The 144,179-nt window shown below is 43.0% G+C and overlaps 2 protein-coding genes and 1 non-coding gene across 8 annotated transcripts; 2 read left to right on the forward strand and 1 right to left on the reverse strand.

Moving 5' to 3' along the window:
- Positions 1-207: 207 nt before the first annotated feature.
- Positions 208-3,174, forward strand: Ckb (creatine kinase B). Its single transcript, XM_041633418.1, has 8 exons — positions 208-346; positions 600-807; positions 997-1,151; positions 1,229-1,361; positions 1,501-1,672; positions 2,269-2,392; positions 2,529-2,718; positions 2,799-3,174. The coding sequence occupies exons 2-8, from the start codon at positions 615-617 to the stop codon at positions 2,975-2,977; spliced, it is 1,146 nt and encodes a 381-aa protein (XP_041489352.1). The 5' UTR covers positions 208-346; positions 600-614; the 3' UTR covers positions 2,978-3,174.
- Positions 3,175-15,517: 12,343 nt separating this feature from the next.
- Mark3 (microtubule affinity regulating kinase 3) lies at positions 15,518-105,530 on the reverse strand. Of its 6 annotated transcripts, XM_041633116.1 has the most exons (19): positions 105,398-105,530; positions 87,540-87,731; positions 76,604-76,657; positions 61,939-61,987; positions 57,389-57,454; positions 48,981-49,051; positions 46,750-46,806; positions 43,778-44,014; positions 43,489-43,608; positions 43,168-43,267; positions 42,600-42,712; positions 41,566-41,719; positions 38,442-38,659; positions 33,444-33,547; positions 26,263-26,421; positions 25,343-25,600; positions 19,375-19,401; positions 17,892-17,936; positions 15,518-16,060 (listed from the first exon to the last, which is right to left on the reverse strand). In XM_041633116.1, exons 1-19 carry the CDS (start codon positions 105,446-105,448, stop codon positions 15,715-15,717), a joined length of 2,421 nt encoding a protein of 806 aa, XP_041489050.1. In that variant the 5' UTR covers positions 105,449-105,530; the 3' UTR covers positions 15,518-15,714. The 6 variants fall into 6 exon arrangements, with proteins under 6 accessions (XP_041489050.1, XP_041489054.1, XP_041489051.1 ...); XM_041633120.1 differs by lacking the exon at positions 26,263-26,421; XM_041633117.1 differs by lacking the exon at positions 19,375-19,401.
- LOC121434511 lies at positions 39,763-39,874 on the forward strand. The gene has a single exon (XR_005972447.1). It is a non-coding gene; the product is annotated as a U6 spliceosomal RNA (small nuclear RNA).
- Positions 105,531-144,179: the final 38,649 nt, after the last annotated feature.

Consider the following 144,179-nt stretch of genomic DNA (forward strand, 5'->3'; position numbering starts at 1 on the left):
AGCGAGGCAGTGTGTGAAGCAGGTCTACCAAGAATACTTAAGGCCCTGGGGTTCTGCCTTGGGGATCCTGCGAGAGCGCCGCAGGGGATAACTAAGCTACGCCGGGTGGAGACTCGGGAACCGCTGGGGTGGGCTGCTAGGGGGTGTTAAGGGCTGCTGCCACGGACAAAGCAACGGCACCACCCCAAAGCGCGGACCAATAGAATGAATGGGCTATAAATAGCCGCCAATGGGCTGCTGGCAACGCGTCCCTTAAGAGCTCCGGAGCAGCGAGCGGCCGCCGTTCGTCTGTGCTGCGCCTGGAGCTGGTTAGGCACTTTGCATCCCCGCTCTGTTCGGCATCCTGGTGAGCGGGTCCAAGGGTCAGGGGTAACCGCGCGGGGCGCCACGCGGAGGGGTGCGGGACTGGGGTGTCACGCGCAGCCGTGCTGCCGGGAGCGCGCACCGGACCCGCCCGGGACCAGGGATGCACGGGCGCCGGGTGCAGACGGTGCAGACCCCGCTGACCTTGGCATCGTCCGGGGGAAGCTACGGAGGTCTCGAGCGGTCTGCAGGTCCCTCGGTGTGCAGACCTCCTCTGACCCTGCGCTTTCCTGCAGCCCGTCGCCGCCGCCATGCCCTTCTCCAACAGCCATAATACGCAGAAGCTGCGCTTCCCGGCCGAGGATGAGTTCCCTGATCTGAGCAGCCATAACAACCATATGGCCAAGGTGCTGACCCCGGAGCTGTACGCCGAGCTCCGTGCCAAGTGCACGTCAAGCGGCTTCACCTTGGACGACGCCATTCAGACTGGCGTAGACAATCCGGGTATGCACACCCCTGTAGGCGTCTGACTTCCGTCTCCCCAAGAAACCCCAGGGCAAGGGTCCCACTGCCCTTCCCTCAACCTCTGGCGGGTTGGGGTCCCCTGATCCCCTTCCCGCGCTCAGCCGCAGGGGCCTCAGCAGCTCGCTCCAGCCTGGTGGTGACGTCACTGTCGCCGCGCCCCTCCCCCAGGCCACCCGTACATCATGACGGTGGGTGCAGTGGCGGGCGACGAGGAGACTTACGTCGTATTCAAGGACCTCTTCGACCCCATCATTGAGGACCGGCATGGCGGCTACCAGCCCAGCGATGAGCACAAGACTGACCTCAACCCCGACAATCTGCAGGTGCGGGGCTGCCGGATCAGGGCGTGATGGGGAGAGGGGCCTCGGGGCTCACTCCCGCCACCACTTTGCGTCCTCAGGGCGGCGATGACCTGGACCCCAACTACGTGCTGAGCTCGCGGGTGCGCACGGGCCGCAGCATCCGCGGCTTTTGTCTTCCCCCGCACTGCAGCCGCGGGGAGCGCCGCGCCATCGAGAAGCTGGCAGTAGAAGGTAGGGGTCTGGTATCTATCTGCCCGTAGAGCAGCTGGGACTGAGAGGGTCAAAGGTCCAGCCTCTCGTGCGCGGGTATACACTGTTTGGGGCCGGGCACTTGCCCGCCCACCCGAGACTTGAACCCTGCACTCTGCAGCCCTATCCAGCCTGGACGGAGACCTATCAGGCAAGTACTACGCGCTCAAGAGCATGACCGAAGCGGAGCAACAGCAGCTCATCGACGACCACTTCCTCTTCGATAAACCTGTGTCGCCTCTGCTGCTGGCCTCCGGCATGGCCCGCGACTGGCCGGATGCTCGCGGTATATGGTACGAGCCCTCCCCCCCCATCACAGTCCCCCGGAGGGTGGAGCCCGGCCTGAGCTCACGGTTCCGTGCGCAGCGTCACCCAGTCCCAGCCCTCCTCCTCGCAGGTGACCTTGATCCCGCAGGAGTGTGAGAACCTGCGCTGCGGGAGGCCGCAGTCTACAGGGAGTTAAGGGTTGTGACCAGTCTCTCGGGAGCCGGTGCTTCTTGTTTTCTCTCCTCCTTCTCACCCCCATACCCCGCCGGGATTCTGCCAGGTGCCAGTGACGCAAAAGCCTCCGCACCCGTCCGGGCAGGGTTCCTACTCCTGCGGACTGTGAGGGCGGAGGCGTGCTTCCTCCGGGGGGCTGCTCCGCCTGCTTCAGTCCCTTGCTTGCCACACACCACGTGATTGGTGCCCTGTTCGCCCTGCCTTCCTCCAGTGTTGCTGGGATGGGAGTCTTGGCGACAGCCCACACTGCTGTACCTCTCTAGAATAAGCACCTCCGTGACTTTGGAAGCTCTCTTTTGTTTGAGGGTCACCCATAAGGTGTCGTTTTGGATGTGATCTAAGACTGTATTCTGGGAGGGTGTTTGGCTTGACTGAACCCCTTCCCCAGGCACAATGACAATAAGACTTTCCTGGTGTGGATCAACGAGGAGGACCACCTGCGGGTCATCTCCATGCAGAAAGGGGGCAACATGAAGGAAGTGTTCACCAGATTCTGCACTGGCCTCACCCAGGTCAGGCCTGGTGCCCACACTCTAGGGGCTTGGTTCCTGGGAGGGGTTGGGGCAGAACCCAGAGTCCACATCTCCCCGCGTTCCTTGGGGCTTCCAGTCAGGTTTCCCCTCTGAACTCTCCCTTCCCCACCTCCAGATTGAAACCCTCTTCAAGTCCAAGAACTATGAGTTCATGTGGAACCCTCACTTGGGCTACATCCTCACGTGCCCATCGAACCTGGGCACTGGCCTGCGGGCAGGTGTGCACATCAAGCTGCCCCACCTGGGCAAGCATGAGAAGTTCTCGGAGGTGCTCAAGCGGCTGCGGCTTCAGAAGCGAGGCACAGGTGAGCGGCAGGCAGCACAGGTGAGGGGGCAGAGGGTTCAGGTTTCCTCGGTCCTGCTGACCTGTTTTCCCCCTCCCTAGGCGGTGTGGATACCGCTGCTGTTGGTGGAGTTTTCGATGTCTCCAACTCGGACCGCCTAGGCTTCTCCGAGGTGGAGCTGGTGCAGATGGTGGTGGATGGAGTGAAGTTACTCATTGAGATGGAGCAGCGGCTTGAGCAGGGTCAGCCTATCGATGACCTTATGCCTGCCCAGAAGTGAAGCCTGGCCCTCACCGTCACCAGCCTGCTGCTTCCTAACCTAATACCCGGGCAGTGCCCGCCATGCATCCCTGATGTTTGCCGCAGCGGCTGAGCCCTTTAGCCTCGCTGTAGAGACTTCTGTCGTCCTGCGTAGAGTTTATTTTTTTGATGGCTAAGCTGTTGCTGACACTGAAATAAACTAGGGTTTGGCCTGCCCTATGTCTCATGAGTTGTGCCTCTCCTTTCCTAGGGACAGTGACATGGGTGAGTGGCCTGGCTGGCCATTTGTGTCAACTGGAAGATGGCATATTAGCCATAGAAGATACGGGGTGGAGAGGGAGGGAGGGAGGTGCTCTCTTAAGACTTTCAGTTCCAGCCTGAGCATCTAAGGACACTCCGTTTTGCAGGGTGGAGCCTAGCATTTCCTCAGCTCCAGCCAGAGGAGGGAGTCAGAAACTTGACCCGCTCCCAGTTCCTTTCTGCTGTCTTCCCGGCAGCCTGAAAATCCAAAGTTCCACCCCTTGCTTCCTCCCCCCTCCAGGCCCCACCCTTCTCCAACACCTCCTCCAGCCTCTTCTTCGGGATGCTCAGTGGCCTCCTCTTGGTCCCTGAGCCCAGCTCTCTAGCCCCATGCAGCTGCAGCAGGGTCCTTCCAGTCCACTCCCCTTTATTTACAGCTTGTTCTCCAGGGCCCTGATGGTTGGGAGGAGGCACTCATGTTCCCATTCATCTAGCTTCTGTGCCACGTCATCTAGGAGACAGAGTAACTCTGCTATGACCTATCATGGACAAGTCAAGGGGAAGGAATTACAAGGCTCACATCAGGGGCCCTGGACAGAAGACTGGGCTGTCTAAAGAGCCATCTTCCCGGTGGCCTATCCTGGCTGGGCCTCATGAAGGGATCTGGCCCACATTTGAAAGTGAGAAAGGACATCAACCCAGGGGCTGGAAGTATGGTTCCCACCCACACAGCGCCTCCTCCAAGATGAGTCTTGTGCTGCCACCTGCTGGTCGCTGTCACTACATGCTTGTCCACTAAAGATCACGGACATTGGAACATGGTATACTCATCCATCTCGTTGGGTAGGCTGGGCGCAGGGCAAGGCAGGTCCCCTGGGAGTGCTCCTCTCCTCGGATGTCCTAATTAGTTCCTAGCTAGAACTTTTGTCAAGAAGGCCGGGGGCCTAGGCTAGACCAGGATGGGGGCTGGCATCAACTCAGCTTTGATGTCCTCCAGCCAGTGGCTGGCCCAGCCATGCTGCAGGCTTCAGTCTGGTGACAAGAAGCGGTCCTTCGACCACCTCCATGGACAAAGCAGGGATGGATGCAGGCAGGGACAGGAGGCACAGGGGGACATGTATGGCCAAAACACTCCATGTCTGCTGTTACAACCTCAAAAACAAAAACAGAACGGCGGGAGGCAGGAACACAGTACCCCTGCAGTGTGGTTCAGCTTCCTATAACTGCCTGGAACACTGCCCTTCCTCCTTCCCTTGAACTTGGAAGAGAAACTGTGTCCCACTGGAAGTGGGCAGAGCACTGAGCATCCCTCTCCCCACCCAGACCCTAAGGATCCGGAGAACTACAGTTGGGAACCCAACTCTGTCTATGCATGCCTCACTGCACATCCAGGAAGACCCCAGTGGGCAGAATTTAGCCTGAAAAGATTTTGAACCTCAGGATTCTCCTGGTATCTGGGCTTTCCTACGTACCTCAAACTCTTCCAGCCAGCAGGAGAATTTGGGTGCTTGCGTTCCCTCTGCAATGTGCTGCATGTTTCACTGTAAGCAGCACTGGAGCTGGGGCTGAAGCAGGGTTTGTACACATGCCACTCTGATGGCTCCATCTGCCTGCCTGCACTCACCAAACAGCCCTTCTTTTCCTCTGGATTTGAGAGTCAAATGAATTCACTGAGCCTGGCTTCGCCCTGCTGGGATGGAACCTGGGGGTGGATGCAAGGAGGAGGGCACCACGCACCTAGGCGGCAGGGGTGGGGCACAGCTCCCTGGGGCACCTGGGTCACACTAAGCGTCCCCCTCCCGCCCTGGCACACCTGGGAACGCCCTGATTTCTTGCCAGGAACAGCCAGAGAAGAATTTCAAGTTCGAGCCACCAGCACTGCTTGGGGTTGTCCTTTGATAGGGATGAGGGGTGAGTGCTCTGTCCACCGAGACTCTTTAAGTGGGGTTCCTAACCTCCAATCACCCACGCTAACAGAACCCCTCCCCAACCCCACCTTGGCGCTGAGAGAATTTCTAGACACTGACTAGGAAGACTGTAAGCCTACAGAAATAACCAGGAGACACAACTGCTTAGAGCAGGAAAGAGCTGGTCAGGGCTGTTTACCTGCAAAGAGCCCAGCCAACCCCACCCCTCCCACTTTGCTCCGGCAAACTTCACACTCACTGGCGTATAGACAGGCTGAGGAAGCAGAGAGGCAAGCACGGGTTATAAAACAGCTCGTACCGAGATCCCACACAGATTATGTATGGAAAAACCCCCAGAACAGTCGTCGGCTGTGGGTGGTGGGGGAACAGGTGATTTCCTTCTTTATACTTCTTTTTCCAAATTTCCTTCAGTGAACATGCACTGCTTATATAAGGCAATGCTTTTCGCCCTGTTGAGGGTCAAACTCGGGCCTTTGCACACGCTAGGTAAAGTGCTCTGCCACTGGGCGACACCCCCAGCCCTCTCTTGCCTCCAGCGAGCAGCAGCTGGGATTATGGATGTGCGCTACTGTGCCTTTTGCGGTGCAGTGTTTAGGATTAAACTAAGGGCTTTGTACTACTAGTTAGAGATCTGCTGACTGAGGTATTGCCCCAGCCCCACCCCAGTAAAATTGGGAGTATTGTTCTTTTTTCTTCTATTTATATTCTAAGAATTTAATGTATCACAGTTGGTAGGTAGTCCATTCAAACAGTACCAGGAAGGAATCCACTGCCACCCTATTCTGATGGGGAAACTGAGGCTCAGAAAAGCCTCATTCTAGGTCAAGTGGAGCTCAGTTAAGCCTCGTCATGGGCTTACTTCCCCTGCTTTTTAACTGGGGCTTTCAGGACTCTCAGGGGTGGGTCCTGCTTCTCCCAATAGTAGTTTAGAAGGCTGCAATTGCCTGCAGGGTTCTTTACACTGCACTTCTTCCTGACCAGCCTGGTACTTAGCAAGCCTCCCAGGTGTCCAAGGCAGCTACCCATAGAACTCACAGGGTTGCAGGTTAACTCTTCCACAGTGACAACCTAAGAAGCTGGGACCCACATCTGGGTCAGGCAACTTCCCGCTTCACTTCAAACACTGCTCTCTGCTTTGCTGAGGACACAGCAAGGGTTTTGGCTGGGGCTCACGTCCTGACTCCCACACCTTGTCAGATATAGTTCCCACTTAAAGATGAACAGTAGCTGGTGTGGTGACACGCACCTTTAGCCATGGCAGGTGGATCTGAGTTCCAGGCCAGCCAGGACTCTTAAGTACTGTTGGCTTATGGTACCCTGGTAGGAGGACAACGCTTTGGTCCTTAGCTTGGCTAGGTGCTAAGACTGACATTCAAGCAGCCACCTTGGTATCCAAGTATGAAGCATGTACGTGGCAGGTGGGATCCTGTTTGTACCACCTAGTCACTAGGTCCTAGCGGGAATTTGTATGGGGCCTAAACCACTCCAGGGAGAGATCAACTGGGACCGGCGGTCCAGAGCTCTCCACAGCAGGCTCACCACAGAGCAGGCCAGGCCTGGGGTCACTGGGGTTGGAATGTGGGTGGAATGGAGGCAGACCAGGCTCTGGGTGGCCCCAGGCCTATCTACGCTTAAATGACTCACTAGGTTGGGCTGATGGTGTCAGGCTGTCCGGTGGCTTTGTGTCCACCTCACAGCAGGGCTCCATTTTGCATATTCTACTGGGCTTACACCAGCAAAGTGGTCCTGCTCCAGTGCATTCTGAAGCTGCCTCACTGTTCCCTTCAGCTTGTGTGCTTGGCCACTTCCTTTTCCTCATGCTGACCATGCCAAGGGTCTTCCAAAACAAATCTGTTCCATTGAAAGTGAAGTCTAGTTCTGAAAAATGCCTCTGCCTACTCAGCAGCCCTGTGCTGAACCCGATGTTCAGACAGAAGGGCAGCTCATCCCAGCCAGACCTGGAGCTGTGGACTCTGGCCTGCCAGGGACCACTTGCGCTGCTGCCTGAGAGAGGCCTCACCTCTTCCTCAGTCCTGGAGAGAAGGGGCCAGGCGCTGCTTTTCTCTGGCCTCCAGTCAAGGATGACACGACTTTGCTTCTTTAGCAGAGTCTCAGTGCTTGCTTAAGTCCACTCTGTAATGCAACCCTGCAAAATGTGTGGTACACTTCCTGCCACCAGGACAAAAGGACATGCAGCAGGATGAGAGGGTCCATTCCCTAGGACTCATAGGATGGGGGAGGGGTGTGGCTAGTGGGTAGGGAGCGGCAGGTACAGGCCCAGAACGCCAGCCAAGGTAGTCTGAAATGGGCCTCCTGAGATTGGAGGCTCCTGCTCTGAGGCTCCTTTACCCAGGACTTCTGGGACTGTGCCAATGAAAATAACTATCTGCTGCTTCCATGACTGCTTTGAGAATGTGTCTGCATGGCCCACGCCTGCTGGCAACTCCCTCGAGGAGGCAAGCCAGTGCAAATCTTGCTTTAGAAGGCGTGGCAGAGTCAGGCTGCATGTCAGGCCTTTCTTCCAGATCTCTGGAGCCAGTCATCCCCTACAGTGAGGTCTGTCTTGGTCTGGGAATGGCACACATATTCCCCACGGAGCCAGCACACTCCGTAGTGAAGTCCTGAGGATGGAGTACCCTAAGAAGTGCATTGTTTCAGATATACCCTACTGGGGACTCGCTGGTGTTGGGAGATGAGCTGGGCTCTGTGCCGCCTTCCCACCTATGGCTCCTCCCTCTTCCGCTGCACTCCCTGTGCCTGTCATCTCTGCCTTTGTCCTACTGGTGCTACCCTTTGGCCTCCTACATGACCCAGTCTGTCCCTCTCTGCCTGGACACTGAGCTTCTCAACAATAGGGGAGTCTACACCTTGTCCATTTTTGCACCTCTAGGATCAGCACGAGGTATTCCAGAGTAGCCCCTCCCCCAAATCAACAGAGATACATTATGTGACTGACAAAGGGCCCTGAGCACTTAACTATTCCCTTCTGATTTGAACTTAATCTTCAATACGTAAGTCCTGATTACAGCAAAGTCTGGGGCAGTGCAGGAAGCAGATGTCCAGCTTCCGGAGCCCTGAACAACACTGAGGGTACAGCACTGAAGGTGTGACAGGAGGGGCCGAGATCCCAGGATGGGAGGATGGCTTAGCTCTGGAGGGACAGCTGGGTGTGGTCAGTCAGCAAGAGTCACAGTAGCACTCGTTTCTCGTTTACTTATGTGCATTGGTGTTTTGCCAGGGGTGTTGGGTCCCCTGGAACTGGAGTCACAGGCAGTTGTGAGCTGCCATGTGGGTTCTGGGAATTGAACCTGGGTCCTCTGGAAGGACAGTCAGTGTTCTTAACCACTGAGTTATCTCTCTAGCCTCCTTGTTTCTCTTTTTAAAATATATTTTTATATGTGTCTGTGTGCCATGTGTGCAAGTGCTTGCAGAGGCCAGAAGAGGGCACTGGACACACTGGATGGAGATGCAGCTGAGGTTGTCTGATGTGGGTGCCAGGAACTCAGCATCCCTCAAGAAGCAGCAATTGCTCTTAGCTGCTGAGCAATCTTTCCAGCCCATTTATTCGTCGTTCTAGTGAGGCTCCACAAGGCCCCAATTCACCAATGACCAGGAGTCACAAGATGAGTACCCAGGGTTCTCGGAAAATAAGGAGCTCTGGGCTTGCAACCAATCAGCTTACCCACACTGACATAAGAAGACCCACAGCCAAGCAAAGTCAGTGCCAGGGGGAAGAAACCATTATGGGGCATGTTTCCTTGGCCACAGATTGTTGGGGTCTAGTCCATACCCCAAGGTGAGCCCTTGGGACAGATGAGGCTTTCCCATGGAGGAGAATCATGGTTTGTGATGTGAGGAAGCACTGGCTCCTCCAACTGCCCAAGGCCGAGGCTTACTTCTTTTTCACAGGCTGAGATCCAAATGGTAGCTGGGAGATGGTGGCACATGCCTTTAATCTCAGTACCTGGGAGGCAGAGGCAGACAAACCTCTGAGTTCTAAGCCAGCCTGGTCTACAGAGCAAGTTCCAGGACAGCCAGGGCTACACAGAGAAACCCTGTCTCACCCCCGCCACACACCTAAAGAAAGAAATCCAATGGGACAAGACCCCTGAGATGGGAGATAAAAAGCAGTGCCCTAGATGTGGTTGCTCATACTGTAACTCCAGTATTTAGGTAGACTGAATTAGGTTTGGGATTAGAAAAGCTACACGGTGAGTTCCAGCACAACATGGGCTAAAATCTGTCTCAAAATACAAATAAAAGCCGGGCAGTGGTGGCACACATCTTTAATCCCAGCACTTGGCTCTCTGTGAGTTCGAGGCCAGCCTAGTCTTAAAGAGCTAGTTTCAGGACAGGCTTCAAAGCTACAGAAGAACCCTGTCTTGAAAAACCAACCAACCAACCAACCAACCAACCAACCAAACAAACAAACAAACAAAAACAAAAGTAAAGAAACCCAGGGCTTGGCATGGTGGTGCACACCTTTATCTCAGTACTTGGGAAACAGAGGCAGGAGATGTGAATTTCAGGCCAGCCAGCTAGCCAAGGCCTGCTGAGAAACCTATCTCAAAAATCAAAGCAACAGCCAGGGAGTGGTGGTGCAAGCCTTTAATCCCAGCACTTGGGAGGCAGAGGCAGGTGGATTTCTGTGAGTTTGAGGCCAGCCTGGTCTACAAGAGCTAGTTCGAGGACAGGCTCTAAAGCTACAGAGAAGCCGGGCGGTGGTGGCGCACGCCTTTAATCCCAGCACTCGGGAGGCAGAGGCAGGCGGATCTCTGTGAGTTCGAGACCAGCCTGGTCTACAAGAGCTAGTTCCAGGACAGGCTCCAAAACCACAGAGAAACCCTGTCTCGAAAAACCAAAATAAATAAATAAATAAATAAATAAATAAATAAATAAATAAATAAAGCTACAGAGAAACCTGTCTCGAAAAACTAAAAAAAGAAAAAAAAAATCAAAGCAACAATCATAACAAAACCCCAGAATGTAAAACAAGGCAGAAAACTAAGGACCATTCTTACCTAGCTGTGAACCATGAGTTACAGTAATGACTAGCCTGGCAAAGCACACCCATGTGTGTGATAGTGGCACACATGTTACAGGGGTAACAAACTGAAATATTTAAAAATTAAGCCAGGTACTGTTGTGTACACCTTCAATCCCACAGGATGCAGAGGCAGTAAGATCTCTTTGAGTTTGAAGCAAGCCTGTTCAATATTATAGTAAAACTGTCTCAAAATAAAAAGCAAACAGTAATGGCAAAATCAACAAAAGATCAGGCAGTTTGGGGGAGTCGAAGCCACAATCCCATACAACACCGTGGCTGTATTCGCAGGCCAGCCTCTGGGTCTCCGCCCACTCTGCCCCACATGAAGGGCTCTGATGGCTGGAGGTCAGTAGATTAGAGGGCTTAGCTGACCCCACAGCTGTGCCTGTCTCGGGAGGAACGGCCATGGGGGTGTGTGTGAAACTCAGCCACTAAGACTGTCATGCCTTTTGAGACATCTAAAACTTCTTAACACTCCAGCACACCCCCATTCTGCACTTCTGGCTAGCAGTATTCTAGGTACTTGGATGCAAGAAAAGGAGATGGAGCTTCCCTACAAGCCTTACGTTGTAGGGTGGGGACGGCAGGCAGCCATCTTGGTAGTCAACTGTGGACTCCAATGTGGAGAACAGTCCTGCAGGGAGCTCTGTCTGAAGAGCACCAACAGCCTCTCACTTGCTGCCACCTGTGTGCTAGCTAGCCTCACTGCCTCTCCCCTGACCCCTCTCAAGAGGATCTCATTATGAAGACCCACTGTCCTGAAAGTCACTTTGAAGATCAGAGATTTTTCTGCAACCTCCACCCCTGCCAGGTGATGGTATCCATTTTTCTTACTAAGTTTCCACTGGTTGGCAATGTCTTCTCCCAAGAGCCGTAAGAGCTAATGAGAGGGCTAATCCGGAGGAGGAGTGATCCCTGCCAAGTGGTTACTGAAATGGCGCCTGTACCCAGGCCCTGGATGTGCTCTGTCATAGTCACGCACTGGCACGTTATGTCAGGGTTCTTGCGGAGTGGCTCTGATGTTCAGGCTGCCCGTCTGTTCTCTGACTAGCAGGCCTGAGTCAAAAGTTATTACTGTCTTTCTTTTTGTTTTCTTTTGTTTTGTGAGACAGGGTCACACTGTGTAGCCCTGGCTAGCTCAGAACTCAGATCTGCTTGCCTCTGTCTCACACGAGCTGGGATTAAAGGCTGCGCCACCACACCAAATTGTGCCATTCTGACTTTCGGAGGAGGCAGCTGGGAGGGGTTAGAACCACTGGGCCAAGAAAGGAGTCTGTACTGAGCCTACTGCTCAGTGGTACTAGCATGTTTAAGGTCTTTGGTTCAATCCCCAGAAACACACACAAACACACACAGTCAGTCTCTCAAAACAACAACAACAAAAAAAAACATACCAAACAAAACCCACAAAAACTACTTGACAGGCAGTGGTGGTTCACACCTTTATTCCCAGCACTGGAGAGGCAGAGGCAAGTGGGCCTGAGTTTGAGACCAGACTGGTCTATATAGTAAGTTCCAGGACAACCAGGGCTATAAAGAGAAACCTCATCTGGGATGGGGGGCAAAAAATACAATGTTTTTCCAGACAAGAAGATTCACTCTACCAAGAGTTCAAGATCAGCCCAAGCTACAAGAGATACTCTCTGAAGCCGGGCGGTGGTGGCGCACGCCTTTAATCCCAGCACTTGGGAGGCAGAGGCAGGCGGATCTCTGTGAGTTCGAAACCAGCCTGGTCTACAAGAGCTAGTTCCAGGACAGGCTCCAAAACCACAGAGAAACCCTGTCTCGAAAAACCAAAAAAAAAAAAAAAAAAAAAAAGATACTCTCTGAAAAAAACCAAAACCAGACCAAAACCAAAGGTGTCTGTGCACCAGACTGCCAGACCTATCAAGGCACACACATCAATTACTAGGTCACTCTGTCTAGTCCATCATTGCCCATCCACCCTCTTTGTGGCCTGGACAAGGTCTTGTTCTGAACAGCTGTCTTGAAGACAGTACTATGAGCTATAGGACCCCTGAACTGATATACTGAGAAGACTTGTACTAATGCACTGACCAGCCGCGAACTGAGAACAGAAATGTGCACCACCACACCTGGCTCTAATTCAGTTTCTGCAAAGGTGCTGATCCCCCCCGCCCCCCAGTAAAATGCATTTTGAAATGGTCCTGCTTCAGAATGGTACTCACTCTCCCTGGGCCTTCCTACGCCTGAGATCCTCTGCTACATCACAGGGGAGAACTCGGCACCCATGAACTTGCTCCCCTGCAAAGTACTTTTTAAACCCATCGCCCCCCCCCCCCATGTTAAATTAACTCACACTGCCCTTGAACTCCTGACACTTGCCTCCACCTCCAAGTGTGGGGATGACCTGTTTGTGCTCCACCACAGGGAGCCTTCGATTTCTGCACAGTGGACCAGCATTTCCAGGGATGAAAAGAGGTCCTAGAAGTCTGGCACATTTTTCTATGGTAGGAAAGTTAGCATATTAACCCTATCCTCAGGATCACACTGCCTGCCAAGTTCCCTAACTTGAGACATTCCCAGGAAGTAGACAAAAATAGATAGATAGATAGATAGACAGACAGATAATGTGGCACTGTCTAGGTCTCAAACTTCTTTCAATATTAATGCTTTATTTTGGACTTTGAAGAAAGGATGTGTTCCTCATATGTTGCCACTAATAAACATCAATTTTAGTAAGCTTTCTAGTTAGGCAGTGGCACCACACACCTTTGATCCCAGCACTCAAGAGGCACAGGCAGTAGGATCTCAAATTTGAGGCTAGCCAGGTCTACAGAGTAAATCCCAGGACAGCCAGGACTACACAGAGAAAAACTGTTTTGAAAAAAAAACAAAGTAAGCCTTCTAAATACAACCAGTTCAGGAATACAACTGTTGATACTTCTCTTAGAGAGTTATTCATTTGATCCATACATTAAAATGTATCCGGACAGCAACAAAACAAAACCCAGCAGAGTGTCTGCATTCACACAGGAAGAGACTGTAGTCATGGAAAAGCAGTTAGCATGAGCAAGGTTTGGCTGGCTTGCCATGTAGTCCAGGCTGGCCTCAATTTGCAGAAATCTACCCACCTCTGCCCCCAAGTGCTGAGATTAAAGTTGTGCACCACCACGCCCAGCATGAGCCCTGTTTGACGGCAGGTATTATGTTTGGGGGCCGTCCCCTGATTAGATTTCTAGGGTAAGATTCTTTAAGATGGGGTCTCACTAGGTAGTCCTGGATGTCAAGGACCTCACTGCAGAGATCAGCCCACTTTGGTCTCCCAAGTGCTTTGATGGAAGGCATGTCACCATACCCAGCTTAGGGCAAGATTAAGGGAGTAACAGCTGGTCATGATCCTTGAAGAACAGTTCAGAGGTTCTACCTTGATGAGGAAAGTGCTAATTAGCAAAGATACAGTGGCCAAGGGCAGCAAAGGGCACAGTCTGCATGTGTAACTCAAGAGAAGCCCATGTGTACAGCACCCATTCTTGTCCTGGTGGGCCCTGCGATCCTTTAGAACATAAAGGGATATAAACATAGCCGGCAGCAGGCCAGGAGGCTGAACAGTCTCCTGACTTAACAAGGCAGGGCTACAGCAGCACTTTTCTCTAGAGGTCCTGAATCCCGGCACTAAGAGACGTATGACTTCAGGGTCACAGGGCAAGCAGTTTCCTGGAGTCTTAGCAGACCTTGTTAGGGTCCTTCCTCCTACTGTACTGCTGCTTGCCTGGCCACTTGTCCTGTGACTCCCCGCCACCCCCTTGTTTAGTCACGTGCTTCCTTCCACCGTGCTCTCCTGGGTTTCCAGTCCACAGCGGTCCCACCACACAGACTGTACTCATCAGTCTTTTCCTTACCTCACTCAGAGTGTTCCCAGAGTCCAGCTAGAGCCTGCAGCAGACCCGCCCCCAGCTGGCCATGCTGTCTAAAGGCCTCTGCTGGGCTCTCTTGTCTTCTAGTGCTCGCTCCTTACGATGAATTCCAAAACAGCTGCTAGAGATGGCTAACAACCAGAAGCACAGCTGGAAAACCCCTGCACCTTGCAGGGAAAAGCAGTTGCCACGAGGCCTAGTGAGTTGTCCTAATCACAGCTCCGCTCTTTTGCAGGCCTTGAGGACTCTGTGTCCTCTGGTGTTCCCAAGATGCTCTGCAATATAGTTTACACTACTTTTCACTATATCCCATTTCAAGCCTTCACTTCTTTTTAAAGGATAGTGTGTGTGTGTTAACATGCACGTGAGTGCACGTGTCCATGAAGGCCAGAAGTGCTGGATTTACTACCACTCACCTACCAGATATGAATGCTGGAAATTAACCCCTGCCCTCATCAAACGTAGTATGTGCTCCTAACTGCTCAGCATCCTTTCCAGCGTCTTATTCCCACTTCTTGTTTACTGTCTGACTGCTGGAATGAACGCTTCAAGGAGACAGGTATCTGTGTCTTTATTCAACCATGCTGTCTTGAGAGTGACTTGACCACAGCAGACAAGACAACAAACAGCTGCGACTTAAGCGGGAGTCCAGATTTCCTGACCCAGGTAAGAACCAATCAATCAACAGCTAACTAACAACTCTTAATCAATATACCAATATCCCTGTAACCTTAGAATGGGACACTAAGTGTCAAGTCCATCACCCTCTATACACCCACGTGGGCTCTGGAACAAGCTACAGAGCTGATTCACGTGTGAATCACAGAGAAGGGAAGGAATATCAGGACCGCATGGAAAAACCCACTCAGTGATGTCAGGGTCTGGTCCCTCAAGGGAATGCACGGTCCCCAAGGACTAAGCAGCGACTGCCTCTCCTGGGGACTAGGAGGGCTTCACAATGTCCTTCGCCTCTACTCAGCCCAATGGTGGAGGCAAGCAGCATGCTTCAGGACTGCCTTAGACTGAGGCTTCATACACCATTAGGAGACAGTGCAAGATTTTACTGAGAAAAAGTGAATTTTTAATTATCTTGTGAATCTACTTAGAAAAACACACACAAGCAATGTTCACAACTATAAATTTAAACCTTTTGCACTAAAAAAAACCCCCAGAAAACACAAAACAAACACAAAACCACAGGCATGAACTGTAAACCTGTATTAATTATCAACTAGTCTTAAGGTTAATTCTTAGCAGTAATTCAGTATTTTCCTTCTTGGCAATTGTAATGTTGTAGCACCAAATGATCTCCCACAGAGGTACTAGTAATGCTGGCTGCCAGTGTAAGGAGCTGTTTTCAATACAGTGCTTCCTTCCCACACACACCATCCACTCACACCACACACAGGAGTCATGTGCAGATGGTGTCCACTCTGACTCCCAGGGCAATGGAAACAAGACAGAGGCACGGGGTCACAGACTTTAATGTAGTGCATTCGTAGAAAAGGCCAGCCTTCGCTCCCAGGCGTGCTCTCGTCCTCAGACTTTAATGTCATGATTTAGAAGATGCAGACGTTATTGCCTAAATATTACTCTATACATTTCCATCAGTGTTCTGGAAAACACCTTAAATTGCTACTTAATTTACACCATAATTACTGGGTTACAGCTTTAGCTCATTGGCAATTTTGGAAGCAATATTTTTGAAAGCTATGGATGTCCCTGATATCCGTTTAAACCGGACCCCATTCAGAGACAGTCTTGGCAGCTTACAGACTTCCATCTCCCACTGTACCAGGTTCTCTGCGTGCCCGTCGCCATGGACACAGAAGAGCAGGAAGCGTTCCCTCTGCTCATAGTCGCAGTTATTGGCATCCAGCACTTTGCGGATCTCCCGCATCATATCACTGGGATCCATGGAACTAGTGGTTTTCATACTCCAGGTGAAGCGCAGTGAGCGAGGTTTTGCCTCTTTGTTTTCATCCTTTTGTTCCGAAGATACATTGCGACTGAAATGTACAGGGGCATGGTGATTTTTAATTGCACTGAAAACAGAATCTTTTCCACCTCACTCACTTGATTATCGATAACTTTAGCACAAATGATAACTGACCCCATGCATCTCACATTTACCAAAAGGCACACGCGTATATCCCCAATCTCTAAACATAAATAACGCACACAAAAATCTACCTGGCTGGGAAATGTCCAGGAGGCAGCTGTACTCCGGTGAGTACTGACCAGCAACCTCCTGCTCTTTCACCCCCAGCTTCTCTGTTACTATAGTTATGCTTGACACATGTACCACACAGACCAGAGCTCAAAGGCTGACTCAGCATTCCCAGCTTAGTACTACTGCCCCTCAGTTAGAGGAGTACACAGCTAAGCCACCATCTACCTTGTTGTTTCTCTATTTTATTAAAATTTCAATTTTATAGTTGAAAATATCCAAGTCATGGTCCTGTGGTACTAGCCACTCAGGAGGCTGAGTAGAGATCACAGGAGTCCAGGAGCTTGAAGAAAGCCTGAGTAACAGTGAGGCCCATCTCAAAACAGGGAAAACCAAACACTATAAATACCCACAACTCAGATGATCTAATCCTAACGAAACAGACGAAGAAATGAAATGCTCCAGCCCACTTTTCTGTGGATAACTGAAATGACTGGTCTGCATGAGGTGAGGGCTAAATTGCTACATTAGACACTCTACAAGTTATAATGGCAAGCATGAGCTTGGCAACAATTTGGGAATAAGGGAACCTTAGGTAAGGAGGCAAACAGCACAAAAACTATGGGCAGTCTGTTGGAGAGTCACAGAGGAGGAGTAAGGCGGCAGACAGGACTGACCGCATACACCTTAGTAACATTCAATGGAAGCAGAAGCAGAGGTTGGGTGTGCGTGCTTTCTCTCTTTTGTGGAAATGGTGGTCTCATGAGGCTCAGGCTGCCCTGCCCTCCTGGTCCCCCTGCTCTACATGCCAAGCACTGAACCATAGGTGTACACTACCATGTTTGCTAAGTTTCTATTTTCAACAGGGACTTTGTCAGCAAACACACAGAGGCAGGAAAGTGCAGAATGTACTAAAGACCACCCCAGAGCACGGATCCACCACCCTGGGTCACTGACCCTTACAGAGCACTTGCATGGCAAACCTTGTGTTGCTCCATACCAGGAAGAAGGTTCCACCATCACCTTCCTGTTGTGCATGGGCAATACACATGGAAAAGCAGAGCCTGCTCTAAGCTGGGACAGGCCTGGGAGGAGACTGCCTATAGCTCACTCCAAGTCTACCGTTAAAAGGCAGTTTACACAGTGTGCAGGGTCTAATAGGGACAGTTGGTCGAGCAGCAGGTGCCAAGGAAGATTCTCCCTTGGAACCGTAGCATCATCATAACTTGTACTGGAAAGCATGGTAGGAGGCCTACCACTAGAAATGGAATTCTGAGGCTACCTGTGATTCCACAGGCACAGTGAGTGCTACAGAAAACCCAAAGGCAAACATGAATTTACATAATATCATTTTAAGAGAAACACCACCTTCAGCCTTCCCAAACTTATTCAAGGCATCAAGGCACAAATGTAAAGCAGGGCTGAGGGTGCTCAGGAAGGCTCTCATGGCACACCAGTGCCCTCTTGTGGCTGCTGGCATGCAAAGCTGTCTCCTAGATCCAGCAAGCAGAGTCAGCAGCCTCAAGAACATTCTAGAATCAGAACCTTGCCGCAGCCCCAACCAGGCCCACTGTACTTAAATAACCAAAAACAGCAATGATCATCTAGGCCATAACAATGAGGTAGTTAAGAACTTAGAAAATATTTGAAGTAAAAAGCATTTCCCTCACCTTGAGCCCTCATATCTCCCGTTCCTCTCATATTCAGTTGGAAGCCTCAATGGACAGAACGTAGAAGCAAAGGAAAGTGGAAAAGAGAAAAGAAATCTTACACACTGGTCCACAGCTACCCGTTCATCAACACAAACATCATAAAATGGTATTTCGGTTACCACTAAACTAATTTAAACTCCTCCTCCATCTGACCGCTGATGATTATTCTCCATGAGGACAAAGCCATGGGAAGGGGCAGCTGTACATTCACATCAGTTTTCTTCCTGCTGTGCGCACTCATGGCTTTGGACTGCAGCTGCTCGGTTCTATGTTCTATTACCACGCCACACTGTATAACTTCCATTTAAAAAGAAGTGAGGTTATCAGTAGAACTCTACACTCTAATACAACACATTGTCCAATGAAAATTTGCTATTTGGGAAGATCACCTAAACATCATGAAGCGGTACTTGCAACAAAAAGGGTTTTTTTAATCTCCACTTTTTAAGATATCATGTTTTATAAACAAAAAATGTAACCTGGCCTTCCTGAGAGGCACACAAGCAGGAATTAAAACAATAACAGCATCTCTTGATGTAGCCCCGGCTGTCCCAGAATTCAGTACGTAGACTAGGCTGACCTTGAAGCTCACAGGGGTCTGCCTGTCTCTGCCTCCCAGGTGGCATTAGGACGTGCACCACCTGGTCAAGCAGCAACCTTCACAGCAGGGTTTCTGCCTTGTACGCGCACATTCCAAGGATGTCAATATCTGTGATTTGTCAACACCAAAAATATTAACCCACTGGAACCACACTAACTATCATGCTCTAGTATAACAATGACATATGGTTTCTTCATTGGGAAGTGACTTTTTAGGCAAAATGCTGTTTGCTCTTCAACTCTCCAAAAATATACAACATTTTTGCTGTGAGACTGTTCATACCTGAGTTTCTAAGTAAGCCAAACCAAATGAAGTAGGAGGATTTTATGCCTGTCTCCAACATTAGAGTATCAGCCACCTTGTCACATAAAGCTTTTGCCAATTCCATCCTCAGTAAAACACTTACCTTCTGCATGCTTTGAAGCTAAATCAGTAATTGTACACGTGATTACTGAACATCTCATTCTTTAAACAGGAGCATGCTAAGTGCTATTAGTACCAAGACAGAATTTATCTGGATGCTAAACGATTCTATTGAAGAAAGAGAGTGCACAAAGCATGCACAGGCCTTCTGCTGAGTGGGTGCTACAATTCCTTTAATATGCCCAACAGAGTTAATCTAGTTCTTTCCAGTTTCCTTTCAAGGATATGAGAATTTAGTTCTTAGCAGAAAGTTTAGTTTTAAAGAAAACAAAAACAAAAACAAAACCAAACAACAACAAAACAGGACCAAAAAAGCCAAACCTGGTGTTAATTGCAGGAGCCATTTGGGGTAGGTGGGGTGAGGATTGAAAAGAAAGTGTACATATAGGAATAAAAGTGTACATATATAAATCCTACCTTTTGATAAACCTGAATGACATGTTTCTAAAAGAAATTAAGCCAAAAAAAAATTAACAAAAAAGACTTGTACAAATTAAACAGAAAATCTAATTAATTATAGAAAGAATGGGAAAACAAACAAACCATGGCTCCTCTTCTGGCCAACAAGCAATAAAAACATTTGTTGAAGAAGTAAAATTATTATAAACATTTAAATTTTGAGCATGTCGTCTTTTAAACTGAAACATAAAAACATGTTTAGCCACAATAACTAAATCTATTAGAAACTTTTTAAAAAGATATATTTATTATGGATAGTGTTCCTCCTGCATATATGCCTGCAAGCCAGAAGAGGGCACCAGATCTTATTACAGATGGTTGTGTCAACATGTGGTTGCTGGGAATTGAACTCAGGACCTCTGGAAGAGCAGCCAGGGCCCTTAACCTCTGAGCCACCTCAACAGACACTCATTAGAGCTGTATATATCAAAGGCTGGTCTTGCCCTTACAGCCTGCTTTCAACTTGCCACCATGCCTGTGACTTCAATGTCTTAAAGAAATAACATGTACTTTGCAATGTACTTGTAATAAATACCATTTCTCAGATTCCTACAGACTATCTTATGAGCAGAACTCCTTCTTGCCTTCTGCTACATAAACAGATCGAATTACAAGTCATTTAGACATTAAGAGAATTATCACTGAGCTAGGTGTGATAGCATAAGAAGACAGAGAGGCCAGGCAGGCCTATAAAATCAGTTCCAGAGCCATGGCTATATAGCAAGATCCTGTATTAAAGAGGGTGGGGCTGGTAATGCTGCTTGGTAAAGTGTTTGCCTGGCATGCATGAAAACTCTGGGTTTGATCTCCAGTACTGCATGAAATGGGGGAATGGCTGGGCATATCTTTGATGTCTTGGAGATAGAGAGGCTGATCAGGAAATTCAAGGTCATCCTTGGCTACCTAGTAAGTTTGAAGCCAGTCTGGGCTACATGTAACCCTGTCTCAAAAATGACAAAACCAAACTGAAACCCAACAACAATAACAAAGTTAAGGAGACACATTGCTATGCTGAACAGAGTCTGACAAGATCTCACACACTAAGCACCTTTGGGCAAGTGCAGACAGGAAAAGCCCAGGGTTGTAATGGATACCACAGACAGACATATTCACCAAACAACATTTTTGGATTTTTCCTCTCTAATTTGGGGGTAACTCTGTACTGCTTTTAGGGAAGTCCAAAATCTTGACCTTGTGCACGGCCCTGTCATCTCTAACTGTGTTAGGCTCCATTCACAGCTATCCCAGAGTGCATGCAGCCTGGAACCACAGGTTGGACACACTTGCTTAGACAAACTGGAAAGTGTCTATTAGAGACAACACTGGTACACAGCAGGATAAATACTGTATAGAAGACTGTGCATATAAAATATTTTTAATTAGATGCTACATATAGATGTTTTTAAAATATTATTTCAAAATGATTATTAGTCTCTCCTCTCCTCTCCTCTCCTTTCCTCTCCTCTTCTCTCTCCCTCTCCCTCTCCCTCTTTCTCATTTTGCCGGCATGTATGATAGTGTTGAATTCCCTAAACTGGAATTACAGACAGCTGTGGGGTGCTGGGAATTGAATCTGGGTCCTCTGGAAGAGCATCCAGTGTTCCTAAACGCTGAGCCATCTCTTCAGCTCTGACAACAATGCCTTTTAAAAATTATATATTTTAGGTGTATGTGTATTTGCCTGCATTATGTAAGTGTACCACAAGTATGCAGGCCCAAGAAGGCCAGAAGGAGATGGGCTCTGTAAAACCAGAGTAGTACACAGTCATCAGCAACTGTGTGGATGCTGGGAATGGAACACAGGTGGTCTGAAGAGGAGGATAAAGAATTTCAAATGTAGTGTCAAGGATTTTTTTTTTTTTTTTTTTTTGGTTTTGCGAGACAAGGTTTCTCTGTGGCTTTGGAGCCTGTCCTGGAACTAGCTCTGCAGGCTGGTCTCGAACTCACAGAGATCCGCCTGCCTCTGCCTCCTGAGTGCTGGGATTAAAGGCGTGCGCCACCATCGCCCGGCTCAAGGATTTTTTTTAAAGATTTATTTATTTACATATATGAGTGTACTCCCTGCGTGTGCACTTGCAGGCCAGAAGAGGGAACTGGATTCCAATGCAGACGGTTGTGAGCTACCATGTGGTTGATTTGATGGAAATTGAATCCAGGACCTCTGAAAGAACAGCTAGGGCTCTTGGCTCAAAAGCCAGCCCCTATATTTTGGTAACTATTATTATTGGCTTTAGTTTTTTCATTTTTTCAAGACAGGGTTCTGAGACCCTATATAGCCCTGGCTTTTGTGGAACTCACTCTGTAAACCAGATTGCTGATTGGTCTCAAGGTCAGAAATCTGCCTGTATCTGCCTCCAAGCGATGGGATTAAAGAAATATAGAAAAATCCTTGGGGTGGAGAGATGGCTCAGCGGTTAAGAGCATTGCCTGCTCTTCCAAAGGTCCTGAGTTCAATTCCCAGCAACCACATGGTGGCTCACAATCATTTGTAATGGAGTCTGGTGCCCTCTTCTGGACTGTAGGCATACACACAGACAGAACATTGTATATATAATAAATAAATAAATATTAAAAAAAAAATCCTTGCACTCACGGGGCAGAGATAGGCAGATTTCTGTGAGTTCAAGGTCAGCCTGCCCAACAGAGAGAGTTCCAGGACATCCAGGACTATACAGAGAAACTCTGTTTAGAAAAACAAACAAAAATTCTACCTCAAATAAAAAGTAAAGAAACTGGGAGTAGGGTGGTTGATGAGATTGCTTGATGGTTAAGAACAGTAGATACTCTTGCAAAGGAAGTAGGTTTAATTCCTGACACCCACAAGGTAGTTTATAAGTATCTGCAACTCAGGTTCCAGGGGATCCAATGCCTTCTTTTTGAGTTTTGTGAGCATCAGACACACACAGACATACATGCAGGCAAATCATTCATGCATATAAAATAAAATTTAGGTGCTAGAGAGATGACTGCATTTTGCTCCTCCATAGGTCCTAAGTTTACTTCCCAGCAGCATCCACACGGTGGCTCACAATCATCTATATTAGGATTTGATGATCACTTCTGGTATGCACGTGTATATGCAAACAATAATAAAAAAACCCTTAAAAATCTTAAAAAAAACAAAACAAACACCAAACTACTAGAGGTGTCTATAACTTATAAAAATGGTGATTATCTATCTATCTATATATTTTTTTTTGGTTTTTCGAGACAGGGTTTCTCTGTAGCTTTGGAGCCTATCCTGGCACTAGCTCTTGTAGACCAGGCTGGCCTCGAACTCCCAGAGATCCGCCTGCCTCTGCCTCCCGAGTGCTGGGATTAAAGGTGTGCGCCACCACCGCCCGGCTTATCTACATTTTTTTTAAAACAAGAAACTGTAATATAATTTCTGTTCAAACACTGTATGGTATGAACCAAGTGCAACTAGAAAATGAACAGACAGTTCCTCACTGACCCTGGCGAGCAGCACTGCACTCAATGGGTGCTTCTGCAGCCACGAAGAGTTGGCTCAGACACATTTCTGGTTTAAGATATAAAATTGTGCCTAATCTTTCTGAATCTCATCTTTATTCTTCTACAGAATGTGGAACATCTATCCATGTACAGGACAGACTGGCGATGAAATAAAAATACGGTAGAGAGGACTAGGGAACAGATTATTAATATAGATGAATATACTGTTCAGCATAAATACGTGTGTATTACTTAGAGATACCTGTTAGGGAATATTATTTCAGGGTATGTGACTTTTTATGCAGCATCTGTTTAACTCTGTGAAGCTGTGATTCTTTGCCTGCCTAAAACACCTGATGGTCTAATAAAGAGCAGAGCGGCCAATAGCAAGGCAGGAGCCAGGCTAGGCGGGCTGAGAGACAGAGTATAAACAGGAGAGGTTAGGAGACTGAGCAGTAATAAAAAAAGGACAGCAGGGGCCAGCAACCCACGGAATAAGAATGAAAGATATACCAAAGTACGAGAAAGAAAACAACTAATTGGGGTGGGGGCTGGAAAGACTACTTGGTGGTTAAGAGCACTGGCTGATTTTCCAGAGGACTGGGGTTCAAGTCTCAGCATCCACATGGCAGTTTACAACTGTCTGCGACTCCTGTTCCAGGGAATCTGACACCCTTGCACAAACATACATGTAGGCAAAATACCAATGCACATAAAATACAAATAAATTATTTAAAAAAAAAAACACTATGTAGCCAGACGTGACCTTCAATAACTTTACCCTCTAGTGCCCCGGAGCCAGAGGCAGATTGCGGGTGAGCCTCTGTGAGTTCCAGGCCAGACTGGCTTGCAAAGCAAATTCTAGGTCACAAATACCGAGAGATATTGTCTCAAGAACTAGAATGAGAGCCAGAGGTTGTTCAGTGGTTAAGAGCACTTGCTGTAAGAGAGGACCTACGTTTGATCCTCAGAACCTACATGATGGCTCACAACCATCCAACTCCAGTTCCAGGAATTTGACATCCTCTTCTGTCCTCCTTGGGCACCAGTCATGCATGTGGTTGTGCACAGAAACACATTTGAGCAAAACACCCGTACACATAAAACAAAATAAAATCAGTATGAACAACAACAACAAAAAAATCCAAAACAACCAAAAAACCCAAACCAAACAAACTAGATATGCAGAGATATCTACCCATGTAGCTTAGTACACAAACACAAAAAACCCTTCAAATGTTAGCTGGCTTTTTCCTTTAAAAACATTTTATGCGTCTAATATCCATATGTACTATGTGCCAGGTAAGCTTGTGTGACAAGTGCCATCCTGACAATCCAGTTTTTGGCCTTTTTTTTTTTTTTGGTTTGTTTGTTTGTTTTTCCTTGTATGATCTATGCTTTTATGTTTTTTTTGAGTTTCTTAAGACAGGGCTTCTCTGTGTATGTAGCCTTGGCTGTCCTAGAACTTGCTCTGTATACCAGGCTGGACTCCAATTCAGAGATCTGTCTGCCTTTGCCTCCTGATATGGAGGCATATCCATGGTTATGTGGTGTGTGCAGACGTGTGCTCAGAGGCCAAAGGACAATATCAAGTACCTCGCTCTATTACTCTACACCTCATTCTTCTGAGACAGAACCCACTCTTTTCTTCCTCCCTCCCTTCACTGTATATGTAAGGGTGTTTTGCCTGCTTGTAAGTGCATACAGAGGCCAGAACAGGGCACTGATGAAGAGAGGAGAGGATCCCCTGGAACTGGAGCTATATCTAATTGAGAGCTGCCATGTGTGTGTTGGGAACCGAAGCTGATCTAAAAGAGCAGCAAGTGCTCTTAAAAAGGGAATTTTACTGAACCTGGAAAAAGTGTAGTAGACAGTAAGCCTCAATGACTGTCTTGTCTCTGCTAACCACAGCAGCGGTCAAAGGCATGAGCATCGAGTCTGTGGATTTTTACGTGAGTGTTGGTCTTCATACTTGTTTAGGAAGCACTCTTACTGAGCTACCACTACAACCACCATGTGCTGGTATTTCAAATCAATGATAGTCTCTCAGAGAGCACAAAGGAGAAATAAATGGGAGGACTTTCATGATGGTTAGGTGAGACAGCTCAGTGGGTAAGGTACTTGCTATTGAGCCAGACATGGAAGAGATAGATGTTTTCATATTTAGAGACAATCACAGTAGATGTGTTTTTCTCGGTAACTGCTAAGCTGCAATAGATATGTCATGTGGACAGATGTCTGAACAATACAAACAATAATTAAAGATGATAAATTCTACGTAAGCACTAAACAACTTTTAGTACTGTGAAAAGATGCTGAGTTCTGTAATTCTACTTTAAAGCTATAAAGTCTAAAGCTGGATACACATGAGCTAAAGGAAGAAAGATAAGAATCCAGGCAGCAGCTTCACAAATTAGGAAAGACATTTACTTTTTCTCTTTGTATTTGCTCCAACAGAACCAGCAATACTTACCTCCTTGTGAGTTTTGAAGTTAGTTTACTAAAAAGATTAGTGGAACCTCGGCTTCGAGTCTGGGACAGTGGTGTGGCTTCGTGGGACAAGCTGGGTGAGGCAGGTGGGCCATTATATGTTGCAGTTCGCCGCTCCCGAGGTTGGCCGTGGAAAGTGCTACGGCTGGCCGTGCCCCTTGGAAAGCGAATCCGATCTGGGGTGGTCGCACTGCTAATACTGTGGGTGGAAGCAACTGGAGTTCTCTGATCTGGAATAGTGCTAGGAAAACAGAAAAAGAGACATCTCTGTTCCCAAAATTGTAACATGAAAGTTTATAAGCACAATATACCTTTTACACATAATGAAGTAATCAGCCACTGGGAATCAAGATCCAAAGGGTATTTTAAAACAGGATTTAGGAGCAAAACGTAAGCTCAGTGGGGAAGTTATCAAAGGAACAGGACAAGAGACAAAGCTCAGAAAGTTCAGGGATACCATATATGCACATTTCAAGGACAAGAGTAATGTGGAGTGAAGAACGGCTAACTTAAACTTTCCCCCTCTACTTCCCTTCAAGCTGCTTACACAGAGAACTGTGCCAAAAGGAAAGAAAGGCTTGCATGTGAAAAGGAACAGGCAACCAAAAAATTTGTAGAAGCACACAGATGGCATAAATATAAAATCCCACATGCTGAAACCAAGTTGGGGTAGGGGTTTCTTAGACCCTCTGTAGTATGCCAAGGCATGAAGACAGGCATATATACATACACATACACAGACACATACAGACACAATGAAACAGTATATGCTTAACTAAAACTATATGGAAGAAGAACATCTTTTGGACAACTGTAACAAAATCTTGAACCATAAAATCCACAGCACAAAATTAAGCAGCAGTGGGTACACATTAGCTTTACAAGGAATGTGCGTTTTCTTACATTGCCTTGAAGTTATCTCCTTCACTGTCTATTGGAGGTAACATCATCTTGGGGTGCCCAGAGGCTGACATGGACATCGACTTCTGATGTCTCAGCCGACAGGTAGATGTGGCACAGAGTGAGGCAGGGCTAGCTGCATAAGCGAACACTTCTGTCAGGCTGGGAGAGGGTTTGGGTTCAGGCAGAGGCAGAAACAACAGTGTGATGGAACAGTGACCAAAGAGCAGCTTGCTGTCTGTCTAATGCATACACCTTCTCCCCAGACCCCTGCAGACCTCCAGAGAGCAACAGTTCTTCTCTCACTTGTTTGGGGATTCTGGGCCAATTGCTGGCCCGCAGCTGCTTTTGCAAACAGCAGTTTAAAAAGTTCATTATCTTTTTTTTCTTTAAATTTATTTAATTTTATGTGCATTGGTGCAAGGGTGTCAGGTCCCCTGGAACTTGAGTTACAGATAGTTGTAAGCTGCTATGGGGGTGCTGAGAACTGAACCTGAGTCCTCTGGAAGAGCAGTTAGTGCTCTTACCCACTGAGCCATCTCTCCAGCCCCCCCCCCCCAAAGTTCATTATCGTAAAGAATATAACACTCTCCATGTTTAAATACTTGTTCTATATGTGCCTTCCAAGCTCTGCCTGAAACAGAACCCACCCTAAAGACGTCTCTATGCAAATGTAGGTGGTAAAATGAATGTGGCACAAGCACATAGTACGTTTCACCTTTTCCCTTTCAAATGAATGACTGAAGTAATGGGTACAGAAACTTGTTATTATACACCAGAGTATCCTACGTCATTTGAACAACACAGTTTAGAACTTTCCCACTCAGATGACATTTTCTCCATTCTTATATAGATGGGAAAACTCAGCATATGGACTATTTATAGAAAGAGTATGATACTGATTTAAAGCCTTCAGTGTTACCTTGCATAATAGCTTCAAACAAACACCCACATAAAGTAGTACCCTAAGACCTGCTTTCTCTTTTTGCCTTCACATGGGTTCCGGAAATCAAACTACAGTTACTAGGTTTGCACAGCAGATGACAAATGCCTTTGACCTGCTGAGCTGCCTCGCGGGCTCAACTCTTGCACTCTTGTATGTTCAGGTCCAGACAGCGATCATATACTGATTGCTCTAGCCAGCTGCTGACAATTTTGACCAAACTGGGAGCAAGGATCAACAAGTGCTTGGAACACAGTAAGAAAAGCAGGAGTTGTTTGACATCTCTGGAGAACATATGTTGTCTTAAAGACTTGCGAGAAGCAAAGGACTTTGGTGCACAGCAAGAGACTGTTCTCTTTTCCCAAGAAGCAGCTGCAGGAGAGACTAGACCTACAGAACACAGGCATGAAGACAGCATGTGCAGATACTCTGCAGCACGGCCTGGATCCTCCTCGAAGTACAAGAACTAGCTAAGGGAAAGTATAATTCACATTTGAATTATTAACTATTTGATTAAAATAATTTTTATTATATTAAAATTGTATGTGTATTTGAGTGAATATGCCCACAAACTCTAGAGTAGCATACTAGGTCTCCCGCAGCATTAGTTAGAATTCTGGTCCTCTATAAGAGCAATAAATGCTCTTAACTACTGGACCATCTCTCCAGTCTACCACCCTCCACTCACTTAAGAGATCCAACTGCTCTGCCTCCCAAGTGCTAATGTTAAACATGTGCATCACTACTGTCTGGCATACCAGTTTTGGTTTTGATTTTTAAATCTATTTATTTATTTATTTATTTATTATGTAAACAGTGTTCTGTCTGCATGTATTCCTGCGGGCCAGAAGAGGGCACCAGCTCTCATTACAGATGGTTGTGAGCCCCAATGTGGTTGCTGGGAATTGAATTCTAGAAGAGTAGCCAGTGCTCTTAGCTGCTGAGCCATCTCTCCAGGCTCAATATAGTTGTTTTTAACATCTATCTATCTACATTAGGCCTAACATCTTAAGTTAGTGTTAGCTAAATTTCAAACTGGTACAATCAAATTCTAACAGAAACAACAAAAAACTATTCATGACACAGTCCCTACACTAATCGTAACAGCAACATATTCTAGAAGTTCAAGCTGGTTGCCATAAAAAATGCAAAAGGTGCCAGGAGGTGGTGGCTTATATCTTTAATCCCAGCACTTGGAAGCAGAGGGAACAGAATGAGTTCCAGGACAGCCAGAGCTACAGAGAAACCCTGTCTTGAAAAGCCAAAAACAGGGGGCTGGAGAGATGGCTCAGTGGTTAAGAGCATTGCCTGCTCTTCCAAAGCTCCTGAGTTCAATTCCCAGCAACCACATGGTGGCTCACAACCATCTGTAATGAGGTCTGGTGCCCTCTTCTGGCCTGCAGATATACACACAGACAGAATATTGTATACATAATAAATAAATAAAATAAAAAAAAAGAAAAGCCAAAAACAAACAAACCCAAAAAAGTATTCATGATTAATCATAAATAATCTAGTCCACAACAATCTCTAAAAGCAAGATAACAGAAGTTTTTTTTTTTAAAGATGAGTCTTTAAGATCCTCCTGCCTCGGGCTGGAGAGATGGCTCAGAGGTTAAGAGCACTGACTGCTCTTCCAGAGGTCCTGAGTTCAATTCCCAGCAACCACATGGTGGATCACAACCATCTGTAATGAGATCTGGTGCCCTCTTCTGGCATGCAAACATACATGAGAAAAAATGTTGTATACATAATAAATAAATAAATCTTTAAAAAAAAAAAAGATCCTCCTGCCTTACAAGTGTTGTGATCACATGTATGTGCCACCAGCCCTGGCCTCATTTAAAAAATCTAATATAAATAGTGGTTTTCTTTTTTTGTTGTTGTTTCGGGCTAGAATTTTTCTGTCCCTTGGATTCAGAGATCTGCCTGCCTCTACTTCCCAAGTACTGGCTTATAGTTCCAGTTACTCAGCAGGATGAAGCTAAAAGATTGGAAGTTCAGGGGCTGGAGAAATGGCTATTCTTCCATAGGACCTGGGTTCAATTTCCAGCACCCAGTTCACCACTGTCTGTAACTGCAATTCCAGAAATTCTGACACTTTTACACAGACACACATGGAAGCAAAAAACACCAATAAGTACACATGCACAAACCCACACAGATCGGAAGTTCAAGGCCTACCTAAGGCAACTTATGAGACACTGCAAAAAAAAAAAAAAAGCGCTAATCGTGGTTATATAGTCAGCTCAGTGACAGAGGATGTTCCCAGGCTTAGGGTGAATCTTTAGCAATGGGGAAAACAATAAACAAACAATGAAAAATAACCAAACAGGCGGTGGTGGTGCACACCTTTAGCACTAGGGGGGCAGATGTAGGCAGATCTATTTGAGATCAAGGTCAGTCTCGTCTAAAAGTGACTTCCAGTACAGCCAGGGCTGTTACACAGAGAAACCGTGTTTCAAAAAATCAAAATAAATTAAAAAATATAAAATAAAAGCAAAACCCCAGTGCACATAGCAAGAGGATGAACTTAACTATCTGATGAGTGTTGCTACTTCAAGTTCAAGTAGAAGAATGAAGCTACTGAGGGCTTGCTAAGACATGCTTCATGCTTGGTACTATCAGAGATCACTCCTGTGCTGGACTTCTGTACAACCTCATTTGGGAGACAGTCCAGCATATGTAAGACTAAGAATGGAATGGACTAGTTTCACAAGTCAATGGGCACCCTACCCTGCAGTACTTGTGTGTGTCGGGTTTTGTTGGGGGTGGGGCGTGTGCAAGATAGGGCTTCTCTGGAGCTTTGGAGTCTGTCCTGGAACTAGCTCATGTAGACGAGCCTGGCCTGGGATTAAAGGTGCATGCCACAACTGCCCAGCAGTTCTTGTATATTTTAAATGAGTAAAGGAATAAAGATCTATAGGTGAGAGAGAAGGAGGCAATCATGATCTAGGAAAGCTGTTCAGGGAATGGCAAATTTCATTCTGCTCAATTTAAGATTAAGCAACGGGGCTGGAAAGATGGCTCAGAGGTTAAGAGCACTGACTGCTCTTCCAGAGGTCCTGAGTTCAATCCCCAGCAACCACATGGTGGCTCACAGCCATCTGTAATGAGATCTGGTGCCCTTTTCTGGCCAGCAAGCATACAGATAGACAGAACACTGTGTATATAATAAATAAATACATTAAAAAAAAAAGATTAAGCAACAATTCAGGCAGTGGTTGCCCATGGCTTTAATCCCAACTCCCAGGAGGCAGATAGATCTTTGTGAGTTTGATGACAGAGCCTGGTGTGGAACAATTCTATATTCTGTCAATTATGTTTTAAATAAATGCTGATTGGCCAGTAGCCAGGCAGGAAGTATAGGTGGGGCAAGCAGACAGGAAGTAGAAGTAGGGCAAGGAGAACAGGAGATTTCAGGGAAGGAGGAAGCCCATTCCTCTGTAGTCCTGCCCAGAAGCAGGATGTGACCTGCCCCGCTGAAAAAGGTACTGAGCCATGTGGCTAACAAAGATAAGGATAATGTGTTAATATACATTATAAGAGCTAATATGAAGCCTGAGCTAATGGCCTAATCAGTTTATAACCTAATGTAGACTCTCTGTATGATTTTCTCTGGGACTAAACGGCTGGAGGACTGGGCGGGACAGAAACCCCAACAAGCAAGCCCTCATGTTACAAGAGCCAAAGTTACATTTTAAGTTTTAAATACTACGCCTTAGTGATCCCTGAAACAAAAATGCCTCTGACTTGCAAGGGCAGATAGTTCCTGAATGCTGGAGGATACTGTTTATGGGAGAGAATAAGCAAAGAGTTTTCACTCCCTAAACAAGTTTGTCTGTCCCATCTGCACCCAATGCTTGATCACATGTGGGTGGGAGGTACGTAAGCAGGAAATGTGTCAGGATATATGCTTGCGCCTGACTGGACCTGATGGGAAATGCAATGAATTATGGATTTTCCTTCTTAAGCGTTGCCATACCTGACTCATTTCTCGGAAACCTGGATATGGACCTGGCCAGAGCCCATCTATATGGCCAGTACTTAATTAAAGCTTGCTTCAAATTTGGCTATAAATTGCTGGGTGGTGGTAGCACAAGCCTTTAATCCCAGCACTCAGGAGGTAGATAGAGGCAGGTGGATCTCTGAGTTTGAAGCAAGCCTGGTCTACACAGGGAGTTCCAGGACAGTCAGGGCCACACAAAGAAACTGTCTGGAAAACAAAGCATTTGTTTCTCTGTCTGCTTATTGTCGCCCTCCTCCTTTTTGGAATGTCAAATATGCATTTACCTATTGTCGTTTTCTATCACCTCTACCTTTTTTTCCCTCATCATTTTATTTTATGAGCACTGGTGTTTTGCTTGCCTACATGTCTGTGTAAGGGTGTCAGGTCCCCTGGAATTAGAACTACAGACAGCTGTGAGCTGCCATGTGGGTGCTGGGAATTGAACACTGGTCCTCCGGAAGAGCAGTAAGTGCTCCCAACCCCTGAACCATTTCTCCAGCCCCTCACCTCTACCTTTTACAGCCTTGAGACATGGTCTCTCACTGAAGCAGAAGCTCCCTAGCTCCTAGAATCTGTACGTCTACATCCCATAGTGCTGGAGTTACAGGTATGCACAGCCATGATTTGCTTTTTACATTGGTGCTGGAAACTCAAACTCACATCCCTCAAGCTCACAGAGCAAGTGCTCTTTATCTACTGAGTCAGTCCCCAGACTGAGCAAAATATTTTCAATGAATGTTGCTAAGAGAAGCAAACAAGCCCTGGTAGGATACAGAGGACACAACCCCCAAAAGAGGGTATCTTCAGGAGAACACAAAAAAGAAACCGCTGCAAAAAATTAAATAAAGATAAACTAGGTATGGTGGAACACACCTTTAATCCCAGCACTTGAGAGGCAGGCAGCAGATCCCTGAGTTTGAGGTGAGCCTGGTCTACATAGTGAATTTTTCCAGGACAACCAGAGCTATGCAGAGAAGCCGTGTGTGTGTGTGTGTGTGTGTGTGTATTAAAAAAGACTTCATCAAACTATTTCCAAAGATTGAATAGCGATTTAGGAAAAGTGAGCTGGTGAATTACAAGAACGGTGTGAGAGGGTAAGTGTATGCACAAGCAGACACTTGAGCAGGGCCTTATACCCCAGCTGGGTGGTAGTGACACACACCTTTAATCCCAGCACTCAGGAAGCAGAGGCAGGCGAATCTCTATGAATTCATGGCCAGTCTGTTCTACAGAGCGAGTTCCAGGATAAGCTTCAAAGCAATAGAGAAATCCTGTCTCGAAAAACAAACAAAACAATCTACTAATATCAGACTAATAGATTTCCTGTTTCAGAAGACCATCAGAGGCTGTACTTTTATGTATGTATGTATGGTTGTTTTGCCAGTCTGTATGTCTGCATACCACATGCAGGCCTGATGCCCATGGAAGCCAGAAGAGATAATCAAATCCCTAGGACTGGAGTTACATACAGATGGGTGTTGAGTCCCACATGAGTGCTGGGAATAGAACATGGATCCTTTGGAAGAGTAGTCAGTGCTTTTCACCACAGAGCCATCTCTCCAGCCCTCGTTTTCGTACTCTTATTTCGTAACTTTGGAAAGCTGTCTGCGTGATATGATCTTCTACTTATGGACACATGATCTTAATATTTCAAGTCATGCAGAAGATAGACTCTCCATGTTCCTAGAATCTCAAGTGTATATCTCTGAGGGGAGACTATGATACTCCTGGCCATCTGTGCCTGGTGGCAAGGCTGGCCTTGAACTTGCATAGGCCTCCAGAGTGCTAGGAATTAAAGACCTATAAGACAACCACCCAGCTTAAACTATTACTATTGCTATCGTAGAGCTGGAAATGGAACCACGCACACTATTATGGCACTATATCTAAACCACACCTCAGGCCCTGCTCAAAAGATGAACACACACAAAATCTCCTCCATTCCCTACTCACCGTTTTCAAAGACCATGCTGACAGTCTTTCTGAAGAAACCTCCCTGGATCAACCCCAGCTCTTCTTTGTCACACATACCAACCTTAGAGATAGATGCTCTGGACAAAGAATCTGGAATCCTAATCTCTTGCTAGAAATCAGCATTTAAAGTTTACTTACCTTTAAAGAAGAATCAGTTAATTATCTGAATTTAGATTAGAAAAGTGAGAAGTAACATACTACCACTTCTTTTGGGAGAAAACTTATTATTTTTTTTGGCCAATAAGTAAAATCTCATACCTGTTTTCTTTGCCATTCTGAATCACTGAGTGTCGATCCGTTGCAGACCTCTCGCTGCAAACGTAAGTGTTTCGCCGTGTCATCCCACCAGATGCTGTATTACTCTGCAAGAAAAGGGCAGATTTATCTTAGACTATTTACAAAGTACAATTCAATATGAATAAAAACAACTTAAGAATTTGTTTATGCAAACAAAAAAATTGGAAGAGGGATGTTGTCTATGTGTTTGGTGATGTTCATGTTCCTAGAGGCTCGATGTTAATGCCTGCTAACTCTCTGGATCACTTTCTACTGACTTAGGATGTGCCTCCCTGAACTCAGAGCTCTCAGACTTAGCCAGCTTGTCCAAGGGACATTCTGTCTTTTCCTTTAGAGTACTGAGATTATAGGCAGGTAGCCACACCTGTTTGGCTCGTATGTGGGTGCCTGGGTTTCTGAACTCTGGTACTTACAGTTGAGTAACAAGCTTTCTACCCATTAAATCATCTTCCCAGACCAACATAGTCATTCATAAACAAACAAATAAAAGCAATGTATGTGTCTATGCATTTGCACGCAGTCGCACGTCAGTGTGTGTACGTTTGTGTCCTGGAGCTAGAGTTAATGGTGAGCAGCCCAAGGTGGTGGATATTGGGAACTCAACTCTTCTGCTGGGCAAGAACAGAAAGCACTATTAACCACGGAGCCATTGCTCCAGTCCTTCCTTCCTTTTTTTTTTTTTTAAAATAAATCTTTACATAAATCTAGTAATCCAAACTAGTAAGACCTAGTTAATAATAAGCCTGAGCAAAAGGCCCAACAGTTTATAATTAATATAAGCCTCTGTGTGTTTGAGATTGAATGCCTATGGAACCAAGCAGGACAAAAACTTCTGTTTAATAAAAGGGCAAAAGATGAACTGAAGAGATAGCTCAGTGCTTAAGAGCACCCACTGGTTGCTCTTCCAGAGGACCTGGGTTCAATTCCTAGCATCTACAAGGTGGCTCACAAACTAACTCCAGTTCCAGGGATCTGATGCTCTGCAGGCACCACAAATGTGTGGCCACAGACACAGAAGCAGACAAAACACTTAGATACGTTAAAACAAAAAAGTACCAAGGTTATTGTGCAAAGTGAAGAGAGAACACATACAAGGGTAGGAAATGCTTGAAAACTTTATGTATGATCAATCTTTAGAATCCAGCCAGGCGGTGGTGGTGCACATCTTTAATCCCAGCACTCGGGAGGTAGAGGCAGGCGGATCTCTGTGAGTTTGAGACCAGCCTGGTCTACAAGAGCTAGTTCCAGGACAGGCTCCAAAGCCACAGAGAAACCCTGTCTTGAAAAACAAAAAAACCCAGAATACACAAACATCTATTTTTGTTTTTAAAATTTATTATGTTCTGTCTGCATGTACGTCTGCATGCCAGAAGAGGGCACCAGAACTCATGGATGGTTGTAAGCTACATAGTGATTGCTGGGAATTGAACTCAGGACCTTTGGAAGAGCTCTTAATCTCTGAGCCATCTCTCCAGCCCCCATAAACAGCTCTTACGACATAATTCCAGAATGACAGACAACAGGGGTGCTGGAGAGATGGCTCAGTGGTAAAGAGCTCTGGCTGCCCGTCCAGAGGTTCCGAGTTCAATTCTCAGCAACCACATGGTGGCTCACAACCATCTGTAATGAGATCTGGTGCCCTCTTCTGTCATGCAGGCAGGCATTCACGCAGGCAGAACACTGTGTACACAATACATAAATCTTTAAAAAAAGTGTGGGGGGCAACATAAGGGCCAGCAAGATGGCTCAGTTGATGGTGTTTGCTCCCAAGACTGACAATTTGACTTTTTTACACAGAGTAGAAAACAGGATCCAACTCCCTTGCACATGTATGCACTGAGTGTATGAATACACAATATAAATATAATAAAAGTTTTTTGTTTTTTTTTTTTTTGGTTTGAGACAGTATAACACCTCTGGCTGTACTGGAATTCCATTTGCAGACAAGGTTGGCCTCGATGAAAGGTGTACACCACTACCACCCAGCAGATTCCAACTCTTGAAGGTTGGGCAGGAGAACTGTTATGGGTTCAATGCCACCCTGGGTTACATAGTGAGACCCCATTTATTTCCATACCTAGAACCCAAATGGTAGGAAGAGATTAACAACATTATACAAAGTTGTCCTCTGATACTATGGGATGTCTTCCACCCACAAAGAAATGTAGGCTAGGCAATGGTGGCGCATGCCTTTAATCCCAGCACTCGGGAGGCAGAGGCAGGTGGATCTTCATGCGTTCGAGGCCAGCCTGGTCTACAAGAGCTAGTTCCAGGACAGGCACTAAAAACTACAGAGAAACCCCGTCTCAGAAATAAAATAAATAAATAAATAAATAAGGACAAAATGAGCAGGAATAATGGCTCAGTGTAAAGTTGCTTGATGCGTTAAGTCTGGGGACCTAAATTTATTTCCCAAAAGTAGCGGTTTGTGTTGTTTTATAATTCTGATACAAACTAGAAAAATCTGGGTGGAAGAACTTCCAATTGAGGAACTGCCTCTATCAGTCCTCTAGGCAAGTCTTGATTGATAGGGGGGGCTTGGTTTATGATGGGTGGTACCAACCCTGGAAAGTGGTCCAATGTTCTATAAGAAAATAAAATGAACAAGCCAGTCGGCAGTCTCTGCTTGAGTTCTTAACCTAACTTCCCCAAATGACAACCCAGAAGTTGTTATAATGAAGTAAAGCAGCCAGGCAGTGGCAGTGGCACCTTTAGATGGCCAGAGCCATGCAGAGAAACCTTGTCTCAAAAAAATTAAACAACAAGGCAACAGCCAGGTGCAGTAGTATGCACGTGTAATTCTGGGGCTAGAAGGCAAAGACAGGAAAATGACTGGGCAGCCAATCTGACCTAATCATTAAGTTTCAGGTTCAGAGACACCCCCTTTCAAAGACTAAGATGGGAAAACCTTATAGAAGAAGCTATAGACTCAAAGAGTGGAGAAGAACACATTCAAAAGATAAAAAGCAACTGATAAAAACATTTCCACTGTCAGCCTTTGTCTACACAGGCAAGTACATACATATGCACACACATGCAGCACATACACACACAGAATTGAAAACTGTAGTCCATACAGATTTGTCTAACAGTTCTGGCTATTCTGGAACTTTGTAGACCACACTGGCCTCAAATTCAAAGATATGCCTGATTCTACCTCCTGAGTGCTGAGAATAAAGGATAAAGGTGTGTGCTACCACCTCCAGGCCACACAGACATTTCATACAAATATTTACAATGCTATTCTTTATGTCGAAAAGGTAGAAATAATCTAAATGTCTATCAACAGATGATCAAATGAATTGTAGTCTATATGTATAGAATAACACTCAAGCTCTAAAAAGGAACGAGGTATTAATACATGCTACAACTTGAACTCTCAAATATGATCTTGAATTCAAGAAACCAAACACAAAGGTCTATATTTAAATATTTGACTTTATTTACATGGAGTCATCAAAAAAGGCAGCAGGAGCTAGAAAATGACAAGTTATTATAGTTACAGGGTATTATGTAGTATTGAAATGTTCTCTACCTAAGTTGGGCAGTGGCTCATTCCTGTAATTACAGCACGTAAGAGGCTGGCCTAAGCCACAGATGCCATGTTTCAAATCAACCAACTGAACCAACATATCAAGTGAAACAAACAAAAAGAAAGGTAAGTTCTTTTTTAATAATTTATTTGTATTTTTACGTACACTGGTGTTTGGCCTGCATGTTTGTTTGTGTGAGGGTGTCAGATCCTCTGGAATTGGAGTCACAGACAATTGAGAGCTGTCATGTAGGTGCAGGGAATTGAACCTGGGTCCCCTGGAAAAACAGCCAGTGCACTTAACTGCTGAGCCATCTCTCCAGCCCCCAAAAAGGTAAGTTGTTAAAAACACCAGCTGCACATTTAAATTGGCTAATTATGTTATGTGGATTCTGTGTTAACAATCTACCATCAGAGCTTCATCTCTATCACCACAGCATTTAAAATTTTTGTTTGTTTGTTTGTTTGTTTTTCAAGACAGGCTTTCTCTGTGTAACCCTGGCTATCCTGGAATTCACTCTGTAGACAAGGCTGGCTTCAAATTCACAGAGATCCACCTGTCTCTGCCTCCCGAGCACTGGGACTAATGGTATACGCTACTATGACTGGCTAAGATTTATTTTTATTGTGAGATTTGTTTGTTTTCAGACATGGTTTCATTGTATAGCCTTTGCTAGCCAGAAACTGGCTATGTAGACCAGGTTGGTCTCAAACCTCTCCGGGATCAATCAGCTTCTGTCTTCCTAGTGCTGAGTACTTACTTAGTGTGGAGAATGGGCTGTGACTGTCTGGGCTCCCCCAGAGCTCTGGAAAAACGTGCTCCAGTGCAACAGTGTTAAGAACTGAGGCTTCTAGGTCATTAGTGCTATATAAAAGGAAGGGAGAGATAAATCCACCCCTTCTACAAGGTGTCCATACCGTATCCTCACTTTTGGAGCAAGTGGTAACAGAATACTATCTTGGAAGCAGCAAAAACAATATCCCCCACTACATAGTGAGCCTGCTGGATTTTTCGGTCTCTAGAACTCAAGATAACATTTCTTTCCTTATAAATATGTCTCAGATGTTCTGTCACAGCAGCAGGAATTATCAAAAGAAACACCTAAACTGGGCGGTGGTGGCACATACCTTTAATCCCAGCACTCAGGAGGCAGAGGCAGGCGGATCTCTGTGAGTTCGAGGCCAGCCTGGTCTAGTTCCAGCCAGTTCCAGGACAGGAACCAAAAGCTATGGAGAAACCCTGTCTCGAAAATCCAAAAAAAAAAAAAAAAAAAAAAAGGAACACCTACAATGCAGGAAGCGGGGCATGGTAGACTAGAGGAGAGACACTATAGGCAGAAATAGAGAATAAAATGGATGGATGCATAAAGACTAGCTGGTTCAAGTCCCAGCCACCAAGGCCTGCTATCCAATCCAATAGTACTTACACTGGGGACAGCAGGGCTTTTCTTGCGCTCGGGAATATCAGCTTTATTGGGATTGCTTGCATTCCCAAGCATGGGACTGGCAGGGGCAATCCCCTTTCCTCCTACAGCAGTGCCACTTGATTTTCGGGAGGGAATTCCATCTTCTTTGAGGTCACTATCGGCAGTGCTAGTCTGACTCCTCTTTGGATATGCCACAACTGAAGGAATAGCTGGTCCAGCTACAATAAAGAGTTCACTCTTTGAAATACAGAATGCAGTTTCATATTTATTCTCTGAAAATTAACATTTTGTAAGACAATTTAAATTTCTATTCACCTGAAACTATAAACTAGTAAAATTTTCTAAGATATCTTCCATTTGATTATCACATAAACATTCTACTTTCTAAAAAGATTGTGAAAACTTAACAAGTTGAGTTGTCCTTTGGAAACAACTTAATACCATGTCATTGTCTAGAAGATCATTAATCAAATTAACTAGATGCATAGTCTTTATGCAGAACAAACTATTCTGGTACAATCAAGCAAATTACATCCTTTAGTATGAGATAGTCTCATTTTGTCAGAGTAAGACAGCACAGATCTCATGTGCCATTTCTTCTGAAATTTTATCTTGTGTCTTAAAAAAAAAATGCACGGATACTCCAGATAAGGAAGAAAATGAGTATGTAAAGGAAGGCAGTAAAGCAGAGGAAAACATGTTCCTTTACTAAGTGCCAGCTAGGGAAGAAATGGTCACAGCCATGTTCTAAAAGAGCTCGTCTAAAGAGGACCAGAGTAGATGATTAACTGGTCTCCTAAATTAGCATGGGGCATCTGGAGTTCAAACAATTGGAAATGGACACAGAGCTACTATAATTACCAGATCCAATGCCCACTAGCGATCTCTCTCTGTGGTTCTTTGAGACAGTGTTTCTCTTGCTGTCCTAGAATTCACTCTAGATGAGGCAGGCCTGGAACTCACAGAGATCCATCTGCCTCTGCCTCCGGAGAGCTGGGATTAAAGGAGTGCGCCACACCACCATACAGCCAACATTTAACTCTCATCAGGTGTGGTGATGTAGGCATTCAGTACACAGGCTCAAAACTCAGGAGGCAGAGGCAGGTAGATCTCTTATAAGTTTAAGGCTAGGCTGGTTCTATGTATCAAGTTTCAGGCCACCTAGAACTACAGAGTGAAACCCTGCCTCAATAAAACAAAATAAAACAAAAATAATAAAAGATCTATGTAAAAATAAACAAGAATGGGTCTCTCATTAGTATGAAAAAATTCCCTTTTAATAAAATAGTAGTGCCACACGTATACAAAACAATTACTTTAAGTGCTTGCTTCAGCAGCACATATACTAAAAAGAATTGGAATGAATGATACAGAGATTAGCATGTTCCCAGTGCAAGGATGACATGCAAATTCGTAAAGCAATCCAATTTTTTTTAAAAAAAAAAATACTTTAAAATAAATCACTTTATCATTTATCAATTATGTTTGGCTCTCTAAGTACCTATACACCTAGGGCAACACAGAACCTTCTCTGGTGAAAATGGATTGACAGTGGATAAAAGACACAGGACAGGTGTCAGGAGTCAGCTCCGCTCCAGGCATTCCTCATTTGCTCTGGCTCCTGGGAGAGTTGCTGACATTCCTTTTTCCATGCCTTATTGATAAAATGAAGGGTCAGCAAGTGTATGGTTCTAGTTCCAAAGCTCACTTTAACTCTAGAAAAATGTCATTGGAAATCCAGGTGAAACCTATGTGCTTGAGGAAGACTAAACTTACTAAAGATTATTCCTTTGATAAGAGAATTCGGCATGTTTTTTTTTAAAAATATTTATTTATTATATATACAATATTGTGTCTGCTTGTATGCCTGCAGGCCAGAAGAGGGCACCAGACCTCATTGCAGATGGTTGTGAGCCACCATGTAGTTGCTGGGAATTGAACTCAGGACCTTTGGAAGAACAGGCTATGCTCTTAACCGCTGAGCCAGCTCTCCAGCCCTCAGCATGTTTCTTTCAGGATTTAGGAGTAATTCCCTTTGAATGGGATCTCTTAAGAGTAGTGTGCATGCATTCAAATTTGGCATTTAGTATATAGGCCCTGTAAACTTCCTAGTTAGCTAACACAAATATATAGGAAGAAAGAAACTGAGAGCACCTCCTCATTTACAAACCATACAGATAAGGTAAATCAACACCCTTGATGCACATTGTTTTCTTCTTTCCTCTTCCCCTTCTCTCTCCTTACTTTGCAAGAGGGTCTCAGGCTAAACCAACTTCAAACTTGGCATATAGCAAAGGATGACCTTAACTTCTTTTGAAATTTAAGAAGAAATACTATTTTATCAGATAGTTGTTTTGTTTGTGCGTATGTCTGTGCACATGTGTGACTAGTGCCCACAATGACCAGAAGACAAGAGTTGGATCCCTTAGAAGGGAATTACAGATACTTGTGTGCTGCCATGTGGGTGCTGGGAACTGAACACAGGTGTTCTTAACCAACTCTCAAGTCCCAACCTTAAATTCTTAATCCCCCTGCCTCTACCTCCTAAATACTGGGATAACAGGAATATGCCAAAATGCCCAGACTCATATTTTTACCTTTAACTGAAATTGAAATAGAAAACCCTGGGGCTGGAAATATGATCCAGCAGTTAAAACACTGCCTTCACTCACAAAAGATCCAGGTTTGGATCCCAGCATCCACATTATGGCTCACAAGCATCTGTTACTCCAGTTCATGGGGATCTGACACACTCTTCTGGCCTCCAGGCACAAGTGAGGCACATAAATGCATGAAATTAAAATACTCATATATATAAAAAGAAAAATGTGAAAATCATTTCCTCCATTTAAGCGCTCAATAGCTTGCATGAACAGAGAATGTTGTTCCATCAGTAGAGAGCCCTGACAGTTGCAATGCTCAGAGAGAAATGCAAAACTACAGATGAGATTTTCATTCTCTAAGTCTTATCCAGCGAAGTCTACCAAATGTTCCAAATAGTTAGGCGACCTTAACCATACCAGTCCCTAATGCTAAAAAGGGACAGCAAGTCAATCTCCTCTGCCCTGACAGGCTCTAGTCAGGAGAACACATTCAGAAGCTACTGGAATAGTCTCAGACTCACCATGGTCACTGTACCGTCTCTGCTTCTGACTTGAAGAAACACTTCTCTGTACTTTGTGATGAGGAGACTGGCCAGTGCTGTTGCTGAGGTCACTGCTTGGCCGCACCTTAGCAAGTGAAAGGTTGCTGCTAGAACTGGAGTCACTAGCGTCCAGCTATGGGAGAATGAGAAGAGCAGCAACCATATACGGAGCCCAATGGCTTGTCAGGAAATTCCTGGTGACATACTCCTCCCAATCAGAGAGGAGTTATCAAAACATACAAAAAACACCCCCCCCCCCCCCCCCCCGAGACAGGGTATCTCTGTGGCTTTGGAGCCTGTCCTGGAACTAGCTCTGTAGACCAGGCTGGTCTCGAACTCACAGAGATCCACCTGCCTCTGCCTCCCGAGTGCTGAGATTAAAGGCGTAGCCACCACCGCCTGGTTCAAAATAATAACTTTAAACTCATTCAAAAGTATTTTCTGACTTCTGAGAATAAGGTTATATGTTAATGATCTCCTTCCTGATCTTTTCAAAGAACAAAGACATAATACTCTGTTTCCTTTGTTTGGTATTTTACATCAATTTCAAACTACTAATGACTAAAGGTAACTCACCATTGTATAGGCTTGTGACATTACTACTCATAAAGGATTATTACTTTGAAGCTAAAATAGTAGTTTATGAGCTGCAGAGATGGATCAGCCACTAAATGCTAGTCTCACAACCAAAAATAAAAAATAATAGCTTATAAGGGTCCTAATGGAGTGAGACCACTGTTTGCAGGCAAAGTTTTAAAATGAACACCAAATGTTATATTAAAAAAAATAAAGAAATCTTTTTTTTTAAAAAAATAGAGTCAAATCTTTTTGGAGACAGGGTCTTTTGTAGTGCAGACTAGCCTTGAGCTCATTATATAGCTGAGGAGAACATAAGTCCCTGATTCCCCTGCCTCCACTTCCTGAGTGCAAGAACTACAGGCATGTGCATCATGCATTGCACACTGATCCCTTTTACACAGGGTATTTAGCTCTTCCTCTCTAGACACTCTTACCTCTGAAGATTTTCTCCCCAGTAACAAGTATGTAGCTGTGATTTCATCATATTTCATTTTACTAAGAGATTCTTGAATTTCTTCTTGTGAATATCCCATTCCCACCATAATATCTACAAGATAAAATATGGTTTATATATTTTATTTGGATTGGAAATCATGCTAGCATAGGGAAAAACAATTTCATTAGAATTAGAAGGTTATATATTTCCTAACATAGAAGAGCTGCTGAACATGTCTCTGAGTTACTGGTGCTACTACAGAAAACCATAGATTAAGCTCTCAATTTTGTTTGTTTTTGTTTTTTGGGACAATGATTCTTTGTGGAGCCCTGGCTGTCTTAAACCTCTCTCTGCAGACCAGAAGTCACAGAGATCTGCCTGCCTCTAACTCCCGAGTGCTAGGATTAAAGGTGAGCACCACCACCGCCCTGCTAAGCTCCTAATTAAGACGGAAGAGATAAGTGGATCTATAAATTCTGTGCTTACCTTCCCTTTGTTTCTGTTTGAGCTACACACACAGGAGTAAAACATGTATAGTACACATACACACAAACACAGGTAATTACCTATTCTCTTCTGGTCTGAGATGTCTAGTTCAGGTTCAACAAATGGCTTGAGCTCATCTTCCTCATGACCTGCGTTGATCCACCTGTCCTTCATGATTTGCTGCAAGGTGAACTGTGTTAGCACAGAACAAAGTCCCCCAACGTTCACAATATTTAGGGAGATGATTTTCAGCATTTCATTGAATAACCCTCTAAAGGAAACTTAAGGGAATTTGTCTGCTTGTTTGTTTTCCTTACTACCTAAAACCCCACAGGTGTTCAGTGTCACATAAACTAAGCAGGGTTCTGTTAAATGCTCTTTCTTCCCACTGGTGTGGTTACCTCAAGAGTGCCACGTTTAACTGGGTTCAGCACCAGGAAGCGTTTGAGAAGGTTTTCACAGTCTGTGGACATGTAGAAAGGGATTCTGTATTTCCCTCGTAGTACTCTCTCTCTTAGTTCCTTTGGGGAATGCAATAAAGAAATAAAAGTCAATTTTTAAGTTAAAAACAGTAACAATAAAATCAAACCCATAAAAGCACCCATACAAATAATATTAAAAATGTCAATCTACACAATTTTATAAAAATCCTTAGTTTTTGAAGAGCATGGCTGCAACTGCTTCTTATACCTTCAGGTTCTGACCGTCAAAGGGAAGCGACCCACTGACTAGGGTGTACAGAATGACGCCGAGACTCCACACATCCACTTCTGGCCCGTCATACTTCTTGCCCTGGAAGAGCTCAGGGGCTGCATATGGAGGACTACCACAAAACGTGTCTAGTTTACTGCCAACAGTAAATTCATTGCTAAAACCAAAATCTGCTATTTTAATGTTCATATCCGCATCTAATAACAGATTTTCAGCCTAGAGAAAAAACATCAAGACAAAAATAAAACTTAACCAAAATACATTTATGATAATAGCATCAGGCATTTCATAAAGGCTTTTTTTTTTAACAAGGACTTATCTCCTAGTTAGTAAATGTAAAAACACTATTTCTAGAAAAACACTGGAAATAAATTATATTCCTAATTGATATTAACAGTCAAATACAGCTGAAGTATAAGACAAGCTTAAATATAAAATACTTGAAGATCAACAAAAATGTAGAAAGCTTCTTCAGTTAATAAGAGGCTTTTTAAAAATACAGTCACGCTTCATAAACACCACCAAATGGTTGTAAAATGGGTATTGCTGGGGAAGGAGAACTCCCACCCCAACCTCCGAGACAAACTAGTCACTTCTGTTGATTTGAGCTGACAGGCACGAAGCAGACACATTGGGTATGAGACTACTGTCTGGATGTACAAGGATAAGCAAGACAGGACCCTGCCCTCAGGATTCGTAGTGTAGGGTGGTGAAGCAGGCAGCTAATAAGCTGCCGAGATCTGAGCACTATGATGGGTACTGACAGAGAAAAGGCTCAGCAAAAGAGGGTCGTGGAAAATTTCCAGAGGAAGTGAAACTGAGGAAGATATAGATAGCATGTTTCATGGGGTGTTTAGGGGCAGAATGAAGACTTGGAAGTCCACAAAGGGGAGGGTACATTTCTGTCGACAACTGAAAGGTAATGTTTGGAGAGAGATGCTCCACAGAGATAGTTGGGGAGGAAGAGGGCATAAAATCAACAGTGTTTTCTTCAGTTTTCTACCCTCAAGATGAGAGAACACTGCTCAAGAGTTGTTAAACAAGGAAATGACTTTTAGTTTGTTAGTTTAAGACAGGGTTTGTTTGTTTTGTTTTCTGTTTTTTTTTTTTTTTTCTAGACAAGGTTTCTCTATAGTTTGGTGCCTGAACTAGCTCTTGTAGACCAGGCTGGCCTCGAACTCACAGAGATCTGCCTGCGTCTGCCTGGCTGGAAATCTTATTTTAAAATTGTTTTTATTTTAATCCCAGCACTCGGGAGGCAGAGGCAGGCGGATCTCTGTGAGTTTGAGACCAGCCTGGTCTACAAGAGCTAGTTCCAGGACAGGCTCCAAAACCACAGAAGAAACCCTGTCTCGAAAAAAACAAAAAAACAAAACAACAACAACAACAACAAAAAAAAACATAAAATTGTTTTTATTGAGCTATTCATGTTTCTCTGCTCCCCTCCCTTCCTCCTCTGGAAATGATAATCTTATGTTTATTTTTTTATTGGGGGGCAGGGAGAGACAGGGTCTCATCATTTTAGCTCTGGCTGCCGTGGAATGTTCTATGTAATCAGGTTGCTCTTAAACTCAGAAGTTCAGTTCTGCCTCTGACACACACACGGAAAACAGCCATACACATCATACACATAATATAGAGATATGATGGGAAGCAGGGAAAGCCGGGAGCAGAGAAGACAAGACAGAAAACTGTGTTTGAACTGACTATCACATGAGTGTGGTCTGGCTTTGGAGAGCAGGAATGGAGTAGTAGAGATAGGAAACAGCAGCAAAAGTGGCAGCTGAATGGAGGTTAAGTAGGAGGCTCTGGAGAAGCTTCAGTCACCATAATGAAAAACAACACAATTCTATTTAAAAAGGAAAAGATCTGATTTTGAATTGACTACACCTGAGGTGCCCAAGGGATACTTTTTGCTAGGTACTAGGGTGCTTGGGTCCTAGAACAACTCTAGCTGCAGAAACAGACTGGGGGTCATCACATGTAGGCAGCAACCACAACTGCCAGAGTGATGTGCTCAGGGTGGGCGCTAAGAGGGACAAGCACGCAGTCAGTAATCTTGTGAGGATAGTGTCTAGATGTGGTATAGACGATATGCTATAAGACACAGAGAGGAAGAGGGAGTGTCTGGAAGTAAGAAGAGGAACAGGAGAGGTGCCCAAGTTCCAAGGCCTGTGAAAAGAAAAATGCTCTGTGAATCCTAACTCTGCCAAAGAGCAGAGATGCAGCCCATGGATACCTTCAACAAGCACTACAGCTTAAAGGACAGAATGCCTTCCTACATAGGCACGGGCAGTCATGTCCAGGTCCGCCCGGTGTGTCAGGAGACCTCTGTACCCCTGTATGACTATGGGAAAACTGTTCTCCAGAGATGAACCACTAGGTACCTTTTCTGAGACCTGAAATACTTTTCGTGAACTTTACTTAAAAACAACAATAACAAAAACCTCTTCACTGTGTATTTAGGACAAAGGAAGCCAATCATTATAGAACTTATTTTTACATTATTATTAATCTGTTTGTTCATTTATTTTGGTTTTTTGAGGCAGGGTTTTTCTATGTAGCTCTGGCTATCCTGGAACTTACTTTGTAGACCAGGCTGGCCATGAACTTAGAGATCTGCCTGCCTCTGCCTCCCAGATGCTTGGACTAAAAGTATGTGCCATCATGTCTGGCTTAATTTATTTATTTTATGAGCACTGGTGTTTTGCCTGCATGTTTGTCTGTGTGAGGGTGTGTCAGATCTTGGAGTTAGACAGCTGTTAACTGCCATGTGGGTGCTAAGAATTGAACTCATATCCTGTAGAAGAGCAGAAAGTGCTCTGACCCACTGAGCCATCTCTCCAGTCCCTAACCTTATTTTTCTCTTATCCAACAACACAATCTAATCATCACCTGTAAAATGGCCACCAAAAGAACTATAGAAAACTTAGCAAGGATTTTGGGCTCACCTTGAGGTCTCTGTGAACAATCCGTTTTTGGTGGCAATACTGTACTGCAGACACAATCTAAACATGGGAAAAATGGGGTTAGTCACCAATGGTGCAGACTCACAATTACAATAATCATTTATCCTCATTTCTTCTCTGGGGTTTTTGTTTTGCTTCTTCTGAAACAGGCTCTCACCATGTAGCCTCTGACAGGCCTGCCTGGAAATCATTCCGTAAACCAAGCTGACACCAAACTCACAGATATGCCTGTTCTGCCTCCTAAGTACTGAGAAATTAAAGGACCATGCCACTACACTCTGCTTTATTGTATTCAATTTTTAAGATGGTTTCGTGTGGCCCAGGTGGGCCTTAAACGTTCCACAGTTGACAAGGATCCTGAACTTCTGAGCCTCCTGTTTCCCACCCAAGTTCCAGGATTAAAGGTATGCACACTGGGTTTATGTGGTGCTGGGATGGAACGTAGGGCTTCATGGATGCTAGCAGGTTCTCTACCCACTGCCACTGGACCATAATTCCCGCCCTGATAAACATATTTTCTGATGTTGAAGAAGTTTTTCTTGGAGTTATTTTCTGTCTTTTTTTTTTTTTTAATTTATTTTGGTTTTTCAAGAGAGGGTTTCTCATAGCTTTGGAGCCTATCCTGGAATTAGCTCTTGTAGATCAGGCTGGCTTCAAACTCACAGAGATCCACCTGCCTCTGCCTCCCAAGTGCTGGGATTAAATGCGTGCACCACCACTGCCTGGCCATTGAAGGTTATTTTCAAAACCTGCTTTTGAATCACATTGTACAATCCCTTGCCACTTTTAACATCTCTTCCTTTAGCTCTAAACAACTCAAAGTTAACCTGACACCACAATGACTGGAAGATACTCAAACCTATTGTTGGTTTTCTGGTATTAAGCTATAAACAATTATTTCTTTCTTTCATTTTTTTTTTTTTTCAAGACTGGGTTTCTCTGTGTAGCCTTTTAAGTCCTGGAACTCACTCTGCAGACTAGGTTGGCTACCACCTCCCAGCAAGACAATGGCTTATTATAAGAAAGACTCAGAGCCCAGGTGTTTTGTGCATTAAAATAATTATTTATAAGAAAGATTCGCCAAAGCCGGGTAGTGGTACCAATGTCTTTAATCAATCCCAGCACTCGGGAGGCAGAGGCAGGAGGATCTCTGTGAGTTTGAGGCCAGCCTGGTCTACAAGAGCTAGTTCCAGGACAGGCTTCAAAGCTACACAGAAACGCTGTCTAAAAAAGAAAGAAAAAGAAAAGGAGAGAGAGAGAGAGAGACAGACACTTGCTGAGTGGTGGTGGTACACACCTTTATTCCTAGCATTTGGGTGGCAGAGGTAGGTGGATCTCTGAGTTCGAGGCCAGACTGGTCTACAAAAGCTAGTTCCAGGACATTTAGGGTTGTTAAACAGACAAACCTGTTTTGAAAAACTGGGGGGGGGGGGGGGGGGGGGGGGGAGGAAGGAAGGAAGAAGAAAATAAAAAGAAAATCTCAGGTTTTTTCTACACTGAACTTTGAGATGGCTCAACAGTAAAGGCACCTGCCATCAAGCCTGATGATCTGTGTTCAATCACTGGGCCCACATGTAGAAGGAAAGAACTGACCTATGTAGGTCATCTACATGCATGCCTTGGCAAATCTATGCTTGTATGTGCACACACACTAAATAAATACAATTTTAAAACCTTAGAGAATCCATCAAGTATGATTCAGTCACTGCTAATACAGTGTCTTAGGTATGAAAAGTACTTAAAATTTTTTAACTGTCAATCAGTGTTCTGAAAGATTTGTGTGTGCATGTCTGTATGGAGCTCAAAGGTCAACATGAGGTGTTTTTCATCAGTTGCTCTCCACCTTTATTTGCTGACTGACTGTATGTGCGTCTGTTTGGAGCCCCGAGGTCAACACTGAGTGTCTTCTTTTACTGTTGTCTGTCTTATTTTTGGGATATGGCTCACACTAAACTCGGTGCTCATTGACTGGCTAAACTGTGAATTTCAAAGATCTGCTGGTCTCTTTACCAGTGCTGGGGTCATACGTACACATCACTATGTCCAGCTTTCTGTGTATTCTCGGGGATTCAAACTTAGGTCCTCATGCTTGCACAGGAGGAACTTTACTGAATGAGTCACCTCACCAGCTCCAGATGCCACTCTTAACTGTACTACTAGAATTAACAATGTAACTTATTGAATTAACAAACTAAAGCCATGTTAATTCATACCTGTCTAAATTTAGCTCTTGCTTCTTTTTCCTTCATTCTTCCATGTGCAACCAAATAGTCAAATACTTCACCTATAACAAAAAGAAATAAAATTAAGCAAAAATCCTACATCTGGGCATTAATTTTCCCACAGATTGGTAACATTCCACTTTTAACAAAGTTTTGGTCCATTTTTATTTAAAAGTCTTTTAGATTTATTTATGTATGTAAGTGTTTTGCATGGATGTGAGCCTGGTGCCTGCAGAGGTCAGAAAGAGAAACTTTATTCTCTGAGAACTTGAGTTAAGAATGGATGTTGTGGGGGCTGGAGAGATAGCTTAGTGGTTAAGAGCACTGACTCTTCTTCCAGAGGTCCTGAGTTCAATTCCCAGTAACCACATGGTGGCTCATAACCATCTATAATGAGATCTGATGCCCTCTTCTGCGGTACAGATACACATGCAGGCAGAATATTGTATATGTAATAAATAAATAAATCTTAAAAAAAGATTATCCCATAAGAATGGATGTTGTAAGCCACCATGTGGGTGTTAGAAATCAAACCTTTGCCCTCTGCAAAAGCAATAAATGTTCCTAATCACTGAACCTACTCTCTAGCTCATATTTTTATGATTTACATATTTTAAATGTAAGTATGAAGTAAAACATGGTCACTAAGCAACAACTAAAGCTTAAGATCTTAGCTCACAATGATAATCCTCAGGTGAGGAAAAACCATAAGACTCTAACACATTTAAGTTATGCAGCTTCCATCTCTTCAGTAGGTCTCAACAGAAACTGAGCAATCAAGATGGAAAGGTAAGCCAGGCATGGTGGCATACACTTTTAACTCCAACACATGGGAATCAGAGACAGGCAGATCTCTGCACTCTAGACTAGCCTGGTCTAAAGAGAGACCCTGTCTCTCTCCAGATGTCTCCAACAAAATGTATCTTCCTGTAAGATTATTACCACAAATCATTACTTTATTGAACAAATGTTTGGAGTCCCTAATAACTGCAAAGCAATGTTCCAAGAAGTGGAAAATTCCACAGCATAAACAAATGTAACAAATGATACAAACATGTGTTGCATTCTTTTACATTTTATTTGTTTAGCTCTGCGAAGCTGTATTACTTTGCCTAAAACACTTTTGGTCTAGTAAAGACTTGAATGGCTAGGAGCAAGGCAGGAGAAAGGAAAGGCAGAGCTGGCTGGCAGAGAATAAAAAGGAGGAGATCTGAGAAGAAGGAACATTAGAACACCGAGGCGGATGCAATGGTGGATACCCAGCTACATAGTCAGCCACGGCATAATAAATAAATAAAGGTATACAAAAATAGAGAAAGGAAAAAGTCCAGAGGCAAAAGATAGACAGGATGATTCAACTTAAGAAAAATTGGCAAGGGGCTGGAGAGATGGCTCAGAGGTCAAGAGCACTGACTCTTCTTCCAGAGGTTCTGAGTTCAAGTCCCAGCAACCACGTGGTGGCTCATAGCTATCTGTAAGGAAATCTGGTGCGCTCTTCTGGCATTCAGATATACATGTAGGCAGAACACTGTATACATAATAAATTAAACTTATGGGAAAAAAAGAAGAAACAAAAGCTGGCAAGAAACAAACCAAGGTCAGACATTCATAAGAAAGAATATGACTACGTGTGATTTACTTCCCTCAAAAGAGCAAAGAGTTTAAAAACAAAACAACAAATTCAGTAGACTCCCTCTCCTAATGGAATCTGCTGGCTAATAGGAGAAACATTGAGCACACACATGTAGAATATATCAGGTCTGTGAATGCTGTGAAGAATAAAAAGAAAATAACATGTTTGTATTCTGCTGACTATCTGATGCAGTGGACACCGAAGGTCAGAGTGAAAGTCTGCAAATATACATCACACACACACACACACACACACACACACACGAGAGAGAGAGAGGGGGTGGGGTGGGGGGGAGGGAGAGAGAGAAGGAGAGAGAAAAGGGAGAGAGAGGGAGGGAGAGAGAGAGAGAGAGAGAGAGACAGAGACAGACACTAGTAAAGTTGCCACAGATACGGTGGAAGTGTGAGCAATGGGGAGAGTGCAGGGCAGGTCCACAAGAGTTCAGTAGGTTTTGGAAAGGGCTCTGGCTAGATTCCAAATGAGGTAAGAAACTGAGAATAACTGACTCCATAAAAGTATACCTAAATTTGAAAGTGGTCAGAATCAGGATGACGGGAAAGGATGGGAAGCCCACTGTAAGATCCTGCAGTAATCAAGTTAAGCAAGAGCACAACTGACTTAAGTGGGGTGAGCAGTAAGGCACAGGACAGGATAAAGGTGATGTCAACAGAGCTTGGAATGGTGGTATACCGAGCATCAAGCAGATCATTAGGACAGTGGATGCAGAAGGACCAGTTCAGTGTCATCTTTGACCACTGTAGAGGTTTAAATGAGAGCTCTCATACACTCTGTTATTAGAATGCTTGGGTCACAGTTGTTTGGGAGAGGGTTCATAGGTACAGCCTTGCTGAAGGAAGTATGCTCACTAGAGGTGGGCTTTGAGAGCTTCAAATCCCACTCTACTTCCAGTTTGTTCTCTCTGCTTTGTGTTAGTGGGTGAAGATAGGAACCTCGGGTTTCTGATCCTGTTGCCATGTCTGCAGCTTGCTGCTATGCCTCCCTTGATGCACAATTCCTAAGAACTCAGAGAGAAAAATTGGGGTTCAACCTAAAGGTCAGAAAAGAAAAGCAGCCAGCCACTGGCTCTTATCTTGAACTCAGTCTGAAAATGGTGATCCTGCCTCCAGGAATCTCAGAATGAGACTTGCTGTCTCCTCCCGTTTTATAATCCTTTCTAGGGCTGGGATTAAAGGCACACACTACCCAGTTTCTATGGCAACTAGTGTGACTACTGGATTAAAGATGTGTCACCACTGTCTGGTCTGTAAGGCTGACCACTGGGGCTGTTTTGCTCTCTGTTCTCCAGGCAAGTCTTATTTATTAAAATACAAATTAAATGCCACTACACTCCCTGCCATGATGGATGCTTATTTCTCTGAAACTAAAGCTCAAATAAACTCTTCCTTCTATAAATTGCTCTGGTCATGGTGTTTTAACACAGTAACAGAGAAGTAACACACATGCCTACAGCTACATACATGAGAAGTTCATGGCTAGGCTGGGATACATGAGACCCTGTCACATCAAACAAAGAAAACATACACCCACACCCCCAAAACAAAAAAACAAAAAAGCACAAACAAACACCTAGGGGCAGAAACCTGGCTCAGTGGTTAAAAGTCCTTGCTACTCAAACAAGAAGATGAAGTTGGAACAAGGCAGATGTGGTCTTCCACAGAATAAAATGCAGTACCACAGAGAGGAGAGTTGGGAGGATCCTGGAGCTTAGGGTATGATAGCCTAGCTGAAAAAGGAGAGATTCTACCTTAAAGGAATAAGGGAAAGATCAATAAAGGAGGAAACCTAGCCCTATTCTGTATTCTGTGCACATTCATGAACAAGCACAAGACCTTTACCTACACACATGTACAGACATCATACACCCATTAAAACAATAAAAAACAAGAAAACTACTAGTGGATGAAACCTGCTCACTGTTGTAGAGATCACAAAGCTCCAAATAGCCAAATCATAATCTACTTATAAATGCAAATGCAATATAAAACTCTTAAGAGATTACTACAACTATGAAGCACACGCATAATAACCAAGATTTATAAATCAGGAATACAACTTATAAGCCAGAAAAAAAAATTCCTATTAACAATGTATTAACACTCAGATTAAATAGCTAGACTAAAAGCCTCTAAAGGCTATTTATTAGGTGAAAAATGCTTATAAGCACTCCTGCTAAGGACAGGGATAACATGGCTTGAATGGAAGGACTGGATGGGAAGTTCAGAATGCCTTTATTTCTAGTTTGGGCCTTGAAACAACCTTTCTGAGCAACTCTAAGATTCTGCCAAATGAAGAGGTACTGTCATGTATGGTACAGATGCTTTTATTCCAACATTGTGGGGGCAGAATCAGGCAGATCTCTATGAGTTTAAGAACACCTTGGTCTACAGAGTAAGTCCTGAGGCAGCAAAGACTACACAGTAAAAGCTTATCTCAAACAAACAAGCAAAAGGAAGAAAGGAAGGGCAGGCAGCTATATAGGGAGACCAACTGTCTTTATATATATTTGGATTTTTGAGACTGGGTTTCTCCATAGCTTTTTGGTTCCTGTCCTGGAACTAGCTCTTGTAGACCAGGCTGGCCTCGAACTCACAGAGATCGGCCTGCCTCTGCCTCCCGAGTGCTGGGATTAAAGGCGTGCACCACCACCGCCCGGCTTATTTTTTTTTTTTTTTAAAAAGCCAGGTGGTGGTGGTGCATGCCTGATGTAGGAGTGTCATCTGTCTATGTGTTACTTTCATTGGTTAATAAAGAGACTGCAATGGCCTTTTAATAGGACAGAAAATTAGGTGGGTGGAGTAGACAGAACAGAATGCTGGGAAGAAGGGAAGCGAGGCAGACGCCATAGCTCTCCTCTCCGAGATGGATGCAGGTTAAAATCTTCCTGGTAAGCCACCACCTCGTGGTGCTACACACATTAATAGAAATGGGTTAATCAAGACGTGAGAGTTAGCCAATAAGAGGCTGAAACTAATGGGCCAGGCAGTGTTTAAATGAATACAATTTGTGTGTTGTTCTTTCGGGTGTAAAGCTAACCATGAGGGAGCTGGACAGATGAAAAGCAGGTCTGCTCGCCTCATCACTACACATACCTTTAATCCCAGCACTTGGGAGGAACAGGCAGGTGGATCTTTGTGAATTCGAGGCCAGCCTGGCCTACAAGAGCTAGTTCCAGGACAGGTGCCAAAGCTACAGAGAAACCCTATCTCGAAGAACCAAAAAAAAAAAAAAAAAGAAAGAAAGAAAGAGAAAAAGTTGAGTGATGGTGGCACGCGCCTTTGATCTCAGCATTCAGAAGGCAAAGGCAGGAAGATCTTTGAGTTCAAAGCCAGCCCGTTCCACCCAGTCTATGTGCCAACCATGGTGCCAGAAACAAGAGTATGAACTGATGACCAGGAAAGCAGCTGTTCTATATAGTAGAACTTACATGTGATTCTGAACCACTAGTCCCCACAAGCTCAACCCTTAAGAAAAATCTTTAGAACCAACAGAGCTATACACATCCACTTAGCTTTTTGTTTTTTGTTTGTTTTTGAAGATGGGGTTTCTCTGTAGCTTTGGAGCCTGTCCTGGAACTCACTCTGTAGACCAGGCTGGCCTTGAACTCACAGAGATCCATCTGCCACTGCCTCCTGAGTGCTGGGATTAAAGGTGTGTGTCACCCCCCCAACCCACACATCATCTTGTAATCATATGTATTGAAGCCATTTTTGGCTTTTGTAAATACATTTATCAATGACATTAAAATTGATAATAAGTTGGATATGTAGCTCTGTGATAAAGCTTATGTTTTTATGCCCTACCTAGATTTCAATCCCCAGTACAAAAACAGACAACAACAAAAACAAACAAAACCAAGAAAACTGTGCTGGTGGCACACACCTTTAATCACAGCACTCAGGAGGCAGAGGCACATGAATTTGCCTGATTTACAGAGATCGTTTCAGGATAGTCAGGGTTACAAAGAGAAACCTTGTCTTGAAAAACCAAAAACCAGCTGGGCGGTGGTGGCGCACGCCTTTAATCTCAGCACTCAGGAGGCAGAGACAGGCGGATCTCTGTGAGTTCGAGGCCAGCCTGGTCTACAAGAGTTAGTTCCGGGACAGGCACCAAAGCTACAGAGAAACCCTGTCTCAAAAAAAAAAAAAAAAAGAAAAACCAAAAACCAAACAAAAACCTAAGAAACTGATATAAAACATCTATCATGTATTTATACATCAAAACTCCAAAATACTTGGGATAAACAAAATGTCTGTACTTAAGTCTCCCTCTCAGATTGTTATTTAGAATTTAAAAAGAAAGAAAATTTGTTGTGATATTTTGTGTTCTGAGAAATAAAGCCAGCCAGGAGATTAGAGGGTGGAGCTAGCCACAAGTTAACCATAGAGGTCTGGAGGTCTGTACAGAGAGGAGACAGGAAGTAACAACACAGGGCAGAGACAGGATCTCAGTCCTTCAGGTCGAAGGATGTGGGGAGGTAAGAAGTGACTGTGGCTATTCCTTTGCTTCTCTGATCTTACATCATTTACCTCGATATCTGACTTGAGGTTTTTACTCCTAAGACCAATTAGGACATGCTTCAGGAATTCCAGTACATGCCATAGTGTAGATGACTTTGACAACATTATATTAAGAAAAATATTCTAAGTCAAGAACAAATGGACAAATATTGTACAATCTCATTATATTTGGAACTTAAACTAGTCCAGGGGCTGGAGAGATGGCTCAGTGGTTAAGAGCATTGCCTGCTCTTCCAAAGGTCCTGAGTTCAATTCCCGGCAACCATATGGTGGCTTACAACCATCTGTAATGAGATCTGGTGCCCTCTTCTGGCCTGCAGACATACACACAGGCAGAATATTGTATATATAACAAACAAATAAATATTTAAAAAATAAATAAATAAACTAGTCCAATACAGAGACAGAAAATAGTTTGGTGGATGTAAGGAGCTGAGAAAAAGAAAGGAAACAAGTAAGGCTTATTTAATGGATGTACAATTTCAGTTTAGGAACATTTCTGGAGAAACAGACAATAGTGAGGAGTATGGAATTATGTGCGTGTACTTTTTTTTTTTTTTGTTTGTTTTTTGGTTTTTCGAGAAAGGGTTTCTCTGTGGTTTTGGAGCCTGTCCTGGAACTAGCTCTTGTAGACCAGGCTGGCCTCGAACTCACAGAGATCCGCCTGCCTCTGCCTCCCGAGTGCTGGGATTAAAGGCGTGCGCCACCACAGCCCCGCTATGTGTGTGTACTTAATGTCATTGTGCGGGTTAGTTTTATGTCAACTTGACATAAAACTATCTGAGAGGAGGGAACCTCAATCAGAAAATGCCTCCATAAGACTGGACTGTAGACAAGCCTGTACAGCATCTTCTTAATTGGTTATTAATGGAGGGGAGCCCAGGCCATTCTGGGTGGTACCATCCCTGGGCTGGTATTCCTGGGTGCTATAAGAAAGGAAGGCTGGAGGAAAAAGAAAAAAGAAAGCAGGCTGAGTGAGCCATCAGGAGCAAGTCAGTAAGCAGCATCTTCTATGGCCTCTGTTATCAGCTCCTGCCTCCAAGTTCCTACCCTGTTTTCTTTCAATGATAGACTATAAATACTGTGAAAGTATAAGCTGAATAAACCCCTTCTCCCAGACTTATTTTTGGTCATGGTTTTTATAACAGCCATAGAAAACCTAAGACAGTCATTCAACCATATACTTGAAAATGGTTCAAATGCTGGGCTAGATGTGGCTGTATTGGTGGGGTGCTTACTCGGGATTCAGGAAGAGCTGGGTTCTAAGGCCAGAATCACCCCAGCCCCCAAATAAGAAAAAGAAAAACAATTGGGATGGTGGCACATATGTATAATCCCAGTATCAAGGAGATAGAAGAAAGATGATCAGAAATTCAAGGTCATCAGGCTAGAAAGAAAGGAATTTAAGTACTAAATTTCATGTAATATATTTTAGTACAATGAAATCATGAGAGTTGTTGTATATTATCAACTAGTAATGTTAAAAGTAGAGCCAGAGAGATGACTTGAGGGTAAAGTGCTGATCATTTGAGTTCAAGTCCATGGTGGAAGCAAAGAACCAGTTCCTTCAAGTTGTTCTCTGACCTCTACAAGTTTGCTGTTACACATGTGCCCATACATATACATAATAAATAAAGGTAATAAAAAGCAGTAATGCTGGGATGGACAGATGGCTCATCGGATAAGAGCACTAGATGCTCTTCTAAAGAACCTGGGCTCAATTCCCAGCAACCACATGGAGTTTACAACTGCCTGTAACTCCTGTTCTTACGGATCTGATACTTTCACAAAGACATACATGCAGGCAAAATACCAATGCACATAAAGTAAAAATAAATAAATAATTTTGAAAGAATTATAATGCTAATACTCAAACACTACAACCCACATAACTGACAAGGTGAGGCCAGCAGTTCTCATTCTGATACCAGTTTACAACATCTGAGCATTAAATTTTTGTTTGTTTGTTTTCCGAGACAGGATTTCTCTGTGTAGCCCTGCTGTCCTGCAATTCACTCTAAGATTATCAGGCTGGCCTCAAGCTCACAGGGATCAGCCTACCTGCCTCCCGAGCACTGGAATTAAAGGTGTGAACCACCACTACCCGGCTGCTAAATAAAATCTTAATGACTATCCATACAGGCACTGTGTCTGCACACTGTTCTTAAAGAGAAAAAAGGAAAACATATACATACCTCACATTCTGGAAGCAATATAAATGTGCTTACCTCCACTTGCATATTCCATGATTAAGTAGAGTGTTTTTTCTGTTTCAATGACCTCGAACAACTTCACTGAAGGGAAAGGAGAGATGAGAAAAAAGAACAACTGTATGTACAAAACATGTACCTATAAGCTACAAATATACCCCAGTTATTTCCTGCTAAAGGTTTTAGAAAGCTGGCTCTTACATGCTTTTTAAGGATTAAAAAAATACCCTGTTTTACAGAATTTTGTTAAAAAAATTTTTAAGCCAGGCGATGCTGGCCCAGTATTCAGGAGGCAGAGGCAGGCGGATCTTTGAAAGTTCAAGGCCAGCCTGGGCTACAAGAGCTAGTTTCAGGACAGGTTCCAAAGCTACAGAGAAACCCTGTCTCGGAAAAAAAAAGAAAGAAAGAAAAAAAAATTAAAAAAGAAGAAGAAGAAGAAGAAGAAGAAGAAGAAGAAGAAGAAGAAAAAGAAACCATAAAAATAAAGATTAGTTTTGGGTGTTGAGAATGTACTCAGCAGTCTGGCCATATGACTACTTTCTCACTTCCTCTCTTTCTGTTACCGTCTATGATGCTGTCTGTATAAGCTGTAAGTGGGCTGTCCTTCCATCAGCTCAACCCAGTTCTTCACTTTTCTTACCTATTACCCTTTGGCAAAGGCAAGCCCTTTCTTCTGTTACTATAATTTTAAGGAGACTTCTGTAACATGGGGAACTTAGGCAACTCTCAAAGAACTAGGTACCTTTCTTTGTTAATATTCTGAAAGTAAAACTAGAAATAATTAGAAGGGGGTTATATGACAATTAAATATTTTTTTTTCTTTTGTGGTACTGAGAATTGAATCTAGGGTCTCACAAATACTAGTCAAGCATTATCCCCAAAATTTTTCTTCTTCTTCTTCTTATTTTTTTTTTGGGGGGGGGTCTTTCAAGACAAGGTTTCTCTGTATCTTTGGAGTCTGTCCTGGAACTAGCTCTTGTAGCCCAGGCTGGCCTCGAACTCACAAAGATCCGCCTGCCTCTGCCTCCTGAGTGCTGGGATTAAAGGCATGCACCGGCAACATTATCCCCAAACTTTTTAATACTTATTTTGAGATATGATCTAAATTACAAGGCTGGCCTTGATCTCATTCTGTAGTTTAGCCAAACTGTGGATTTGATGTTTTCCCGCCTCAGCCTCCCTAGAAGGTAAGATTACAGTTATGTGACACAGGCAGCAAAAATAACATTTTTTTCTTTCCTCTGGAGCTGAGCTCTGAGGGCAGGGTCTTGGGCATGCTAGGGAAATATATCACAAGCAAATTTCCAACCCAAGCTTCTTTTATTTTTTATTGATTTTTCGAGACAGGGTTTCTCTGTGGTTTTGGAGCCTGTCCGGGAACTAGTTCTTGTAGACCAGGCTGGTCTCGAACTCACAAAAATCCGCCTGCCTCTGCCTCCCAAGTGCTGGGATTAAAGGTGTGCGCCACCACCGCCCAGGCCCCAAGCTTCTTTTAAAGAATGATTTTTAAACTGGGCGGTGGTGGTGCATGCCTTTAAATCTCAGCACTCGGATCTCTGTGAGTTCGAGACCAGCCTGGTCTACAAGAGCTAGTTCCAGGACAGGCTCCAAAGCTACAGAGAAACCCTGTCTCGAAAGAAAAAAAAAAAAAAGATTTTCAGAGGCTGGCCTGGTCTACATAGAGAGTTGCAGGACAGCCACAGCTACACAGTAAGACCCTATCTCTAAAAACCCAAACCCAAATAAAGCAAAACAAACAACAACAAAAAAATGATTTTCAGGGGATGGGGGTCAGTGGGATTTTACTATGACGACTCCTTTCTTTAGACAGAACTTTCCATTTCTGCTAATTTATAAAGCTACAATACATCAATGAAAGGTAAACGTATTTCTAAAGGAATATGAAGTAAATCTCTGAAGCTATTAAGTCACTGTTGCACACATCTACTTAATTTTGTTATTTCCTTTAAATTTTTCTCAAAAAATAGGATGCTAGTCATTTATAATTAAACAATTTTTTGATGATTTAGAAAGTAAAGGCAGTACTGGTAAGTATTTTTAATATGCAAAAGCAGATACTGGCTCTTTACTTTTTTTTCTTTTTATTCTTTACAATTTACTTATTTATTGTGTATACAGTGTTCTGCCTGTGTACCAAAAGAGAGCACCAGATTTTATTATAGTGGGTTGTGAGCCACCATGTGGTTGCTGGAAATTGAACTCAGGACTTCTGGAAGAGCAAGCAGTCAGTGCTCTTAACATCTGAGCCATCTCTCCAGCCCTACACACTAGTTCTTCTGAGAAAATTATCTTAATGCAATATGAATTGAAAAAAATTAAATTCAGCCAGGTGGTGGCAGCGCACACCTTTAACCCCAGCAGGGAGACATAGACCAGCAGATCCTGAGTTCAAGGTGAGTTCTAGGACAGCCAGGGCTACCTAAAGAAACCCTGTCATCAAACACAAGAAATCAAACAAATAAACAAAGAACCAAAACAAAACAAAATTTAAATTTATCACATTTAGTAAATAGAGCACTGGGATTAATGAGAGTTTATTTTACACCTGCCTAGTACACAGAGGTACACTTTGATCCCACGGACGGTAGTGATCAAATATTTAGAGATGAAATTCTGAATAGTAGTGATAAAGTAAATTTTGGTGAAAATTTTGAATCTAAAATCCAAAATTTGGGGCTGTAGAGATAGAGGGCTGGGTGGGTAAGAGCACTGACTGCTTTTCCAGAAGACCCAGGTTCAATTCCCAGCACCCACATGGCACCTTATAAGTTTATGTAAATCCAGTCCCTGGGCTACCCTAACACCTTCACAACATTGCACATAAAATAAGGTTTTATGTCAGATGGTGGTGGTGCACACCTTTAATCCCAGCACTGGAGGTGGGGGGAGGCAGAGGTAGGCAGATCTCTGTGAGTTCGAGGCCAGCCTGAACTCACAAGAGCTAGTTCTAGGACAGGCTCCAAAGTTACAGAGAAACCCTGTCTTGAAAAAAACCAAAAAACTAACCCAAACCAAACCAACAAAAAATCCAAATTTTAATGACTATCCTTAAAGTGTTGAAATAAAAAACAAAGAAAGGGCTTCTTTCCGTTGTTGTACTTATTGTAGTTTTTCTTTTTCTCTAACTATATATTTATGGATTCTCACATGTATATTTTTTCATTAATATCGCTTCAGGGTGATAGTAGCATTTTCTGCATAGTACCGCATAAAACAACAATGTTTTTTATTTACATATTTTATATGCATTGGTTCTTTGTCTATAACTATGTCTGTGTAAGGGTGTCAGATCCCCCTGGAAATAGAATTACAAACAGTTGTGAGCTGCCATGTGGGTACTGGGAATTAAACCTGGGTCCTCTGTAAGAACAAGTGCTCGTAACTGCTGAGTCATCTCTCCAGCCCCAAGAATGTTTTAAATGACAGTGACTAATTTAATCAAATCGAGTGTAATCTATTTGCTTAAGTATATACTCAAATTTAAACAATTCAATGTGGTGCTAGGCGTTGGTGGCACAGGCCTTTATAATTCTAGCACTTCGGAGGCAGAGGGAGGTAGTTCTCTGCGAATCTGACTGAGGCCAGCCTGGTCTACAGAGTGAGTTCTAGAATCATCAGGGCTACACAGAGAAACCCTGTCTCAAAAAACAAAAACAAAAAAATTCGGTGTGGAAACTTTTTGTCTTCTGCAGCTATATGTTATTTTTCTTTTGTGAGGAATTCATAGGTTCTCCAAAACATGACATTACCTATCTCATTTACTCTTGAAATATTTTAGAAAAAGGAGCATTGTTTTATAAAAATGCAGTTACATTATTTAAAAACCCTATTAGGATATATAGAATCAAAAGTTTTCATAGGTGTGCATGTTGGTCAATTTGTGTGTTTCATTTTGGTCCTACAATTAAGAGGACAGAAAAGGGTTCTTTCCTTGTCTTTAACCACCTATCACAGTTAAGCACATGAAGGACAAGCAAATAGCTCCTATACCAATTTCGTTAGATAATATTATCCCATCTTTTATATACTACTTTGTATAAATATTTTCTTAGGAACACAGACACAGCAAATTTCTTTGAAAATATTATTAACTAATGAAATATAATTAGATTTCCCAATACACTAAAAAAATTAATCAGCCTGATTATACATACTCCTATGGCATTAAAGCTTAAGACAAGTGCTTAAGAGGTGGCCCAGTGTTTAAGAGCACTGACTGCTCCCCAGAGGACCTGGGTTCAATTCCCAGCACTCATATGGCAGCTCACAACTCTCTGTAACTCTAGGTCCAGGAGATCTGACACTCTCACACAAATATACATACATGTAAACAAAACACCAATAAAATAAACAATTTTTTTTAAAAAAAACTTAAGTCAAAATGTTTAATCCCTGTAATTTCAAAGAGCTAGTACAAACAGTAACTTGTATATATTTTATTAAAAATATACCTGGCTTGGGGGAAGCTTCCTATCACTTCAGAAATACACGTTTAGCTTTATGACACATTTTCAAGACTTCCAAGTATTTAAGAAAATGGAAAGTACCTATGTTTGGATGATTTAAAATCTTCATTATTCTTACTTCTCTGAAGAGCTAAAAAATAAAGAAAAAGACAAACCCCTATGTTATTAAATGTTATACTCTGCTTACAATAAAAATTTAAGTTTTTCTTAGATAACTGCTTCATTATTTATACTACCCTATTCCTAAGAACAAAATAATACAGAAATTCAAAGTACATTTATAACTCATTACCAAGCAGTATTCCAAAATGTTTCCATTAATGGAAATGGCAGCAGTCCTGAGGGGAACAAGAACCACACTCTGAATTTATTTTCCCATTTTTTTTTTTTTTTTTTTTTGGTTTTGTAAGACGGGGTTTCTCTGTAGCTTTGGAGCCTGTCCTGGAACTAGCTCTTGTAGACCAGGCTGGCCTCGCAGAGATCTGCCTGCCTCTGCCTCCCAAGTGCTGGGATTAAAGGCGTGCACCACCACCGCCCTGCTTATTTTGGCATCTTAAAAACAGTTTGTGATTAAACTTTATGTTAACAGTTTGTGAATAAACTCTGATTCATTATCTATACCTAAGAGCCAATAAAAACCTATGCAATCCATGGGGCTGGAGAGATGGCCCAGCGGTTAAGAGAACTGCTTATTCTTACAGAGGTCCTAAGTTCAATTCCCAGCACCCACATGGCAGCTCACAACCATCTGTAATGAGATTTGGTGCCCTTTTCTGGCCTGCAGAACACTGTATACTTAATAAACAACTTTTTTTTCGTTTTCTTTTTTTTTTTTCGAGACAGGGTTTCTCTGTGGCTTTGGAGCCTGTCCTGGAACTAGCTCTTGTAGTCCAGGCTGGCCTCGAACTCACAGAGATCCACACCTGCCTCCGCCTCCCGAGTGCTGAATTAAAGGCGTGCGCAGTCACCACAACCCAGCAATATGGGTCCTCTTGAGCCACACTTCACATGCGGCTACACTTACTGTACAACTCGTTTTAGCCAATGTGATAGTAGCAAAATCAAAGTGAGCCGAGCAGGAAAGTTTGGCCATCAGGTTCTCCCATCTTAGATCTGTGTGAAGCTTCTCCTACATCTTTCAGGATGAGGAGGTAATACAGAGAAAGACTCTCCTCGGACCTAAGCCTATTCCAATCCAACAGCACACAGCTACACTAGTTAACCAAGATAAGACCGTTACACAACTGGCTCAAGCAGGATATACAGATATGTACAAAGAAAAGACAAGTGTGTGGTGGAAAAACATGCTGGCAAATAAAGGCAATTATCTTTTAGAGGATAAAAAAAATATTTATTTTATGGATATGAGTGTTCTGCCTTCATGCAAGTGCTGCAGAGACCAGAGAGTGTATTAGATCCCCAAGAACTATAGTTACAGATGACTATGAGCCATCTCATGGGTGCTAGGAACCAACCTGTGTCCTCTGAAAGAAAAGCCAGTTCTCTTAACTACTGAGCCTTTTTCTTTATCTTCCTACCCAGTCAAGGTCCAAGTACATAGCTGGCTTGCATAAAACTTGCTAAGTAGATTAGGGTAGCCTTGAACTCATAGAAAGCTACCTGCCTCTGCTTCCCAAATACTAGGATGACAAGTCAAGCACCATCACACCCTTTGTTAGGACTGGTTTTTGCTTTTGGCTGTTTTCAATTGTAATGAATTTGGGGTAACTGTCTAAATGTTAAGTAGATCAGAACTTCACAAAGCTATGCTTCTTCTCGGCTGCAATCCCACAGAGCTCTTAGTCCTCTGTTAAGAGTGAAGGTAAGGAAGTTAGGGAACTTACAGCAGGGCTCCTTGGGTGCCATGAACAGTAGTGTGCTGGGTCAGCAGAGGATTACTGTCTGCAGTACTAGAGACTGAACCTAGGACCTAAGGCAAGTGTTCCATCATTGAGGTACATCACCAGCCCACTATCTCACTTTTATTTTAAGACAGTGTCTAAATTTTCCAAGCCAGCCTGGAACACATTCTGTAGAGTAGGTTACGTTAAAATCATGGTGAGTTTCCTGCCTCAGTTTCCCAAAAAGCTGGGATTACAGACACAGGCTACAGTATCTGGTGACTGTTTTCTTTTCAAAGCTAGTGTTTGTTTCGGAGCCACTGTTGGTGGCAGCAGTGATGGCCTTTTTGGTATCTTGAGGAAATCCTAGTTATGGGATACTCAAGGAATTATCTATTTTACAGGTAGAGAGAACCAGTTAGTGCTCTTCATTGGGTCTGCAGTACTCCTTGCCACTAGGCTACTTGGGGGCACTGTTGCTTCAGCTTTTATAAATCAGTAGTTTTCAGGGGCTGGAGGGTTGGCTCAATGGTTAAGAGCACTCGTTACTATTGCAGAGAACCAGGATTCGATTCTCAGCACCCATATAGCAATTCACAACTGTCTGTAACTATAGTCCCAGGGGATCTAACACCCTCCTCTGACCTCAGTGAGAATCAGACATAATACCATGCACAAACATATGCAGGCAGGTCAACAATCAAAATAATGTTAAAAGAAAAACAGAACAGTAATCTTCAGAACTCTGTACATAGGATTCATCTGTGGATTCTTTTTTAAAGACCAAAGCTTTCTTCCCCAGATGGGTACTTTCCTCCCAGGAGCTCCTGGCTTTAAGGGTTGGGACAATAGTGACAGTGCATTAGAATGAGAATGGCCTGGGACAGACACTCTTCTAGGAGGCAGACTGTTTTAAATTTTTAATTAATTTATTCATTTTATTTATTTATTCTCTTAGGTTTTTTGAGACAGGGTTTCTGTGTAGCCTTGGCTGTCATAAAAACTTGTCCTATAGTCCTGGTTGGTCCTAAATTCACAGAGATCTCCTGCCTTTTCCTCCTAACCCTGAGTGCTGGGATTAAATATATGCACCAACAGTACCTGGCCTATTCATTTTACTTAATGCATGTTTTGCCATCTCTCTAGCCACAACACAGCCTTTTTTAACGAAAATTCCTTCCCCATGAGTCCTGTAAGTCCTGACGATTGCTTCTACCTGCACTGCTAATTCCTTCCTTTCCTCTGTGGGACTCTTAGGAACATCTCCTGAATTTCGTTCTCCAACAGCTCAATACAGACCACTTACAACATCCTGGTCATAGAATAATTGTTAATCTTTTTTCCCCTTCTGATGGAGGAAGGTCATTGGTTAAATAAAAAGAAACTGCTTGGCCCCCATTGGTTAGAAGATAGGTGGGAGGAGTAAACAGAACAGAACGCTGGGAGGAAGAGGAAGTGAGAGCAGACTCCACAGCTCTCCTCTTGGGAGCGGACGCCTGAGAGAGACGCCATGCCCCGCTCCCGGGCAGGCACACGCCATGAAGCTCCGACCCAGGATGGACTAGGCTAGAATCTTCCCGGTAAGACCGGTTCTCACAGATTATTAGAGATGGGTTGATCGGGATATCAGAATTAGCCAGTAAGGGCTAGAGCTAAAGGGCCAAGCAGTGTTTAAATGAATACAGTTTGTGTGTTGTTATTTCGGGGCATAAGCTAGCCAGACGGCTGGGGTGCCAGGGACGCAGTCCCGCTGCCCCCTAATTACTACAAATGGCGCCCACGTGGACAACTGCTTCCACATAAAGCCTGAGACAGCTTGGGAAGTAATTCTAGAACAAAATGAAAGCATTGTGCCTGGTTTCTTGGTAGCAGCAATTTCTCAGTTCTACTCTGCTTGCTAGAGGCAATCAAGCGCTCTCATCTAAGAGAGGCTTCCTGACTCAGCTTTAGCTGCAAAACCCTGCAGCTCATTAAGAGGTCCTGCCACGAAACACTTAAATGGTGTTGACGAAAAGCTGAACGCAGGCTTTTCGGTTTTCAGCCGTAGCAGGAAAAAAGCTGCGCCATTTAAAAATGCCAGCTTTCTGGGCTGTCCTTCCAGGGCAAACTCTGACTCTTTTACGCAGGTGGTTCGTGTGGTTTGCAAGCACAGGCTGCTGAAGCTCGCTTGCTGGCAGGGACCTTGAAATGCCACAGAGTTGTGGCAGTAAACATGGCTACAGCCAGTACCTCAGCCATGAGGCTGGAAAGCTAAGGAATGGGCTGGGTTCAGCCGGCAAAGCCACGGCTTTAGTCCTACTGAGATTGCTTGGTAAATTAAAGACTCATGTGGTCAGAAAAAGAGAGATATACACTAAAGAGAGATTCAAAGACAGAGAAAATTTCTGAATGGTTTAAAGTGTGTTAAAAATATATGCAGACTAAAAGTTGAAGTTCTTAAAGTAAATAACAAAAATAAGGAAGAGAGAGTTGTTGTGTGTGGTAGTACACACCTTTAATCCCAACACTTGAAAGGCAGAGGGAGATAGACCTCTGTGACTTCAAGGTGTGGTAGCACACACCTTTAATCTCAGTGCCTAGAAGGCAGAGACAAACAGATCTCTGTGAGTTCAAGGTGTAGTAGTGTACACCTTTAATCCCGAATGCCTGGGAGGCAGAGACAGGCCGATCTCTGAGAGTTCAAAGACAGCCTGGTCTACAGAGTTACTTCAGGTCAAAGATACAGAGAACCTGTCTCAAAAAGCAGAGTTAAAAGTAAAAATAAACAAAATAGAGGTTAAAACAAAGCTGCACAAAGATGGAAAATACACAGAGAATTTTGATACTGTATGCTATTATGCTCTCTTTGAATTATTTGAATGCTGAGGAAAGAGCAACAGCTGCTGAAAGATATTTATTTATAAATGCTTCTGAACTAATCCAACATAGATATTTTGATGCCTTGACTTTGAAATTTGGATCTAAGGACATGATGCTTTAGAAAGGAGTTTCTTATTTTGTTTTCACAGAGGATGAGACCCTGTTCATTTCTTCTATTCCGATTTGGTATGATGGACCACGCCCTCCTGAAGGGTTGTTGTGAACATCTTCAGAAAATTGCTTCGCTCAACTGCCAACTGAGATGAAACTAGCACACAGGTTATACCATGAAAGACCTAATTAACGATGCCCCCATTCAGCAGGAAGCAGTTTGGAGAGAAAAACTGTGCCCATGTTCCCAAATGTGGTTTATAAACGTTCTTTTACATTTAAAGGGGGATATGATATAGGTATGAATAATTTGCATTAGTATAGATTTTGCTTTATTGATAGAGATTTATGGTCAATTTTGTTATATGTATATGTATTTCTGATATTGATTAAGGTATTGTGATTGTGTAGTTCATTATTAAAATGTAATGTATAATTAGAAATATAGATTGTTAATAGATAATCATAATAGTCAAGTTTGTAGTCATGTTAGTTAAGATTTTCTAGATGTACATAGATATATTTTAGATAGGCATTCTTCATATTTTTCAAAGATTATAGAATATGGCATTTTAAATGTTTTAATAATTTAGGGCTTTTCATGACAATGAGACACGTCTGCTCCTGGCAGCACCAATTTACTTCAAGAAGAAGATGGGCATCGAAGAGGCACCTTATGGAGTTTGATAGCCATTTGGGCAAGAAACTGCTCTTGCCTGGACTATTGCATAAACTGGACACAGAGAACCCAGAGAGAGGACTACTGAACTTGCCTAAGGTGAGATGATCTTTCGGGGTTCCTGATTCATGAAAGAGTCTGCGAGACATTCTGCAGGACACAACAGATAGTGACTGAACTGACTTTGAATTTTCCTGCTTTATGGAAATGTCTGCTGGATACCATGGGCCTGAAGGCTGAAGATGGATGCCCCAACAGTACAGAGGAACTTTGGGTGACTGTCCAGGCAGCGAGATGTCTCTGTTATTTCTAGAGTTTTCAAAGTTGCTTTTTTCTTGTTTGCTTAGGTAGTATTGTATCTTTCTGGAGTCTTTGATGGAGTTAAGAATAATTAGTTATAGTTATAGTTTTCCTTAGTTACAATAAAGATTATTGTAACTTTTACTTGATAACTGTTTTGTTTTATGTAATTTTGCTATGTTAAAGTTAAAGCCTTTTTTTTTTTGGTTTAAACCGAAAAAGGGGAAATGATGGAGGAAGGTCATTGGTTAAATAAAAAGAAACTGCTTGGCCCCCATTGGTTAGAAGATAGGTGGGAGGAGTAAACAGAACAGAATGCTGGGAGGAAGAGGAAGTGAGAGCAGACTCCACAGCTCTCCTCTCGGGAGCGGACACCTGAGAGAGACGCCATGCCCCGCTCCCAGGCAGACACACGCCATGAAGCTCCGACCCAAGATGGACTAGGCTAGAATCTTCCCGGTAAGACCGGTTCTCACAGATTATTAGAGATGGGTTGATCGGGATATCAGAATTAGCCAGTAAGGGCTAGAGCTAAAGGGCCAAGCAGTGTTTAAATGAATACAGTTTGTGTGTTGTTATTTCGGGGCATAAGCTAGCCAGACGGCTGGGGTGCCAGGGATGCAGCCCCGCCGCCCCCTAATTACTACACCCTTCTTTTTCTTTTCTTTGCTATTGTCTTCTTCCTTGACTCTCCTGCACTGATCTGTAGCAGGCTGGCTTCAAAGATGGTATCTACCATAAAAGACAATTTTCTAATTTTTATTTATGTGTATTTATATGTATGGTGTTTAGTCTGCATGTATGAATGTGTACCACATGTGCCTGAAGAAACTAGAAGCTGTTGTCTCCTGGAACTGGAACTAGAGATGGTTGCGAGCAGTTATGTGAATGCTGGAAGTAAAACCTGGGTCCCCTGAAAGAGCAAAAAGCACTCAACTATGAACCATTGCTTTAGCCAAGACAAAAGTATTTTTCAGAGCTGGCTGTCATATATAAACACAGCGTATCCATCGTCAATATCTGAAGTAGAGATTAAGACCCAAGGAACCATTTTCTAAGAGTTCGGCAACTACTAAACTAACCCAAGTTTGCTAAGAATACCTGAGCCTTACATTTGCTCTCAACATATCAGACAGAAGGAAGATGATATTCAACAAGTGGTAGACACGTCAACCTTTTGAAAAGAGAGCACAGGGTGTTCCACCTGCCCTTTGGCTGGTGACATTTCCTATCAGGGTCAGTCTTTTGAGTTTTTGCTGCACTCAGTATGTGTTAACAGAGTTAAGACCCTCTAGCACAGAGCCATATACCTGCCATTAACTCTTAAGTCACATTACTGTTCCTTGGCTAATCCTACTTCTGTTTAGTTCTCAAGAAATTGGGCTAGTCTCCCTTTGAGCTTCAGAGGAACTAGAATCCCAGTCTGAGAAGCTAGAATAAAAGGAATGCCAAAGTTGTGGGTTCCAGGCCAAGCTGGGCTATTATAGCAAGACTGCCTCTTAAAAAATTGCTTTTTAATTCATTAACCAACCAACCAAATTAAAACAAATAAAGGAGAGGGAGAAATAGTGGCTGATAAGTCCAGCACTTCAAAGGAGGATCACATGGACCTCGAAGTTTGAGACCAGCCTAGGCAGCATAAGGATATCCTGTCTCCAAAAAGAAGACATTTTAGCAAGGCTAGGAAGATGGTTCAGTAGTTAAGAGCACTTAGTGCTCTTGTAGAGGACCAAGATTTGATTCCTGACACTTAAATGGTTGCTCAAAACCATCTGTAAATCAGTCCTATAGAATACAACAGGTACGTATGTGATACACATACATGCACATGGGCAAAACATTCATACACTAAAATAAATAACACCAAATGTTTTACCACTTAGTCTACAGCAACAACTTGGAAAGAGAATTCTCCACTGAACAATCTTTGCCCCTGTCTTGCTTAATATTTTAAATGGGTGAAAACTTCTCACCTAATTTAGACAGCACAAAAGTAGTGACAGTTAACAAAAAAGGTCATGGCTCAAAAATGTCCCAAATAGGACTGGGAATGTAGCTCAGGGATACATTACCTACACCTACAACACACACTGACACATACAAGTCCAAGTTACAGAAAAAAAGCATTTTAGCAAGAACCATGTAACTTGGGTAAAGAAAACAACCAATTTAAGAACACTATAAAATAAGCCTATGTTAAGGGCATCGCCTGTTGAGTGACCAAGAGTCTGAGCATTTACTCTGCAGAAGGGAGAATTGAGAAGACCTCACAGGCTTGACAGTGGGTTTTGCTTCTGGAGCTCCATATGGTGAGACAGAGAACAGTGTTACAGACATAAAGACAGATGCTCATCTACAGCAAGGGAGGAAAGCTGTCTAACAACCGTTGTTGGACACCAGAAAAAGACGCTGTGGGAGGGGAAGACTGGCCAACAAACCAGTCAGCAATCAGGGTTACATTGTAAAAATAACTATTTTATTACATGTTATAAATGTCTTGTTCTTAATTAGATGGTTCCAGTTTAAGAAAAAGATGGCTGTCTGTATCACAGTGGTGACAGAGAAGACAGAATTGAGACTTCTGAAAGCCTACGGTTGGTACTCCCCAGTCTTTGTGCATCAACACTGAAAATTCCTATGTACTTCTTCACCCAGGAAGGGTGTAGGTCAAGGCCTAGGTAAAATTTTATAGCACAGCACTGGGGTCAGCTGTACTTATCTCATGGTATCAGAGTCACGTAGAGGACAGGACATTTCTTAAATGAACTACTCCAAAGATGTTGCCCCTTCTGAGATCCATCACAATATGCAGTCACACAGGGAGCACCAGAGTTAGTTAGGAGGCAGTAGCAGGCAGGGAAAGTGAGGAGTCAAGCCTTTATTATGGCTTCCACAGGAAAGGCAAACCAGAGCAAGGCACCTGCTTGGACTGGCTATCTAGGATAATCTCAGAAACTCGTGAGATACAGATAGTCTCTAGTTGACACCTGGCCATAGGGTATACTTAAGGGCCAGACAGAGCAGGTGGTTTCAAATACAGGCTCTGAATTTTCTGGTTTGCATATTAAAGGCACATGCAAGGGACAGTAATTTGTTATCTCTAAGAATTAGCTTACCCAGGGTAGAGCTAGTAAGGCCCCAGATAGCAAATAATCATGACTAAAAGGAAATTAATACAGTGCATACAGCCTGCTTGGTTTTCTTCATAACATTTTCCAAGAAAGTAAGAACTTCACCAAGAAAGTACCCACAATCACAGAACAGTTCCTGACATACAGTAGGCATTTAAATGTTTACTGAATGAATGAATGTAGATTAAAAATATGGCTTGAGCCAGAGTGTGGTGGTGCACACCTTTATTTCCAGCACTCAGGAGGCAGAGGCAAGCGGGTGGATCTCCGTAACTTCAAGGCCAGCATGGTCTACAAAGGGAGTTCTGGACAGCTAGGGCTACACAGAGAAACCTTGTCTCAAAACCCCTCTGCCCCCCAAAAAAGTCTTGGAATCCGGGAGGTAGTGGCACACGCCTTTAATTCCAGCACTCAGGAGGCAGAGGCAAGCGAATCTCTACAAATTTGAGGCCAGCCTAATCTACAGAGCAAGTTCTTGGACAGTTAGGATTACAGAGAGAAATACTGTCTCCAAAAACCAAAGAAGAAAAAAGAAAAGAAAACATGGCCTGAGAGGAGGTAGGGTATAAATCTGCTTCTTTCAGCTACCTAAAATATTTTCTCAGACTCAAACTACTGACCGACCTCTTTACAGTTCCTCAAACAGGAAGCCTAAGCTCAGTTCATATCTAGGGTTTTTAAAATCCTAAATCAGGAAAAGTTAATTATAAAAGTGCGGCATAATGGAGCAGAACTGCCTATAATCTGGAGACGTTATTTTTTGTTTGTTTTTGTTCTGCATCATCACTGACTAGATGGAGGGCTTGACCATATCAATTTTTCATATTTCTTCAGTGGAAAATAAGAGGGCAATAAGATCCATCTAAGTGAAGGTGAAAATATGCCCATTAGAATAGGTAATATGAAAAGTCCATTGTCTTTTTTATTCTTCAAAGATTTGTTTATTTATTACATCTCTACAGTGTTCTACCTGCATGTGTACTTGCAAATCAAAGAGGGCACCAGATCTCATTATAGATGGCTGTGAGTCACTATGTGGTTACTGGGAATTGAACTCAGGAACTCTGGAAGAGCAGTCAGTGCTCTAACCATTGAGCCATCTCTCCAGCCCAAAAAAGTCCACTGTCTTTAAGAGAAGAACACAGAGAGGTATAGTCTAATATGTGATGAAAACAAAAACCTATGTCGACCAATACACAAGAGCAATTCCAGCATGGCTTTATCAATGGTTCTTTCACATATGTAACAGGATGAATAACTGACTAAAGTATTCATCATTCATCAATTAGGGCAGATTATTACTTAATCGCCCTGCCTCCCTCATCTTAACAGGGTCTATTGGAGAGTGTGGAGTAGTACACAGCTTTGATACATCACTTCAGAGGCAGAGAGGCAAGTGGATTTCTGTAAGGTCCAGGCCACCCTGGTCTACAAAGCAAGTTCTAGGCCAGCCAGGGCTGCATAGTGAAACTCTTGTCATAAAACAAAAACAATAAACCAGATAGAAAGAAAGAATGAGGATCTGCCTCAAGACTAAACATGCAAATATTAATAATTATTGTCCTACAAAAGAGACCTAATTGTAAACTACCATGCACTTCCTAAATGTCACTTATTTCCTATGAGAAGAATAATTTTAAATACACCAAACACTTTTCCCACTCCTACAGACCCTCACCAAAATCCAAGCAAACAACAACTACTCAGCAGAGAGCAAGGCCTACAGTGTTCTTATGATATGTTAAGTTATGTTCTGAGCTTTGCTAAAAGTTCTAACAATGAATTTACTCTTTTCCAACCCCCTACAATGTGTTTGAAAAGACCCAGACAATGACATGACTTATCCCACAGTAGGCAGGACTGAAGCCTGATTTCAGTCCATGCAGTCTGTCTTACACATGCTCTAAGCCGTACTCCTTTGTTGACAGTCTACTTCTAAGACTGAAGGAAAATACTTTGACTCTAGATGGGTTACACCTAGTATACAGACATGCCTCAATAAAGTGGTGCACACCTTTAATTCTAGCACCTGGAAGGAAGAGACAGACAGATCTTTTAAGTTTTATGCTAGCCACATAGTGAATTACAGGATAACCAGGGCCATGTACAGAAACCCTGTCTCAATAAATAAAATAAAGGAATGAATGAACAAAGTCTTGGAATTTTGAAAAGGTAAGCATTTTTTGTCTAAAAAATGAACTATTATCTCTGAATACGGAGTAAATGTAGTATAGAGGTTGGAGGATAACCTTGGCATCATTCCTCAGGTGTCACCCACTCTAACATGGTGGTTTATGGTTGGGGTCTCTTACTAGTCAAAAACTTGGAAAGCAGACTAGGCTGGCCAGCTCTATCATTCACTCATTCACTCATTTGTGGTCAGGGTCTCTCACTGGCCTGAAAACTGCCAAGTACATTAGACTAACCAGTTATCAAGAGCCACCTGTCTCTGTCTCCCCAGGGCTAGGATTTATAAACCTACTACCACACCCAGCTTTATGACTTTCTGCTTTTTATTTAAATTTATTTATATACATAAATATTACAGAAATTCATTAAAAACTGACCTAAAACCTTAGCAATTAAAAGTAGTAGAAGGTGAAAAGTATAAAATGGGGAAAAAGAAATCTACATTTATCCTTTATCTGATGATTATGCACTCAGTGGTTAGAAAAAGAGACTCAAAATTTCGGGTTTACTTATATGTATTCAGTAAAGTTATCTGACTCGGTGTGCCAGCCTGAATATAATAAGATCAACACCATTCTAAAATATATTAAAAAATGCCTGGGTGAGCTGGTGAACCTCTTCTAGTGATGGCAACATTAACGAACTACACAGTTGATGGACAAATGTGACTAAATAGATAGTTGAATATACTGTTTGTGAGGGCTTAGTGGCTCAGATTTGTAATCTCAGGACTCTGGGAGGCAGAGAAAAGAGAACAGTCACAAGCTCAAATCCAGCTTAAGCTACATAATAAGACCCTGTTTAAAAACAAAAACAATTTAATCCCAGCACTCGGAAGGCAGAGGCAGGCGGATCTCCGTGAGTTCGAGACCAGCCTGGTCTACAGAGCTAGTTCCAGGACAGGCTCCAAAGCCACAGAGAAACCCTGTCTCGAAAAACAAAACAAAAAAAACAAAACAAAACAAAAAAAAAAACCAAAAACAAAAAAAAGCAAAATAAAACAAACAAAAATATATAGAGAGAATTGTTACCAGTGTGTATACAATTGTGAATGATAACCACCCAGGAAAAGCTATTAGAACAAGCCTCAAAAATGGCCAAAGTTGTCATTTTTCAAAAACAACTCACTGTTAAAAAAACTGAAAACAAATATATAAAGACAGCTTATAGTTTATTTTATCACTAAAAAAAAAAAAAAAGACTACTCGATACGCCTTTAATCCCAACACTTAGGAGGCAGAGTAGGCGGATCTCGTAAAAGAGCCAGCCTGAACTAGAGTTGAGTTCCACTACAACCGGGGCTATACAGAGAAACTTTGTCTTGGGGAAAAAAAGAAAAAGAAAAGAAAAGAAAAAAGGTTACTTATTTAATACACTTGGTGACTTTGAGGCCAGCCAGGATCACTTAGTCAGACCTGGTAAGAAAGAAGAAGAAGAAGAAGGGGGGGAGAAAGGCAGGCAGGGAAAGAGAAAGCAAGCAAGCAAATAGAATTCATACTTCCGAACAAAGGACTGCGATCTGTTTGCAACATATTTAAATAATATTTATAGTATCAGATGAAATCTACCTCCTCCCTGGTCCTCTCCAAATAACAGATATCCAAAAAATTCAAGATAAAATTCACCATTAGGAATACAGTAGTAATTAAATTATGCATTCCATACACCAAAGTAACTTACAACTGGAGAGTTTGAGGTTTACATAGCTCTTTTATATAAACTGTTTCATTAATACATCCACTTTGAGATGATAAAAATATTAATTAACAATCATTATGAGGTCTTGATATATTACCTAGGTGAGTTTCAAATATCTGGACTCAAAAGATTCTCCTATGTTGGCACTGCCAGTAGTTAACGCTACAGGCTACACCACCAACACTGGATCAAACTATCTCTATTTTAAAGATGAAAAACTTACTGGGCATGGGGGCACTTTTAATCTCAGCATTCAGGTGGGAGAGCAAGGCAGTCCTCACACTCTAAGAGTGTGAGGACAGCCTCGTCTATATAGAAAATTGCAGTCCAGTCAAGGATACAGTGAAACCCTGCCTCAGAAAACAAATAAGCAACAACAACAACAACAACGAAAAAGACCTAAAACTGAAAAGTTTAATGACTTGTTCCTGGTCAAGTTAGACATTCAGTTAAGATAGATAAGAAGGATGGGATGCCTCAATGTGTAAAAGAACTTGCTATGTAACCCAGACAACCTGAATTTTACCTCCAGAAAAGGAGAAAGCCAACTCCATGCAGCTGTCCACTGACCTCTGCAAAGTACCATGGCACTCACACAACAATAATAAAGTTTTAAAAAGCCAAAGCAGAGTCAGATGGTGATGGTGGCACTCACATTTAATCCCAACATTGGGAGTCAGAGGCAGGTGGATCTCAGTCTACAAAGCAAGTTTTGGGACAGCCAAAGCTGCTACACAGAGAAATCAAAAAAAAAAAAAAGTTTAACAAAGCCAAATGGTAGCAGTATGTATGTATTTTAAAATGATATATTGCCTGCCAGGCAGTGGTGGCACAGTCCTTTAATCCCAGCACTCAGGAGGCAGAGGCTGGCGGATCTCTGTAAATTCAAGGCCAGCCTGGTCTACAGAGTGAGTTCCAGGACAGCTAGGGTTGTTAAACATAGAAACCCTGTCTTGAATCATCCTAGAAAACAAACAAACAAAAAGTCCAATAGTCCTTTGCCTAAGGTTTAAACATTGTGGAAGAGAGGGCAGATTTTAGGAGCCAGAGGATCAGATAGTTTGCCGTGAGACTGCATCTCCTAGTAACATCAGAAGCTACACCCATAGTCTCACTAACATGAATGCTGAAACATGAGCTGAACAAGGATAACACCAATAAATATGCCAAACCAGAGAAAAGACCAAGAAGCTTTAGCCCTACACAAAACTACAAATAACTGAGGAACACTGAGAGGAGAGGTAGTCTTCCCCAGGGAAGAGAATACATATTGGTTGTCCAGTGCCATATGGTCAGCCCTAAAAACATACAAGTGGCATTATATGAACTGAACAGGTTATAGTTAGGAATATATATATGCATACAGTAACAACTGGAGAAAAAAGAAGCTATAAATTTAAAGGAGAGCACTGAGGGGTTTATGGGAGGGCTTGGATGGAAGAAAGGGAAGGGAGAAATGTTATAATTTAATTATAATAAAAAAAGATGTAAGTATCGCTAAACTGCTTAGTCTAGTCTCAAAGATGCTTGGCCTCAAACAATTTCCTTTCTCCAGTAGCCTCACAAGTAGCTAGGTCAAGAAAAAGTATCTTTCTCAACTGAAAACATTTTGTATTTTTTAAAAATTCTTAGTCAAACATCTAAAATGACTGCTCTCAAATGAAGGTAACCCAACTATATTTATGAAAAATTCCATTTAACTTTCTGGGGAAAGAGGGAAATGCCTAATTAGAAAGCTTAGGCTGGCCTTAAACTGTTTCTGTCTTCTAAATACTGGGATTACAAGTATGCACCAGTGTTATGTTCAGCAAGCTATATTCACTAGAGGAAGAGAAAGCTTTGTTGCACTAACTACCAACAGTTAAAACATTTAAAAGGTAAATTATATAGCAATTAAAACAGAAAAATTAAAAATAGTAAATACTAGATCAACATACCTTTTGAAGACTTGTTGGATTCAACTGAGTTTTGTCAATTATTTTTATTGCAACCTAGGGGGGAAAATTATTTACAGATTTTCAGAATTTACTAATTATAGGCTAAACAGAGTTTTGTAAATTATCACACATATGGCATTGTTAAAAAGCAATCGAAAAAATAAATCTTAGCTGGTTATTTACAAAGCAATTAGAACTTCGTAAGACTATGTGATTAAAGAGACTTCATGCAAACAGTATTATAACATTTTATATTTGTTAAGTACATAGAAGAGGGTGAAATAATCTCCTCTAGCCTTCCCCAAAAGTATTACATAATGAATACACTTCAAAAATTATATGTAGTGTAGCAAATTCTTCACTTTGGGGGGGGGGAGTATTAGAGCTGACTAGACAGTCTTATTCCTGTTAGGCAAGCATTGCCCTACTGACCTATTCCCCCCAACTCCCACTATTTACTGGGACTAATTTCAGTGAATTTTGTAATTCTAGGGCACAAACTTGAAAGGAATGTGTAGCCTAAAAACCCTTTGGGGTATCTTAAACATAGTACTTTTGTAAGTATTAAATAAGTTGGTACTAAATCTGAAAACGACAAAAGAATCCACCAAAAACAGACGTCCTGATGAGGTGGCATACATCTGTACTTCTGGTACCAAGGAGACTTAACGCAAGAAGAGTGCAAGACCTGTCTGGGTAACGCATCTCAAATAACAATGGAAAGACCAAAACTCCAGACCAATCTGTAGGCTAACCATGGGAGGCATATACAGAGGCAATAAATGTGTCACCTAGCAACCTTTGTTCAGAAAGGGTATACCAGCAAACAGTATTTTTTTTTAAGCCATTAGAATCCAAGGAGAAACTATGGCTTCTTTTAATACGCATGTATTACTGAAAAATTGAAGGAGTCAGCCAGGTGGTGGCGGAGCACACCTTTAATCCCAGCACTCAGGGAAGCAGAGGCAGAAGCTTCAAGGCAACTCAGAATTGAGAGAAAAAAATGTGTGTGCACGTGAAAAAAGTCAAAATACTAGTTCCATATTTGAAAATATAAATTTAAGTGGAAAATGCAGAAAAAAGTATTTGTTAGTCAGATATTCAAACGTTACCTATACATATCTCACCTGGGAGGAACCAGTCTATCTTTATAGCCTAAATTGTACTGTATTGCATAACAGTTTCCTCTGAGATTGTAACATTCCATCCTTCAGTATGAAGATAAACAACTCAAAATAGCTTTAGAAAGTCCCTGAAACCGACCAGATTCACTAGGCTCTTTTCCCAGGGTAAGCAATAAAACCTGATGGTCCCCCTCCGATCAATGGAGTTTAGCTGCGAAAAAGACTGAAACTAGAGCAGGGCGCTGCCTGGAAGTTTAAATAAACTGAGGCAGCTGGAAAGGGCACTCTTCAACCTGGTGAACTACCTGTATGTAGGCTGTGCAGTGTGCCCCAGGTTCCCAGCCTTGTAAACTGTCACTCAAGCTAGGGTGGCTTTAGTGATATAGCTGTCTTTGAGTAATTTCTGCTCCTGTAAGTGATCGTGCGTCAGACATTTCTCTCCCGAGTGCCTGTTCCCAAATACCCGGCAGCCACTTCCCAATTACCACACAGCGGCTTATATTAATTATAAATGCTCGACTGACAATTCAGGCTTGATACTAGTTAACTCTTTTTCCAGTCAGAGTTTCTGTGTATCAGCCCTGAATTTCCTGGAACTCACCAGGCTGGCCTCAAACTCAGAGATCCACCTGCCTCTGCCTCCCAAGTGCTGGGATTGAAGGCATGTGCCACCATCGTCCAGCTAAAAAAATAAAACTTTTAATTATAAAAAAAGAAAGAACTCTAAATCCCTTAAGGTCGCAATAGCCTGAATAGTAGTCTGCTTAAGCTGCCATAATAAACACCACAGACTAGTAGCTTAAACAGAACAATTCATTTTCCCTGTTTTAGTGGATGATAGTTCAAAATCAAAGTGCCAGCAGCGTTGGTCCTGGTGAGGCTTTTGATCCTGCATCCTTCTCACAGTATCCTCACATAGTAGAGAGGATTCTCTGCTGTCCTGTTTTTTACAAAAACATAAATATCAATGATTACAGCTCACTTAAATGTCTATGAAGACCCTATTACCAAATATAGTCATGCTATAAGCCAGAACTTCAACTTAAGTTTAAGAACAAACCAGGCAGTGGTGGCACATGCCTTTAATCCCAGCACTTAGAAGGCAGAAGCAGGTAGATCTTGGAGTTCAAGGCCAGTCAGTTCTACAAAGAGAGTTTCAGGACAGCCAAGTCTACACAGAGAAACCTTGCCTTGAAAAACAAAACAACAACAACAAAAAAAGTTTGAGGACATACCTTTTAGTCAATGGTGGATGCAAACAATGACAGTAGTTGGTTACAAAATAAAACTTCAGGGACTGAAGAGAGGGCAAAGCAGTTAAGAGCACTTGATGCTGGAACTAAAAATCAGTTCCAGCATCTACGCGGCGACTCACAATAATCCAAAAGTCCAGGTCCAGAGGATCCAAACCCCCTATTCTGACCTTTGTGAGCACCAGGAACACTCACAGTGCACATACATACATGCACTAATATACATACAAGGGAAAAGAATCTTAAAATAAAAAAGTAGTTTTCCAATCACAACAATAAAATACAACAGAAAGCAAAAAAGTCACACGAAAAAAAAGTTGACTGAGAAACATAGAGCAAGCATTTAATACTTGGGAGGTAGAGACAAGTGGATTTCTGAATTTAAGGCTAGCCTGGTTTACAGAAAAAGTTCTAGACCAGCCATGACTACTCAAAGAAACCCTGACTCAGTAAAAAAAGAAAAAGAAAGAAGGAAAAGCCGCGTAAATACTACACAATTTCAACAGCATTTATATATTAAAAACAAACATTAGTTTAAGTGAACAGTAATTCTATATAGCCAAGAGATAATGTCTAAAAGTGGAAAATAAGCAATAACACAAGCTTTAAAAAAAAATTTGTGGACGTCTTAGATTACTAAAAATTGAATATATCTGAAACCGTGGTGCCATTCTTTTTGGCAGTAAAACTAAACACTTTACATACAAAATTAAGTACAATTACAAAATTTAAAGTTTTCCTGCAGACATAATGTAACTGTTTGGTTGACGATTGGGTGCTGATCACATGCAGATCACTTCCCTAACATGATAGCTCAAATGAACAACATCATTTGTAGCACAAGCTGGCCTTTAACTAATGGTCCTCCTGCCTCAGTCTCCCAAGTCATGGCTTTTTATATTTGAGTGCCCCCTTAAGAGCAAGTGGTATTATTATTGGTCAGTGTTGAACCGATGGTCCTACAACTCACTCAATGCTTGAGGGTGTTTACCTGAACACAGGCATTTTCTCTGCAAGACACATCTCAGCCTTGCAATTAGGACAACTAAATAGTACTGCATCACTATGTTCAGGAACCACATTAATCAGCACAATTATTGAAAAAACAAAAAACTCACATATAAAAAAATAGCTGGGCAGTGGTGGCATATAGCTTTAATCCCAGCACTTAGGAGGCAGAGGCAGGAGGATTGGATTTCTGTGAGCTTAAGGACAACCTGGTCTACAGAGTGAGTGCCAGGATAGGCTCTAAAGCTACCCTGTCTAGTAAATAGAAAAAAATACAAACAAACAAATAAATAAATGTAGCATTAAATAGACTGAAGGGGAAGAAGGGCAAATTCATGCAAAGGCACTGTAAGGGTTGATTCCTGCAAATAACTTTTATCAAGTATATAAACTGGTAAGCATAAACTCTGTCCTGGAGTGAATGGTGGTAATGGCTTAGTAAAAAATTTAACACTAAACTGTAAACTTCAAACAATTAAAATTCTAACTCTTACACTACATGTATTTTCAACACAATAAAGCAGTAGTAGAGGCCAGTAATCCTAGACTTGAGAGGCTAAAGGAGCAACAGTATTGAGCCCAGTCAGGGTAAGAGAGTGACTTCTAGGCTAACTTGGGCTACAAAGCTGATGCTCTAGCTCAAAGAGCCACAAAACAAAACAATTCTCCCATGAGTGTAATAAAGCAATTTTCTTATATCTAAGAATTGATTTTACAGGCTGGAGAGATGGCTCAGTCAGTTAAGAACACTTGTTGCAGCCAGGCGGTGGTAGCACAAAGCTTTTAATCCAAGCATTTGAGAGGCAGAGACAGGCAGATATCTATAAATTTAAGGCCAATCTGGTCTACAGAGTGAGTTCCAGGACAGGACTGTCACACAGAGAAATGCTATCTCGAAAAACAAACAAAAGAACACTTGAACAGTTGTTCTTGCAGAAGTCCTGGGTTCAATTCCCACCACCTACCCTACATAGTAGCTCACAACCACCCATAATTCCAGTTCTGGGGATCTGACCCCCGAAGGTGCCAGGAAAACATGTAGTACACATACATACATGTAGGCAAAAACACTCATACATGTATAAGAAAATAAATAAATCTTAAGGTAAAAAATATTAAAAAGAGAACATGGCTTTGCCCCTGTACTTTCAGAATGTACTAAAAGCATAGTATCAGCTTTAGCTATTAGTTGCATATATTATTACATATTATACAAGGCCTTTCTTTCAGTCTTCTGTTGCTCACTTCCAAATCTGCTATTGAATACTTCATACTCAGCTGAAGCAAATTATTCTGGATATTAACTTTGCCAGACTTTGTACAATTGTTTTTAATTAAAATTCAATTATACTCCTTTTGCCCTAAGAAACAACTCTATGCTGAGTTCTAGAATAGCATCAAAGGCAACAAGAGTAAGGTATTCCTCTTCTATTTTTCTTTGGGTATTATTTTACTTTCCAAATCAGGGTTTCTCTGCATAGCCTAGACCTGGCGGTCCTGGAATTCATTCTGTAGACCAGGCTGGCCTCAGAGATCCACCTGCCTTGCTTTCCAAATGCTGGAATTAAAGGTGTGCACCACCACCGCCCACCTGGTATTCCTCCCCCTTTAATAATCTATTTCTTCATCTACTTCAACAAAACCAATGCAGAGAATACTAAAACCTAGCAAACTTCTATTAAGTCTCACAGTAAAGACATCTGTGGGGGAAAAAATGGGGCTAAAGAGATGACCCAGCTGTTATGAACACAAGCTGCTCTTACAAAAAGCATAAATTAAGCCGGGCGGTGGTGGTGCACACCTTTAATCCCAGCACTCGGAAGGCAGAGGCAGGCAGATCTCTGTGAGTTCGAGACCAGCCTGGTCTACAAGAGCTAGTTCCCAGACAGGCTCCAAAACCACAGAGAAACCCTGTCTCGAAACCCCCCTCCCCCAAAAAGCATAAATTAGTTCTCACACCCATGCTGAACAGCTGAAACTAGCTCTCAGAAGACTGATGCCCTCTTCCGGCCTCAAAGAACTGCACACATGTACACACACTCCCAGAGACACATGTATACACATATTAAAAATAAAAATAAGGACTGTATAGATGATTCTACAATTAGGAGCACTTTACTCTTGTAGTGACCCAGGTTCAATTCCTAGCACCACAACAGATAGTTCACAAAACTGCTTAAATTATCCCCAGTGCCAGGGCGTCCAATGCCCTCCCCTCTGACCTATACATAAGCAGACACACATAAAAACATATAATCAGGCCGGGCGGTGGTACACACCTTTATTTTATTTTATTTTTTAGAGAGAGAAAGAGAGAGAGAGAGGGAGAGAGGTGGGATTTGTTTGTTTGTTTATTTATTTATTTTGTATGCAATATTCTGTCTGTGTGTATGCCTGCAGGCCAGAAGAGGGCATCAGACCCCATTACAGATGGTTGTGAGCCACCATGTGGTTGCTGGGAATTGAACTCAGGACCTTTGGAAGAGCAGGCAATGCTCTTAACCTCTGAGCCATCTCTCCAGCCCCCACACTTTTAATCCCAGCACTCAGGAGGCAGAGGCAGGCGGATCTCTGTGAGTTTGAGACCAGCCTGGTCTACAAGAGCTAGTACGAGGACAGGCTCCAAAGCTATAGAGAAACTCTATCTTGAAAAACCAAAACAAACAAACAAACAACATATAGTTAAAATAAAAATTTAAAAATTGAAACCTTAAATAAAAAGAAATTAAAACAATATTCCCACCATAATTTTATTGTAAACACTGACTTTCAAAATGTTACATACTTATTGTATATTAACTTTCTTGCGTGTGAGGTGTTTTTTTTTTTTTTTTTTTTTAAATCTTTCAAGACAGGGTTTCTCTGTGTAACAGCCCTAGCTGTCCTGGAACTAGCAGGCAGATATATGTGAGTTCGAGATAAGCCTGGCCTACAGAGCTCCAGGACAGACTCTAAAACAACCCAGACAAACCTTGTCTCAAAAACCAAAACCAAAATAACAAACAAAATATAAGACTATCTGAAGCCTCAAAGTTTAATATGCCTCAGGATCAAGTTTAACCATTGTTACATGCCTAGCATACACAATACTGTGCGTTCAAGCTCCAGAACTGCTAATTAAGTAAACAGATAAGAATTAGAGGCCAGGCAGTGTTGGTGCACTTGTGAGGGAGAGGCAGATGAATCTCTGAGTTCAAGGACTAGCCTACAGAGCTAGTTTCAGGACAGTCAGTGCTACACGAGGAAAGTCTGTCTCAAAGGGCGCCAGAGTGAAGAAGGCTGCAGGGTAGAGTGCTCTAGTGAGGGACAGGACACAAGGGAGAAAAGAAGGAAGATACTCCAGGTAAATGGGAAGGAATAGCAATAACAGAACGCAGGTGTAAAGGCACATGTTAAAAAGACAAAAAATAAAAAATAAAAAAATAAAAGATTTCAAAAATTTCCTCTCAGAGTGGACAGAAAATAAAGGAAATTACATGGAGAGAAAATGCCAACTGGCCAGCATTACTAAGAAAAGCTAAAAGGCCCTAGGCATAAAGAAGAAAGGAGCCACAAAAACTGGAAACTCACTCTGTGGAAACCAGTAAGGCCCTGGGCTCAAGATTAATAAGTTTAACAGGGGACAACATGAGTAAGACATGGGAACAAAATAAGAGGTAATTGGGACAACCTGCTACTCCTCAACTCTGCCCCAAGCAGAAGAAAAGATCCCTGTCTAGACAAATGTAACATACCCAGAGAAGAGCTCTAAAGACAAGTGTTAGGGGCTTCCATAAAGTACCAAACACCTGCCAAAGGCAAGCTTGGTGACCACACATGTCCTATACATGTGAACACAATTTCAAATTCACTTCTTAGAGCTCCACCTTAAACACAGACATGACCAGATTACAAAGACAGTCCAAACAAATGATCACCACCTTGTGACCACATATGTACACAGACAAAACACACGTACAATTTTTAAAATTATTTTTAATTACACGTGTTAAGTATGTATGTGCACATGAATGCAGGTGCCCATAGAGGCTCTAGTCTGGAGCTAAAGTTACAAGTAGTTGTGAGCAACCAGCCATGGTTGCTGGGAATCCAAAGTTGGGTTCTCTGGAGGAATTGTCTGTGCTCTTAACCGCTGAGCCATCTCTCTCCAGCCCCCCCGACACATTGAAATTTAACTGCCATTGTAACAACATTAAACAGCAGAATATTGTAGGAAGGTCCATACCTTAGAAATGGTCACAGCTGTCATCCTAGGGTGGGGTGGGAGGACATTATAAAAGGAACCTAGTCCCTCAATTTCAAACTTCTCTGCCTCCAAAACTATCAAATTATATTTAAAAAAAAAAAATAAGGTACACTATCTGATATTGTTACACCAGTAAAAATGGATTGAGACAATTAGACAAAAGTTTCTTAAAAGCTTAGGCAAGGATGTGAAAAATAGACATTCATTTTTGATGATAAATGATTTTTCAAAATTACCTTAGCAGTGTCTATTATAACGTGAAATATTCATCCACTTTGCCCCAGGGTTTTTTCCCCTATGACATTACCCTACATTATTAACAAGAGCACACATAGTGGCAAAGACTATGGACCTATTTGTTGCAGTAACAACAACATTTAGAAATACCTTCAGTGGTCACTATGGTTCACTGTATTCTGAAAGGCTAGGTTGCCTTTAACTAATACGTGAACTCTGTGAGTACAAACACCCTGACAGTGGTCAAGGTGCCTTACTAACCAAAGATACTATTTGGTTGGCAAGATGGCTCAGAATTAAAAGTGCTTGCCACACAGCTCGACTGGAATTTGAAATGTAGAACCACGGTGGCAGGAGAGAACTGACTCTAATAAAGCTGTCCTCTGATCTCTACGCATGGGCGGTGTTGTGCATGCTCATGCTCATATATACTCTAATCACAACAACAATACTATAGAGAAAACAGCCATAATAGAGATCACTATTATGTCCATGAGACTCTCTTTTGTTAAGCCAAAAGTTAATGTCTATATAAAAACTGTGGGGATTCTCTTGGAATAGAGAAACTAACAAAAACCCCTTTTGCTTTCTATGTAATACATTCTATATTGTTTACATATATGATTATGGTCATACCTATAATAAAAGGGAAAAAAGAGAAATGATTTTGACTAAAGGTTTCTTTTTGTTGTTGTTGTTTGTTTTGTTTTTGTTTTTTCCTGAGACAGGGTTTCTCTGTAGCTTTGGAGCCTGTCCTGGAACTAGCTCATGTAGACCAGGCTAGCCTCGAACTCACAGAGATCCACGTGCCTTTGCCTCCTGAGTACTGGGACTAAAGGCATGTGCCACCACCGCCGAGCGCTGTTTTTTTTTTTTTTTTCATGTGCATTGGTGTTTTGCCTACATATATGTCTGTGTAAGGATGTCAGATCTTGGAGTTACAGACAGTTGTGAACTCTCATGTGGGTGCTGGGAACTGAACCCAGGTCAGAGCTCCCAAGCACTGAGTCATCTTTCTAGCCTCTTGATTAAGTTTTTTAAAACAGAAAAACTTAAATTAAGCCACTTTGGTCACCACTGTTAAACCTTTCTGGAGAAAAACCACAAGTAAACACAGTAGACCAGACTACAGAAACATTGTTGGTCTGTCTGTCCTGTTACCTCTGCCACCTCAGGAAACCAGAGCAAACATCTGGGACTGGTGGAAATTAACCTGTTATCTCAAGAAAGGTCCACTCAAGGACAGGAGGGACAGCTCCATCTATTCAGCTTGTTTTCGGATTCTTGTTTTCAGTCCCCACATATCCACAAGAAATATAGTCACTAAAACTTGAGGCTGTGAAGGGCAAATTTTCTGTTACTGTCTAAAGAGTCTAGTTAGGGTAGAAAGAAGAACATAACTTCTCAACCTTTTTCAAGTTCCAGCACAAACAAAACCTAGAAGAGCTAAGGGGTATATGGCAGTAAACAGACTACCTGCTGACAGAATGACTGGCACAGGGCTTGTCCTACTTAGCCTCACCCCAGTGAGCTGTGGGCATCAATGCCATGGCATACCTGTCATGTAGTGCTGTCATACCCATCAGAAGAGTGTGACGCATATAGTACATCTGTTTTTTCAAGACAGAGTTTCTCTGGGTAGCTCTGACTGTCCTGGAACTCACTTTGTAGACCAGGCTAGTCTCAAAATCAGAGATCCCCATCTCAAAGAATCTTACCCTAGAAATCTAATCAGAGGACGGCCCCCAAACATAATACCTGCCGTCAAACAGGGCTCATGCTGGGCGTGATGGTGCACAACTTTAATCTCAGCACTTGGGGGCAGAGGTGGGTAGATTTCTGCAAATTGAGGCCAGCCTGGACTACATGACAAGCCAGCCAAAGCCAAAGAAAAGGAAAAGGCTCATGCTAACTGCTTTTCCATGACTACATTCTCACAGCCAGTGGGGTGCTAGGAGTCTACCATGAGCCCTGATGAGCACAGTCTCTTCCTGTGTGAATGCAGACTGCTGGGTTTTGTTTTGTTGCTGTCTGGATACATTTTAATGTATGGATCAAATGAGTAACTGTCTCTAAGAGAAGTATCAACAGTTGCTATATTCCTGAACTGGTTGTATTTAGAAGGCTTACTATTTTTGTTTTGTTTCTTTTTTTCTTATGTTATTTGTTTTTTGTTTTTTGGAGGCAGGGTTTCTCTGTGTAATCAATTGTCCTTGATGTCCTGGAACTCACCTTGTAGACCTGGCTGGTCTCATACTGGTGAGATCTATCTGCCTCTGCCTCCCAAGTGCTGGGACCACCTTGCCCAGTCAGAACATCTTTTAAAAGCACCTTTCAGTCATAGTCATACAATTATAGTCATCTGACCATATTTACTATACCTGTAACAAGTACCAACCACGTCCCCACATATAGCATTCCCCATTACAGAGCAGAGGAGGAAAGACAAGTCAATCAATGTTAAGATAAACCCTGCAAGATAAACCCCCTGAATGGTACCAGGGGAGTCTAAAGCCTGGGGGAAGGGTGTGTCAACAAATACTTCCCAAAAGCAATCCCTTACACAGAGGATGAAGAGAACTTCAGACTCTCAGACAACAGGTGCCAAGACCTAAATACAATAACTCTGTCAAAGTAGAAAAAATGTTATGCACCGCATAAGAAGATGCAAAGAGGAAGTTAATTCTGTGGTTTCGGTACATGTACTCTGATAAGAAATGCAAGAGAGCCAAGATCACAAAAGCTGGGAAAGCATGTGCCTTCCGGCACAACCTGGCAAACTTGAGCTAGCAAAACTCCTCAGAAAAGGAAGGAAACGCATGGGATAAACCTGTAAATACAGATTACTGATCTGCAAACACCATGAGCTTATAGGCTTATATACAGACGTGCATACATGCAGTTCAAGACAATTTTATTGATTTTTCCACTGAAAAAGAGCAGAACAATTAGCTATTTTTCAAGTTAGTTACAGCAAAAGGAAGACAGAACTTCCCAGTTGTTACTATGCGTCCTGGTCTTTAGGAAGCACAACAGACACCACAACAGAAGCAAGCACAAGCATTTACCTCTCTGCCTGTGAGGATATGTCTCGCCAATTTCACTTTTGCAAAGTTCCCCTTGCCGATTGTTTTCAACAGTCTGTAGTTTCCGATGTGAGGCTGTTCATCTGCACAGGAAGCTATTGAGTTTCTACACCGAGCTCCAGAGCGCCCGGTGCGGGAGGTGACTTCTTGCCTCCCGTCTCCATGTGAAGTGTGCTGAAACGTAATGTACACAGAGACAAGGAAATGAGAGGACGTGCAGTGCTACCAAGTTTTAGGAGCATCTAGTGGGAGAAACAAAACATTACGGCTTTTACTTGAATCTAAAGGATTGAACCACATGGTAGAAATTAATGAGGAAAACAAGAAACTATTATAAGAAACAGATCAAGTGTTATAACTCAACCAGGAGCTCAGAGAGCTGAGTCAATTCCAATTTATGATTTTTCAAATTTATCATGGTACAGAAGCATTCAAAGAGTACAATTAGTAGAAACTATACTTTAAATTTTTCATTGCAACTGTTTTCTGAGCCACTGATACACAGTATGACAATCTAAAAGCACCAATAGGCCATGATGGAGAACAACCATGACTATATATACAGTGCACAGTTCAGTCAGCCCTTTCTGATACAAGTATTTAATTAGATTATCCAAGATATAATATACAACACTATCTTATAAAATAGGTTCATTTTAGGTAATTTTTTGCAAAAGTGTAGACTAAATCTTCAGAGTACCATAGGTAGGCCAGCTAGACTAAGCTTTGAAGTTCGGTAGTTTAAGGGTAATCATCAGAAAGGCATCTGCAGTCATATTTACTACAATGTAACCCACTGTCAGCTGATGAGCAGCTGTATTTTAAAAGGCGACTATCACACAAAGAGAACTTAACTCTTAGCAACTGCATCTGTATGTCTAATCCTCACCACAGCCTGTGAAGGGGCAGAATGTAAATGTCACCATACACTGATGGGAACGAGGCCAATAGCTAGTTAGTGAGAAATTATATTACCATTTCCTGCTACATTCAATCAACTTTTTAAATCTTATGTGTTAGTTCATTTTATGCTTTTTTTGTTTTGGTTTGGTTTTGGTCTTTACTTAAAAGAGCTATGCCTAGGGTCGGAGAGGTGGCACAGCGATTCAGAGAACTTGTCGTTCTTGCAGAAGACTCGGGTCGATTCTCAGCACGCACATGTTAGCTCAAAACTATCCATAACTCCAGTTCCAGAGGGTCTGCCCTCTTCTGACCTCCAGGCACCAGCCACACACGTGGTGCACAAACACAGATGCAGGTGAACCCCTCAAGCATACAAAATAAATAAAACTAAAACAATTTTTTTTTTCAAGACAGGATTTCTCTGTAGCTTTGGAGCCTGTCCTGGAACTAGTTCTTGTAGATAGACCAGGCTGGCCTCCAACTCAGAGATCCACCCGCCTCTGCTGGGATTAAAGGCGTGCACCACAAACAACCACCTGGCTAAAACATTTTTTTTTTTAAAAAAAAAAGAGCTACACGGGGGGAGGGGGATGGGGGGCTAGATAGATGGCTCAGAGGTTAAGAGAGCTGCTCTTCCAGAGGTGAGTTCAATTCCCAGCAACCACATGGTGGCTCACTACTATCTATAAACCACCAGATTTACAAGCTAAGGCTTCTCTTAAAAGTTTTGTTCTGATTTTTATGTGTATGACTATTTTGCCCACATGTATATCTGTGTACCACATGCATGCAGTGGAGGAGGTCTGAGGCGTTCTAGAGGCCAGACAAAGGCATTGGATCCTCTGAAACTAGAGTTACAGTGGATTGAGAGTTACCAGGTAACAGCAAGTGCTCTTAACCACTCCAGCCCCTGCATACGATATTTCCAATCATCCTGAATAGGACCTAGTGGCTGCCTTATAACAAAATACACATACCATTCATCTTATCTAATCTTTAAAACAATAAGCCATACACTTAAACATGACATTAAGTGGCTATCTCCCAAATTTTATTTTTCACAAAGTCACATTTTACTTTTAAAAACATCTAGGGAGCTTGGTGTGGTGGCACACACCTTTAATCTCAGCATTCAGGAGGTAGACATGGGCAGAGCTGTGCTAACCTGGTCTACAGAGTGAGTTCTAGATCAGACAAGGCTGCACAGAGAAACCCTGTCTCAAAAAACAAAACAAACAAGCAAACAAACAACAAAAAGGTGTAAGCAGCTAGGATATTATTTCATTCACTACAGAAAAAGGACTCCATAAAACTGAACAGTTTATGATGTAAAAGAAAAACTACTGAATTCCTAGCAACCACAGGCAAGCAGCCCACAACTGTCTGTGACTCCAGTCCCTTGCATAGACATACATGCAGGCAAAACACCAGTGCTTATAAAAATCAAATAAATCTGCCTGGCAGTGAACGCACACGCCTTTAATCCAGCACTTGGGAGGCAGTGGCAGGCAGGTCTCTGTCGGGAAATATTATTTTAAGGTGTGTTACCTTTTTTTTTAGGATTTATTTATTATGTATACAGTGTTCTGTCTGTATGTATGCTTGTAGGCCAGAAGAGGACACCAGACCTCATTACAGAAGGTTGTGAGCCACTATGTGGTTGCTGGGAATTGAACTCATGACTTCTGGAAGAGCAGGCAGTGCTATTAACCGCTGAGCCATCTCTCCAGCCTGGTATGTTACTTTGTTTATGCTGTGGACCATTTGTTTAAGATGTAAAGATATGTTGTTTTTGTTTATGCTGCATTTGTTTAACTCTATGAAACTATGATTCTTTGCTGGTCTCAAACACCTGATGGTCTAATAAAGCTCTGAACGGCCAACAGTGAAGCAGGAGCAAGGATAGGCAGAGCTGGCAGGCAGAGCATAAATAGGAGAAGAAATCTGGAAAGAAAGAAGCAAAAGAACAAAGAGAAGAGGACAATAGGGGCCCCCCCACCAAGCCAGTCATGGAGTAAGAGTAAAAAAAGATACACAGAAGTAAGAAAAAGAAAAAGCCCAGAGGCAAAAGGTAGTCGGTATAATTTAAGAAAAGCTGGCAAAAAACAAGCCTAGCTAAAACCAGGCATTCATGAATGAATCATTCAAAAAAAAAAAAAGAATAAGGCTCCATGTATGATTTATTTGGGAGTTGGGTGGTGGATCCTCAAAAAACCAAATGAGTAAAACATCAAACAATAGATCCCTGTAAATCTGAGGCCAGTCTGGTCTACAGAGCAAGTTTCAAGACAGCCCAGGGCTTTACACAGAAAAACACACATAATTAATTAATTAATTAATTTGGAAAAGCCCCCCAAATAAGGGAAGGAAGGAAGGAAGGAAGGAAGGAAGGAAGGAAGGCAGGCAGGCAGGCAGGCAGGCAGGCAAGCAATCAGCAAACTAGAATTAAAATGGACCTTCCTTGGGGAAAAAAAAAAATCAGGCTCATAGATTATACCTGGCTGACTGCCATGCTGCCCATTGTTCTCTTTGCAGTGTGCTAAATAAACTTGTTTCTTTTCATTTCTCTCTCTTTCTCTCTCTCTCTCTCTGGATCAACTCACTCTGTAACTGAAGAATGACTTTGAATTCCTGATCCTCCTGCCTCCATCTCTCAACAGCTATTCTAGCAAAAATTACAGTTAATGGGGAAATTTTAGAATCTAATCATTTTTTTTCTCTCCTTTCATTTCCTACCATCTCTCTGTATTCACTACTGGGTGGGTTGGCCACAAACTCCCAGGATCTTTGTCTCAAACTCCTGAGTGTTGGGAATATAGGCAGATACCACTACATATAATCAGAATCATATTTTTTTTCTTCTTTTTAATCCTTTTTTGGATTAAGTTATTTTATATTTTCACTGCATTTATGTATGTGCACCATGTGTGTGCCTGATGTCCATGGAAATCAGAAAAGGGGATCAGATCCCCTGGAAGTTGAGTTAATGAATGAATGGTTGTGAACTACCATGTCAGTGATGGGAACCAAATGAGGGGCTTAACCTTTGAACCACCTTCCTCAGTCCCTGAATAATTTTGTTTAAGAAATAAGAGAATCCCGTCCATTACTCCTGATTTATGTATCTTTAATTTAAAATCCAAAATTACAGAATCAAAAGGTTTTAGATTTTAGAGAACTGTTGACTTAGCATTAAAAACACTCAACAGGTAAAGTTGTTTTATTCAATCTAATTTATCTCCAAATATTTAAGTATGTAATATATAATATTATGATTTTTTTAAAATATTGAGTTATACTATTTATCCTTCTCCCCTAAAGAGTTAGGCTGTTAAATAACACATACACTGAATTCTCCTCTCTCAGTCTAGTAAAACAAAACAAAAGGAAACAAAAAGGAAAAAATTAAAAAATAAAAAACAAACCCAAAAATTTGAGGTTCCCTAGAAAGGGCAAAATAGGCACTTGGAAGGCTGAGTAAAGAATTTAGATTACATGTGCCCAGGAGTTCAAGATCAGCCTAGAAAACATGATATACCATTTCACAAAAAAACAGAAAGGCCAAATAGAAGGTCTTATGTGATTGGGGACACAATGTACAAAGGAGAACAGGGATTAACTGAAAACAGAAAAGGAAGAAGAAAGTCCTTTCTTCTTGTTCTACCCAGGAAGTAAATAAGTGTAATAAAAAAATATTAAGAGCAAGTAATTGCAGTCCAAAGTTTGGTATAGTAGCACATGTCTACTATATGTCCTAGTACTGGAAAGGCAAAGGAGGGAAGACTCCAAGAGGCCAACCTGGGCTCCATAGAGAATCAAAAACAAAAACAAATCAAGCTAAACAAACAAAAGTCTACAAGCACAAGGACAACAGAAACTGCTTCAAAATACCAGTCATTCCAAGATTAAAATCATCTGTTGTAGGGAAATGAAACTTGTTCATTTTCCCTAAAACTTGGTCCTACTTTTTTTTTTCAATTGTAAACCATTATCTCTATCTTGTACAAAGAAATTAGGACTCATCCACTGCTCCTTCCTCTCCATTTTCTCTCACTTTCAAGATCTGTGGTCCCTCTTCAATCTCTCAAACCCCACGTCTCCATCACTTCTATCATCACTGCACTCACTCATCTTTGGTTAACTCCCTCACACACACACCTAGTTTTTCAAGGCAGGGTTTCTCTGTATAAACATTCATGGCTGTCCTGGAACTCACTTCGTAGAACAGGTTGGCCTCTAACTCAGAGTTCTGCCTGCCTCTGCCTCCCTAGTGCTAAGGTTAAAGGAGGACCCCAGCATGCTCTGAATCTAGCTCTTAATCTACATGCTTTACCTCTCCTACTTGCATTTGCACGCCACTAATACTGGAAAAAAAAAAAGCTTTAGATGGTGATATATCATGACTGATAGCAATTTTTACACATACCCCCACCTTTAGTTTTTTGAGATAAGGTCTCTCTTCACTATGTAACCTTAGAAACCTTAGTCTGGAATCCCTATGTAGAGCAGGGAGTCACCAAACTGAAAGACCCATCTGCCTTTGTCATCCCCCCCCCCCCCCCCCCCCCCCGTGCTGGGATTAAAGGTGTGCACTACCACACCCAGCAACAGCAAGGTCTTATCTTTATTCTTTTCACTAGGCTGCCTTTTCTGCCCTTGTCCTTCTCTCCCCAAGGTTTCACTTGTGAACCCTACTTGATGAACTCCAAGAAAGCAGGGTCACCTAGAGAATCTATATTAACAGTACATAGGACTTCAAACACAGCAGGTGTCAAACTGCTAAATAAATAAGTGGTCAAGCAGACTTGGTTGGTTACTGTCAATACAGGAGAACAGTTGCATGTACTAAAGAGAAAAGGTGCTTTACCTAGCACATGTGAGGCTCTGGGCTCAATTCTCAGCAGGGCAAATAAATTATTAAGAAATAATGGTGACAATAATAACCTGACTATTAAATCAATAATTTTCGATTACTCACTTTTTTACTGAAATACTTTATCCAGAAAAACTACAAAAGTTATCTTCAGGTGGAACTAACATTTAAAGAAGCCCTACTGTCTGAAATGGACTGTGAAAAACACTTCACAGGCAATTTCTTTAATCACAAGATTACACAGATCTTAAAATTGAAGACCTGCGTGAGTATCTAACACCAAACTTTTCCTGCACAGTGGCTCCCATTTTGCTCCACACATTATCCACTCAGCCCTTCCCTCAATCACAGCTTCAGGTATCCATCTTCCTCCTCCTGCAAGCACAGATTTCCTTCAGTAATGACACTCTTTAAGAAATCAGTCTGTCCTGCAGTGGTGACACACGCCTCTAAACCCAACACTCAAGAGGCAGAGGCAGGCAAATCTCTGAGTTCAATGCCAGTTTGGTCCAGGACAGCCAGGGGTACAGAAAGAAACTCTGTCTCAAACAAACAACAAAAACAAAAATCCCAAAATCAAGAAAGAAATCAGTCTGAGCTGATAGCAGGCATATCTTTGATCCCAGGACTTAAGAAGCAGAGGCAGGTGGAACTCCATGAGTTCAAAGACAGCCTAGTCAATGAAATGAGTTCCATAACAGCCAGGATCACACAGTTAAAACCCTGCATCCACAAACAAACAAACAAACAAATAAAAACACAGCAGGGTATTGGTGGCACATGCCTTTAATGCCAACACTCTAGAACCAGAGGTAAGCAGATCTCTAAGTTTGAGGCCAGCCTGGTCTACAGAGGAAGTCCAGGGCATGCTCCAAAACTACACAGAGAAACCGTGTCTCAAAAATTAAAAATAATAACAACAACAACAACAACAATAATAAACAAAAACAAAAAGGGGAAAAAAATCATTCTGAAGGGAATGTGAGTCTGGCTCAGCAGTGGAATACTTGCCTACCACGTCTAGGCCAGGGGGTAATTACCAGAAACACATACAGGAAATAGTATGAGTGTTTTGTTTTTTTTGTTTTGTTTTGTTTAAAGGTTATGTGTGTGTGTGTGTGTATGTATGTATATATGTATTCATGGATAGATGGATGAATGCATGCATGCATGCAAGCCATGTTCTGTCTGCATGTATATCTGCTTGCCAGAAGAGGGTGCCAGATCTCATTACAGGTGGTTGTGAGCCACCATGTGGTTGCTGGGAATTGAACTCAAGACTTCTAGAACAATCAGTGCTCTTTACCACTGAGCCATCTCTCTAGCCCTTAGTGTGAGGTTTTAAGAAAGGAGAAAGAAGGTAATCTCACTGGAGTGAAACCCAGAGGGTATAGGGGCAGAAGTGTGCTGAACCTTAAATAAATAATAAATGATGGCTAATTTTTATGTATTTATTGTGTCAGGCTTACCCAACTTATTCACCTCATCATATCTTAGTATTTCAACAAATATTTGTTTATTGGTCATCTATAATAAATAAATGAATTCTCTCTAGACATTTAGAATAATATTATAAGCAAAGCAATTCTGCTCAAGGAGTTTTAGTATACCATGGGAAACTGACAAAGCACAATAATCGTAAGAAATATGCAAATTATATAGTATGCTAGTAAAGATTTGGCCAGGTGATGGCGGCACACATCTTGAGTCCCAGTCAGTACTCAGGAGACAGGCAGGATGACCTGAGGTTGAGGCCAGCATAATCTACAAAGAAGAGTTCCAGGACAGCCAGAGCTACACAGAGAAACCTTGTCTGAAAAACCAATAAGAAAAAGAAACAAAAAGAATCATGGCGGGTGGGTGGGGGGGAAAGGGAGGGGGAGTTTGGCTGTGACATGCCACCCTACTGACCACCAGGGTTGATTCAGCTGATCTGGCGGCTGGGTGGATTATCCCCTTGCTCCCTCACCACTCCACGTGCTGGTACCAACCCCTCCAACTGTACACTTACTCGGTCACAGAGGACGATCTTCCCCAAATAGAGGAAGACCTGTTCTCAGTCAAGGGTATACAAGTGCTCCCCTGCTAGAACCTCCAAACTAGAAACCCCAAGCTCTCAAGAATCTGAACTAAACTAATAAAAATGGAAAAGAAACTGGAATACATTACCAAAGAACGTAAAAAAATGCAATACCATTGAATATTTTCAATATCTAGAAGGCAATCTTCTGATGACTTACACTCCGAAGTCTACTCTCCTAGTAAAGCCATAGGTACCACAACAGGCCTAGGATAGGAAAGGGCAGGATAAGGGGAGGGAAAAGCTGGGGACAAAATGTGAAACAAGAACATCAAACAGCCTCAAAGGTCTCCCACAGCAAAAGACACTTGCCCACTTTAAATAACTCTTCTGTGCAAGTCCTAGAGCAGAAGGCAAAAAAGAAATGGTTCTAAGTCTACTCTTTTCTAGCATTTTCATTCTAGAATGTATTCTTGTAAACATTAGTCATAAAATACTGGCTGCATATGAAATGTGTTCGTTTACAGAATACCAGGATCAAAATCTTTGAATTTAGCTAGGCGGTGGTGGCACACACCTTTAATTCCAACACTCAGAGGCAGAGGCAGGCAGATCTCTGTGAGTTTCGAGGCCAACCTGGTCTACAGAGCTAGTTCCAGGACAGGCTCCAAAGCTACAGAGAAACCCTGTCTCAAAAAAATTATAGAATAAAATAGTAAAATCTTTGAACTAACACAAATTTCATATTAAATTCTATCAATACAAATTTTTATGTAAAAATACAAACCCCACAATACTCTACCCAGAAGCAACTACCTAACTATTAACAAGAAATACAAACAAAATACCTCCTGGTTTGAGCTCAAGATTAACCATGGCTGAGCAGTTTAGGTGATTAAAGAGTAGTGTTAACCTGGTCGGTGGTGGCGCACGCCTTTAATCCCAGCATTTGGGAGGCAGAGGCAGGCGGATCTCTGTGAGTTCGAGACCAGCCTGGTCTACAGAGCTAGTTCCAGGACAGGCTCCAAAACCAGAGAAACCCTGTCTCAAAAAAAACAAAAAAACAAAAAAAAACAAAAACAAAAAAAACAAAAACAAAGAGTAGTGTTAAAAATCCTAGGTTGGATGCCTGCGGTGGAGGCGCACACCTTTAATCCCAGCACTTGGGAGGCACAGGCAGGCGGAGCTAGTTCAGGACAAGCTCCAAGAGCTACAGAAAAACCCTGTCTGGGTGCGGGGGTGGGGAGGATGGAGGGGAGAGAATCCTAGGTTGGAACTGGGGATGGTGGCACATGACTTTAATTCCAGCACTTGGGAGGCAGAGGCAGGTAGAGCTCTGTGAATCTGAGGCCAGCCTAGCATACAGAACAGCCATTTATAGAAACCCTGTCTCAAAAAACAGGACAAGACAAATCCTAGGTTAAAGAGATGGACTATCACTTAGCTTCTGTTACTATAATAAAATATCTGATGGGCTAGAGAGATGGCCCAGTGGTTAAGAGTACTGACTGCTCTTCCAGAGGACCTGGGTTCAATTCCCAGCACACAGATGGCAGCTCACAACTATCTGGAATTCCCAGTTCCAGAGAAACTAATATCCATGGCAAAACACCAATGCACATTACATAAGCTAAAAACAAAAACAACAAAACTACAATAAAATACCTTAGATAATTAATTAATAAGATTTATTTTTATAAATGAGTGTTGTGTCTGTATGTATGTGGTGCGGGAGAATTATCTCTATTCTGTCAATCATGTATTTTAATAAAACGCTGATTGGCCAGGCAGGAAGTATAGGTAGGTCAACCAGAAAGGAAGTAGAGGTGGAGCGATGAGAACAGGAGTATTCTAGGAAGCAGGAAGCTCCCTCAGCCACTCCTGCCCAGGCCACTGAAAAAGCAAGATGTAAGCTGCCCCACTGAAAAAGGTACTGAGCCACATGGCTAACATAGATCAGAATAATGGGTTAATATAAGTTACAAGAGCTAATAAGTAGCCTGAGCTAATGGGCCAATCAGTTTATAACCCAATGTAGAATCTGTGTGATTTTCTTTGGGGCTTGCCTGCTGTGGGGAACTGGGCAGGGCAGAAACCCCAACAAGCCAGCCCCTCATGTTACATGTATGTAGGTGCACCAATTGTATGCCTAGTGCCTGAGGATGCCTGAAAAGAGTATCAGATACCATAGAACTAGAGTTATGGGTGGTTACGAGCTACCATGTGGGCACTGAAAATCAAATCCAGGTTTTTTGGAAGAGCAGCAACAAGTGCTCTTAACCAGAACCATCCTCCAGCTTGGTGTATCTGTTTGTGAGTGTATATGTGAGACAGACAGACAGACAGACAGACACAGACATACAGGGTCTTGTTACATAGCTAGTTTGCCTTTGACCTCTCAATCTTCTCAAATGTTGGGATTACCAACACAACAATCCCTTTTGAAATAAAGTAACAAGTACAATCAATATATCAAACTGGGTTATAAGTCTCAAAGTCAGTAGTTCTCAGCCTTCCTAAGACTGTGATCCTTTAATAAAGTTTCTCATGTTGTAGAGACCCCTGACTATAAAAGTATATTCACTGATATGCCATAAAGTAAGTTTGCTACTGTTATGAATCGTAATGTAACTATTTTTGGAACTAGAGGTTGGTCAAACAGGCCATGACCCATAGGTTGAGAACCACTGATTTAAGAGCAAGGGCTATCCTTCCAGAGGACCCAGGTTTGAACCCCAGGAGGCAGCTCATAATCATCTAGGGGATCCAACAATCTCTTCTGAATTTTCTGGGCACCACTTAGACATGTAGTATAAACATACAGGCAGGTAAAACAATCATACACATAAAATAATAAGAAGCTTACAAAACAGAAAATAATAATTTTAAGTGAGAAATGTTGAGCAAGTAGAGGTGCTGCCTGACAAACTTGAGTTCAATCACCAAGGCCTATGTAGTAAAAGGTAAAACTTGACCTCCAAGACTACACACACAAAATTTTTATAATTAAATAAATTAAAGCCATCTTCTCTTTTTTTTAAAGATTTGTTTATTTTGTATACAGTGTTCTGTTTGCATGTGTGCCTGCAGGCTAGAAGAGGGCAGCAGAATTCATTACAGATGGTTGTGAGCCACCATGTGGTTGCTAGGAATTGAACTCAGGACCTCTGGAAGAACAATCAGTGCTCTTAACCTCTGAGCCATCTCTCCAGCGCCCCCCCCCCCTTTTTTTTTTTTGGTTTTTCGAGACAGGGTTTCTCTGTGGTTTTGGAGCCTGTCCTGGAACTAGCTCTTGTAGACCAGGCTGGTCTCGAACTCACAGAATCCTCCTGCCTCTGCCTCCCGAGTGCTGGGACCCCCCCCTTTTTTTTTAATGAGCATTGGTGTTTTGCCTACATCTGTTTGTGTGAGGGTGTTGGATCCCTGGAACTGGAGTTACAGATGGTGTGAGGTGCCATGTGGGAACTGGGACTTGAACCCAGTTCTGGAAGAGCTGCCAGTGCCTGTAACCACTTAGCCATCCCTCCAGCCCCACAAAATTAAAAAAAAAAATTAAATAAACGAACGTCACTTTTTAAAATTTTAACTTTGAGGCAAGATATCACTAAGTTGCCCTAGGCTGACCTCCAGCTGACTAGCCATCATACAATTCTGCCTCCCCAGTTGATGGGATTGCAAGCATGTACTATCATGCACATTTCATACTACATAATCTTACATTGTTTTATGTGTATGGGTGCTTTGCCTGCAACTATGTGTGTGTACCACAAATACACTCAGTACCTAAGGTGATCCAAGGATATTGAATCTCCTTGAACTGGAGTTACAGCTGTTTTTAAGACACCATGTGGGTGCTGAGATTGAACCCAGGTCCTCTTGAAGAGTAGTTAGTGTTCTTACCCACCGAGGCATCTCTCCAGTCCCACGTACCCCATATTAAAATAAGAAACTATATAAACTACTTTGTGCCATTGCCTGAATATAGTGAAATAAGAACAAGTAGTAACTATTCCTATATTCCTGGGTCATACCTTCTTGCTTTGTTTTTTCGAGACAGGGTTTCTCTATGTAACAACCCTGCTATCCTAACTCACTTTGTAGACCAAGCTGACCTCAAACTCAGAGATCCTCTTGCCTCTGCTTCCCAGATGCTGGGATTAAAGGTGTGTACCACCACACCCAACTTGCACACCTTCTTTTAAAGTCATGGATTGAAAACTTTTTAAAGTCATGTATTGAAAAAGAGTTTGAGGCCAGCCAATAAGTGGCAGTTCCAGGCCATTCAAACCATTCAAAGCCACATGGTAGAACCCTGTCTCAAAAATTAAACAAAACTCATAAGAATCTGAAAATCCCATTATAGCTAAGGAAAAAAAATAAACTCTTTAAAACCCTGGACAATCAAAAGGAAGCCTAGTTAGCAAGCTGAACATTAAGGTGGTGATTTCTGAAGTATGATTCCCTCGGTGAGCCTCATCAATGTCTTGGAACCTGGTAGGAATACAGCCAGGTTTGAGGTGAGAATCGGAGATGAGCAAGCCAGCAACAGCAACCCTCCAGGTATGTTTGCTCAGGTTAGACAGTACAAACTAGTTCCACAAAGCCCTGAGTACTTTGTTCCGCTTAATAAGCAGGTCCTAAACAAGAACAATCTGGTTCTCAGGCGATCAGTACACCCAGCACAGCTTCATAAGCAGTATGTGTTCCAGTTTGTTCACAGGTTAGTTCAGTATCACCCAATCAAGAGCTGGCTAGACAATTTCACCCATTGTTTCACAGAAGGTAACAATTCTGACCATGCTACATTAACTTCTAAACATCTGATGTAGCTGGGTGTGGTAGTGCAAACCTCCAGCTTGAGCATTTGAGGAACAGAAGTAGGAATATCTCTGTGAGTTTGAGGCCAGCCTGGTCTACATAGAGAATTCCAGGGCAGCAGTGGTTCTCAACCTTCCTACTCTGCAACCCTTTGATACAGTTCCCCATGTTGTGGTGACCCCCAACCACAAAATTATATTCATTGCTACTTCATAACTGCAATTTTGCTACTGTTATGAGTCATAATGTAAATAGTTTCAGAGTCAGAGGTTTGTCAAAGACACTGAGACACAGACGTTGAGGACCACCGCCACAGACACATAAGCAGTAAATGATGCACACATCTAGAACTGTTAATTAGCAAACCCCTACCTCCAGTCCTCTAGCAAAGAATCCAGGTTTACAAAGTGTCATGTGCTTTGAAATCTAAGTGAAAAAATCATTTCTAATTTTGTCAAATATAAAAACAGGATTTACAGGCTGGAGAGATGGCTCAACGTAACAGCACTGGCTGCTCAACCAGAGATCCTGAGTTCAATTCTCAGTAACCACACAGTGGTACACACCCATCTAAAATGGGATCTGATGTCCTCTTCTGGCCTGCAGACAAACATGAAGGTAGAACACTGTATACGTAATAAATAAACCTTGAATTAAAAAAAAAACAAACAAACAGGATTTACTAATGGATCTCTATGCAAGTTAACTATAAAACATAAAATGAAAGGTAAAATTTCTTTTATCTTTAGAAAACATTCTACTTTCGAGCTGGGGAGATGGCTGAATTGTTAAGAGGTCTTGCAGGCCCAGCTGAGTTCTCAGCACCCACAATGGGTGACTCACAACCACCTGAAATTCCAGTTCTAAGAGGATAGACACATCATCTTCAGGCCCCAAACGTTTAACTAATTTTTCTGAGCTATGATGAACTTTTATATTTCTATCCATAAACGCAAATAGCAACATGAAAATCAAACACATGAAAACAGAATAGTGTATAAAAAGGAAAAAGATATTACTGTTGCAAATTATGCTTATTAATATTCACACTTGTGGATAAAAGCCAGAGCTTCTTAAAAGCTAGGATGCATTGGTCCACAAATTTAATCTCAGCACTCAGGAGGCAGAGGCAGGTAGGTCTCTGTGAGATGAAGCCAGCTTGGTCTATCTACATAGGTAGTTCCAAGCCAGCCAATTAGTGAGACACTGTTGCAAAACAAATACCCGTACCCCCCAAAAAGGCTAGGCACACACTCTAAACTACACTCTCAGTCCAATTTCTTACAGTTGATTTAATGAACAACAGTTTTGTTTCTTTTTGATTTGGTTTGATTTTTCCAGACAGGGTTTCTCTGTAGCTTTGGTGCCTGTCCTGGAACCAGCTCCTGTAGACCAGGCTGGCCTCGAACTCACAGAGATCCGCCTGCCTCTGCCTCCCAAGTGCTGGGATTAAAGGTGTGCACCATCATCATCCGGCATTAACAACATTCTTAACATATGTGAATATAATCATTTAAAATTTAAAATGAGTAGGTTAAGTAAAATGCCTTCTTATGTACATACATATTCACACACACAAAGAAAAGCTGTTCTAGTCATAGCAACCAATGACCACCAGGTGGTAAAAGAATTTTTAAAACATCATGATGAAATACTAATTAGTAATAAAAAGAAATGAACTACTAATATACTTGAAAACACAAACCTCAAAAGCATTATGTGCCCAGACAATGGTGGTGCACACCTTTAATCCCAGCACTCAGAGGCAGAGACCTGAGTTTGAGGTTAGTCTGGTCTACATTTCCAGGATGGCCAGAGCCCCACAGAGAAACCCTGTCTCTAAAAACCAAGATAATAATAATAAAATTAAAAAATGGTAGGCGCTGGATGGTGGTGGCACATGTCTTTAATCCCAGTGCTCGGGAGGCAGAGGCAGGTGGATTTCTGTGAGTTTGAGGCCAGCCTAGTCTAGAAGGGCTAGCTTATAGGACAGGCTCCAAAGCTACAGAGAAAACCCTGTCTTAAGAAATTAAAAAAAAAAAAAAAAAAAAAAGCTAGGCAGTGGTGGCAAACAGCTTCAATCTCAGCACTCAGGACAGGTGGATCTCTGTGAGTTTGAGGCCAGCCTGGTCTACAGAGTGAGTTCCAGGACAGCCAGGGCTACACAAAGAAACCCTGTCTCAAGAAAAAAAAAAATTAAGCAAACAAACAAAAAGCACTGTGCATAGCCAGAAATACATAAGTCAACACTGCCTCAAAAAAGTAAAAAGAAAAGAAAGGCAGGTGGGCCGTAAGGCATTATGTTACACAGATGAAGTCATCCACACCAGTAATCCTAGCAGTAAGGAGGCAGAAGCAGAAGAATGAGTTTGAGGCCAGCCTTAGGAACACTGTGAGACTGTCTCAAATTTTTTTAAGTTACATACTTTATGGCCTCACAAAAAACAGTAAAGCTACAGAGACAGAAATGAGACCAGTGTTTGCCAAGGGCCTGGAGAAATAAGAGGGTTATAAGGGGCTACAAGAGACCTTTCTGGGAGATGGAAATAGTCTGTATCTTGACTGTGGTGGTGGCTACATGACTGGTCATTAGAATGTCCACCTAAAAAGTGTTGATGCTGTATCTCCACAATCCAGACTAACAAAAGAGCTTCTCAACAGAGATCTCTCCTTTACTGCTGTAGCTTCACGAAATCAACCAAAGTCTAACTTAAGTTGTGCAGTAATGTCAGGCAGTGGTGGCACACGCCTTTAATCCCAGCACTCGGGAGACAGAGGCAAGTGGGTCTCTGAGTTCGAGGCCAGCCTGGGCTACAAGAGCTAGTTCCAGGACAGGCTCTAAAGCTACAGAGAAACCCTGTGTGTGGGGGGATGGGGGGCGGGGGGGGGGGCAGTAATGACAGGTAAGGGCAGGCTATGCTAAAAGTGAACATGAGACACGACAGTGACACTGGCCCCAAACTATGGCTAACACGCAGCTATTTCCATATCAGATCATATGCAAGAACTACAAGCAGAACATGGCAAGGTGAATTAGTGCCACCAGTTGGATGTACCATCACAAACCTCTTGACTTTAGCAATGTCGAAACCTCAAATGCACTAAATAACATTAAGAATAGGGGATCCTCCTTCATATTGTTTCTTCTTTCTTACTCACTGGCGCGAGGGATTGAAAAGGGCCCACGTATACTATGCAATCACTCTATCACTGAACTTCAATTCCAGCCCTTACGTTGTTTTTAAAGAACAGTAGTAATTCTAAATACAAAGACAGCAAATTGACAAAGAACAGGTAAAGAATGAGCCACTTCAGTCTATAATAATCACAAACACCACCTAACCCATGCATTCCAGACTAAAAATAGATTTCTCTGCCCCTCATTGAAATACACATATTAAAGCTAGATAAGGTGGAGCATGCCTCTAATCCCAGTAGTTGGAGGCAGAGGCAGGAGGATCACTGGTCTACATAGAAATTTCAAAATAACCAAAGCTACACAGCGAGACCCTGTCTCAAAAAATTTTTTTTAAAAAGTATACATCTTGAAAGGTAACTCAAACGTGGTCTTTCATTTTCACAAATCTTCTGCTTCAGTTTAGAAAGCTCATGTTCTGGTTCTACTTAAAGTTTTGACTTTGAGTTTTTTTAAAAAAAATCAATGATCAAATCTATCGATTTACTTCCTTCATTTTTTTAAACATTTATTTACTTTATTATGTATACAATATTCTGTCTGTGTGTATACCTGCAGGCCAGAAGAGGGCACCAGACCTCATTACAGATGGTTGTGAGCCACCATGTGGTTGCTGGGAATTGAACTCAGGACCTTTGGAAGAGCAGTAAGTGCTCTTAACCGCTGAGCCATCTCTCCAGCCCTTCCTTCATTTTTTTTGGAGTGGCTAATGAATATAATGAAGGTAAGTTTCTTCAAAGAACGTAAAAAAGGTCTCAGGATTCCAGGCTTGATGGCACGTGTCTATATTTTCAGCTATGGGGAGAATGAGGCAGAAGACTCCCTTGAGCAGCCCAAGTAACATAGCAAAAACAATGTAACAAAGATAGGGAAACAGGAAGGGGGAAAAAAAAGATGGAAGAGAAAAAGGGAGGGAGGGGGAAGGAAGAGGAAGAAAAGGAAAAAGGTCTAACTGAAGCTCTCCTGTTCTATCTCAGAAGGTAGAACATATACAACTATATATTAATAGATTACAGAGATGACTTAGACTAAATTACTCAATAGCTATCTAGCACCAAGTGGCATTTTAAGATTAAAATGAAGGCATCTGATACACTAGATCACCGTATCTAAGGATGTTTTGCAAAGCATGAAAACACCCGGAGGATGGAAGCTTTTCCAAAGAGACAGCATTTTCTTGCCAGCAGTTACCTCATAGCTCTGTATAATGAAAGGCCAGTGAAGTTTCTTTACAAGTTATTTGCTAAATGCTTTACAGAGGACAAAACTAGGCTGCAACCCTTTGGAATCCGATGCGGGAGAAGGGTTCAAAAAACACACTCGAGCAGGTCAAGCATTTCTTCACTAGAACTTCTACACGTTTGTCACTCTCTAGCAATGGTGTTCCAGGTTGTTGTTTGGCTTGTTTCTGAAGGTCCTTTCGAACAAAATCCCTTTATATAGATTTTCTGGGTGTGCACACTGGAATGGGCCTGAGAGCTAAGCCAACCTTTGCAGCGGAAGGAAAATGCAGCTCAGTGGGGGTCCCTCAGCTGAGCCGCCGGACAGAGCAGAGGCAGCTCTCCACATCTGCCTCTCACAGCGCTTAGCCTACTGCTTCCCAACAGATTTAGATTCGCAAAGACCGGACGCTACTCCTGGATAAAGGCAGCCGCTCTCGAGCAGAACTACTCTTCAGTCTTCGGGAACTACGGGGGCCCACAAGGATCTCTCCGTGGGGCACTTAGTTTTAGCGGTTGTCACGAAACTTAGTCCCATTTTAAAGGGCAGTCCATTTGACCCGACTGAATGCTATTAATCTGCACCAAGGCCGGGCAGGCTCTTCACCTGCCCGGTGTAAAAGGAGAGTTGGCTTCAAACGCGCACTAGTGCACGGACGGGTAATGTGCTCAGCAGACCGTGAGGAGAGCGCGCAGGCCGCAGGCGCGCGGCAGGACAGGGCTGCGCCTTGACCCCTGCCTGGAGCATCTGGGCTGGGTCCCCCTGCTACCACCCGGAGGGTCTGCCACCCTGCAGCGCAGTCCACTCACGTTTTCAGTGTCTCGTTCATTCACCGTTGGCAAAGGGGTCCTAGTGGACATCTTACTGCGCTTTGATTCTGCACAACGCCAAGGCGAAAACAAAACCGCCCAGCTCTGGGCGGCCGGCGAGCAACGGCCGCGAGCCTCCGCGCCCTGCCCTCCCCGGCCGGAGTCTAGATCCCCGGCCTGGCCCGGGCCGTGCGCCCGCGGGCCCCGGGGTTCATTCTCCCCCAGCGCCGGCGGCCGCGGCGAGGAGCCCAGTGGGAGCGGGCCGGGTGGCCGCCGCAAGCCTCAGGGCGCCTCGCGGGCCCCTCGCCTCCTCGCCGCCGCAGCGCCGCGGAACTCAACCCCGGGGGTTCCACACAGGGCGGCCGGCAGCCCCAGAAGAGGCGGCGGCGCAGGAGTATGTAGCGGAGATGAAGCGCAAGACAGGCCACCGCGGCCTGCAGGCGCCGACCATGGAGGGGGCCGCGCAGGAGGCGCCCACGCCCTGCTGCTTTCCCTTCTCCGCTCGCTTTCCGCCCGACCTCGCCCTGCCGACAGCCACCGCCGCTCCCCGGCACTTCAGGAGCCTCACAGACCCAAGATGGCCGCCCCTCGGCTTCCTCCGCTGCCTACGGCTGCCGGAAGTGACGCCACTGACGCCTGGAGTTTCGCCAATCAGCGCGGTTGGAGGCAGTGCCGGCTGCTGTTGCTAGGGGCGACTCGTCCTGTTGGTTCTGAGCGGGAGGAGTCGAGGGTGAGTACTAGCTTGGTCTCTTACAGCTCTAGCGGAGTTCCAATGGTCCAGAGTGCCTGGGCATCCCTGACCCCTCCCGGCCACTGCGGCGTCCTGCGCCCGACTGGTGGGTTGGCATTTACAGAGTACAAATCTGAGCTGCCTGGATTACACTACACATGGGGATCCTACTGTCTGCAAAAGTTGAGTTCGCTTTCTCTGGGCCACGCAGCAAAGGATGGAGTTCCTAAATCAGCAGTTACAAGTCTAGCGGAGAGGGCTAGAGCCAGGCCTCCTGTCTTATAACTGAGACATCGAACCAATGAACTTTCTTGCCTCTGGCTCTAAAGGGCCACTGGATACCCGACCCAACTGAATACCCATTCGGATGAGAGAGCGCAGTACAGTGACAAAGGTGGCCCAAAAAGGATGGGAAGAGGAGTACAATGAGAGCACGTAAAGGCACCAGGGATCAATTCCTAAATGCCGGTAGGGGCTTGTATAGCGATCTCTCTCTCTCTCTCTCTCTTCCTCTCCCCCTCCCTCTCCCTCTCCCTTGTCCCCCTTCGCTGTCACTCCCTCTACCCCTCCCTTTCTTTCTCTCTCCTTTTCTACTTCCTCCTTTCTGTCCCTTCCCTCGTGCTCCCATCCTACTTCCCTCTCTTGCTTCAACCTCCTGAATGCGGGATTGGGCTTGGGCCAGGCTGTGCTGCCTCTTCTAAAAGCCCTCTTCCGCTTGTCACCCCTTTCTGTCTTCGGAGGATGGAATCCCTTAGTACAGAAGGGAGGGCTGTGTGAGCTGGGGTAATGCAGACCGCTACTAATAGTCCACCTTGTACTGGTTATTCATTAGCCTCGGGGTACCCATATAAGATGGTCAGACACAGCATGTGATCTGAAATCTGGACAAGTTAATTACTTAACCAAAGCATCTGTGTTGGTTATAGAAGAAGAGTCTGAACCGCATTCCTACACAGCTTTAGAAATAGGTAAATTTGTGAGTGACTGTACTTAGCTTTGCTTTCTTTTCCTTTTTTTATTGTGTGTGTGTGTGTGTTTGTTTGCTTGCTTTGATTCCCCCCCCCCCCAACATCCCAATGTCTTGCTGTATCTGGGGCATTTCTTGTTTTGTGGACTGTAGATCTTTAAACGCAAGCATCACTTCCCAGAGAGGCCAGGGGATCCCAATACAAAACAACACAGAGCAAAGATACATTCAGAACTCCCATCTTACCCTCTTAGGGATGTGCTCAAGGGGACCAGGTAAACCTATTTACTGTGCCGTTCTCTTTCTCCCTCTTTCGTCAAGCGGAGATGTGCAGTGAAATTCCTTTGAGTCAGGGGTTTGCTCTTCCACACAATCCACCAGAAATGTAGACTGTGACAACCGGAAGTGTCCTCAAAAGCTAGAAGAGCAAGAGTAGGCATCCAGCCCCATGTTGGGGTCTAGTCAGGGGACACTTACTCTGAAGATGGCGTGAGAGCTATCCAGAGGCATGGTAGTGAGAAGCAACAGGGGGAATTCAAATAACTAGCATCAAGAGCATGTGACGGTGAGAAGTCAAGCCAGAGAGGCAGGAGCCAGGTAGATCTAGACATAGCTAAAGGGCTCCAGTTCTCCCCTCAACCCTGATGAGTTCTGGTGGTTCAACATTGGCTTCTAATGAACACAGGAAACCCTCCAAAAGTTGTTGCCTCCCGAAGGAGCTTTGAAAAAGCCCATGGACACTTTAGAGCATCCCACATTGGCCGGAGAAGTAAATGGACATGAGGCTTCCCCCAGGGGGATTTTCTCATTCATGCTAGACATCAGGAGTCAATGAGTGCCAAAGGTTAGACTAAAGATGAAGCGCTTAACCTCAGGGTACTTCCGAGTCTGCATAAGGTTTAGAATTGAAGACACTGAAATTTGAAGGCACAATAAAGACCTGGAAGCAGTAGGCGTGTTTGTGATGGGTGAGAAAGGAAAGAAGGGCTAGCGGGGTGTGAGGAGGAGGAGGAGCGCATTGGTTCGTGCAGAGGAACTTCTGTGGGCCTGAATTTTGGGCATCTCTGGTCTGTCTGGAAGGAATGGAGCAACTAACCCTTAAAACTATTGTTCACATGACACCTTCCATCCCTTTTCATAATTCTTGCTTCCTGCCTGGCTCTTCTCCCCTTTATTTATTTTTTAGACAGTCTTGTTCTGTAACTCATGCTGGCCTCACATTCCTGTCCTCTTGCTTCATCCTCCCTAATGCTAAAATTTCACATGTACACCCAGTTTGTTTCCTGTCTTCCTGTTAAAATAGTACCTACCTTGAGCATCATAACAACAAATCCACTGCAATTCAGAAAGGCACCCAGGGCTGGGGAGATGGCTCAGTAGTTAAAGCTCTTGGTGCTCAAGCAAAAAGCTTAGATCTCCCAAAATCCACATAAATCCCAGGTGAGCAAAGCAGCCCACTTGTGTTCCAGTACTGAAAAGACAGGATTGTAGTTATGTTTTCCTTGTGATTTAACAAATGAAGCTTGCTTGAAGATCAGAGTGCAGAGCTAAGCCACTAGTTAGCCATAGAGGTCAGGCAGTTGTGGCACACACCTTTAATCCCAGCACTGGGAGACAGAGGCAGATGGATCTCTGAGTTCAAGGCCAGTCTGGGCTACGTGAGATTGAATCTGTCTTAAACAGAAACAGAGCTCACACAAAGGTGATCCCAGCGTTAGGGAGGTGGAGACAGGAGTGATATGGCTGGGCAGGGAGAGGAATATAAGGTGGGAGGAGACAGGAGCTCAAATGCAGTCTGAGGTTTGGTAGAGATGGATGCAGTCTGAGGATTCAGTCTGAGATGCAGTCTGAGGTTTCATAGAGGCCACATTCAGTCTGATCTCATAGAGACAGGATCTCCCCTTTGGTCTGAGCATTGGTAGAGGTAAGAACTCTCTAGTTCCTGGCCGCTCTGCTTCTCTGATCCCTCAGCTTTCACCCCTGATAGCTGACTCGGAGTTTTTATTATTAAGCCCAATTAGAATTCATGCTACATTGTATCTCTCATTGCCCTGGAGCTCGGCTAAACTGGCTGTCCAGCAGGCCCCAGGGATCTGCCTGTCTGTGCCTTTTCAACCCTGGGACTGCAGCACATACAGCACACCTGTCTCTTCACCTGGGTTCTGAGGATGAGACTTAGGTCCCTGTACTTGCACGGCTAGCACGTCACTTTCTGTGCTGTCTCTTCAATCTTTGGGAGACAGAGGCAGGAGAATCTCTGTGAGTTTGAGACCAATCTAGTGTAGAGAATTTCAGGCCAGCCGAGAGGACGTCATGAGACACTGTCTCCAAAAGGGGGAGGGTGCCAGAGAGATGGCTGGGCAGTGACCAGAGTTTGCTGCTCTTGAAGAGGACCTGTATTCAGTTCCCAGCACCTACATGGCAGCTTATAACCTTCCGGAACTCCAGCTCCAGGGCATCCAGTCTCCTCTTCTGTCCTCTTCAGGCACTAGGTGTGCATATATGCATGCACAGAGAGTCAAAACACACTTAAAATTTTAACCACATGTCAGGACAGTTTAACAATAACTAGTAACATTAGCAATACCATCAAGTTGTGCATGCGCTACAATACCACTATTCTATCCCAAATATATACCCTAAAGGAGTGCCTGAACTTATTTAGGCTGACCATGTAGCTCATGAGATGAGCGTGCTTGCAGCCAAGCCTGTCGACCTGAGTTCAACACTTGGGAACCCAGTGGAGGAGAGACATGACTCCCGTAGCTTGTCCTCAGGCTTCTCCCTGCCTTGGCACTGTGTGTGAGTACACACAGAAGCAAATAAGCATAATTTAAAATATTTAGTTATTGTTTTTGTTTTTCAAGACAGGGTTGTGATGTGGGAGTGTCATATATCAATCTGTTGATTTCATTGGTTAAGCAATAAACAAACTGCTTGGGCTCATAGCTTAGAACATAGGTGGGTGGAGTAAACAGAACAGAATGCTGGGAGGAAGAGGAAGTGAGGTAAGACGCCTCAGACAGAGACGCCATGGTCCCGGCTCCTGGGCAGACAGACGTGATTCAGCTCTGACCCAGGATGGACATAGGCTAGAATCTTCCCGGTAAGCGCACCTTGGGGTGCTACACACAGATGATTAGAAATGGGCTAAATTAATATGTGAGAATTAGCCTAGAAGAGAATGGGCCAAGCAGTGTTTAAAAGAATACAGTTTCCGTGTAATTATTTCGGGGCATAAGCTAGCCAGGCGGCCGGGGTGCTGGGAACGCAGCCCCGCCGCTCATATTACTACAGGGTTGCTGTGTGTAGCCCTGGCTGTCCTGGAACTTGCTCTGTAGACCAGCCTGCCTCTGCCTCCAGATTTAAGGTGTTTGCTGCAATGTTTGGCTGATTTTTAAAAATTTTAAGGGAGCTGGAAAGATGGCTCTTACTGACACACATACATATACACAATTCAAATAAAAACAAGCCAGTGTGATGGCTCACACCTTAATCTCAGTACTCGGGAGACAGAGACAGGTGGATCTCTGTGAGTTTAAGGCTAGCCTGGTCTACAGAGCAAATTTCAGGACAGCCAGGGCTACAAAGAGAAATTCTGTCTCAAAACTCAAAAAAAGGTTTTATTTATTTATTTTTTTTAGGTTTTCTTTTTTTTTCCTTCTGGTTCCTTTCTTTTTTTAGATTTATTTATTTTATTTTTTAATATGTTTACAGTATTCTGCCTACATGTATGCTTGCATACTGGAAGAAGGTTCCAGATCTCATTAGGGATGGTTGTGAGCCACTGTGTGGTTGCTGGGACTTGAACTCAGGGCCTCTGGAAGAGCAACCAGTGCTCTTAACCTCTGAACCATCTCTGTAGCTCCCCCCCTTTTTGGGGGTAGGGTTGTTTTGTTTTTCAAAACAAAGTTTCCCAGTAGCTATGGAGCCAGTCCTGGAACTTGCTCTGTAGACCAGGCTGGCCTCAAACGCACAGAGATTTACCTGCCTCTGACTCCCAAGTACTGGAATTAAAGGCATGCACCACCACCACCCGGCTGCTTCTGCTGCTGCTTCTTCTTCTTCTTCTTCTTTTGCAAAAAAAAAAAAAAGAACTGAGGGAACATATATAAAGACATTCATAAATAACACTCCAGGTCCCTATAGACAAAAACTAAAAGTGACATAAATGTTCGTTACCAGTATGAATAGAGAATTTGGAATGTTTGCATCAAAACTAATATGTAAGAGAAAAACTTTCTTAGCTCTAGCCTTGTGATAAAGTGGCTGGATCTCAAGAACAAACTCTGAGGCTGGTCAGCTGGTGAAGTCACGTGCTGCCACACTTGCCCACCTAGGGCCATGAGAGTAGACGGGAGAACTGACTCCTTGCACATTGTCCTCTGACCTCTTCTGAGATTTGCTGCCAGCTGGAAAGGGAGGGAGGGTTGAAAGCACAAAGCCCTCAGTGGTTCTGTCTTACAACTCATCAAATCTCTTACCTCACATGGGCAACTCCAGATCAGGGCAGGCAGGACCAGAAGGAGCCCGAGAAGTTGTTAAGACAAATTCCAATCCTGAGGCTAGAATACCTCCTGCCCTGTGATGTGGCCTCAGACATGAGCTGTCTGGGGCTGGCCCTCTGAGTCAGCCCTGAGTCCCACCTACACGCCTTCCCCGTGGGCTGTCAGGACTCAAAGGCTTCCTTCAGGATGAGGCCAGGAGAACCAAGGCCATAATGTGACCAAGTACAGATGAATGACTGGTGTGTTTTGAGTATTAATAGGAAGTAGCCTTTGTAGCCAAGGAAATCCAAAACACATTCTCCTAGAACAAACTCTAATCTAGACCCAAATCAAACAAATAGAAAAACCTCAAAACTCCTAAACTCCTAAATCTCCTTAATGATGGAAACCTACTCAGAAGAAATCCTGCTGTGTGTGTTTTACACTTGGCTTTTTGAGGGCCTCACCTCCCAGAGCTCCCAAATAAATCACACACAGAGACTTCCTTTTAGTTATAAATGCCCGGCCTTAGCTTGGCTTTTTCCTTGACAGTTTTTAACTTAAATTATCCTGACTACCTTTTACCTCTGGGCTTTTATCTTTCTCTATTTCTATATACCTTTCTCTACTTCTTTCTCTGTGGCTTGCTGTGTAGTTGGGTGGCTGGCCCCTAGTGTCCTCCTCTTCTTGTTCTCTTGCTACTTCTCTTTCCCAGATTTCTCCTTCTATTTATTCTCTTCTACCTGCCAACCCTGTTTATCCTTACTCCTGCCTCGCTATTGGCCATTCAGCTCTTTCTTAGGACCACCAGCTGTTTTAGACAAGGTAAAGAAACGCAGCACAAACAAAATCAAGATATCTTTACATCATTAAACAAATGTTCCAGAGCAGATAATATTCCCCAGCATCCTACTTTTTTTTGAGGGGGTAGGGTTCAAGACAGGGTTTCTCTGTGTAGCTTTGGAGCCTATCCTGACACTTGTATCAGGTTGGCCTTGAACTCACAGAGATCTGCCTGTCTCCCGAGTGCTGGGATTAAAGGTGTGCGCCACCACCGCCTGTTTTTTTTTTTAAGATTTATTTATGAATTATATATACAGTGTTCTGCCTGAATGTATTCCTATAGGTCAGAAGAGGGCACTAGATCTTATTACAGATGGTTGTGAGCCACCGTGTGGTTGCTGGGAATTGAACTCAGGACCTCTGGAAGAGCTACCAATGCTCTTAACTGCTAAGACATTTCTTCAGCCCCTGGCTTTTTTTTTTAAAAATAAAATTATTATATATTCAGTGTTCTGTATGCATGAATGCCTACACACTAGGAGAAAGCATCAGATCTCATTCCAGATGACTGTGAGCCACCATGTGGTTGTTAGGAATTGAGTTCAGATCCTCTGGAAGATCAGTCAGTGTTCTTAACCTCTAAGTCATCTCTCCAACCCTAAAATAAATTCTATTAAATTTATTTGCTTTATTTTATGTGTATCAATGTTTTGCTTCCTGCACCACATGTGTGCCTGGTACCTGTGAAGGTCAGAAGAGGGCATCAGACCCCCTGGAACTAGAGTTAGGGATGGTTGTGACCAACCATGGAGGTGCTCAGAATCAAATCTGGGTCCTCTGCAAGAGCAACAAATGCTTTGTTGTTTTTGGTTTGGTTTGATTCTTCGAGACAGGGTTTCTCTGTAGCTTTGGAGCCTATCCTGGAACTAGCTCTTGTAGACCAGGCTGGCCTTGAACTCACAAAGATCCACCTGCCTCTGCCTTCTGAGTGCTGGGATTAAAGACATCTGCCACCACCACCACCCAGCCCTCTTTTTTTTCTTTTTTCAGACAAGATGGCAAAATTATCATCTTCAGAATAAAACTTCTGTGCTGAAAAGGACACTATGAAGAGAGCTAGAGATACAGCTCAGGTTAGGAGCGCTTGCTGCTCTGATGGAGAACTGGGTTTCAGTTTCCTGCCCTCCCCCCGTGTGACTCCCCCATCTGTAACTCCAGTTTCAGGGGCTCCAAAGTCCTCTTCTGTCTCCCTTAGGCACTGCATGCTTGTGCTACATAGATATATGTGCAGATTACAGTCATACATATGAAAATAAATTTTAAAAAATTAAAAAGACAGGAAAAAAGAGAGAAAACTGGAGAGATGGCTTAGTCATTAAGAGTGCCGGGCAGTGGTGGCGCACGCCTTTAATCCCAGCACTCGGGAGGCAGAGCCAGGCGGATCTCTGTGAGTTCGAGACCAGCCTGGTCTACAAGAGCTAGATCCAGGACAGGCTCCAAAACCACAGAGAAACCCTGTCTCGAAAAACCAAAAAAAAAAAAAAAAAAAAAAAAAAGAGTGCCTGTGGCACTTGCAGAGGACCCAAGTTCAGTTCCCGCCCTGCTTCATACAATTCATAGTCACCTGCAACTCCAGCACCAGGGCATTCAGCACAGTCTCTGGCCTTCAGAGGCATCCACATACACATGCACAAGCACACACACACACACACACACACACACACTCCATTTTACATTAAAAAATATTTAAAGAGAACAAGACAAGCACCAAGCAGTGGAAACATAGCTCACTTGGCAGAGGGCTTGCCTAGGATGTGTGATGTTTCATACATCATGTTTCATCCCCAGCACCCACAAACAGCCGCTGGGTGTGCATCTGTAATCCCAGCACTCCAGAGCTAGGAGGATAAGAAAGTCAAGTTGGAAGCTATCCAGGGCTACATGAGACAACTAATAGGATAAAAACTTTGCAAGTACTGGGTGGTGGTAGCACCCATCTTTAATCTCAGCACTTGGGAGGCAGAGGCAGACAGATTTCTGTGAGTTTGAGGCCAGCCTGGTCTACATGGTGAGTTCTAGGACAGGCTCCAAAGCTACACAGAGAAACTCAGTCTCAAAAAAACAAAAAAAGAAAAAAAAAAACATTGCAAGTTACATATCTCTAGGGATGTTTATGTACGATATATAAAATAGGACTCTCATAACTCAACAAGAAAAAGACACACAGCAATGTTATAATGGATGGAAGCACTGATTAGACACACCTACAAAGAAGGTATGCACATGGCCTGTGGCAAGCACATGAGCAGACGCTCAGTCTCGCCAGCTATCAGGGAAATGGACGTCTAAACCACAGTGAGATGCCACTTCACACCCATCATGATGGCCGCTATCAGAAAAATAAGTGACAGAGAATGGAGCGATGGCTCAGCTGATAAAAGCATAGATGCTCTTCTAGAGGACCTGGAATTCAGTTCCCAGTACCTACATGTTGACTCACAAACATCAGCAACAACAGTTCTTGGGGTCCTGCCACACCCAACAACTCTCTTTCATTTTTGACTTTTAAGAACTTTTAACTTTTAGTTTGCATATATTTTTAACACACTGTAAACCATTTAGAAATTTTCTTTGTCTTTGAATCTCTCTTTTTCTGACCACATGAGTCTTTAATGTACCAAGTAATATCAGTAGGACTAAAGCTTTGGCTTTGCCAGCTAGATCCAGTCCATTCCTTAGCTTTCCAGCCTCATGGCTGAGGTACTGGCTGTAGCCATGTTTACTGCCACAACTCTATGGCATTTCAAGGTCCCTGCCAGCAAGCGAGCTTCAGCAGCCTGTGCTTGCAAACCGCATGAACCGCCTGCGTAAAAGAATCAAAGTTTGCCCTAGCAGGACAGCCCAGAAAGCCGGCATTTTTAAACGGCGCAGCTTTTTTCCTGCTACGACTGAAAACCGAAAAGCATGAGTTCAGCTTTTCGTCAACACCATTTAAGTGTTTCGTGGCAGGACCTCTTAATGAGCTGCAGGGTTTTGCAGCTAAAGCTGAGTCAGGAAGCCTCTATTAAATTGCAGCTACCAAGAAAACATGCTCTTCTCTTTCCCAAGCTTTCTCAGGCTTTCAGTGGATTCAGTTGTCCACACATCTGGGCGCCAATCTGTAGTAATTAGGGCGGCGGGGCTGCATCCCCAGCACCCCGGCAGCCTGGCTAACTTACGCTCCGAAATAACAACACACAAACTGTATTCATTTAAACACTGCTTGGCCCTTTAGCTCTAGCCCTTACAGGCTAATTCTCACATCCCAATCAACCCATCTCTAATAATCTGTGAGCACCGGTCTTACCGGGAAAGATTCAGCATGTCTAACCTGGCGGCTTGCTTCATCGCGTGCGTCTGCCCGGGAGAGCGGAGCATGGCATCTCTCTGAGGCGTCTGCTCCCTAGAGGAGAGCTGTGGAGTCTGAGCTCACTTCCTCTTCCTCCCAGCGTTCTGTTCTGTTTATTCCTCCCACCTATCTTCTAACCAATGAGGGCCAAGCAGTTTCTTTTTATTTAACCAATGACCTTCCTCCATCACACAGGTAAAACACTCACATATACAAAACATGCCAGGCATGATGGTGCAGCCTTAAATAGCACTCAAGAGGCAGGGGCAAATGGACCTCTGTGGACTCAAGGTCAGCCTAATCTACAAAAGGAGTTCCAGCAAAGTGGGCTGACCCTGAGTTAGTACTACACAGTGAGACTGTCTCAAAAAAAAAAAGAGTGTGAACAGTAGTGCTTGCATGTGATCTTGTATAAGTCTGTGTGTGTCTGTGTACATGTGCTCGAGTGATATGTCCATGTGTGTTGGAGAGATGGGGAACAGAAATTCTAAAACAATAAAAATAAGAAAGCCATGACATTTAATCATTAATAGTCAGCTTGATTGCAGCTCATCACCTAGGAGATCAGCCTCAGGCAGCTCTGTGAGTTATCTTCAGGAAGCATTAACTGGGGGAGGAGCCCCCTCCCCACCCCGAGTGAGCAGCGGCTTCCAGGTATAAAGAGGTCCAATCAATCAGACAGTGCTGTATCTTGAGTAAGAGATTTCTAAACCAGGAATGCTGGGTCACACCTGTAATCCCATGACTTGAGAAGAGGCAGGCAGATCTCTGTGAGTTTGAGGCCAGCCTGGTCTACAGAGTAAGTTCTTGGACAGTTAGAAGTACATAGAGAGACCCTGTCTCAAAATAAACGTTCTTGTAGGACACCAAGAAACAGTAACCACACATAAGTACACTGTGCGTTCACAACAAGTCTTGTTTATCCATTCAGCAGCTGGACATTTGGGGTTCTTGTGACTAATGCTGCTGTAATATTAATGGGCAAGTTGCTACTTGGAAGTAGACTTTCCTCTCCTGGGTGTATTCCTGAGGAGTGGAATTGCTCATTCCTTTGGTATCTCTGTATTTAAGCTCTTGAGGACCCAAAGCTGCAGCACTGTCTTACTTCCCACTGGCAGTGTTTGTGAAAGGTGGTCCCGATTGCCTCCTGTCTGCCTGATCTTTTTATTGCTGTCATCTGCACAGACAAACCCCCACCCACCACATGCTGGCCAGCACAACCCAACCCTTTACTTCTCCCATGGCGCCCACTCGACCTTCTGCAAGTTGTTTTGTGACTCTTAAACACATGGCATTCTTTGGCTTGTGACTGCATCACTCTGGTTTTTGCCTTTGTTTTACTGACCCGTGTGTGTGTGTGTGTGTGTGTGTGTGTGTGTGTGTGTGAACAGGATTGCAGGTCTGAGGTTAGCCTGGGCTACATAGCAAGAACCTATCAAAATTGAAACAAACCACATCGCATGTGCTTCTTTCCCATGAGGACACAGGCAATTGCATCTGAAAAGCAGCCAGATGATTCAGGAAGCTTCTAGCCTCAAGATCCCTACACGTTTTGCCATATAAGGCAACACATAGATTCTGAATTTGATGTGGCTTCCTACAGTACCACACTAGTGGTGTGAAGTGGTATCACATGGTGACTTTGATTGGAGTGTCCTGTGGCCTAACAATGCTGGCACCTTCTCATGTGCTATTAACAACTTGTATTCTTTGGAGAAATGTGTGTATTCAGATCTTTTGTCCAGTTTTCCAGCCACCTGTTTCTTCCCTATTGACTTGTAGCAGTGATTCAGGGAAGATGATGAAATCGGAAGTGCCAGGAATGAACTCCTCGTTTAGATGACAGTCCAGCCGAGTCAGTGGGAGATGAGTGTGCTGAATCTTTGGAGACTGTTGGAAAACTTGCAGTTTCCAGACTAAGGCTTGCACCTCTCAGTTTCTCCTGTTAACTGTGATAGGACACGAGGGACCTAGCTGGTAGTTGTGCGAGCGTGGTTAGTCACCTGTGTGCACAGATGGGGATGGAGATCAATGTCCAGTGCCTTCCCATCTCATTCTTTGAGGCAGGGTCACTAACTGAACCAGGAGTTCACCATTTTGGCTAGGTTGTCTGGCTAGTGAGCTCTCTTGGTCTGCCTGTCTCTGTTCTTCAGTGCTGGAGTTAGATATTTGTGCCACCAAGCCTGGCTTTATGTGGATTCTGGGGATTCAAACTTAGGTCTTCATGATTGCACAGCAAGCACTCTACCCACTGAGCCATACAGTCAACCCCTGGGGAATATAATGAGCAGAAATGTATTGTCTCCCAGGGTCAGAGCCAGTCCACCATTTAGGGTCAATGTTTAGTAAGGGTCTTCTTGCCTGGGAAAGGAGAGGGAAGGAAGAGAACACAAAATTAGTGCTATTTTGTTTTCAAAGTAACTGGAAAGAGAGATCTTATGAAAAATGATGGCTAAGAACTTTTTGAATTTGATGAAATACAAAAAAAGAAAAAGAAGGTGAGAGAGAGAAAGGGAGGGAAGGATGGAAGAAGGAAGAAAGGAAGGAAGGAAGGAAGGAAGAATCCACTGAGACCAAGATGGCCAGGAACTTCTCCCACCTTTCTCAAGAATTCCCTGATGAAGGAGATGGTTGCTATAATTTTTTGCCACTCAACCCCTAACCAAGAGCCAACATAATCAACCAGGCCACACCCTACCCAGTGCCCACGGGAGATAATGGGAATGTGCCTGATCTACCCAGCCACACCCAGGATCTTTGGGGCCCAAACCTGGAATATCTGGAGACCCTGTAAACACTCCTACTGATGGAAGAGGTCCCCTTCCCTGTGCCCCTCAATTAAAATGTGAAAGTCAAACTTCCACCTAAAAGGAGATTAATTGTAGCTCTTGGGATGCTGAGGCGAGAGGATGGAAAATTTACAGTCCACCTTGTCAGGTATTATCTCACCAACAAGCCTCTCCATGGATGCAAATAATCCTAATCAGACCAAATCAAACCAAATTAAAAGATATCTAGTTTTAATTGGACATCTACACGCTTGGGTGTGTAATGGTCGGTCCTATCCCTTTAAGAGACAAGCTCTGCCCACTCCCTCCAATCTGAGTCCTTTCTTTCTGTCTCTCAAAGAGGCAGTTTCTGTCTCTCCCTTCTCTCCCTTTGTTTCTCTCCCTCTGCCTTTCTCTCTGCTCTTCTCTCCTTCCCTCCTTTCCCCTCCATAACCCACTAAATAAATATCCAACTTCACTCTGCATTGTTCCTATCCATCTGTCTCTTACCTGCTACATGGCTTCCTGCCCAGGACCAGCCACCTTTGGAGACCTGTGGCATGGTCTCATGGTGTGCCCATTGTCTGTCTCTCCTCATGGGACTGGCTGCCCCATTGAGGTCTCTCACTCATCATGCTACTCCCTGCCTGGGACTCACTAACCATCGTGGCCCGCTACAGCCACTTGGGCAGCTGTGCTGTACCTGCCTGGGATTGGCTGCTCTTGGGACCCATTGCCTGCTGCTACTTCAGGGACCTGCAGCATTTTATCTAAACCATAACAATGGTGCTTCATGACTCGGCCAGGCTCTCCACAGTCCCTTGGGCTCACAGGCAGGCCAGCTGAGGACACGTGGAACCCTGGGCTTGGGAACCAGGTTTCCCTACAACAGTTCTCCATTCCATCTGCCTAAGCATGACTTCTGCTCACACCACCAGCTTCAATTGGTACATTCCCCCATTCTGGTCAGCTTAGCCGTTTCTCTGAACCTGAGGAATTGACTGTTGAGCTCCTGGCAATATTTTGGTGTTCCTAGAAATGGGGGACAGCCCCCAACCACAGCCTTAATGGCTACGGTTGAGCCCTTCACTGAAGCATCTCTGGATTGCTTCCCTTAGCTGAAATAGTTGGTCCTCCCATGACTGGGGTCCCAGGGTCCTGATGTGGGAGTGTCATATATCAATCTGTTGATTTCATTGGTTAAGCAATAAAGAAATTGCTTGGCCCTCATAGGTTAAAACATAGATGGGCGGAGTAAACAGAACAGAATGCTGGGAAAAAGAAGCTGAGTCAGAGAGTTGCCATGATTCTCCCACTCCAGGCAGATGCAGGTTAAGATCATTCCTGGTAAGCCAGCTCGTGGGCTACACAGATTATAAGAAATGGGCTAGTCCAGGTGCGAGAGTTAGCCGAGAAAAGGCTAGATATAATGGGCCAAGCGGTGTTTAAAAGAATACAGTTTCCGTGTAATTATTTCGGGGCATAAGCTAGAGCTAGCCATGTGGGCGGCCAGGTGCTGGGGACGTAGCCCCCTGCCCTTATTTCAACAGAGTTGGGGCCAACTGAAGGCATAAGTCACAAACAATGCCACACCAGTTTGGAATTATGATTAATAGGGTGATATTTATTTAAAGGGGAAAAAACTTACAGATCGCCGTCCCAGACAACAGCCCTCTACGCAACCAGGAAGGGAGTCTAGTCGCCGGCAGAGCAGGAGGTGAAGAGAGAGAGGAGAGGGAAGTGGCCGCTTTTTTAAAGGGAGAGAGACCACGCCCCAATGGGCTGGTATCTCAGCGGCTATAGGCTGGAGGAGTGGAAGGACCTCCCGCAACAGGGTCCCTTGGATTTTTCTTTCTCTTTTTTCTTTTCCCCCCACCCCCACTGTGAAAGGCCACTCAGAGTGGCCTCTGGCCTCTCTGGTCGCCCCAACTGGAGCCAGTCAGGCTTTAACAACCCACTGGTAGGCAGGGCAGAGGACGCTCTCCTACAAGCCCTGTGATGTTCACTGCCAATTCACACCCTGCCTATAGAGAGGAAATGTCTCCCTATAGGCCTTGTGGTGTCACCATTTTCATGGGTTTTTGTAGTTTCAGCTATGGGTAGCAAGCCATCCATGTCCATCAGTCCAGCCTCCCCTGGGATGGATGCCTTTTAGAGTCTCTAAAACCCCAGGCCTTAATGCCCTACTTCTTCAGCTCCTATCCTCACTCTGGCTACACTTTTATGGGAGCTTTTTCTCTCTCTTTTTTAAAAAAAATATTTGCTTTGATTGTTTTATGTATGTATGTATGTATTATGTATGTATGCATGCATGTATGTATGTATACAGTGTTCTGCCTGCATATATGCTTGAAGGTCAGAAGAGACACCAGATCTCATTATTGATGGTTGTGAGCCACCATGTGGTTGCTGGGAATTGAACTCAGGACCTTTGGAAGAGCAGTCAGTGCTCTTAACCACTGAGCCATCTCTCCAGCCCTTATGGGAGCTTAAAATCTCTGCAGCTCAAAATCGTGGCTTTTCCATTCAACATGTGACCACTGCTATTTTGACTGAGGTCAGGTGACCATACCATCTCTTAACTGACCATCTTAACTGAGTGGCTTTTCCATTCAACATGTGACCACTGCAATTTTGACTGAAGTCAGGTAACCTTACCATCATCTTAACTGAGGTCAGGTGACTTTACTGCCATTTTAACTGAGAGCCATGTCAGTTGACTAAGTTCTGCCATCTTTATGGAGGTATTCCCTGTCTGGTCCCCCAGTACTGACTCTGTTGCATGTGTGTTTGGTGCAGTTGCATGCCTTTGGTAGGGCCCACCAAGAGCATCCACTTCACCCAATTCCTATTCACTTTGTGTGTGTGTGATCATACATGTAACTTAAATGCACCTGTTTACTTTTAAATGTTATAATTGTTTGTTTATTGCATCTCATTTCAGACTACAAAAACAATAAGTCTCATGTTTTAAACTGGTATGTACTTTTAAGTCTCTTACAAAGATACTTTATATTTAGTCCAACCTTCTTTTAAAATATATTAAGATATTCTTTACTATTGTCAGTTCTGCCGTTAACCTTCTATTGCAATCAGTTTTTTCTTCTTTCTGTCTTTTTATGAGTGTAAATCTTACCTGTTAAGAGCCAGTATAAGTCAAGCTCAGACCCAGGCAGATTCTACACAGTAGTTACACCTGATAAATAGCCTTCAACTGCTCAGAGATCTGGGGAATATGGCATTTAATTGCTTAATTATTAGAAAATACTTTTCATAACAAAAAGAGACAGTTTGGCTCCTAGCAGCACTCTACTTCCTCCAAAGAAGACAGAAGACAAATGGGCACAGAGCAAGGTCCATCCATAATTAACTTCAACTGCAAGTGCTGACCACTGGGAAAAACTGCCTTTCATCTAAACTAAAGCTCTCCAGATAGTGGACAGAATCGGTGGAATCGACAGCCTAGCTGCTCAGGTTAAGGTAGGCCTGTCTTCCTATAGATTTCGTAGCCCATAGGATCTTCTGGAGCCTGGCAGGCCCTGTGCTAAACAGCAAAAGGCAAATATGAGCTTCAGCGACCATGGAGGATCCTGAGGAGTAGCTCTAGGTACCAACCAAGTAAGTTCTCTGTTGTTTTTTAATCAATAACTCAAGTAAAATTTTATCCTTCTCAAAGATCTCTGATGCAGTTTGACAGCTGAGAAGTTTTGTCAGTTTAAAAGGACAACCTCAACAAACAAATTTCAACAAAATACAAATACAAGACCTACAAGTTATAAAGGTGTGAGGACAAATACAAGTTATCAAATTTCTCTCTCATGCTTCCTTCCATAGTCTTAAAAATACTTTTCATTAAGCCGGGTGGTGGTGGCGCACGCCTTTAATCTCAGCACTCGGGAGGCAGAGGCAGGCAGATCTCTGTGAGTTCGAGACCATCCTGGTCTACAAGAGCTAGTTCCAGGACAGGCTCCAAAACCACAGAGAAACCCTGTCTCGAAAAACTAAAAAAAAAAAAAAAATACTTTTCATTGTGCAAAAATATCTGACACAGTCATTCTAACATAAATATGCTACTGTTTATACAATGTATATGTGTTTCTCTCTCTTCTCTCTTCTCCTTTCTTCTCCTCTCCCTCCTCTCTTCTTCCCCCTTCTCCCCTTCCCTTCCATAACCCACTAAATAAATATCCAACCTCACTCTGCATGGCATGCCTATCTGTCTCAGTCTCTCACCTGCCATGTGGCTTTCTGCCTGGGACCCGGCTGCCTTCCTGGCTTGCCATGGTCTCAGGACCCACTGCCCGCTGCCTGCCACTGCTCAGGGACTTGTAGCACTTTACTTCAACCATTACAGTGTGGTCTAAGGAAAACATGAGGGGGAGGAAAGCCGACATGACTACCGGAGAGGAAGAGGGGAGATCACATGTTTATTTTGGGGGGGCAGTTTAAGTAGCCTATAGGAGTGGTCTTGACCTTCCCTCTGGAGGGGTCACCATTTGGTGGGCTTTCTTGGAGGTGGAGTTTGGACTGAGGCAACTCCCAGGGGAGGGGCCTTGAAATGGAGTTTTCTGTGCAGTATTCCAAAGATGGATGCCAGGGGGCTAGGATGAGGCCCCTGACTAAAAAATACACCTGAGCTACATAGCAAGTTTGAGCCCACCTTGGACTACAAAAGAGACTGTCTCAAACACACACATGCATATACAAACACAGGGGGTTGGTAAGAAATCCCCAGATAAACAAAAGCCAAGAAAGTTTATTATTATTAGACGTGCTCCCACAAAACATAATAAATCCTAGTCTTGGTCTCATGTCTGTAACTCTTCCCAGAGGCTGAGCAGGATTGCAGGTTGACACATGCCTATGCTATCAGGAAACCTGAACTACTACAGAATAAGACCCTGCCTCAAAAACAAAATAAAACAAACACAAAGTTCCAAACAACAAACAAAACTCCAAATAACAAACAGATAAAAAGCAAAAGAAAAGACTGAGTGTTCAGCCCTAAATAGGAAGTTGTTATGTTACATGAACTCAATGAGACTAAAAAAGAAAATGCTGGGGCTAGAGAGATGGCTCAGTGGTTAAGAGCAAAGGTCCTCAGTTCAATTCCCAGCAACCACATGGTGGGCTCACAACCATCTGTAATGAGATCTGGTGCCCTCTTCTGCCCTACAGACATGTATATACACTGTATACACAATAAATAAATAAACATTTTTAAAAACCTGTCTTAAAACAAAAAACAAACAAACAAAAAAACTAGAAATGGGTAGGGTTGCCGGGTTGTAAGATATAGAATTCTAATATGGGCAGTGGTGGCCCAAACCTTTAAGAAAAAAAGAAAAAAGAAAATGCTATGTGTTTTCTTTCATATGCAGAAATTAGACGGAAAATGTGCATTTGTTTACATGGGTGGGGGTAACAAAAATAGAAAGGGGCTGTGAGGGGGAAGAGGTCTTCAGGGAAGTGGGAAATAGAGAAGATATTAGATCAGCCTAATAAGAAATGAGAAGTTGAAATTAACTGGGGGAAGGAAGGTCATTGTAGTAGGGGTGGCAGGAGCGATGGCTCATTGGCTAAGAGCACTTGTTCCCAATACCCACATGGTGGCTTACATCTATTGAAAACTCCATAACTTCAGTTCCAGGGGATGTAATTCCTCCTTCTGACCTCCAGGGGCACCAGACACACACATGTGGAATACATACTTAGGTGCAGATAACAACATAAACATAAAATGATTAAATCTTTAAAAATAAAAGATAAATGCCCTAAGGAGGGCAGTGGAGGGGGCTACAAAAGTAACAAAGTCTATATCTACTATCATAGATCACTACCCACAAAAGACTGCATACACATCTTCACAAGTCCTAGAGACCTTCTCCAGGACAGGCCATATGGAGAGACACAAATCAAGTCCTGATATATGTACTTTAAAAAATAAGCAAAAGCCAAAAATATAAAAGAAAGAAAAGTCAGGTGGTGTAGTAATATGAGCGGCGGGGCTGCGTCCCTGGCACCCCAACCGCCTGCTCGGCTAGCTTATGCCCCGAAATAATTACACGGACACTGTATTCTTTTAAACACTGCTTGGCCCATTCTCTTCTAGGCTAATTCTCACATACTAATTTAGCCCATTTCTAATCATCTGTGTGTAGCACCCCAAGGTGCGCTTACCGGGAAGATTCTAGCCTATGTCCATCCTGGGTCGGAGCTTCATCCCGGGAGCGGGGCATGGCGTCTCTCTCAGGCTTCTGCTCCCGAGAGGAGAGCTGTCGAGTCTGAGCTCACTTCCTCTTCCTCCCAGCGTTCTGTTCTGTTTACTCCTCCCACCTATCCTCTAACCAATAAAATGGGCCAAGGCAGTTCCTTTATTAGCCAATGACCTTCCTCCATCAAGATGGTGTTGTAGAGTGCCTTTAATCCCATCCAGTACTTGGGAGGCAGAGAGAGGTGGATCTCATGTGAGTCAGAGGCAAGCCTGGTCTACAGAGTGAGTTCCAGGACAGTCCGGCTACACAGAGAAACCCTGTCTTGAAAACCAAAACTAGTTCCCCCTCCTTCCTCTCCTGTAAATAAATTTTAAAAATATATCTTTGAGATCCAGGTATTTGGGGTAACATCAGGGTACAGGCAGTTTTTATCATTACCCCAAGCTTCTCTTCCTTCCTTCCTTCCTTCCTTCCTTCCTTCCTTTTTCTCCCCACCCCCTTCTCTCTGTGTTTTTTTCTTTGAGACAGAGTTTCTCTGTAGCTTTGAAACCTGTCCTGGAACTAGCTCTGTAGACCAGGCTGGTCTTGAACTCACAGAGATCCACCTGCCTCTGCCTCCTGAGTGCTGGGATTAAAGGTGTGTGCCACTACTGCCCGACCTAGAATTTAAAACTCTTATATTTTTGGTTGTGAGCCTAGCCTTTAATGGCCGAGCCATCTCTCCAGCCCATACTTAGAACTCTTTAACTAAGAGCCGGGTGCAATTCTAGCACTAAAGAGGTTTGGTTGGGAGGGTCCAGAATTTCAGGCTATCCTGGTCAATTTAGAGAATGTCTCCCCAAAGGAGTGATGAAGTACTACAAATATTGTTCATTACACTTATTATTTATGATTCATTATTCATTACATATGAATTCTCTAGTAGATACCAAATAATATATCACACGAACCTATAAAAGCTCTAAGAGATGGGGAAAAAGCAGGATAAAAGGGAATGTGATTCCAATCACATCTAACATCTCTAAATCTAGCATTTGTGTGACTATTAGCTGTACCTTGGGATTCTATATCCAGATAACTCATCAATAAAATGAAGAGCAGAATAAAGCTTTTTTTTTTTTTTTTTTTTTTTTTTTTTTTTTTTTTTTTTTTTTGGTTTTTCGAGACAGGGTTTCTCTGTGGTTTTGGAGCCTGTCCTGGAACTAGCTCTTATAGACCAGGCTGGTCTCGAACTCACAGAGATCCACCTGCCTCTGCCTCCCAAGTGCTGGGATTAAAGTTGTGCGCCACCACCGCCCAGCTAGAATAAAGCTATTTTAAATTTACCAACTATGGAAGATTAGATCGTTGCCCCAAACTAGTTATTCCCTTCCCTGATTCCCAGGACAGAGACTGCTTTCTTACCCCATTAGTGTGGGCTGAGCCATGTCACTTATTTTTGTCAACAAAATGTAAGAGGTGTAACTCAGACTGAGGCCTTAACTATGCCCCACATGGGTTATGTAGCACGAATTCTAATTGTTAATAAAAATCCAGAGTCAGATATTAGGGGGTAAAGTCTGAGAGATCAAAGAAGCAGAGAGGCCAGCCACTAAAGAGACCAAATGCTCAGACCAGACCAAAGGGGCGATCTTGCAGACTGTCTCCTCAGACTGCACTGAGCTCTTGTCTCCTTATGTTCCTCTCCACCCAGCCATATCCCTTCCTGTCTCTACCCCCTGAGTACTGGGATTAAAGAAGTGTGACTCCCATGTACTGGGATTAAAGTTGTGAGCCAAAACTGCCTGGCTCTGTTTCTCTTTGAGACTGTATCAATCCGGGGTAGCCCAGGGTGACCTTGAACTCACAGAGATTTGTAGCACAAATAATAAAAACCTAGAGACAACCAGGCGGTGGTGGCACACACCCTAATCCCAGCACTCAGGAGGCAGAGGCAGGCGGATCTCTGTGAGTTGGAGGCCAACCTGGTCTACTAGAGCTAGTTCCAAGACAGGCTCCAAAGTTACAGAGAAAACTTGTCTCAAAAAAAAGAAAGAAAGAAAGAAAGAAAGAAAGAAAGAAAGAAAGAAACCAAACCCAGAGACAGATATTGGGGTTCAAACTGAAGATTAGAAAATCCAAACAGCCAAGCCACTGTGCTGTAGAAAATCCTATAGCCAGGGTCTGGAGAGATGGCTCAGAGGTTAAGAGCACTGACTGTTCTTCCAGCGGCCCTGAGTTCAATTCCAGCAACCACATGGTGGCTCACAACCCTCTGTAATGAGATCTGGTGCCCTCTTCTGGCATGCAAGCATACATGAAAGAAATGTTGTACGCATAATAAGTAAATCTTAAAAAAAGAAATCCTGTAGCCAGTAGCCCTTAATTTACTCGCCCACTGGGGCGTGGCCTCTTATATTATTTATGCTGATGGAAAGCACGGTTGCAGGATTTGGTTGCTGTCTCCATTCCAGCAGAGGATATTGATTTGTGAGCCTACCCCTAAATAAATAGCTATCTATTATTCTCAATTCCAAGCTGGTATGGGATTTCTTTTAAGCATCCTTCTTCATTTGATGCCCACATGGATTCAGACTCCATACCTACCCTGTGGACAGCCTAAAGGCCTAGCTGGTCCATGTCCCAGAAAGTCTCCCAACCCTGCCCGCTTGCTTGGCTTGCTTTACCTAAGCAGTTTGTTTGTTTGTTTGTTTTTGTTTTTGTTTTTTTAAACCCCGCCAGATCAGAATTTACTGCGTGTGGCAACTTGGAAATTTCCCAAGCACATGCGTGACTGCCTCATTCCCTGGCGCGGTTCCTTGCCACATGGTGACTTGTGCAGCTTTCAGTTTGTGCTCTCTGCCCATGGGTTCTGGGTATCTTGCTCAGTGTATGAAATTGATTTAATTACTTTTAATTTGTCAAGCAAAGTGTATTTCTCAGTATTTAACCAGTACTAAGGCAGGAAACTAAAGCGGCCCAGGACCATTCCTGTTGCCACCGGTTGCATTGCTAGTCACAACTCTGCAACCATGACATCTGCTAGACAATAAAGATTATTACACCTAAAACAGTTTACCTGATCTCATAACAGGTAATTAATAAATCAATATGGGAAACTACATTAATATTGAAACTTTTAGTAACTTTTTTTTTGCTAATACTATGGACTGTATTCTGCAAGGCTAATATGGTTATGGTGATACTTCAATTTATTGGATATTGGGACTCAGTTTTTTTCTTCATATTAGATCCTTAAGAAAGAATGTGGCACTTTTAGGAATGATACAGTTTTTACAGACTAATAATGAACAGCTAGTTGACAGGATTAATACCATCGAAAATCAAAAGTTACCTGAAAAAAATTAATACATTTAAGAGGGTAACATTAATTTGACAGACAAAATTGAATCCATATCTAAGGGTTCTGAGAAATTATCTGAGTGAATTCATACTGTTGAGTTTGACAATAAAAATATGTTAAAAAGTTATGATAGGTTAGAAGATAGAGTATCTCTCCAGGATGGCAATCTGCATGCTACCCAAGTAATGTCCAAGCATGAGGTGTTATCTTTAAAGGATAAACTTCAGTCCTTGGAATCACATGTGCAGAATGCGGACCAGAGGCTAGGTGCCTCAATGAAATTACTAACTAGAAATATATACAGTACAGGAGATTCAGGCTTTACAAAGGACAATAGTAAAAATGTAGTAATATGGGTGGCGGGGCTGCGTCCCCAGCACCCCGGCTGCCCACATGGCTAGCTTATGCTCCGAAATAACAACACACAAACTGTATTCATTTAAGCACTGCTTGGCCCTTTAGCTCTAGCCCTTACTGGCTAATTCTGATATCCCGATCAACCCATCTCTAATAATCTGTGAGAACCGGTCTTACCGGAAAGATTCTAGCCTAGTCCATCCTGGGTCGGAGCTTCATGGCGTGTGTCTGCCCGGGAGCGGGGCATGGCATCTCTCTCAGGCGTCTGCTCCCGAGAGGAGAACTGTGGAGTCTGAGCTCACTTCCTCTTCCTCCCAGCGTTCTGTTCTGTTTACTCCTCCCACCTATCTTCTAACCAATAAAATGGGCCAAGGCATTTCCTTTATTAGCCAATGACCTTCCTCCATCATAAAAAGATTTAAAATGATTGAGGAAATTATTGGAGCTGATGAACAGGAAAAGAAGGCACAAGGACAGGATTTGACATCACCACTAGCTGTCAGAGATGACTTACCCAGGGTTTTAGCTTCCTACCCTATAATCTACTCTGACTAAGCATCAATTCTAAAGGCCCAAAAGGATCCAAGGAAGGTAAATGGATACCTATAGGAATGAATGATCTAAAAGGAATTGAGCAAGCTGTTATTACTTAGGGCTTGCATTCTGCATTTGTTATGGAGATAATAAAGACATGGTCTTCTAGCATCAAGGCAATATCACATGACTGGATTCAATTAGTTTTAGCAGTCCTGGATGATGGGCCCCAATTGATGTTTAAATGTTATTTCAGGGAAGAGGCAAAAATTTTGAAACAACAGGAAATATCAAAAGGACTTGAGACTTGCCAAGATCAAATTCTTGGTAAGGGCACTTATGTTGACCCACAGGTTCAAGCTCTTTATGATGAACAAATCTTGTCCTTATGCCACAAAGCAGCCTTAAATGCCTGGGACAGGATTCAGGAATCATAAAAATGAATTGAATCATAGACAAGGGTTAAACAGGGCCAAAGAGAACCCTTTAGTGACATTTTACAAAGATTAACTAAGGCTATACAAATAGGAGTAACAGACCCAGATGCTAGATGAATACTTATTGAATTTCTGGCTTTTGAAAATACCAACTTAGAATGCAAAAAGATACTTGGGCCTTTAAAGGTTAGATAAGCACCTATGGATGAATGGATCCTGCATACAATGAACATTGAGACATTTGACTATAATATTGAATCTTGGGTAGGAGAAGCAATTTCCAAAGGAATGAAGAGACATCAAAATGCCAAATGTTTTAATTGTGGCAGAATAGGACATCTGAGAAGGGATTGTTGACAAGGAATTTCTAGGAATAATATCTCCTCTGGGAATGGCAAGAATAGGAAGATTCAGCCTTCAAGTATATGTAGAAGGTGTAGCTAAGGCCAACATTGGATCACTGAATGTAGATCAATAAAAGACAGACAAGGCAACCCAATACCATCAGGAAACTCCTTAAGGGGCCTCTTGCAGCCCTCAAGCCAAGAGTGGCCTTGTCATTCTTTTTTTTTTTTTTTTTTTTTTTTTTGGTTTTTCAAGACAGGGTTTCTCTGTGGTTTTGGAGCCTGTCCTGGAACTAGCTCTTGTAGACCAGGCTGGTCTCGAACTCACAGAGATCCGCCTGCCTCTGCCTCCCGAGTGCTGGGATTAAAGGCGTGCGCCACCACGGCCCGGCTGGCCTTGTCATTCTCAGTCACTGTGGAGGACATGTCTCACCGGGAAAATTAAAAGATCCAGAGCCTTCTGTAAAAGACCATACTGTTCTAGATGATGGCATAAACATGGAGCATAAGTCAAAAGTTCCAATAGGAAATAGGAAAGTATATTCTGGCAGACTTCTATAAGTTATCAAAGACTAAAGCTAAGAGTTCATATAAATGACATTGTAATTGTTGGTTTGATAGACACAGGTGCAGATATGAGTATCAATACTCAAGAATCTTGGCATCCAAATTGGCTTCTTCAAGAGTCAGATGTTCAATTACTAGGTATTGGAACCATATCTTACGTTAAACAAAGCACGAGATGGGTTGACTGTATTGGACTAGAAGGTCAAAGAGGGAATCTGAGGCTATATGTGGCTAATATTGCAGTAAATTTATGGGGTCGTGACCTGCTGCAGAAATTGAATACCCAGATTAACATTGCTGCAGTCCCAGGAACTCATAATTCTGGGAAGGATATTTTAATGTACTATACACAAAGGTCACCAGCCATTCAGGCTGTACAAGAACATAAAGCAACTAGCAAACCTTTAGAGGTACTAACCGCCCTACCTTTAAAATGGTTAACTGAAAAACCATTATGGGTTATGCAGTGGCCTCTAGCTGAAGAAAAGTTGCAGGCTTGAGAACAGCTAGTACAAAAACAACTAGATGCTCACCATATTGAAGAATCAACAAGCCCTTGGAATTCTTCTGTATTTGTTGTTAAAAAGAAATCTGATGAATGGAGAATGGTGACAGATCTAAAGGCTGTCAATAAGGTTATTCAACTTATGGACCCTCTACAATCTGGATCCTCTACCTTCTCTGTTACCAAAAGGATGGCATCTTATAGTTATTGATTTGAAAGATTGTTTCTTCACTATACCTTCACAAGAAAAGGATAGAGAAAAATTTGCCTTCACAGTGCCTACTTATAATAATTCTCAGCCTACTAAGAACTATCAATGGACTATCCTCCTACCAGGAATGCTCAATAGCCCTACTCTGTGCCAATACTTTGTAATTCCGCTATTGGAAATATTATGTAAGCAATTTCCTAAGTCTATAATTTACTATTACATGGATGACATTTTGCTATCTGATATATATATATATATATATATATATATATATATATATATATATATCATATATATGTATATATTAGAAAGAATGTTTGAAGAAGTTAAAAAAGTTTTGCCAAAATGGGGATTACAAATTGCTCCTGAAAGAGTACAGAGAGGAGATTCTGTCAATTACCTAGGTTATAAAATAGGTTTGCAGAAAGTTAGAACACAAAAGGCACAAATTAGGAGAGACTGGTTGTAGACTCTTAATGACTTTCAAAGATTGTTAGGAGACATTTCCAGTCTACAACCAGTTGTTGGGATAACACATAATCTAATAATTCATTTAAATAAAATCTTAGATGGTGATTAAGACTTTGAATAGTACCAGAGAATTATCAGCTGAAGCAAAAAAAGAATTGACAATTGTTGAAGAAAAATTACATGAGGCACGTGTGGATAGGATGACTCCAAATCTTAACTGTATTCTAGTCATATTGCCATCCAGAATTTCTCCTATAGGAATTTTAACACAGAGGGATGATATTATCAAGAATGGATCTTTTTACCACATAAACCAAGTAAAAAATTAAAAACTTATATGGAAAAAGTCTCTGAATTAATTATAAAAGGTAAATTGAGACTTTGTCAACTAGCAGGCATAGACCCAACAGAGACTATAGTGCCTTTCACTACTGATGAAATAAAAAAGTTATGGGAAGACAATGAACCATGGCAAAGAGCTTGTACTATTTTTTTGGAGAAATTAATAGCAATTATTCCAAAAGCGATAGACTTAACCTTATAAAGAGAACTTCTTGGATTCTTCCCCAAATTGTATGTGATGCTCCAATAACTGGAGCCCATACATTTTATACCGATGCAAATAAATCAGGGAAGGAAGGTTACAAATCAGAAGAATTAAGGTGGAACAAAGCCCTTATAATTCTGTCCAGAAGGCAGAATTATATGCTATTCTCATGGTGCTAAGGGCTTTTAAAGAACCACTTAAGGGCTGGAGAGATGGCTCAGAGGTTAAGTCCATTGTCTGCTCTTCCAAAGGTCCTGAGTTCAATTTCCAGCAACGACACGGTGGCTCACAACCATCTGTAATGGGGTCTGGTGCTGTCTTCTGTCCTGCAGGCATACACACAGACAGAATATTGTATACATAATAAATAAATAAATATTTTTTAAAAAATCTCTTAATATAATTACTGATTCACAATATGCAGAAAGAGTTGTCTTACATATTGAAACCACTGAATTTATACCAGATGATACAAAATTGACTTCATTATTTATCCAGGTACAAGACATAATCAGGAATAGGCTTAGTCCTATATACATAGCACGTAACCAATCCCATATAGGTCTTCCAGGTCCTCTAGCACAAGGTAATGCAGAAATTGATTCAATTATTGATTGGAAGTGTGCTGCAGGCCTCAGAATTTCATGAAAAACAACATGTCAATAGCAAAGGTTTAAAGAAAGAGTTTTCTATTACATGTCAACAAGCCAAGGAGATTATAAAGAGATGTCCTACTTGCTCTTTATATAACCAAACACTGCTACCTGCAGGGAGTAACCCAAAGGGTACTCAAAGGAATGAAATCTGGCAAATGGATGTGTTCCACTTTGCAGAATTTGGAAAATTAAAATATGTAACCACACCATTGACACTTATTCAGGTTTTCAATGGGCAACGCTTTGAGCCCAGAAAAGGCTGATTCAGTAATCACACATTTATTAGAAGTTATGGCCATCATGGGTATACATGCGCAAATAAAGACAGATAATGGTCCAGCATATGTCTCTAAGAAAATGAAACAGTTTTTTGTTTATTATAATATTAAGCATACTACACGTATACCACACAATCCTACAGGTCAGGCAGTTATAGAAAGATCAAATCAACTATAAAGGATATGTTAAACAAGGAAAAAGGGGTGGAAAATAACCCAAGAATGGATTACATAATGCTTATTTACCTTAAACTTTCTTAACGCTAATGAGAAAGGGACAACAGAAGCAGAGAGACATTGGATAATAGAAAAGTCTTCTGAATTAAATCAGCCAGTTTATTTCAAGGATGTGCTGACATCACAATGGAAGCCAGAAGATGTGCTACATTGGGGAAGGGGTTTTGCTCTTGTTTCCACAGGAGAAGAAAAACTATGGCTACCATCAAAATTAATAAAGATTTGGTTTTAAAAAGAGAAACCTCTTGAAAAGAGAAATGACAGCTCATCCACAACGGCGACAATGATACGGGTGGTAAGGAAAGCATATAGGATGGGGCCAGGGTTCTGTTCATCTTCAGAAAGTCAAAAGACCCTGGATGTTTGAATGCTAACAGATGGAAAAATAACTATCCACTAAGGATCACTGAGAAAAAAGAATATGATTTATGAGATTGGTACCTGATACACATACATTAAAACATATATATATATATCTGGCTTTGGAGTTGGACACTGGCTCCATCCCTCTCTAAATCCAAGCGTGTTGTTAAAATAAAAATTTAGAGTTTCTGTCTCATGTCATTTCTGAGCCATGATATGGGACAGAAAGAAAAAAGAATTTAGAAAAAAATTTACTTTTCTTCATACCTATTTTTGTCTCTATCATACCTTTCATTGAATATATATATGTATGTGTGTATGTATGTATGTATATGTCTATATAAATAACGTTTAAGTTTTCCACAATGAATTTTCCTGCAATAATCTTTGAAGTTTCCAGGAAACTCTACCTGGTTGATATGACGTCATGACGCTGATAGCGCTACTATAATACCTATTTTGGTTACTAGCTACTCAAGATAGTTCCAACTAGCTAAAATGGTGTATTTTTTTTAAACAGCATTCTGGCCAGAATTCCAAATAGGAACCTTAGAAAAACCCTACCAAATACTCAGAGACTATTTGCAGTTATATCAGACAGTAATCTTGGAACTTAACCATCATTTTACTTTCACAGGATCCCATAGAAAAAACCATCACCCCCATGACAGCTGGAATTAATTATAGAAGATGACATTCCCTCTCCTAACAAAGTTTGTCCTCAGGGTTAGAGACATCAATTAGGGGTTGATTATAATTGATATAGGGTTAGGGGCTTGGGGGAATTTTGTAGGCTCAGGGATCTCTTTGAAAAAAAAGGGGAAATTGGATGGGATAATAGATTAGTGTGAGCTTACTCACACTAACAATAATAATGAGTAATAGAGTGAACACTTGTGAGCTATTATTTTTAGGCAATAGGCAATATATATTGGTATAGATTCTTGTGTATACACACACACACACACACACACACACACATATATATATATATAGGTTCTTTTGAGACAGGGCTTCTCTGTAGCTTTGGAGCTTCTCCTGGAACTAGCTCTTGCAGACCAGACTGGCCTCAAACTCACAGAGATCCACCTGCTTCTGCCTCCTGAGTGCTGGGATTAAAGGTATGCACCACCACTGCCCAGCCAGATTCTTGTATATTGATACAAACTTAAATTATATTGATTATGTTCCTATTTTCATCCACCATATTTGTATACCTAGGCAAAGTTATTTTGTCATATTGTATGCTTCTACCTCTGCTTAAGACATTTTTGTAAATTGATACAATTTTAGGATATATTTATCATATTGCAGTGTACACTTCTACCTCTGATCAAGGTACTTATACATTGTTTACATTTTGAGATTATTGTCCTCATTTGTTGCACAGTTGTTTATTGTATAATATTATGAAGTCTTAGTCTTTAAATAAATAGTTATTAAGAATTATAGATCAATAGTCATCTATGTTTGTCATACTTATAGTTAGACTAATAAGGTTCTTTTTTTTAAATATTTATTTATTTATTATGTATACAATATTCTGTCCGTGTATATGTCTGCAGGCCAGAAGAGGGCACCAGACCTCATTACAGGTGGTTTTGAGCCACCATGTGGTTGCTGGGAATTGAACTCAGGACCTTTGGAAGAGCAGGCAATGCTCTTAACCACTGAACCATCTCTCCAGCCCCACTAATCAGGTTCTTTAGATACACAGAGATTGTATTCTGCATAGTTAGGCAATCTTCAACCACTTCAAAGAGCTGTAGAATATCGCATTTAAATAACTTAGGGTTCTATTGAAGTAAGACACGATTGCTCCTGGCAGCATCAATCTATTCCTGAGAGAATGTTGAACACTGAAGACACTCTTGGCAAAACTGGCCTTTGGGCAAGGAACTGCCCATGCCTTAGCCGCTGACAAGGTACATGGTATCCGGAAATTGATAAGCAGGACTGTTAAATCTTGCTAAGACAGAGTAAGCTGGTTTTGAAAACTGCCTCTGAAAATGCTCTTTCAGTTACTCTACACCTTGGCCAAAGTTGGTTGCTTCAATGTTGCAAATGAGATTTTGGGTGATTGCCCAGGGAGCCAGTTGTCTCTGTCATTTGTTGCACATGTTGGAAGTTGCTTGATTGCACTTCCTGCTTACTCAAGTAATATTATTTCCCTTCTTGGATCTTTGATGGGGTTGAAGACTAGATAATTGCAGTTACTTTCCTCTTATGACTTGGCCAAGTTATTTATTATACAAGACTTAAACTCATTAGGATAGGATAATTACTAAATATATTTGTTCTTATTGTATATAATTTTGTATTAGGCTTAGAACTCTCTTAGTTAAAAAAAAAAAGGGGGAGGTGCTATAGGAAATCCTACAGCCAGTAGCCCTTAAGTTACCCGCCCACTGGGGCGTGGCCTCTTATACTATTTATGCTGATGAAAAGCGTGTGTCTGGTCTCTTTTCTGGCTGCAGGATTTGGTTGCTGTTCTCCATTCCAGCAGAGGATATTGATTTGTGAGTCTATAAATAACCATCTATTATTCTCAATTCTGAGTTAGTGTGGGATTTCTTTTAAGCGTCCTTCTTCACCACTGGAGAAGTTTTTTACCTCTACCACGACAGGACGACTGCAGACTGAGCCCTGAGCCTCCGTCTCCTCCCGTTTTATATTCCCTTGTTGTCTGGGATTAAGGCATGTGACTCTGTAGTACTGGGATTAAAAGTGTGAGCTGATGGAAGTGGGTCATCTGTCTATCTGTTGCTTTCATTGGTTAATTAATAAAGAAACTGTTTGGCCCTCTGATAGGACAGAAAATTAGGTAGGCGGAGTAAACAGAACAGAATGCTGGGAGAAAGAAGCCGAGCCAGAGAGTCACCATGATTCTCCCACTCCAGACAGACGCAGGTAAGATCTCCCTGGTAAGGCACCAGCTTGTGGTGTTACACAGATTATTAGAAATGGGTTAGATCAATATGTAAGAGCTAGCCAATAAGAGACTGGAACTAATGGGCCAAGCAGTGTTTAAAAGAATACAGTTTCCGTGTAATTATTTTGGGTAAAGCTAGCCGGGTGGCGGGACGCAGCCCTGCCACTCCTATTTTCAACAGAGTGGTGGGTCATCTGTCTATCTGTTGCTTTCATTGGTTAATTAATAAAGAAACTGCTTGGCCCTCTGATAGGACAGAAAATTAAGTAGGCGGAGTAAACAGAACAGAATGCTGGGAGAAAGAAGCCGAGTCAGAGAGTCGCCATGATTCCCCTCTCGGACACAGATGCAGGTTAAGATCTCCCTGGTAAGGCATCAGCTTGTGGTGTTACACAGATTATTAGAAGTGGGTTAGATCAATATGTAAGAGTTAGCCAATAAGAAGCTGGAACTAATGGGCCAAGCAGTGTTTAAAAGAATACAGTTTCCGTGTAATTATTTCGTGTATAAAGCTAGCTGGGTGCCAGGAATGTAGCCCGCCGCTCATATTACAGCAGTGAGCCACCATCACCTAGATCTGTTTCTGCATTGATCTTGTGTAGCTCAGGGTGGCCTTGGACTCACAGACATCCATCTGCCTCTGTCTCCCAAATCCTGCGATTAAAAAATGTATGCCACCACTGCCTAACCTCTAATGCCTTATTTTTACCTTCTGATCTTCAGACAATCTTTATTTATTTATTTATTTATTTATTTATTTATTTTAATTTTTTAAACATTTATTTCTGGGGCTGGAGAGATGGCTCAGAGGTTAAGAGCATTGCCTGCTCTTCCAAAGGTCCTGAGTTCAATTCCCAGCAACCACATGGTGGCTCACAACCATCTGTAATGGGGTCTGGTGCCCTCTTCTGGCCTGCAGACGTACACACAGACAGAATATTGTATACATAATAAAGAAATAAATATTAAAAAAAAACATTTATTTCTTATGTATACAATACTCTGTCTGCATGACAGAATAGGGCACCAGATCATATAAATGGTTGTGAGGCACCATGTGGTTGCTGGGAATTGAACTCAGGACCTCTGGAAGAACAGCCAGTGCTCTTAATGCCTGAGCCATCTCTCCAGCCCACAATCTTTACTTATTAAAACATAAATAAAATATCACTATAGAGATTCGTCTGCCTCTGCCTCCTGAGTCCTGGAAGGTGTGTGCTGCCATCACTCCCTGGCCTCTGGTGGCTTAGATCTGCACTCTAATCTCAGGCAAGCTTTATTTGTTAAAGCATAAACAAATTATCCCTACAGGGTTGGGCTTGACTTTTGAAGTGGACTGAAGACCAGAAAGTAGCACTGGTTCCAAACAAGCCCAGGGTCAGGTAGGTCGACTCCAGAGATCAGCTGAATTGAAGATGAGTTGCAGAGCTGTAGAAAGAAAGCAATGGTATTTTGTCACCGAAGTTTATGGTGATTTGCTGTGCAACAAAGAACAAAGTAATGGCCAGACGTAGTGGCACATGCCTTTAATCTCAGATGTATCCATATGCATTTTCTAGTTTGGGGTTGGTTTTTTTTGGTTGATTTTTTTTTTTTTTTTCGAGACAGGGTTTCTCTGTAGCTTTTGTGCCTGTCCCGTGGATTGATTTTTTTTTTTTTTTTTTTTTTTTGGTTTTGAGACAGGGTTTCTCTGTATATCTCTGGCTGTCCAAGAACTCACTCTGGTGACCAGCTTAGCCTTGAACTCAGACATCTTCCTGCCTCTGCCTCCCAAGTGCTAGGACTAAAGATTTGTACTACCATACCACCACTGCCTGGCATATTTTCTAATTTTTTAAACTGTTTGTTAGAGCTAGGGTAGTGGTATATGCCTTTAATCCCAGAATTTTGGAGGCAGAGGCAGACAGATATATGTGAATTAGCAGTCAGTCTGTTCTATAGAGTTAGTTCCAAGATAACCAGAGCTATGTAGTGAGAACCCATTTCAAAAAAAAAAAAAAAAAGCCAGGCAGTGGTGGCGCACGCCTTTAATCCCAGCACTTGGGAGGCAGAGGCAGGCGGATCTCTGTGAGTTCGAGGCCAGCCTGGTCTACAAGAGCTAGTCCTAGGGCAGGTTCCAAAGCTACAGAGAAACCCTGTCTTGAAAAAAAAAACAAAACAAAAACAAAAGACAAAATTACAAAGTGTAGGAAAACATCATCCCACACACACTGACCTTTCTTTGGATGCTATTTAGAGGTTTGAGAGGACCCGATTCAACTCTTGAGAGTAATAAGGAAGATCTAGACAACAACGGCACTGGGCAGTAGACAGGAGATGGGAGCTGGTACTACTGCTGGAAGTGAGGCACTCAGAAAAGGTTCTGCTGCATACTTGAGGTGGAAGTGTCTGGAGATATCATAAGGGAAGCTGATACAACAAGGAAGGAGAAGTGATCTGAAACACAGGATACTGGAACATGAAGCTGTGGTGACACACCTGTAAACCTAACACTTGGAGGTGGAGGCTCAAGGCCACTCTGGGATATATACTGAGTTCAAAGCTTGCCTGGGCTTCAAGAGATGCTGTCTCAAAAAAAAAAAAGTGTTGTACACGTTTGTAAAAACCCTAGGAAGGCGGCTCAATTGATAAAGTGCCAGCCATGCAAGCTTGAGGACCCAAATTCTGGTCCCAACACTCATGCAAAAAGCCTGGTTGTGGTCGCATGTGTCTGTAACTCAGTTCCAGCTTCATTAATAGAACCTGTCTCAACAAGTAAAAAATTAGGGCTGGAGAGATGGCTCAGAGGTTAAGAGCTCGGGCTGCTCTTCCAGAGGTCCTGAGTTCAATTCCCAGCAACAACATGATGACTCACAACCATCTGTAATGAGATCTGGTGCCCTCTTCTGGCCTGCCGGGACACATACAGACAATATAATAAATAAATCTTTTTTTTAAAGTTTTTTTTTTTTTTTTTTAAATAGAGTGGGCAGTGATCAAAGAAGATGCCCAGTGTTGACCTTTGGCCTCTACACACACACAAGCACACACAAAGGGGGACATATATCACAAACATACATACTCAAAAACATCAGTGTACACACCACACACCCACAGAAACACATGTATATACACCAGAGAGAAAAAATGTACACACACCACCCACACACAAATAAAAACAGTGCTGACAGATCCTCACCTTTTGACTCAATCTATAAATCTCAGAAAGGTTTATTGTAATTGTAGATAGATTAGAATTACTTCAATCTTGACAATTAAAAAAAAAAGAACTATAAAGATAACTTAAGTGGGGAGCCGGAAAGCCAAGTCAGAGACATAAGCACAGTCCTCTCCCCTCTGGGCAGTCAAGGGGTGTGCTTATGGACAGAAGCTTAAGGAACGAAATTGCAAACACTATGTTTAGGCTTGTGAAAGTAACCAATAGATTGAGAATAATAACCATGTTGAGAGGAAAATATAGGGTTTGGAGTTAGTTCCTCATGTGTCCTAGTAAGACAGCGCATACTATTCCCAAGTGATGGCCGCATGTCTCGGGGTTCATAAACCACACAGCACTGAGATGCCCTACCTAAAGGAGTTTAAATTAGCCTGCTGACATGTATAGTCCAGGGCTCCTACGATCTTATCACAGCTGAAAACTCCTTATCTCCTAGTGGCACTGTTGCCATTATGACCTCTTAGGGTGTCAGGGGCATACCTTCCTAAGAATGGCGCATACACTTATACACAGTATGTCATAATCAATCGTGATATATGCCCATGGTACCTACTGACTATACCTCTAATAATCATTTTAAAGTGAACTTCTACTGAGAAAAAATAGTTCACCCTAAACCAGAATACCTTACAGTGCAGTAGCCTCTGAGCATGGGCTTGAGCATCTCTAGAATGTGTCTCTTGTGTTTGATTTATTGTTTTATTTCTTGTGGCCCTGGAAGCAATAGGCTGTACCCAGATGAGTATACCAGAATCTAGTGGGTGGAAAGATGTATGCTGTCTGGGTTGGTGTAAGTATGCTCTTTGATGTTCAACAATGACAAAATTATCTAAGAAAATCAGGATTATAGTTAGTGGTGGTCATCAGAAAACCTTAAACAGGGATGGGGCAGGGCATGTTGCTTTTCAATACATGCACAAGGGGCAAATGGGTTTCTGACTATATTTCTATGTATTTATTTATTTATTTATTTATTGGTTTTTAAATATTTTTTTTGAGATACGGTCTCTCTTTGCAGTCCAGGCTATCCTAGAAATCACCCTGTAGACGAGGCTAACCTGGAACTCACAGAGATCCTCCTGCCTCTACTTCCCAAGTGTTGGATTTAAAGGCATGCAATACTATGCCTGGCAAAAGAATGTTTTTTGAAGATTTTTTTTTTTTTTTGATTTTCGAGACAGGGTTTCTCTGTAGTGTTTTGGTTCCTGTCCTGGAACTAGCTCTTGTAGACCAGGCTGGCCTCGAACTCCCAGAGATCCGCCTGTCTCTGCCTCCTGAGTGCTGGGATTAAAGGCGTGCGCCACCACCGCCCGGCTGAAGATTTCTTTTTAAATGTGTATAGATGTGTGTGTCTGTGTGAGTACCAGTGTGGGTATGTACACGTGACTATGAGTACTCTTGAAATGCATAGACACTTTCAGAGACGTGTCTCCTAGGTGATTCTAAATCTAGTCAAGTTGACAGTGGAGATTAACCATCAGAGGACACTCATACTTGTTTATTTATTTATTTTGAGATAGGGTTTCTCTGTAGCTTTGGAGTTTGTCCTGGAACTCATTTTGTAGACCAGGCTGGCTCAAACTCACAGAGATTCGTCTGTCTCTGCCTTCCAAGTGCTGGGATTAAAAATGTATGTCACCACTGGCTGAACACTCATATTTTTGTAAAGCTATTAAAATATTACTTTCCTTTTCTATCTATACATTGGCATTATAAGGCCAGGTTTTCTTTTCTTTTTTCTTTTTTTTGGTTTTTCGAGATAGGGTTTCTCTGTAGCTTTGGAGCCTGTCCTGGAACTCCCTTTATAGACCAGGCAGGCCTCGAACTCACAGAGATCCACCTGCCTCTGCCTCCCGAGTGCTGGGATTAAAGGCGTGCACCACCACCGCCCGGCAAGGCCAGATTTTCTTAATATTCAACTCCCCAAGTAAAACAAAACAAATTAAGCATAAAGAGGATACTTTTGTACAATTAAACAAAATTAAAGAGACCTGAAAGTTGCTTATTATTTTCCTTTTTAAATTTTTGAGAGTGTCTCACTATGTAGATTAGGCTGGCCCTGAACTCAGAGATCTGCCTGCCTCTGCCTTCTAGTGCTGTGATAAAAAGTTATGTGACTATGTCTGACATAATTTTTTAAGTTTTGTGAATTTTTTAATTAATTTTTTGAGACAGGGTCTCTTTTATGCAGCTGTGGCTGTCCTTGAACTCCTGAGTGCTGGTACTAAATGTGTGTGCCACCACTGCCATGCTCAGCTTTGTTGTTACTTTCCTGATTTGAAGTCTCACATGGTACCCATGCCAGGCTGAAGTTCCTGGGCTCCTCCAACCAACTGAAGTTATAGGCACATGTCACTACCCTGAGCGCCAGTCATGTTGGCTCACTGTATTACTATTGATATATGGTTACATTATCATAATTATGCTCATTAATATATCAATAAATATAATGTTGATATTCCATTAGGAATAGGGTTGGCTCAGCCTGATTAAATTCCTGGGACCCATGTAGTAGAAGCAAGAACGCACTCTGATTTCCCCACAGTAAAAAGTAGTGTGTTAAGATAGGCACGGTGACAGTCTAGAATTCCAGTACTTGAGGCTAGGTTATATTAGACCCTGGAAAAAAAGTGTTTGCTTCACAGCACTTGATTGTGGAAGCTAGGACGTTCAAAAGCCCGATGAACGCAGAGAGCAAGCGCTTTCTAGATGGTACAGGGTATCACAAGGACAGCAGATGGGGTAGCTGCTTACTTGAGTCTCTCCCTTTTTTTTTTTTTCTGTGTAGCCTCGACTTCGACTGTCCTGGAACTCGACCTTCAGAACAGGCTGGCCTCGAACTCACGGACATCCACCTCTCTGCTTCCCAAGTGCTGGGATAAAAGGCATGTGCCACCATCGCACAGCTATTTTTGTGGTTTTTTTTTTTTTAAATAGGATTTCTCTGTGTAGCTCTGGCTGTCCTGGAACTCTTTTGTAGATCAGGCACTCAGTAGGATTGGCTCTTCCTTCCCAAATGCCGAATCTGCTACCTCCAAACACTGATGAGGCCCAGGAAGCAGCGCTGTACTTCCTCCTAGTCGTAGGAGTTGCCAGATACGATAATTTACCTTTAATTCAGCAGGCCTCAGATGATTAGACCGGTGAACATGGATGTTCCTGAGAACGCCTGATGACGTTTCTCACCTGCTCAACAGCTCCAACCAAGGGACACCTTAGCGCAACGCAGCAGTGTGCTGTCTCAGGTGGGTAGGGTATCTTAGAGATTCATGACAGAGCAGAAGCAGCACAGCTCTGAAGACAATAAGGGGATACTGGTGCCTTCTCCCAGGGAACTATGGGTGAGCAGTGTCCTCACCACCTGCCACTGCTTCTCTACACTTCTGAAAGCCCTAGAGCCCGCAAGCAGGACTGATTAAATGACGCTCAGGACAGAGGTAGGGAAGCAGGGTGGGGTCAAGGAGAGGATGGAAACAAAGCTGTGGGGGAGAAGGGCTATATTAGGGCTCTCTAGAGGAACAGAGTTTAGAGAATGAGTGTGTGTATAAAGGGGATTACTTAGTTTTGAAACAGGGTTTGTGTAGCTCTGGCTTTCCTGAAACTAGTTGTGTAGACCAGCTGGCTTCAAGCTCAAGAGATCCACCTGCCTCTGCCTCCCAGCATTAAAGCTGTGCAACACTCCCCACCCCCACTGGCTTAAAGGGAATTTATTAGAGTGGTTTACAGGCTGTGGTCCAGTTAGTCCAACAACTGGTTATCCAACAATTGGTTATCTACCAACAGAAGATCTGAGAATCCAGTAGCTGTTTAGGCCACAAGACTGACTATATCTCTTCAGATATACCAGAATCCTGAAGTAGGCTCTTATGTCAATGAAGTACTTGCCAGTGTAAGCAAGCAGGCAAAAAGAGTAAGCTTTCTTTCTTCTGTCCTTTATATAGGCTGCCAGCAGCTGTGGCCCAGATTAAAAGTTGATTTTCCCACCGCAAAAGATCTGGGTGAGAAGTGGGTTTTCCCACTTCAAATGATTTAATTAAGGAAAAAATACCGGGGCTGGAGAGATGGCTCAGATATTAAGAGCACAGGTTGCTTTTCCAGCGGTCCTGAATTCGATTCTCAGCAACCACACCATGGCTCACATCTATAATGAGATCTGGTGCCCTCTGGTGTGCAGGCAGAACACTATACATAATAAATTTTGGAAAAATAAAAGAACTAGGTGGTGGTGGTGCACACCTTTAATCCCAGCACTCGGGATGTAGACAGATCTCAGTAAGTTCGAGGCCAGCCTGGTCTATAGTTAGTGGCAGGACTGGCTCCAAAGCTACACAGAAAAACCCTGCCACCCCCCCCCCCCCAAAAAAAAAGAAAAAAAATCTCACCAGGTGGTGGCAGCGGCACACATCTTTAATCCTAGCACTCAGGAGGCGGAGGCAGGTGGATCT

The sequence above is a fragment of the Microtus oregoni genome, unplaced genomic scaffold (assembly GCF_018167655.1).
Source record: "Microtus oregoni isolate MIOR12 unplaced genomic scaffold, Mior012 000043F_ref0000047, whole genome shotgun sequence".
NCBI lineage: Eukaryota > Metazoa > Chordata > Mammalia > Rodentia > Cricetidae > Microtus > Microtus oregoni.

Excerpts from the sequence above, each read along its gene's own strand:
- Ckb (XM_041633418.1), top strand. The coding sequence starts at position 615 with ATGCCCTTCTCCAACAGCCATAATACGCAGAAGCTGCGCTTCCCGGCC. Across the intron at positions 808-996 it reads GACTGGCGTAGACAATCCGG|GCCACCCGTACATCATGACG; the intron begins GTATGCACACCC and ends CCCCTCCCCCAG. Across the intron at positions 1,152-1,228 it reads TCAACCCCGACAATCTGCAG|GGCGGCGATGACCTGGACCC; the intron begins GTGCGGGGCTGC and ends TTGCGTCCTCAG.
- Mark3 (XM_041633116.1), bottom strand. The coding sequence starts at position 105,448 with ATGTCCACTAGGACCCCTTTGCCAACGGTGAATGAACGAGACACTGAA. Across the intron at positions 76,658-87,539 it reads ATATCCTCACAGGCAGAGAG|GTTGCAATAAAAATAATTGA; the intron begins GTAAATGCTTGT and ends TTTCCCCCCTAG. Across the intron at positions 57,455-61,938 it reads TTTAAATCATCCAAACATAG|TGAAGTTGTTCGAGGTCATT; the intron begins GTACTTTCCATT and ends CTTTCCCTTCAG.